The 140,868-nt window shown below is 53.0% G+C and overlaps 1 protein-coding gene and 3 long non-coding RNA genes across 11 annotated transcripts; 1 reads left to right on the forward strand and 3 right to left on the reverse strand.

The window, feature by feature from the left end:
* The first annotated feature begins 10,340 nt into the window (after positions 1–10,340).
* Positions 10,341–111,585, forward strand: LOC123569190 (uncharacterized). Of its 5 annotated transcripts, XR_012424274.1 has the most exons (8): positions 25,283–25,378; positions 64,574–64,690; positions 70,042–70,442; positions 72,689–73,114; positions 73,945–74,321; positions 74,760–74,823; positions 97,680–97,881; positions 98,099–98,996. It is a non-coding gene; the product is annotated as an uncharacterized lncRNA (long non-coding RNA). The 5 variants fall into 5 exon arrangements; XR_012424273.1 differs by lacking the exon at positions 25,283–25,378 and adding an exon at positions 10,341–10,462 and having other exon boundaries at positions 97,680–98,996; XR_012424275.1 differs by lacking the exons at positions 97,680–97,881; positions 98,099–98,996 and adding an exon at positions 111,305–111,585.
* Positions 70,081–85,309, reverse strand: LOC123569189 (uncharacterized). The gene is given in 4 exon segments (XM_065530007.1): positions 70,081–70,692; positions 71,513–71,585; positions 81,171–83,900; positions 83,902–85,309. Coding segments are annotated over 2 exon segments (603 nt in total). The 5' UTR covers positions 84,277–85,309; the 3' UTR covers positions 70,081–70,692; positions 71,513–71,585; positions 81,171–83,672.
* Positions 111,586–119,415: 7,830 nt separating the features above from the next.
* On the reverse strand, positions 119,416–121,013 carry LOC123569188 (uncharacterized). The gene is made up of 2 exons (XR_006692786.2): positions 120,875–121,013; positions 119,416–119,616 (listed from the first exon to the last, which is right to left on the reverse strand). It is a non-coding gene; the product is annotated as an uncharacterized lncRNA (long non-coding RNA).
* Positions 121,014–131,095: 10,082 nt separating this feature from the next.
* On the reverse strand, positions 131,096–138,239 carry LOC123569186 (uncharacterized). 4 transcript variants are annotated; one of them, XR_010581418.1, is made up of 4 exons: positions 137,463–138,239; positions 136,908–137,023; positions 132,024–132,229; positions 131,096–131,321 (listed from the first exon to the last, which is right to left on the reverse strand). It is a non-coding gene; the product is annotated as an uncharacterized lncRNA (long non-coding RNA). The 4 variants fall into 4 exon arrangements; XR_012424278.1 differs by lacking the exon at positions 132,024–132,229 and having other exon boundaries at positions 138,137–138,239; XR_012424277.1 differs by lacking the exon at positions 132,024–132,229 and having other exon boundaries at positions 136,908–137,087; positions 138,137–138,239.
* Positions 138,240–140,868: the final 2,629 nt, after the last annotated feature.

Genomic DNA, 140,868 nt, shown 5'->3' on the forward strand with positions numbered 1-140,868 from the left:
TCCTGTAATCCCAGCAGTTTGGGAGACCGAGGTGGGTGGATCGCCTGAAGTCAGGAGTTCAAGACAAGCCTGGCCAACATGGTAAAACCACATCTCTACTAAAAAGACAAAAAATTAGCCAGGCATGATGGCACATGCTTGTAATCCCAGCTACTTGGGAGGCTGAGGCAGGAGAATTGCTTGAACCCAGGAAGTGGAGGTTGCATCAAGCCGAGATTGCACCACTGCACTCCAGCCTGGGCAACAAGAGTGAAACTCCATCTCAAAAGAAAAAAGAAAAAAAAATGTAATCCCCAAAGTTGGAGATGGGACCTGGTGGGAGGTGTTTGGTTGTCTTGGTGCTGTCTTCTTGATAGTGAGTGGGTTCTCGTGGGATCTGGTTGTTTAAAAGTGTGTGGCACCTCCCCCTCAACTCTCTCTTCCTCCCGCTCTGGCCACGTGAGACACCTGTTCCCCCTTCACCTTCTGTCATGATTGAAAGCTGCCTGAGGCCTCCCCAGAAGCCGAGCAGATGCCAGCACCATGCTTCCTGTACAGCCCGCAGAGCCGTGAGCCAATCAAACCTCTTTTCTTTGTAAATTACGTGGTCTCAGGTGTTTCTTTACATAAATTCGAAGACGGACTGATACAGGCATTAATCTTATTCGTAAGGGCAGAGCCTCTCACCTCCCAAAAGCCACCACCTCATAATATCATCACATTGGAGATTAGGTTTCAACCTGAATTTTGGTGGGATACAAATACTCAGACTATAGTACCCTGTCTCCAAATACAGACACATTCTGAGGACCTGGGGGTTAGGACTTCAACATTTGAATTTGGAAGAGCACAATTCAGCCTGTAACATCTGCTTTGATTTGGTTTGGGCTCCCCTGCAAGTAGGCCTCAAATAAAGGCTGTTGTACTTGTAGTTTGTTTGGGATGAGTACTCCTAGGGGCAAGAGTGAGGGATGGGGAGTGGGCACAGCAAAAGAGGACCGGCAAGAAAACTAATGCAAAGGCCAGGCGCGGTGGTTCACGCCTACAATTCCAGCACTTTGGGAGGCCGAGGCAGGTGGATCACTTGGGATCAGGAGTTAGAGACCAGCTTGGCCAACATGGCAAAACCCCGTCACTACTAAAGACACAAAAATTATCAGCCTGGCAAACATGGCGAAACCCTGTCTCTACTAAAAACACAAAAATTAGCCGGGTGTGGTGGCAGGCGCCTGTAATCCCAGCTTCATGGGAGGCTGAGGCAGGAGAATAGCTTGAACCAGGGAGGTGGAGGTTGCAGTGAGCCAAGATTGTGCCACTGCACTCCAGCCTAGGTGACAGAGTGAGACTCTGTCTCAAAAAAAAGAAAAAAGAAAAAAGAAAAAGAAAGCCAATGCAAACGTGCATTGCTGTGTTCACCACTATGGAAGCCGGGGTGCCAGATCCCCCAGGATCATGGGAGCTGCCTTATAAAATGCATCTCAGAACCATCCACCCAGGGGAAGAAAGGAGGGAGCATTGCTTCCAGGGCTCTGCTGCCTTTGAGGAAGCGTTGGCCTGTAGGGTGTTCACGCCCTTGCACTTGCAGTTGAGCGTGTGTAACTGCTGAGTGGGTTACTGTGGAGGGGTGGGGGCGGGGGGATCCCACACTGTGGCATCAGCAAAGCCCCAGGCTGGAAGCGAGAGGCAAGCACAGGGGCCTAGGGCGGGCCATTGTCAGCTTACAGCTGCATGGAGCTTGTCACGGCCTGTGAGGTCTGTTTACTGCAGCTGGGCCTGGATTAGCAGGTGAAGCCAAGAAGTCTGAAGCCATTCAGGTGAGCTGCTCAACACAGTCCACCCCTTGTAGCACTCAGCCCCGCCCCTGTCCCCTACTGTGTCCACCATCAGAGTCCCCTTCGAGGTGCTCGTATCTGCAGTGCCTGCAAACAGCTCATGCTAGAGGGTTACCGAGAGGCGCTCAGAACCCACTGGAGTGGGAACTCCTTTCTGTGCATGTTGGTCCTGGTCCCTGGCACAAAGGCCCCAGTGTGACAGATGCAGTCACAGGTTTGAGTTCAGTGGGATCCACGCTGTGCCCAGTGGAGCCCTCCCCTACTTCTCTTCTCCTCTGCCCTCTCTCCCCTCTCCCCTGTCCCAGATAGCTGGGGCCTCTCATCTGACACACCTAAAATTGCAGAGACAAGAAGCACAAATCCACAAGGAGGTCACTGGGGCATGGTGGGGGGGCAGGCAATCCTATTTCTACGACTTGTCCCTGGACCATGTGTTCCAGCTTCTGGGGACGTGGCACCTGTGACTGGTTGTTGGCTCTGTGCTTGGGGTGTTGCACAAGCTGGCTGCCCCTATGTTCCATGAGGCCCAGGCTCCAGGGTGAAACTGGTGGGCATCACGCTCATGTGCCCCCTGGGATCCTCCCCCGCCATGATCCGGGGCCTAGGTGGGCAGGATTCCGCATCTCCAGATGGGGCATTCGGAGCTGCATTCTAGATGCAGTGGCGGCATGGAGATCTGTCAGGTGGCACAGAACCACTGCCGGGGCTGGATTCCGAGGTGAGGACTAGAAGAACGAGGGTTGTGGAAGAGAGGGGTGCTGCTCGCAGGGCTCAGTGTACAGATACGGAGAAGGCTCAGCACAGGATCTGGCACAGTCGGTCTACCAAATTGCCACTATGCCCATTTTACAGATGGGAAGCCTGAGGCTCAGGGGAGGAGGCAGCTTGCCCAAGGACCCAGTGCTAGCGGGCAGCAGAGCTGGGCTGGGGACCAGTCTTAAAAATCCTGTGCTCGTAGCTGTAAGGCTCTCCTCCCGGCCTCACTACTGACCCAGTGAGTACATGTCTCTTTACAAAAGGAGTCTCGTTCTGTGCCTGCGCTGGCCCAGGGAATGTCGAGGAGGTCAAGGTCACCCCGCATGGCCTTCTGGGGCAGCTCCTTCTCTGACCCACAGAGGCCTTTCTGAGATAGCTGGTGGCCACAGCCACTAACTGAGGGGCAGGACAAGGGGACTCTGAGCACCTTAGTCCCTACCCCACATCCCAGCTTCTATCCAGGATCCAAAAGTTTCTCCTTCCCCTCCAGCTCAGACAAGTGGGCAGGGCTCTGGGGTCAGACAGACCTGAGCTCTGCCCTCTTCCCCCTCCTGGCTATGGGACCCTGGGTGAGTCTTAGTCTCTGTTCCTTCATCGCACTTCATGGAGACTGAATGAGGTCCAGGGGTGAGGCCCCCGGCCCAGAGCTGCTGTTAATCCAGGACCCGCCTCTCTCAGGAAGGACACAGAGTCCACTAATGACCATTGGTCCACCAAGGCACAGAGAGGGCAAGGGGCCTGCCTAGGTCACCAGCAGTCCTGAGTCTAGTCCTGACTTCCAATCCAGACCTCCCTTGACCATACCCCAAGAGAAAATGAAGGTGGAGACGTGGGGGTTGTGGGGAGAGGAAGGAGATGGAGAAGAGGGGGGAGCTTACACTCACTCCCCTCCACAGTGCCTCTCACACAGTTAGTGTTCACTAAATATTTGCTGAATGATGAGTAAATGTTAGGTGGTTGGATAGATGGGGCCTCAGGCTGGTGAGACCTAGCTATGCGCTGTTCCGAATCCCAGCCCACGGCATCCTGCCAGTCCTTCCGCTAACCTCATTTGGTTGCTAGCAGTAGCCTTCATTTTCTGCTGAGTCACTACTCTCAACCCAGACGTGGGGTTGGGCGTGCCAGGAATTTGTAGGGAAGAAAGATTGACAGAACCTCAGCACCTCAACACCAGCTCCATTTTTAAGATGAAGAAACCGAGGCAGGGGAAGAGTCAGAAGGTCTGCTCAGCCCTGGAACACCCCACGTTCCCAGCAGTCTTGGGCCCCCACCCCTGCCCGGCTTACCCACCTCCATCAGGGGAGCCTCTGTCGTTCTCGTAGCTGGGGGGTGGGGGACTGGGGAACAGAACACATTCCCCAGGGCCCTTTGAGTCATGCTGAGTCCTGTAGAAGTCCCAGCACTTCCCATGGAGCTCCCAGGAAGCTTTAGCTGGCCTCTGGGAAGTACGCTGCGGCTCCTGGCCCCTCTAAACAGAGAATGGCGCCTCTGCTCCATGAGTCTCTTTTCCTCCTTTCCTCTCTGGCCCCTCTTGCCCTTCTCTGTGCCCGGTGGCAGGATCTAGGAGCCCATCTCTGTCCCCCATATGTACTGTGGCCTCGGGCAAGTCCCTGCCCTTCCCTGGGCCTCACTGGCCCAGCTGGGGCCAGGACAGCAAATCCAAGTCTCTCTTGACCAGACCCCCCAGGACACCGTGTCCATTGGAGCTCTGAGTGTACCTCCTTTCCCCTGGTGCCCTCCAGTCCCCACCCCTCTCTCTCTCTCTGGCCCTCTTATGGACTCCCAGAGGGAGACTGTCCCACCCCACCGCCTGGCTTCTCCTTCCTCTTGGTGTCCCTCTTCCTGGCCACCCTCCTTGGAGAATGCCAAGTCTGCAGGTTTCCCGTGACCTTGAACAACCGGCAGTTTGGGAGTGAGCAGCTCTGAGCTTTGCAAGGAGGGCCTGGGGTGAGGTCCACTGTGGGTCCTGGGGTGAGGCCCACCGTGGGTCCTGGGGGCTGCATTGCCTTTGCACCCCACACCCTGTCCTGCTGACCTTGCTTCGTTTTTCTCCATGGCACATGGCATCTTCTCACTGCTTACTTGGGTACTGTACCACCATGGCCTCAGCAGAATGTCCCTTCCACAAGGGTAGGGGTTTTGTCAGCTGTGGTCACTGCTGGGTCCTCACCCTGAAGGCCTAGAACAGTGCCTGGCCCACAGGGGGCCTCCTTCCTGCTGATGAAGGAGGATTTCCTCCAAGCCACCGTGTGGGGAGCACTTCCTTGTGGGCACCTCACTGCCCCTGATCCACCATCTGCCTGCCCAGGATATTCCAGGCCCCTTTTGGAAGATGGGGAAACTGAGGCTCAGAGAGGAAGAGACGAAGGGAAGGAATGGATGCAACCTCACACTGTGGTCCCTGGTGGGAGTCCAGAGTCGAACCCACGCATTCAGGCCGTGGCTCTTGACTTAGCCCTTCCTCCCACAGCCAGTCCGCCACCCCAGCAGCTGAGAAGGGCCGGGACAGCCCCGCCCGCACCCCAGGTCCCTGACGCCTTCGGCTACACCCCTGTGGTAGAGTGGAGAAACTGAGGCACCCTGCAGCCTCGGATTCCCTGAAAGCCTCCTTCCGAAACCCGCGCCCGCGCCCCCTCCTCGGGCCCTGCCCTCTCTCTCCAGCCCTGGCCCTGGCCCCGGCCCCGGCCCCGGCCCCGGCCCCGGCCCCGGCCCCGCGCAGCCCTGGGCCCTTGGCAGAGCTCAGCCCGCGCCCACCCGGAGCCGGGGAGGGAGAGAAAAATGAGTTTTCCTGCCGCCCGGTGGCGGTGTCAATTGATCGCGCGCGGGCGGGGCTGCGCGCCGGGCTGGGGGCCTCGCTCGCAGCTGCCGGCGCGCAATTATCGGGAAAAAACTGGGGCGGCTGCCGCGGTGAAATTAGTTATCGATCCCTCGGTGGGGCCGCGGGGCTGCGCTTGGCGCTGACGGCTGCAGACCCGGCCGGGCCCGCTGGGCTGGGCGGAGGCCTGGGGGGCGGCGGGGGCGGGCCCTCCCCCTGCTCCGGCCTCTCCCTCCTCCCCCTCCTACCTCCTCCTCCCGCCCGCGCTCCCCTCTCCCATTCATCCTGCCGCCGTATCGACCCGCGGCCGACCCCGCGCGGCCAGGCGCCCCCGCCCGCTGCCCTCTGCTTTCCCAGCCCGGCCTCCCCCGCGGGGGCTGTCACCGAGCGCCTGGCACGGCCGGGCCCTGCCCTGGGGGAGGAGGAACCAGGGCCGGGGGCGGGAGCCAGCCCTTGTGCTCGCAGGCCTGGATTCGGAGCCCAGCTGCCTGGGAAGGTTTCCAGATCTCCGTGAGCCTCAGTTTCCTCATCTGTAAACCGGGTGGTGGTGGCTTCGTCCCCCGCTTTGAGAGGACAGCAGGAGAGGCGTCCTCAGAAGTGAGTTCGCCTAGAAGCTGCCAGGCTGTAGTTTGCGTTAATACCACCGGTCTTCCCAGTCACTCTAGGAGACGGGTCATATCCCCGTTTTACAAATGAGGAAACTAACTCAGCGAGGGGAGATGCCGTGTCCAGGGACACACAGTAAGCAGGTGGCCCAGGAGGACCCCAGAACCCGGCTGCAGGTGGCGGTGGGGAGGGGGAGGTGCCTGCGGAAGGGGAGGGACCGGAGCAGCGGGAGGTCAGCGCTGGCACCTGCAGCCCTGTCAGCCTGCGGCGGTGCGGAGGTTTGGCAGGTCTTAGCAGAGTGGTGCTGACAGATCGCGGAGCCTGGATGGAGGTCAGGGCTCCTCAGCCCTCGCTGAGCCATGGCCTCCGCAGCCTCCTGGTTGGAGAGGAAGAGTGGGGAGGGGCAGAGGAAGGAGAGGGAAGCAAAGAGGAGAAGGGGAGGGTCTTTGCTTAGAGCCAGCCTGCCACCCTCTCCTTTCCCAGCACTAGACTGCATTTGGGAGGGAGGCTCCAGGCTGGAGAGCAGGGGATGTGAGTTCCAATCCTGAGGCTCCACTAAGTGGTGTGACCTTGAGCAAGGCCCTGCCCCTCCCTAGGCCTCCTACAAAGACCGTATTGGGTCTTATGTCCCTCAAGGCTCCTCTGGGCTCCCTTCTGCCTGCCAGTCACAGCCTCATGCATCTCTCAGAGTCTCAGAACTTTTTTTTTTTTTTTTTTTTTTTTGAGAAAGAGTCACTCTGTCACCCAGGCTGAAGTGCAGTGGCGTGATCTCAGCTCACTGCAACCTCTACCTCCCGGGTTCAAGCAATTTTCCTGCCTCAGCCTCCTGAGTAGCTGAGATTACAGGTGTGTTACCACCATGCCTGGCTAATGTTTTTGTATTTTAGCAGAGATGGGGGTTTCACCATGTTGCCCAGGCTGGTCTCGAACCCCTGAGCTCAAGCAATTGGCCCACTCAGCCTCCCAAAGTGCTAGGATTACAGGCGTGAGCCACCTCACTCGGCCCTCAGCACATCTTCATCCAGCATCTACTGTGTGCCAGGACTGGGCTGGGCACAGCAGATACAGCTGAGGACGAAGACAGACGGGTCCCAGCTCTGTTGGAGCAAGATAGGTATTAAGCAAACCATTGTATGGCCGTGCACCTACACCTTGGGGGGCGTTCAAAGGGACTGACAGGATATGTGGGGTGGGTGGGTCACTGGGGAAGACACCCAGAGTCAGTGACATTTGAAGGTAGGATGCGGCAGGGGCAGGGAAGAGCAGGCTTGGCAGAGAAACGACATGAGCCGAGGCCCAAGTTCAAAAGGAGCTCTGAGCATTGCAGAAACAGAGAAAGGCTGGTGTGCTGAGGACAGGTGAGGACGATGAGGCTGGCAGGGCCAGGCTGTGGAGGGCTGGGGTGCTGTGAAGGAGGTTACGCTCCTTCCTGAAGTGGAGGAACACAAAGTATTCGATCGCGGAGGGACAGGCTCAAGTCGGCCCCTCGGCTGCCAGCCTGTGTCTTCCTGTTCGCCCATGGGTGTTGCGTGCAGAAGTGCTGCTTTGGAGGTCTGGCTTTGTTCTTGGCCTCTCTGAGCCTCAGTGTCCTATTCTGTAAAATGGAGATAGTGACCCCCAATGCTGTAGTGGCTGTGGGTTTTGGTGGGGACAGCCCTGGGTTCAAGTCTTCCTTTATAAGCCGTGAGTCCTTGGGCGGTGTCCAACAAGCGGCTCAAAGGGGCCCTGTGTTCTCCCTCTCCCAGCTTTCCTGGCTCCCCAGATGGGATTCTAGAGGCGTCCTCAGGATCCAGAAGAAGGTCTCCTTGGTGACAGGGGAGGCGATGGCTAGCCCCTCTGCTGGCCTGTTGGTGAGGAGAGGCAGAGCGGGAGGGCTGGAGGCCAGTGCTGGGGGTCACAGCTCCTGCCTCTTCCCCTCTGTACTCCCCCTGCTCACTGCAAGGGGACCCAGAAAATGACAGAGTGGCAAGCTGGCCTGTTGTGTCCTGTAAAAACTGGTCCTGCCCTGGCTTCTGGGGAGCACGCTTTATTCTATTCTTGATTTGGACATGGGTATTACCGATGAGTTCACTTTGTAAAGATTCACAGAACTGAACACCTGGGATGCATTTCTGTGTATGTGTCACACTTCAACAAAAAGTGCCACTGGGGGCGGGGCGCCGTGGCTCATGCCTGTAATCTCAGCACTTTGGGAGACTGAGGCGGGCGGATCACATGAGATCAGGAGTTCGAGACCAGCCTGACCAACAAGGTGAAACACCCATCTCTACTGAAAATACAAAAATTAGCAGGGCCTGATGGCACACACCTGTAATCCTAGCTACTCAGGAGGATGAGGCAGTAGAATCGCTTGGACCCAGGAGGCAGAGGTTGTAATGAGCTGAGATCGCACCACTGCACTCCAGCCTGGGCAACAGAGTAAGACTCAGTTTCAAAAAAAAAAAAAAAGTGCCACTTCTCTGAGCTGCTGGTGGCTCATAGACAGCAGCCTGTGAGGTAGGAGCAAACATCCCATTTGGCAGAAGACCAGAGTGAGGCCCTGGGGGAACTGAGCCCTCACCTGACTGCAGTGGGTCCCGAGGAAGCCCAGACATGTGCCCGCTGGAGAGGGCTCTGTCTCCAGCTCCCCCAGGTCTGAAGAGCACACCTGGCTGGTTTCTGGGATTCCTGTAACTCTAGAAGCGCCTGCTGGCCGGGCGCGGTGGCTCAAGCCTGTAATCCCAGCACTTTGGGAGGCCGAGACGGGCAGATCACGAGGTCAGGAGATCGAGACCATCCTGGGTAACCCGCTGAAACCCCGTCTCTACTAAAAAATACAAAAAAACTAGCCGGGTGAGGTGGCGGGCACCTGTAGTCCCAGCTACTCGGGAGGCTGAGGCAGGAGAATGGCGTGAACCCCGGGAGGCGGAGCTTGCAGTGAGCTGAGATCCGGCCACTGCACTCCAGCCTGGGTGACAGAGCGAGACTCCATCTCAAAAAAAAAAAAAAAAAAAAGCGCCTGCTGACAGGGGCCACTGAGAGAGAATTAGCCATGGCATCGCAGGATCAAAACCATCTGGTTGGCCAGGTGCAGTGGCTCAGGCCTGTCATCCCAACATTTTGGGAGGCCTGGGGGGGGGGCAGATCTCTTGAGGTCAGGAGTTCGAGACCAGCCTGACCAACATGGTGAAACCCCATCTCTACTAAAAATACAAAAAATTCGCTGGTGCGGTGGTGGGCACCTGTAATCCCAGCTACTAGGGAGGCTGAGGCAGGGGAGTCGCTTGAACCCGGGAGGCAGAGGTTGCAGTGAGCCGAGATCACAACACTGCACTGCAGCATGGGTAATAGAATGAGACTCTGTCTTAAAAACAAACAAACAAACAAACCATCTGGTTGACGGGTGCGGTGGCTCACGCCTGTAATCCCAGCACTTTGGGAGGCTGAGGTGGGCAGATCACATGTGGTCAGTTCAAGACCAGCCTGGCCCACATGGTGAAACCCCACCTCTACTAAAAATACAAACAATTAGCCAGGCATGATGGCACATGCTTGTAATTCCAGCTACTTGGGGGACTGAGGCAAGAGAATCCTTGAACCTGGGAGGCAGAGGTTGCAGTGAGTTGAGATTGCGCCACTGCACTCCAGCCTGGGCGACAAGAGCAAAACTCCATCTCCAAACAAACAAACAAACAAACAAACAAAAAACCATCTGGTCTTCTCCCTGGCCCTAGGAACACTGAGGCACACAGAAAATCAGTGACTTGGCCAGGTCTTCCAGTATGGAGAGAGAGCCAGGATTTCAAACAAGACTTGCCTACCTGGCTACAAGGCCACAAAGCTACATGTTTTCCATGGCACCCACCTCCTTCCTGCCCTGTGTCTGCCCCCTCCATCAATATCTGACATTCCACCTGCCATCACGACACACGGGGGTGAGCAGAGGAGTGCAAGGAGGGAAGGAGAGGAAGAAGAGGAGAGTAGGAGGAAGATGAACTTCACGGAGCTGCTGGGCCCTGAATACCCCATTCCCTAGAATGACACTCAAGGCCATGGCCAACCAGGCCCTTCCCATCCTCAGTCCTGTTTTTCCCTTCCTTCCCTGGCCCCCGACCTGTGTCTCATTTCCAGCCATATGGGACACCGGGCCACTCCTCACATCCACCTGTCATACTCCCGCCCCTGAGCCTTTTCCTAGACTGTCCCTGGTACTCTGCCTAGGAAACCTCTGTACCAGGGATCAGACACACAGCCGTGAGCCAGGGGGGTCATGGCCCTGGCCCTCATAGTTTTCAGTGAAGCTGACACATGTATATCTGGGTGAGTATCTGAAGGAATGTGTGTGTACACCTTTCATTAGCCTTTTTTTTTTTTTTTTTTTTTTTTTTGAGACAGGATCTCTGTTGCCTAGACTGGATGACGGCTCACTGCAACCTCCATCTCCCTGGCTCAAAGGATCCTCCCACCTCAACCTTCCGAGTGGCTGGGACGACAGGTGCGTGCCACCATGCCTGCCTAATTTGTGTGTGTGTGTGTGTATTTTTTTTCTTTTAAGAAATGGTATCTCACTATGTTGCCCAGGCTGGTCTCGAACTCCTGACCTTGTGATCTGCCCACCTCGGCCTCCCAAAGTGCTGGGATTACAGGCATGAGCCACCACGCCTGGCCTAGTTAGGCTTTTCTAAGCATGAGGACAAGTGCATACTTGCACGCATATCTCTATGTATATAAGTTAATGTGCATTGTGACCATAATGGACACGACTGTTTTAAGGGTGAAGGGAAAGCTTCCCCTTCACCCTTGAAGGTTTGCTGAAAAATCACCTCACAAAAAGTCAGATTAGGCCTGGGGCAGTAGCTAACGCCTGTAATCCCAGCACTTTGGGAGGCTGAGGCGGACAGATCACGAGGTCAGGAGTTCGAGACCAGTCTGACCAATATGACGAAACCCCGTCTCTACTAGAAATACAAAAATTAGGCCAGGCGCGGTGGCTGACGCCTGTAATCTCAGCACTTTGGGAGGCCGAGGTGGACGGATCACGAGATCAGGAGATCAAGACCATCCTAGTTCACACGGTGAAACCCTGTCTCTATTTAAAAATACAAAAAATTGGCCGGGCGCGGTGGCTAAAGCCTGTGATCCCAGCACTTTGGGAGGCCAAGATGGGTGGATCACAAGGTCGGGAGATCAAGACCATCCTGGCTAACACGGTGAAACTCCATCTCTACTAAAAAATACAAAAAATTAGCTGGGCGAGGTGGCAGGCACCTGTAGTCCCAGCTACTCGAGAGGCTGAGGCAGGAGAATGGCATGAACCCAGGAGGCGGAGCTTGCAGTGAGCTGAGATCCGGCCACTGCACTCTAGCCTGGGCGACAGAGCGAGACTCCGTCTCAAAAAAAAAATACAAAAATTTAGCTGTTTGTGGTGGCAGGCGCCTGTAGTCCCAGCTACTTGGGAGGCTGAGGCAGGAGAATGGCGTGAACCCGGGAGGCGGAGCTTGCAGCGAGCTGAGATCACGCCACTGCACTCCAGCCTGGGCGACAGAGCGAGACTCCGTCTCAAAAATCAAGCAAAAACAACAAAAACAACAACAAAAAATTAGCCGGGCATGGTGACACACGCCTGTAGTCCCAGCTATTCAAGAGCCTGAGGCAGAAGAACCGCTTGAACCCGGGAGGCGGAGGTTGTAGTGAGCCAAGATCGCGCCACTGCACTCCAGCCTGGGTAACAGAGCGAGACTCCGTCTCAAAAAAAAAAAAAAAAAGATTAATACAAAAAACACATATAAATTTACTATTCCATTGTACATGGGGAAAGTCAGAGTGACTGCCCTGTATGGGTGGGATACAGATGCTTACATACCCTACTTCTTAGGGGAAAGGGAGATGGGGAAGCATGGGTGACTTTAAGGGGATAGTAATGATTTTTAGGGTCTGGCACGGTGGCTCACGCCTGTAATCCCAGCACTTTCGGAGGCCGAGGCGGGTGGATCACGAGGTCAGGAGATCAAGACCATTCTGGCTAATGCAGTGAAACCCCATCTCTACTAAAAATACAAAAAATTAGCCAGGTATGGTAGCACGTGCCTGTAGTCCCAATTACTCAGGAGGCTGAGGCAGGAGAATTGTTTGAACCCAGGAGGCAGAGGTGGCAGTGAGCCGAGATCCCACCACTGCACTCCAGCCTGGAAGACAGAGAAAGACTGTCTCAAAAAACAAACAAACAAAAAACAAGAAAACATTTTTTTGGGAATTTGATGGGTTCAAAGAACATCCAATGGTAAGTCTACTCAGCCTGCAGAGCAGACAATCATTTGTGACAAAATCTGTCCAGATTCGTTGACAGACTTTGTCTTCCTTCCTGCGATGTGGGCTTAGTTATTGAAAACTCAGAGAAGGGCCCAAAGGTCTTTGTCTTCTTCTTTGGTAGGTCCAGACTCTACGCAGATAAGGGAACTTGAGCCCGTGCTTTGGGAGAGGTGGATGATTGAGAGACAGGAGCGGGGTGGGCAGGGGGCCATTGTTCTCCTCGGGGGATCTGTCTGGTCTTTAGGCAGGGAGGGGAAAAGTCTCTTCTAGCATCTGTTGATCTCTAAGGGTCTTTAATTCGAAACACTGATGACACCAGGGAGCCGTATTTGGGGGTAAAGTTCGGGCTGCACTCCTTTGCTGTGTCTGTGTAATGCTGACTCTGCATGTACAGATGTAGAAATGCAAATAGCTCCATACACGCACAACCATGTATATGTTCGCGTGCATGTGAGCATTTATGCATCTGTGCATCTTTGTGGATGTTTGTATGTACATCGTACGTGTGCCCATGTCTATCCGTTTTTTTTTTTTTTTTTTTTTGAGACGGAGTCTCGCTCTGTCGCCCAGGCTGGAGTGCAGTGGCCGGATCTCAGCTCACTGCAAGCTCCGCCTCCCGGGTTCACGCCATTCTCCGGCCTCAGCCTCCCGAGTAGCTGGGACTACAGGCGCCCGCCACCTCGCCCGGCTAGTTTTTTGTATTTCTTAGTAGAGACGGGGTTTCACCGTGTTAGCCAGGATGGTCTCGATCTCCTGACCTCGTGATCTGCCCGTCTCGGCCTCCCAAAGTGCTGGGATTACAGGCTTGAGCCACCGCGCCCGGCCCATGTCTATCCGTTTGTACTTGGTTTTCAGTGCACATTTGTGAGCAGGTGAACATTTCTGTGAATGTTTATAAGCATGTGGAACGGGCATGTTTGTGGCTGCAGGAGTTACACGGGTGCATATGTAATGGCTGTATGTACATCTGTATGTTTGATGTGTATTTGTACGCATGAGTGCCATGCACAATCTCTGTGCACACATTTGTGGTTTCTTTGCATATGCATGTGTGTAATTCCCCTTCACACATGTGTGTCTGTGTGGAGATCTTCCTCTGAGCGCACGAACATTTCTGTGGGTGCTTGTGCCTCTGTGCACATTCTGAGAGGTGCCCTGGGTGTGTGCAAGGGCACACTCATTAGGGATCACAGTCCACTGCCTGCCGTGGGGAGGAGCATGCTTTTCCAGGTTTTCCGGAGGACAGAGAGAATGGGGTGGGGCTCAGCTGCTGGTTGCCTGGTGGGGATGCTGAGGAGGGAGACAGAAGCCATCCAGCGCCACCCAGCTGCCCCTCATCCTGGCCTTCCCACTGCCCAACTAGGGTTCAGGAAAATAACCTCCTCCTGCTTCCCACAGGCCTCCAGGGCTGGTAGGGGCAGGAGCCTGCCGCAGCCTCGAGCAGGCTGAGATCTCCTGGGACCCTTGCCAAGGGAGCCTCTCAAGCGCCTCTGAGCTTACTGAGCCGTGCTGCACTCCTGTGTCCACTGTGTGCGCCCCTCACAGCTGCGCCTGGGTCTCTCTGCTGAGAGCGCCGTGCTCCAATGACCAGGCTGTGGATCCTGGCTTCTCTCGAGCTTTTCTCCATCTCACAGCCCTGGCTTCAAAGTTCAGGCTGGGGCCGGGCCAGGGCTCTCCTCTTCCGCAACTGGAGCTGCCCAGGCAAGCCAGACACACAAGCAAGTCTGTCCTTGAGCCGCGTCCTGGCTGACAGCGATGTAGTCCCGGGTGCGGAAAATCAGCTCGCGGGCACTGTCTCAGTAACTCAGAACACTTCACCCAACCCCTAAAGCCCTCCCTCTGTGTTCCTGTCGCCCCTGCACCGGGGATCAGCTACTCACCTTCTGGTGTGACCCCTCATCCTCTAATGACTTTGGGTCACCCAGAGTCCTCTCTCCCCACTCAGAGCGTCCCTTCTGGGTACCCAGAAAGATACCCTGGCCAACACGCTGGCCTCTCCCTTCCTGCACCCCATCATCCTCAGGGACCTCCACCGTGCCCCCTGCACCACAGGCACCCAGACCTGATCACTGCCTCCTCGGCCCCATTCTGAGGTCTGCAGGCCAGCTCCACACCGCCCCTGGCCACCTGGCCCTCACTGTCCTGAGAAGCACTTTAAGCTCAATCTCCTCTCCCAAAACTCTCTGTCCCCACAGATGCCAACCCTCCCAGGACTCCTCATGCCTACCACTTTCCATACAATATCCTGTGACGGTTCCGCCCTGGTGCCAGCCCCAGCTGGGGGAACCCAGACCAGCCTCACCAGACTTGACCTTTAAGCAACGGCCTTGTCACTCTAACCCAATCTCTGACACGCATCCTTCAGTTTCTCTGCTGGCTCTCTGCAGGTCGCTTCTGAGGCTGCCCACGTGGCACTTCTTGCTTCAGCTCTCGAGTAACTAACTGATGGTGTGTTCTGGACCTCAGCTGTCCTGGGCAGTGTCCGTCACACTCACGGCTTCCTAGACTTCTGTCTCTGGTCCTATCACCTTCCCAACGCCAGACCCATCACGTCTGCTGACCTTGAACACCTCCACTCGGTGTCCCTGCCGGCCACTCAGGTTTCCTCCACCCCAGTCTTCCCCACCTGCTCCTCCTTCATGCTTCCCTCTCAGGGAGTTCAAGACCAGTCTGACCGCCAGACGTGGTGGCTCAAGCCTGTAATCCCAGCACTTTGGGAGGCCGAGACGGGCGGATCACGAGGTCAGGAGATCGAGACCATTCAGGCTAACCCGGTGAAACCCCGTCTCTACTAAAAATACAAAAAACTAGCCGGGCGAGGTGGCGGGCGCCTGTAGTCCCAGCTACTCGGGAGGCTGAGGCAGGAGAATGGTGTAAACCCGGAAGGCGGAGCTTGCAGTGAGCTGAGATCCGGCCACTGCACTCCAGCCTGGGTGACAGAGCGAGATTCTGTCTCAAAAAAAAAAAAAAAAAAAAAGCACCAGTCTGACCAACATGGAGAAATGCCATCTCTACTAGAAATACAAAATTAGCTGGGCGTGGTGGTGCATGCCTGTAATCCCAGCTACTCCGGAGGCTGAGGCAGGAAAATCGCTTGAGCCTAGGAGGCTGAGGTTGCAGTGAGCCGAAATTGTGCCATTGCACTCCAGCCTGGGCAACAAGAGTCTCAACAAACTCCGTCTCAAAAAAGAAAAAGAAAAAGTCAATCACCAATAATGCTGGAATATGTCAGCTTTTCTTCTACCTCCCGCCACTGATCCAGACCCCATTCCCTCTGCCTGGGTGATCCCTATAACTACCCAGGGCTACGGCTTCTTTCCATTCAAGTCATTTTTCATGCAGCAGCTGCCAGAGTGGTCTTTCCAGAGTGTATCAGGTTGGTGCAAAAGTAATTGTGGCTTTTGCAATTAAAAGTAATCGTAGGCCAGGCACAGTGGCTCACGCCTGTAATCCCAGCACTTTGGGAGGCTGAGACAGGTGGATCACTTGAGGTCAGGAGTTCGAGACCCACCTGGCCAACGTAGTAAAACCCTGTCGGCAGGGCTGAGGCAGGAGAGTCACTTGAACCCAGGAGGCGACAGTTGCAGTGAGCTGAGATTGCGCCACTACACTCCAGCCTAGGCGACAAAGTGACTCTGTCTCAAAAAAAAAGTAATTGCAGGCCGGGCGCGGTGGCTCAAGCCTGTAATCCCAGCACTTTGGGAGGCCGAGACGGGCGGATCACGAGGTAACAAGATCAAGACCATCCTAGCTAACATGGTGAAACCCCGTCTCTACTAAAAAAATACAAAAAACTAGCCGGGCGAGGTGGTGGGCGCCTGTAGTCCCAGCTACTTGGGAGGCTGAGGCAGGAGAATGGCGTGAACCCAGGAGGCGGAGCTTGCAGTGAGCCGAGATCGCGCCACTGCACTCCAGCTCGGGCGACAGAGCAAGACTCCGTCTCAAAAAAAAAAAAGTAATTGCAAAAACCGCAATTACTTAATAGGTCTGACTAAGACTCTCCCCAGGTTCAAATGCCGGCTTCAAACCTTTTGCTTCTCATAGTCTTTTTTGAAAAATTCTTATCTGTGGCTCATTGGGTCTCAACACAGCCAAGCAAACCCAACTGCTAGGAATTTTCCCAATGGAACATTCTCTCTGCAAGGCCTTTGCTCCTGCAGTTGCTCCTCCAGGAGTTCCCGCCTCCCTTTTCTCTTCCCTTCCTGGAGGCTCAGCACGGGAGAGGCCCTGCTGCAGGTGCCCTCTCACCTCTCAGGTAGGGGAAGGAGCCTCTGTCCTCTGCAAACCTGCGCTGAGTGCTCTGGATGGTTCTGTCCCTTGGATTGGGCCTCCCCAAGGGCAAGACCCTGCGTGGTTCACCCTGGCCGCTCATGCGGAGGCCTGCCTAACATAACTGCTGAATGAATGAATGAATAAATGAATTGAATAATGGACAAAGCCCAACAGGGAGGGTTAGCATAAAGGGGAAAGAGGCCAGGACTGTGGGTCAGCAGACCCTGTCCTCCTCCCAGTGCCCCCAGCTTGCTATGGGCTTCTTTCTAGCTGATTACGGCTCTGAAGGTCTGTTTTATGTATGACAAAGTGGTCTCCAAGGCATCTGGCTCCAGCTGCCACATGCTCACCCATTTCCACAGCCACATGGAGGGAATCACAGTCATGCTGAGCCCATCCTCCTTGGGTGACTGATGGAGAAACTGAAACTCAGGGGTGGGGTGGCTGTGGGTAGGGGAAGAGCTGGACCCAGGGTCGCTCAGCGCCGGAGGCCCACATGCAAGGAGTGTGGAGAGAAAGGAGTCCCCCACGCCCTGTGTGCTGGACTGGTGGCCTCTTGGGCTGGCCAGAGCCCTCGGGGGTTGGGGTCAGGACTTCTCCTGTCTGGTCCTTCCCCAGGATACAGAACCTACTAATAGGGAGGAAGAAGAGCAGGGTTGCTCTCAATGGGTCACATATCCAACTGGGGGAGGACATTGCAGCGGAGAGCTCAAGGTCATCCCGAGGTCAGACTCTGTCCAGCTTAATTATTCATTAACCAGGCGAGTCCCGGCATTGAGTTAATGACCAGCACCAGGCTGGGGCCAGTTCCTCCCCAGAGGGTTGGCGTGACCTGCAAGGGCAGGGCAGCCTGTACCTGAGTAGTTGGTGGAGCAGCCCTTCCTTCCTTCCCTTCCCTTCCCCTCCCTCCCTCCCTCCCTTCCTTCCTTCCCTTCCTTCCTTCTTTCCTCCCTCCCTCCCTCCCTCCCTCCCATCCTTCTTTTCTCACCATGTGCCTGGCAATTAGCAGGGCCCTGGAGTCCAGATGGGCAGGGGAGGGGAGCGGAGCAATGGAGACAAGGACAGCTCAAAGTGGTCAGTGCATGGCAGGGATGGCACAGGAGTGCTACGGAGGCCAGAGGAGACCCCTGGGCAGTGTGGGTAAAATCAGCACAGCTGGTGGAGGGGAGATGTCCTGAGGAGCCCTGCAGGGCCCGCGCAACTGGCCCATATCCCACTGGTTTGGTGCTGTCAGGGTCCTTGGCAGGCTCCCAGCCCACTCCAGCTAGGCTCACCTTTGGTGGCACCCCATACTTCTCAGGGCTGTTACCATCAAGATGACTTCTATCCTTGCTTCCCTTTCGCTGGGGCTCCCTGGGACTGCCTCCAGTGGCCTGGCCGCTAGGCCATCCCATCCGCTGCGCCTGGCTGTCCTGCAGGGTTTGTGGCCTGGTGGCTGAGGAGGGGACTGAGGGTCCCTGCAGTGGAGGCTGGAGCGGGATGGCCAGAGGACAGTCCCTGGGTGTGTGAGCAGCCGAGGGGAGGGTCCTAGAGGGGGTTGGAGACAGGGAAGCTCTGAGGACCAGGACTGGTGGTCTTGTCCTGGCACTTGCATGGGACAGCCTGGGCTTGGGGCTCTTGTGTGCTGGGGCCCCGGGGTGCACGTGGGAATGGTGGGTTGGGAGGGGAGAGTGGGGAGGAGTTGGATGGAGATGAGTTTTCAGGGTGTGCAGGGTAAGAAGGAGACGGGGAAAAAGCTAGACTGAGCCCCAGCGGACAGGGGGTGAGGCCGGGACCACCATGGTGGTGGTGTGGGGACAGGGTGTCTCTTGGGAAGGTGGTGCGATCCCATGACAGCCAGGTCACCAGTGGGGAGCCAATCTGTATCCTAACTGGGTGGGCCTAGCACTGGTGCCCCCACTCAAGTCGGAATCCTCAAGAAGCCGAGGGGAGAGGGGAGTGGGAGGTGGGCTTCGGGCTGCTGGGCCTGGAGAATGGCTGGTGGTGGTGAGGGTGGAAGCCCTGACCCCAGCCTGGCTGGGGTTGCCCTGGCAGGGGCGGAAGCTGCCACCGCAGCCCTGGGCCAGCCCCACCTCTCCCAACAAAGGCTCAGCGAGGAGAGGGCGTGTTTGTTCAGGCTGGGGGCTGGTGGGGGGCAGGAAGCGGAGTTTCAAAGCGGTTTCACCCTTTGTTACCCCCTCTTCAGCTCCACCTCCCGCCCCAGGCTGCATTCCAGAACCGGAGGGGGTCCTGCCCTGGGAGAAATCCGCTTAGCCAAAGGCTCGGGTTACAGCCCAGCTGTGGGCGAGGCCCGGACCTTCCCAGCCTGACACCGAGGGCAGCCTGGACTTTCTCAGCTGCCGGCCCTGCTCCCGGTCCACCCTGTCCCCACCCTGGGACCCCCTCTTGGACCTTGGGCTTTAGGAGGGAGGAGGAAGGAGCCGGGAGGAGAAGAGAAGGGGGAAGGCCCCAGCCTCATCCTCTGTAGATGATGGGGGATGGGGTTGGGGTTGTTTTTCTGGAAGGCGGCGGGGACTGTTGCTTTCTGCCCCGAATATGACCTCAGACCAAAGCTTGCAAGGAGATTCCTGGTTTGAAGGGGGTGTACTGTGGAGAGGGGGATTCTTTCTTTCCTTGTAGGCCACACAGTATCTTCTCTTATTTTTAGTACTTTTTCTTTTTAGTACTTTCTCGATGTATATTTTACGTTTGGTAAAATGCCCTGACCTTCAGCGTATAGCCCACGATTTCTTACATGTTTGTGGGCAACACAGCCGATGGCCCCCATCCCTCCAGATGGTTCCCTCATGCCCCTCCCAGTCACACACCCCAGAGGGAACCACCAGCCTGACCTCCATCACCACCGACAGTTTTGCCTTTTCACCCAACTGGAATCAGAGCACGCACTGTGCCACGCCTGACTTCTGTCCAGCATACTATTTGGGACCTGTCCCTGTCCATGTGTGTCTCCATAGCCCTCCCCTGCCATTGTTCAGTAGTATTTCCCTGTCTGTTCATCCCCTTGCTAATGGCCAGGCTCATTGTTGCTGGTCCTGGGCAGTGATGGGTGAAGCTGCTGTGGGTCACCTGTCTTTGAGGAGAAGCAGGGACTGATGTGACTTTTTATTCCCCGATACTCCACCAGGAGCAGGCATTGACACAGGGCCCTGGCATATGCTGTTCCCTCAGCCGGGAGCCACTCTGCCCCCTGTCCTTGGAGTGACTGGCTCCTTCTCAGCTTTCAGGTCTCAGCCTAATTGTCACCTTCTCAGAGATGCCCTCCCTGACCACCTGGTCTCACGGCATCTCCCACCCCTTCACCCCAGATCTTGTTCTTTGGTTCTGTTGTCATGGTGTTACAGGAAAGGGATCCCGATCCAGACCCCAAGACAGGGTTCTTGGATTTTAGGCAAAAGGCCCAGGCGAGCGGATCACCTGGGGTCAGGAGTTCGAGACCAGTCTGGTAAAACCCCATCTCTACTAAAAATACAAAAAATTAGCTGGGTGTGGTGGTGGGTGCCTGTAGTCCCAGCTACTTGGGAGACTGAGGCAGGAGAATCACTTGAACCCAGGAGGCAGAGGTTGCAGTGAGCCAATTCTCCCCACTGCACTCCAGCCTGGTGACAGAGCGAGACTCTGTCAAATAAAAAAGGGTGGCTACTCTAGAGAGCCGCCCAGGGCTGCTTGTTGCCCACTTTATTTTTATTTATTTATTTATTTATTTTTATTTATTTTTTTTTTTTGAGACGGAGTCTCGCGCTGTCGCCCAGGCTGGAGTGCAGTGGTCGGATCTCAGCTCACTGCAAGCTCCGCCTCCCGGGTTTGCGCCATTCTCCTGCCCACTTTAATGGTTGTTTCTTGATGATATACTAAACAAGGGTGGATTATTCACGCCTCCCCTTTTATAGGTCATAGAGGGCAACTTCCTGGCGTTGCCATGGCATCTGTAAACTGTCATGGCGCCGGTGGGAGTGTAGCAGTGAGGACGACTAGAGGTTACTCTCGTCGCTATCTTAGTTTTTTGGGTTTTAGCCAGCTTGTTTATAGCAACCTGTTTTATCAGCAAGGTCTTTATGACCTGTGCCTTGTGCTGACCTCCTATCTCATCCTGTGACTTAGAATGCTTTCACCATCTGGGAACACGGCCCAGTAGGTTTCAGCCTCATTTTACCCAGCCCCATTCAAGATGGAGTCTCTCTGGTTCACATGCCTCTGACCATGGGGCCCTTATTGCCATTTGCTGCCATCTTATCCCTGTGCTATTTCTTTTCTGTGGCCCCACCAGAGGTTTTGCATCCCAGTGCCCAGCACAGAACTTGGCATGGGATGATCAATCTGTGGAGGCATCTGCAGATCTGTAGGCACTGGGAGGTGCAGACTATGCTGGGCTGTGCCTGGCCCTGTGCTTGCTAGATGCGGCAGACACCAGGAAGAGGTGGACACAGCCCCTCACACTCCAAGCCCGGCTGAGGGAGGGCTCAGTCTCCAAGCCCCTGTCCCTGTCCCTGCAGTGAATGGTGTTTTCCAAACAAGAACAAAACACCCTCTTTTTTTTTTTTTTTTTTTTTTTTTTTTTTTTTTTTTGAGATGAGGTCTTGCTCTGTTGCCCAGGCTGGATGGATCGCAGTGGTGCAGTCATAACTCACTGCAGCCTCGACTTCCCAGGCTCAAGGGATTCTCTCACCTAAGCCTCCTCAGTAGCTGGGACTACAGGCATGTGCCACCACGCCTGGCTAATTTATGTATTTTTTGTACAGATAGGGTCTTGCCATGTTGCCCAGATAGTCTTGAACTACTGGGCTCAAGTGATCCTCCCACCTCAGCCTCCCAGGCACGAACCTGGGAGGCCTGCCCTTCTTTTTTATGAGTGTGTAGCAGGCACTGGATTGGGGAATGAGCCAGCTCTAGGTGCCGGCCTTGTTTTAGCTCGGCCAGTTCCTTGAGAGTTGATTGGTTCAGGAGCTCTGGTCTAAGCCAATCAGCACACAGCAGCATCTTCTGAGGCTCTAGGTGGGCCTAGGTTGGACCCAGGAGGCCCTCTCTCCCCGTCCTGCTGGACTCAAGGAAGGAAGCAGGTGGCCTCTGCTGCTCCCTGAGGAATAAGCTCCCATTGAAGAAGGGACTCCAGAGGACTGCCCGCCTCTGGGCTTCCTGTTGTGTTGTGCTATGTGATATCTTTATTGCTCAAGCTAACTGGGGTCAAATTTCCTGTTACTTATGGCCAAAAGCATCCCCTCTGACTCAGCGTGCGGAAAAGGAAGCCATGCCATCCAACCAGACTCCCCCGAGTGGCCCTCAGGCTTTGAAGACCCCGGTCCCATCCTCTTTTTCTTTTCTCTTTACTTTTCTTTTTTTTTTCTTTTTTTTTTTTTTTTTGAGATGGGGTCTTGCTGTGTCACCCGGGCTGGAGTGCAGTGGTTCGATCTCAGCTCACTGCAACCTCCATCTCCCAGGTTCAAGCGATTCTCCTGCCTCAGCCTCCCGAGTAGCTGGGATTACAGGTGTGCGCCACCATGCCCGGCTAATTTTTTCTATTTTTAGTAGAAACGGGGTTTCACTGTGTTGGCCACGCTGGCCTCAAACTCCTGGCCTCAAGTGATCCAAACGCCTCGGCCTCCCAAAGTGCTGGGATTACAGGTGCGAGCCATCCGCCTGGCCCTCACTGCTAATTTACCACCAGCTGTGAGATTCTCCATTCTCTCAGCTCAGCGTTTCCGGCCCCATCTCTTTTTTTTTTTTTTTTTTTTTTTGAGAGGGAGTCTTGCTCTGTCGCCCAGGCTGGGGTGCAGTGGCCGGATCTCAGCTCACTGCAAGCTCCGCCTCCCAGGTTTATGCCATTCTCCTACCTCAGCCTCCCGAGTAGCTGGGACTACAGGCGCCCGCCAACCCGCCCAGCTAGTTTTTTTGCATTTTTTAGTAGAGACGGGGTTTCACCGTGTTAGCGAGGATGGTCTCGATCTCCTGACCTTGTGATCCGCCCGTCTCGGCCTCCCAAAGTGCTGGGATTACAGGCTTGAGCCACCGCGCCCGGCCCCGGCCCCATCTCTTGCACCTCAGCGGGGGAGCACAGTAGGGTCTGAGTCAGTTCCTACCGAGGAAAGGACCAAATGAGCAGAATCTCCTCCTTGTACCTGATGGGCAAAGGCGCAGATGGCACCTGCAAGAGCTGTGTCCTTAAGAGACACACAGGGGTCAGGTGCTTGGGGAAGAGCAGGAAAGGGCGCATCGGGCCATGCTGCCAGAGAACCTTTAGCAAAAGTTTGAGGCAATGGCAAAACCCTAACTCTACAAAAAATACAACCAGCTGGGCATGGTGGTGTGTGTCTGTAGTCCCATCTCCTCAGGAGGCTGAGGAGGGAGGATTGCTTGAGCCCAGGAAGTCGAGGCTGCAGTGAGCCATGATTGTACCACAGCACTCCAGCCTGGGTGACAGAGCTAGACCCTGAAGGCAATCCCTCATGCTGTTTCTGTTGATGTCCTGCAGCAACAAAAAATCCTGTCTCATTTTGGCCGGGTTAAAAACCACTTCCGCCGGGCGCGGTGGCTCAAAATTGGAGCCTGTTTCCATATAACAGACCTTTGGGCCACTCTGGGCTCTACTCCAGGCTGGAGTGCAGTGACTTGATCTCAGCTCACTGAGAGCACAGGGTGGGGTAGATTCGGGGACTCCCAAGCCCCCAGCCCAGGTATGTTTTGAGTCCTGTTTACCACAGCCATGGAAACAGAGTGAACAAGGGCTGCACTCCTAAGGTAAGTTCTGGAAGTGGGGAGGCTAGAGGCAGGCCAGGTAGGTGCCAGTGCACCTGCGAAGCCCTCAGAGACATCCCACACCTCAGCCCTGGGTGAAGCCCACCTGTCATTCCTTCTCATGCCTCTCCCTGGTTCCTTCCCAGCCCCAGAGCCCCTGTCATGACCCCTTCATCTCCTGTGAGGTCCTTGTCTAGCGTTCCTGACTGCACCCCTAGGGCTTAGCATGCACCTAGAACATAGTAGGTCTCAATAAATAAGTGCTGCATAGATTAGTAAGGTGCATGGGAGGCATCACTGAGGCTGTAGTTTTTTGTCTGTTTGTTTGAAACAGAGTCTTACTCTGTCATCCAGGCTGGAGTGCAGGGGCTTGATTTCAGCTCACTGCAACCTCCTCCCAGGCTCAAGCGATTCTCCTGCCTCAGCCTCCCAAGTAGCTGGGATTGCAGGTGTGCACCACCACGTGCCACTAATTTTTGTATTTTTAGTAGAGACGGAGTTTCACCATGTTGGCTAGGCTGGTCTTGAACTCCTGACCTCAAGGGATCCGCCTGCCTCAGCCTCCCAAAGTGCTGGGATTAGAGGTGTGAGCCACGCACAGCACCTGGCCTGTTTTCATTTTTTAGACACAGTTTCCCCCTGATGCCCAGGCTGGCGTGCAGTGATGAGATTTCAGCTCACTGCAACCTCGGCCTCCCAGGCTCAAGTGATTCTTACGCCTCAGCCTCCCGGAGTAGCTGGGATTACAGGTGCGCGTCACCACATCCAGCTAATTTTTGTATTTTAGTAGAGACGGCATTTTTGCCATGTTGGAAAGGCTTGTCTTGAACTCCTGGCCTCAAGTGATCTGCCTGCCTCGGCCTCCCAAAGTGCTGGGATTACAGGCGTGAGCCAACGCGCCCGGCCTGGGGCTGTTTTTTGTTTGTTTGTTTTTTGTAACCTTTCTCAACCACTGGTGTGTCTGAGTAACCACGAAAGGTTTGGATTCTCCCCAGGCAAATGCACCCCAAATGTGACATAGAATTTCAGGGACACCCCTTACCCGAGGTCATTCACAAAGCCCAGCTTCAGATTTGTTTGTCTGAGGGAAAGGAGGCTCCTGAGATCCGGGGGAGACGGTGGGTGTTACCAAGGGGGACATGGGGAGCCCAACCACCCCACAGCGGGCTGGCGAAGAGTGGGGTGGATGAACCCCTTTTCTTGTACTCTCTGCTGCAGAAGGAAAGGGGGCGAGTAGAAGGTGATCCGGGAGGAGCGGGAACACAGAAGGAAAAGAATCCGCCGCAGCGGAAGAGACAGGAATCGGAGGGCAGGGGCGCGGTGGGGAGGCTCGGCCCCGCGGAGGGCGCGGGTGGGGAGAGGGCCGGGCCGGGGCCGCCCAGGAGGGCCGAAGCCGCCAGTGCCGAGATGCCCGGGCCGCCGTCCAGTTTCGAGCGCCTGCCGCGTTCCTGGCAACCGCGCGCGGCTTCCCGGCGGAGGCGGGGCCCGTGGAGAGGTTACTCTGCACCAAGTGCCTGGGCGCAGCCGGCCCGGAGGGCAGCGATGTGGGGTTCGGGTGGGGGAAGATGGGGAGCCCTGGAGGGGGCGCGAGAGCGGGCGGCGAGCCGGGCGGGGAGAGAGTGGAAAGGCTTCGGCGGCGGCGCTGCCCGAGCCCTGGAAACATTCCTCCGAAGGGCGCCCCCGCCCGAGCTTCTGGGATCCGCGCGTGCCGGCCGGGGCTCTCTTGGGGGTCGCCTAGCTCGCTGTCCGCCCCGGAAGGCGAGTGAACCGTTCTCCCACAGCCTCCCCAAATCCCAGAGCCCGGTGCCTCCCGCAGGCCGTCTGCCTCTCCCCCGAGAACGCCCGGGTATGGACGGAGCCCGCCTGGAGCGGTCGCGTTGGCTCTGACATGGGCAGGAGGGCTGCCACTTGCGCCCACCCCCTCCTTCCCTAGAGGTCCGCCGGGACCGCCCAGCTCTCGTGGGATTGGGCTGGTGTCTCTTGCACCCAATCAGGCGGTGTGGGCACCGCACTGCGTCACTCCCCTGCTCCCGGACCATCTGCGGCTCCCTATTGCCGCCTCTACATTCCAGTTTACACCCTTGAGTCGGGCCCAGCACTGCAGGTAGGCTAGGTGTCCAACTATCCAGCACCGGGGGTCCTCCTATCTGGTTGGGCTGGAGGTTGAGGGGCTCTGGACCAGACACCGGCGTACCCCGTGAGCCTCCTTCTCCCATTTTTCTTTCTTTCTCTTTTTCTCTCTCCTTTCCTTCTGTTCCTCTGTGTCTCTCTGACAGCCTCTCTCTCACGCTCACACATTGTATTGCTTCTGTCAGTAGACTGTATACATTTGGTGCCACCTAGATACCAACCAGGTCCTGGGCCTTGCACAGGGCCCTGGACGGCACCTGGGCTGAGCCGGAAACAGCCCCTGCCCTCTGGGAACTCAGGCCCTGGCAGGCAGAGTGGAGGCTGCCCAGGGAGGAGGGTAAGAGCTGAGTTCTGGAGTCCAGTCAGTAGCTTTGGGTTTAAATTCCACCCTTCCACTTCCTGGCTGGGTGTGTCCTTGGGCAAGTTACACTTGGAACCTCAGCTTGCCCAGCTGTCAAATGGGGATAGAATAGCAGTCAGGATGACATCATGGGGCTTGGTTGGGAGGGTTTAAGGAGATAACACCAGTAGCTCTTGGCATACACAGTCCCTTTCAGTAAGCTTCCAGCATGGAAGGAAGCACCAAGACAGAGATTGGACAAGAACCGAGGGTCCATTTGGAGTCCTTAGAATCGATGCCTTTGAGCAGACAGACCCCCTAGCAGCCCTGCAGGCATCGTCAGAGAATAACCCGTTTTCTAATCCCCTCATGTCAGACCACCGTCATTCAAACGCAACCATGGGTGTGAGCCCCAGTCGGGAAAGTTTGCATCAAGGCTCTAAAAGAAGCCCGCAAATAACTGGAGCCCAGGGCATGAATAGAGAGGGAGCCTCAGCTGAGACGCCTGAGCTAACTGTCCAGGAGGCAGGGGGATTTGGGCCGGGCCTGGTGGGTGGACATGGCACTCCAGAAACAAACACAGAGGCAAAGGCAGAAGTCCAAAGCATGACTTCCACAAGGACACACACACACTCAGACCAACCAGGGTCAAGGCTCCAGTTCTCCTTTCACAGGTCCTGGTGGAGCCTGGCCGCTTGCCTCAGGAGACAGCAGCCCGGGAAGTCACCACCTTCCGGCGAGCTGGGACAGGGTTTCCTCTGAGCCCAGCAAAGCAACAGGCAGGACACGCTGCTGCCTCCTGGGAGAGTTGGCCTTGCAGAGCCTGGGAAGGGGCAGACGAGGGAGGGAGGCCTGTCACATGGGGCTCTTCCAGAGTTGAGTCAGGCCCTTGCAGATCTTAGAGCCCCCATGAGATCCTGGGCTTCTCAGAGAAAGGTTTGTAGCAAGTAGGGAGGGGACAGGGCAGCCAGGAACAGCCTGTGCTCACTGCCGCATGTGCGTCACTCCCTGGGACCTCAAGATCTGGTTCTGGCTCTGTCTCTGAGCCAGTGGCTCTCTCCAGGCCTTGAGCCCTGGAAGCCTCAGCCAATCACAAAGTGACAATTGGCACTGAGTTGGTACTTAGGGCCTGCCATGAGCTCAAAGGTATTGTCTCCCAGCAATCCTAGGGAGTTGGTACTCATTACATTCCTTTCTACGGATGGGATGAGGAGACTGAGAGGCAGGGCCTGAGCTGCTGACACGCAGTCAGTCACCGGTGAAGCTGGGACTCAAAGCCAGCCTTGCCAGACACCCAGGTCTGAGCTCTTAACTATGAGCTGCGAACCCCCTCCAAGGTGGACCCAAGAGACATGCAGCAAGGAGTGGGCGGTGGTGAGAAGCCCCTCCCGCTGCCAGGCTTCCTCCAGTAATGTGCCCATTATACAGAGGAGCTACCAGGGTCTAGCTTTGGTGACTTGCCCAAGGCCGCACTGCTCAATAATGGAGTCCATAAAAAAAATAAAATCTGAGCAGATTGGAGCTGCAAGGGGGCTCAGAGCTCTTCCAATCAAAGCTAATTTTCCGCTCAGGGAAACTGTGGTCCAAAAAAGGCCGAGGCCTCCTGGGACCGATTGGAGCTCTTTCTCTATCATCTTGGGCCACCCAACCCTCCCCAGTGGATTGATAGCCTGCTAACTAGTGAGTCCCACTGAGCGGAAATGGAAGGTGGACTGGGGAGAACAACTCAATAAAAGAGTGCAAGTTTTGGCCAGGCGTGGTGGCTCACACCTGTAAACCCAGCACTTTGGGAGGCCAAGGCAGGTGGATCAGCTGAGGTTAGGAGTTCAAGGAGTTCGAGACCAGCCTGGCCAACATGATGAAGCCTCATCTCTTTTTTTTTTTTTTTTTTTGAGGCGGAGTCTCGCTCTGTCACCCAGGCTGGAGTGCAGTGGCCGGATCTCAGCTCACTGCAAGCTCCGCCTCCCGGGTTCCCGCCATTCTCCTGCCTCAGCCTCCCACGTAGCTGGGACTACAGGCGCCGCCACCACACCCGGCTAATTTTTTGTATTTTTAGTAGAGACGGGGTTTCACTGTGTTAGCCAGGATGGTCTCGATCTCCTGACCTCGTGATCCACCCGTCTCGGCCTCCCAAAGTACTGGGATTACAGGCTTGAGCCACCGCGCCCGGCTGAAGCCCCATCTCTACTAAAAATATACACACACAAAAATTAACCAGGCGTAGTGGTGTGCACCTGTAATCTCAGCTACTTGGGAGGCTGAGGCAGGAGAATCGCTTGAACCCAGAGGTTGCAGTGAGTTGAGATTGTGCCATTGCACTCCAGCCTGGGCAACAAAAATGAAACTCCATCTCAGAAATATAGTCCAAGTTTCATCCAGGGGCCGACGAAAGAACTCCCTGAGCCCTGGTGGATTTCGCCAGGGTAGGAGAGGGAGAGTGCAGCCCATGGGGGCAGGTCACAGCCTACACTCTTCCTTCAGCGTCCTCCCAGCTCCCAGAGCTGCTTTGCCTTCCCTGGCCCTGTGGAGGCGAGGGTGAGGGCGGAGCAGGGAGAGTGGAAGGGTCCTGGGGCCCTTCCGGGAGAGGGGATTTCTGTTGCTGTCCCAGCTCACGGGGTGTCGTTCGATAACCAGGAGAAAAGACTTTTCCTTTACCCCTCTTTCCTTCCTTCTCTCCATTCGTCTCCTTCTGCTCCAATAACCAGAAGTGCGAGGCGGAAGCCCTGAAGCTTCTTGGTTTTGCATCTGCAGAATGGAGATGCTGCCCCGCTCCACATCCCTCAGTCTAGGGTGCTGGGAGCCCAGCAGTCTGTGATCCCACCATGGACAGGCTGGGAGCCCAGCGCTCTGATAAAGTGAGGCTAACATTTTGTGTATTCATCCTACTGAGAGTTGAGGCCCCTTGTTGGTGCCAGGCCAGCCCTACAGTAGGGGCTGGGGTGTAGCCGTGAATGAAGGAGACCCACACCTGTCCCCGTGGAGTGCCTGGTGAGAAGGTCTAGTTCTCAGCCTGAGAGTCAAATGTTGTCAGTCTACAAGAGCCTTATTCACATCACGTGGCTCTGTCAGACCCGTGATGTTTCTGGAAGCAAGAAGGAGCAAAGAAGGAGTGGAGAAAGGTGGGGGTCACACAAGGGCACTAATTTTAATGTTCACTTCCAGCGAATTTAATCTTCTGGGATCTAGCACACCTATGACTTTGAGTACCTTAAAATGCCACTGCTAATAGACTCATAGCACTTGTGTCTTTCAGGGGACCGTTCACTCAAGCATCACAAATGCTCCGTGAACATTCATTAATTAGGACCCAATTAAATAGTTATCATTGGCTGAAAATACATTTATTGCAACGCATTTGACTAGCTACTGGTTTCCCGACTGGGCCTCCACCTGTGTGGTTGTGCTTGAATGATGGTGGCCTGACAGGAGGGGGTTAGAGCATCGGGTTATCCTCTGACAATGCCTGCAGGGCTGCTGGGGAGTCTACCTGCTCAAGGGCATCAATTCTAAAGACTTTGAATGAACCCTCGTTTCTTATCCAGTCTCTGTCTTGGTGCTTTCTTCCATGCTGGGAGCTTACTACAAGGGACCATGTATGCCAGAGTCTTCCAGAAGAAAAATTCAAGGTCGAGCAATAACCTGGTTGCTCACGCCTGAAGTGTGGGTCCTTCCCTTTCCCTTTTTTTTTTTTTTTTTTTTTGAGATGGAGTCTCGCTCTCTCACCCAGGCTGGAGTGCGGTGGCACGATCTCGGCTCACTACAACCTCCGCCTCCCGGGTTCAAGCGATTCTCCTGCCTCAACCTCCCGAGTAGCTGGAACTACAGGCACACGCCACCACGCCCGGCTACTTTTTGTATTTTTAGTAGAGATGGGGTTTCACCATATTGGTCAGGCTGGTCTTGAACTCCTGACCTTGAGTGATCTGCCAGCCTCGGCCTCCCAAAGTGCTGGCATTACAGGCATGAGCCACCACGCCTGGCCAAGGGGTGATTTTTTAAAATACCGATTTCTTTTCTTTAATGGCCATTGATTTATTTAGGGTTTCTCTTGTTTTTGAATAAACTTTGATCATTTATACTTTCCTGTAAATTCTCTATTTCATTTATGATTCTTAAAACTTCCACTCTATCTGTAGTTTCATACTTTTTAAAAATTCCTAACATTTGTGTCTTTACTCTTCCTTGATTAATCTTGCTAGATGTTCTTCTATTTTATTTGTCATTTCAAAGAACCAGCTTTGGGCTTTATTGAACATTTTGTAATTGATTTCCTTTTCATTGATGCTGTTATCTTTATTGTTTATTTCCTTCCACTGTTGTTTCCTTTTTTTTGTTTTTGAAGCTTCTTCAGTTAGTTGAAAGCTTTACACATGTATGGTTTCAATCATTCTTGTTTTAAAGTAAATGCACTTAAGATTATATATTTCTCCATAAATGTCCTTTTAGTTGCATTCTGCAAATTTTGTTTTGTATTGAGCAAATATTTCATATTGAGCAAATATTTCATAATTCCCGCTGGGATTTCTGTTGTCTTTGAGTGGGCTCAGTGAATAACCTCCCCTTTCCTTCCTGGATTCTGAACTAACTGAGAGATAGGACAAGAGTCAGCAGAGGAGGGCAGTTTTTTTGGGGGGTTGGGCGTTAAAACATTTTTTTTTTTTTTGTAGAGATGGGGGTCTTGCTTTGTTGCCCAGGTTGGTCTCGAACTCCTGGCTTCAAGGGGTCCTCCTGCCTTGGCCTCCCAGAGTGCTGGGATTACAGATGTGAGCCATCACACCCGGCCTTAAAAAAATCATTTTTTAAAAAAACTGATAGAAATAAGATTGGAGGATGAGGGTAGGTAAAACAGCCAAATGGGCTTCTGAAAAGGGGGATTTGGCCGCCTTAACCGCTGGTCACTGTGATGCTGGAGGTGGCAGGTGCAGGAGCAGAGAATGACGACTGCCTGTGGGCAGCTCATTGACTCCCAGGAAGAGAAAGGGAGTGGGTGAGTCAAGTGGGCCCATTTTATGGTTCTCACATTCACCAATCAGGTAAGTCACTCTTTCTCCAGGCCTGAGGGTGGAAAGGAGAAGGGAGAGGCTGGGCGTGTCACACAGATTTAGCTCCCGCTACATGGAAGGAAGTGTCAGGATTAGGAAATAAACGTTCCTACAACAATTTCCTCTTGAACCTATGAAATAGAAGTGTGCTTCTTAGTTTTCAAAGACAGAGTTGTTGGCTGGGTGTGGTGGTGCGTGCCTGTGATCCCAGCACTTTAGGAGACTGACAGGTAAGGATTGCTTGAGCCCAGGAGTTCCAGACCAGCCTGGGCAACAACGGGAGACCCCATCTCTATAAAAAAAAAAATTAAAAATTAGCCAGGTGTGGTGGCACACACCTGTAGTCCCAGCTACTCAAGAGGCTGAGGTGGGAGGATTGCTTGAGTCTGGGAGGTTGAGAGGCTGCACTGAGCCGTGATCATGCCACTGCACTCCTGCCTGGGCTACAAAGCAAGACCCTGTCTCAAAAAACCAAAAAAGAAGATATAGTTATTTTAAGTTGCCTTTAAAAAAATATATGTATGGATCAATTTCTAGATTCTTTGCTCCATTGATCTATTTCTTTGTCCTGAGGCCAACATCCCATTGTCCTGATTACTGTAGCATTATAGTAACCCTGGAAATATCGTAAATCTTGAAAAATAACCCTTGTTACTTTTGTCTGAAATTTTAATTCCACCTTTTTGTTTTTAAGAAGTAGATAATGTATAAATTTACTGCCTATCTTCTGAATGTGATTTGACATATATTAGTATATCAATCTAAATCTTTTTTTTTTTTTTTTTGTGACGGAGTTTCGCTCTTGTTGCCCAGGCTAGAGTGCAATGGCGCGATCTCAGCCTCTGCCTTCCAGGTTCAAGCAATTCTCCTGCCTCAGCCTCCCCAGTAGCTGGAACTACAGGCACCTGCCACCACGCCTGGCTAATTTTTTGTATTTTTAGTAGAGACGGGATTTCACTATGTTAGCCAGGCTGGTCTCAAACTCCTGACCTCATGATCCACCTGCCTCGGCCTCCCAAAGCGTTGAGATTACAGACGTGAGCCACCACGCCCGGCCCTCAATCTAATTCTTAACATTGTCACTTGTGTGATCTTCCATCTTTGTGAAAGTCTTAGTCTTTTCTTATATTTTAGATGGAACTTCTTGATTTTAAAGGGAAATTTCACTCTTTTGCAGACACTTGACACTGAATGAGTGTCATTTGGCAAACTGCACAAGTGATCATTCAATACATATCCCTACTCCAGGCTTTCTTGCCTAGATACATTTCCTTCTTGATTTAATTATATTATTTAATGTCAAAAATTTCGTTAGGATTATATAGTTTTTACAGACAATAGTTGTGGCAGAGTTGCTGGTTGTCTCCCAATATCCACTCTTCCTGTCTTGCAAGGTAATAGAATTTTTTATCTGGACATGTGGTAGACCCGATAAGAACTATATTTCCCAGCCTTCTTTGGAGCTAGCTATGGATTATGGGATGTAAGTAGGAGTGGTACAGTGTGTGTGACTTACAGATCCTACTCTTGAAAGGAAACAGCACGCCCTGCCCTTGCCCCATTTCTGCTGATGGGAAGGAGGGTGCAGTGGTGAGCCATCTTGAACAACGGGGCTCAGAGCAACACTACAGGGATCAAGAAGCAAGAAAACATAAGGGGCCATGTGCGGTGGCTCATGCCTATAATTCCAGCCCTTTGGGAGGATGAGGCGATTGGATCACTTGAGGTCAGGAGTTCGAGACCAGCCCGGCCAACATGGTGAAACCCCGTCTCTACTAAAAACACAAAAATTGGCCGGGGATGGTGATGTGCACCTGTAATCTTAGCTACTTGAGAGGCTGAGGCAGGAGAATCACTTGAACCCAGCGGCGGAGGTTGCAGTGAACTGAGATCGTGCCACTGCACTCCAGCCTGGGCAACAAGAGCTAACATCTGCCTCAAAAAAAAAAAAAAAAAAAAAGGCCCCAGGCTGGGTGCAGTGGCTCATGCCTGTAATCCCAGCACTTTGGGAGGCCAAGGCAGGTCGATCACAAGGTCAGGAGTTCGAGACCAGCCTGGCCAGCATGGTGAAACCCCGTTTATACTAAAAATACAAAAATTAGCTGGTGTACTGGTAGGCACCTGTAATCCAAGATACTCAGGAGGCTGAGGCAGGCGAATCACTTGAACCCGGGAGGCGGAGGTTGCAGTGAGCCAAGATCATGCCACTGCACTCCAGCCTGGGTGACAGAGCGAGACTCCGTCTCAAAAAAAAAAAAAAAAAAAAAAAAAAAAAGGAAGGAAGGAAGGAAAGGAAGAAAGAAAGAAAAGGAAACATAAGGAACCTGAGTCTCCAGCAACTCGGAGCTGCTTTGTGACTATTTATGCCCAGACTGTTACTTAGGGAGAAATACAATTCTATCTTTGTGAGCTGCTAGTATTTCGGATCTCTGTCAGAGCAGCTGAACTTCTATCCTAGTATAATAACTAGATTTACCAATATCATTTACTAAATTATTTGTTCACTACCGCTCTTTGATACTCCTTCCCTTTTAATTTATATTTCTTCTTGGCAGAGAATCTCTCTTAAGAGTTTTTGCAGCAAAAGTTTGGGGGTGAAAAATCTCGAGATTTGTATTTTTGAAAATGCTTTCCTCTCCAAGTGGATAGTGTCAGAATAAAGAAGAAGAAGAAAACATTGGGCCAGGTGCGGTGGCTCACTCCTGTAATCCCAGCACTTTGGGAGGCCAAGGTGGGTGGATTATGAGGTCAGGAGTATGAGACCAGCCTGACCAACATGGTGAAACTCCATCTCTATTAAAAATACAAAAATTAGCCGGGTGTGGTGGCAGGTACCTGTAATCCCAGCTACTCAGGAGGCTGAGGCAGGAGAATCATTTGAACCTGCGAGGCAGAGGGTTGCAGTGAGCTGAGATGGCGCTACTACGCTCCAGCCTGGACAACAAAGCGAGAGTCCGTCTCAAAAAAAAAAAAAAAAGAAGAAGGAGAAGGAGAAGAAAACATTTTCCTTTCCTTTTGCTCTTACTCCTTTTTTGTTTTTTGGGTTTTTTTTGTTTGTTTGTTTGTTTGCTCTGTCACTCGGGCTGGACTGCAATGGCATAATCACGATCACTGCAGCCTTGATCTCTCTGCCTGAAGTGATTGTCTCACCTCAGCCTCCCAAGTAGCTGACATTATAGGCATGTGCCACCTCACCCAGTTAATTTTTAAATTTTTTGTAGAAACAGGATCTCACTAAGTTACCAGGGCTAGTCTCAACTCCTAGGCTCAAGCAATCCTTCCACCTTGGCCTCCCAAACTGCTGGGATTACAGGTGTGAGCCTCCGCACCCAGCCTGCTCACACTCTTTTTTTTTTTTTTTTTTGAGGCAGAGTCTCGCTCTGTCGCCCAGGCTGGAGTGCAGCAGCGCAACCTCGGCTCACTGCAAGCTCCGCCTCCCGGGTTCACGCCATTCTCCTGCCTCAGCCTCCCGAGTAGCTGGGACTACAGGCGCCCGCCACCTCGCCTGGCTAGTTTTTTGTATTTTTTAGTAGAGACGGGGTTTCACCGTGTTAGCCAGGATGGTCTTGATCTCCTGACCTCGTGATCTGCCTGCCTCGGCCTCCCAAAGTGCTGGGATTACAGGCGTGAGCCACTGTGCCCGGCTCACACTCTTTACTGATAGTTTAGCTAGGTATGTTATTCTGAGTTGGTAGTTAATTTTCCTCAGCGCCCTAAAGGTGTAATTCCATTGTTTTCTTGCTCCTTTTGTGGCTCAGGAGAATTCTGCTATTGGTTTATTTGTCATTTCTTTGTAGGTAATTGTTTTTCTCCCTCAGAGTTGCTTTTAAGATTTTATCCTTATTTTTGGCATTCTGAATTGCAGTATATCTAGGCGAAATGTGTATTTTTACTTATTTAGCCTGTCTTTCGTTGGGCTTCTTTATTCTGAGAACTCACGTCTCTTTATTCTGAGAACTTACTCACTTTTTGAGAATACTCAGCTTTTATGTTCAATATGCCTCTCTTGGCATTCCCTCTATATGGTACTTTTGGAAATTCCCATCGTATGGATGTCTGACCTTCTAATATTATCCTCTATTTCCTCCTAATTTCTCTTTGATATTTTTCCATCACTTTTGCTGTATTGCCTTCTATGTGAATTCTTCAGTGTTAGCTTTCTATTATCCACTTCTCTCTTTGTGACTAGTCAAGAGTTTATTCCATCTCTTGAGCTTTTGTTTATTTATTTATTTATTGATACAAGGTCTTGTTGTGTTGCCAGGCTGGAGTGCAGTGGTGCAATCATGGCTCACTGAACCCTCAACCTCCTAGAATCAAGCAATCCTCTCACCTCAGCCTCCTGAGTAGCCCAGTTAATTGAAAAAAAATTTTGTCCAAAAAGAAAAAGAAAATAAAAAAAAGCCCGGCATGGTGGTGCTGCCTGTAATCCCAGCACTATGGGAGGCTGAGGCAGGTAGAACACTTGAGGCCAGGAGTTCGAGACCAGCCTGGCCAACATGGTGAAACCCTATCTCTACTAAAAATACAAAAAGTAGCTGGGCATGGTGGTGCATGCCTTGCATCTCAGCTACTTAGGAGGCTGAGGCATGAGAATTGCTTGAACCTGGGAGGTAGAGGTTGCAGTGAGCCACGATTGCACCACTGCAATTCAGCTGGGGCGATAGAGTGAGACTGTCTGTCTAAAAAAAAAAATTAATTTTTTTGTAGAGACATGTCTCACTATGTTGCCCAGACTGGTCTCGAACTCTTGAGCTCAAGTGATCCTCCTGCCTCAGTCTACTAAAGTGCTGGGTATTACATGTGTAAACCACTGTGCCTGGTGCCTTCAGCTTTTATATCAGTGTCCTTCTAGCCTTAGCATTTGATCTATGGCTTGTGAAATTTTGTCTTCAGTGAGTGAGGCTTTTAGGATGTATATACACTGAATAGGGTGGTCCATGAAAGTGTGAACAGGAGTGGGAGAATATGGGTCGTTTTTATTCTCTTCTACACCTTTTAGTATTTATCAAGTATTTTTGAATGATATCTATATAAAAGAAGCCAAAGCTGTTTGCTTAAACATTTTATTTTTTATTTATTTATGTTTTTAGGACGGAGTTTCACTCTTGTTGCCCAAGCTGGAGTGCAATGGCACGATCTCGGCTCACCGCAACCTCTGCCTCCTGGGTTCAAGTGATTCTCCTGCCTGAGCCTCCTGAGTAGCTGGGATTACAGGCATGCGCCACTATGCCCGGCTAATTTTGTGTTTTTAATAGAGATGGGGTTTCTCCATGTTGGTCAGGCTGGTCTCAAACTCCTGACCTTGTGATCTGCCTGCCTCAGCCTCCCAAAGTGCCAGGATTATAGGTGTGAGCCACTGTGCCCAGCCAAGCAAACATTTTATTAATGAATAATAATATACAGAAAATGGCAGAAATCTTAAATGTTCAGTTTGATAAATTTTTACAAAGTGAACACACCTATGTAATTACCATCAAGATTAGAGCATGGTCAGCATCCTAGAAGCATTCCTCATCCCTTCCAAGTCATTAACTCCTCAGAAGATTACCATTGATTCAACTTTTATCATCATAGATAAGTTTTGGAATTTTTATAAATGAAATCATTCGGTATACTCATTTGTATTTGACTTATCTTATTCGTTATATGTTTGTGAAGTGCAACTGTGTAACAATAGTTCAATCATTCTCTTTTTACATTTTTTAATTTTTTTTTTTTTTTTTTTTGAGACAGGGTCGCTTAGGTTGGAGTACAGTGGCACAGTCTCAGCTCACTGCAATCTCCGTCTCCTGGGCTCCAGCAATCCTCCCACCTCAGCCTCTTGAGTACCTGAAACTATAGACGTACGCCACCACACTCAGATAATTTTTTGTAGTTTTGGTACAGGCAGGGTTTCACTATGTTGCCCAGGCTGGCCTCGAACTCCTGGGCTTGAGCAATTCGTCTACCTTGACCTCCCAAAGTGCTGGAATTCCAGGCATGAGCCACTGCGCCTGGCCTAATTTTTAATTTGTGTGGGTACATAATAGGTGTATATATTTATGGGGTACATGTGATATTCTGAAGTACAATTGTTCTTTTTTTTGAGACGGAGTCTTGCTCTGTTGCCCAGGCTGGAGTGAAGTGGCACAATCTTGGCTCACTGCAGCCTCCACCTCCTGGGTTCCAGCAATTCTCCTGCCTCAGCCTCCCAGGTAGCTGGGATTACAGGCATGCACCACCATGCCCAGCTAATTTTTATACTTTTTTTTTTTTTGAGGCAGAGTCTCACTCTGTTGCCCAGACTGGAGTGCAGTGGCACGGTCTCAGCTCACTGCAACCTCCACCTACCGGGTTCGAGAGATTCTCCTGCCTCAGCCTCTCTAGTAGCTGTGATTACAGGCACCTGCCAGCACGCCCAGCTAATTTTTTGTAGTTTTAGTAGAGACGGGGTTTCACCATGTTGGCCAGGCTCGTCTCAATCTCCAGATGTTGTGATGTAATCCCAAAGTGCTGGGATTACAGGTGTGAGCCACTGCACCTGGCTTTTTTTTTTTTTTTTTTTTTTTTGAGACGCGGTCTCGCTCTGTCACCAGGCTGGAGTGCAGTGGTGTGATCTCTACTCACTGCAACCTCCAACTCCCTGGTTCAAGCAATTCTCCTGCCTCAGCCTCCCGAGTAGCTGGGTCTACAGGCATGTGCCACCACGCTCAGCTAAGTTTTGTATTTTTAGTAGAGACGGGGTTTCACCATGTTGGCCAGGATGGTCTCGATCCCCTGACCTCATGATCCGCCCACCTCAGCCTCCAGAAGTGCTGGGATTACAGGTGTGAGCCACCACCACGCCTGGCCCTCTGTTATGTTCTTCTCTTATTAATCTGTTTTCTTTTCTTTTCTTTCTTTCTTTTTTTTTTTTTTTTTTTTGAGATGGAGTCTCACTCTGTCACCCAGGCTGGAGTGCAGTGGCAAGATCTCGGCTCACTGCAACCTCTGCCTCCTGGGTTCAAGCGATTCTCCTGCCTGGGAGGTTGCAGTAAGCTGAGATCACACCACTGCACTCCTACCTGGGTGACAGAGCGAGACTCTGTCTCCAAAATAAATAAATAAATAAATAAACAAATATCACTTGGCCACATTTGTGTGGTTCCATTTATGAATTCTCTGCTCCATTGACCTGTATGTCTGTCCCTTTACCATTCCCACACTGTCTGCTTACTGTGGCTTTATATTAATACTAAGTCTTGAAATCAGATGATGTCGGTCTCCTAACTTTGTTCTTTTTAAAAATTCTTTTTGTCCAATTCCTTTTCTCTTTTGTATAACTTTTAGAATTAGCTTGTTGACTTCTACTAAAAATTATCCTTAGATTTTCTTTGGGATTGGATTGAATCTGTAGATCAACTTGACCACAATTGACAGCTTAACAATATTGAGTCTTCTAATCCATGAACATGGTATATGTCTCCATTTATTTAGTTATTCTTTGATTTATTTCATTAATGTTCCGTAGCCTTCAGAATACAGATTTATACTCAAGTATTTATTTTTTTAGCACTATCTCTTAGTTTTCATTTCTAGTCGTTGATTGGGAGTATATAGGAATATAGTATTTATTTTTTATATTTGTGTATTGATTTACATTCTGTGACTTTGCTAAACTTTTTAGTTCTATGGGATTTTTAAACTTATACAGTCTTTTTTTTTTTTTTGAGACAGAGTCTCACTATATCACCCAGACTGGAGTGCAGCGGCGTGCTCCCAGTTCACTGTAATCTCCACCTCCCGGGTTCAAGTGATTCTCGTGCATCAGCCTCCCAAGTAACTGGGACTGCAGGCATGTGCCACCACACCTGGCTGATTTTTGTATTTTTAATAGAGATAGGGTTTCACCATGTTGACCAGTCTGGTCTTGAACTCCTAAGCTCAAGTGATCTGCTCGCCTCAGCTTCCCAAAGTGTTGGGATTACAGGCTTGAGCCACCTCACCCAACCAACGTATACAGTCTTGTTGTGTGTAAAGAGAGGCAGATTTCTGTCTTTCTTAACAAGTTGTATGTCTTTTCTCCTTGCCTTATTGCGTTGGCTAGGAATTCCTTTATGGTGTTGACTAGCAGTAGCAACAGAAAACGTCCTTGCCTTGTTCCTCATTTTAAGGGAGAAAGCATTCAGTCTTTCACTATTAAGTCTGATCTCTAACCAAAGGTTGCTTTGTAGGGCTACTGTCGAGGGCTTGAGAATTGAGGTAAAAGTGAAGGGCTAGTAATGGGGTAGGGAGCGCAACCACAGGAAAGCTAGAAGAAAGCTTGAAAAAAGGGAGAGCCCATATGAAAGTATATTATTGATCTGGCCACTGCTTGATGTTCATCACAATTGATTTCTTGGTCTTGCGGAACCATCTGGCACATGCATGGGCATTGAGTGGATCCCATAGCATTCCGAGCACAAGCAAGCATGGAGCAGCCGTGGGGGCTGGAGGTGAGAATGCTGTCGGGTTGTGCCTGCACGGAGCTCTGCCCATGTGGAACTGGTTGGGACAGAACAAGTAGCCAAGACCCTTATAAACTGATGGAGCTGAGAGAATTCAAGATGGCACATATGATTATATGGGAAACTTATTATCCAAATTTAAATCTTTCTCAACTGCTTTTCAGTTTTCATTTGTATACATGTATGCAGTTTAAAGCATCAAGTAGGTCCACAAAGTTTATTATGAGAAACTACAGTCTCCTATCTCCCATCCCTGAATTCCTCAGTTTTTTGCTCCTAGATGCAAACTCTTTGAACTCTTTTAGCTGTTGCTTCAAAAATTTACCTCTATATCACTAAATAACTGTGTGTGTGTGTGTGCGCGCGCGTGTGTGTGTGCTTAGTCTTAAGCATTGGGTATCAACTTTCCACAAAAGAAAAAAAAACTGTGCCGGGCGCAGTGGCTCACGCCTGTAATCCCAGCACTTTTGGAGGCTGAGGCGGGCAGATCACCTGAGGTCGGGAGTTCGAGACCAGCCTGAACAACATGGAGAAACCCCATCTCTACTAAAAATACAAAAATTGGCCAGGCATGGTGGCGCATGCCTGTAATCCCAGCTACTCAGGAGTCTGAGGCAGGAGAATCGCTTGAACCCGGGAGGTGGAGGTTGTGGTGAGCCGAGATTGTGCCATTGCACTCCAGCCTAGGCAACAAGAGTGAAACCCCGTCTCAAAAACAAACAAACAAACAAACAAATAAATGAATAAATAAATAAACTGTCTGACTTTCACCGGCACCACTACTCCCTCTACCCTCACCCTACTTCCTGTTTCATCATTCTTCCAGCATACTTCAATCATAATTTGGGCTAACTCGATATTGAAAGTTTACAACATTGTGATTTTATAAATCCTCTTCATCTCCTGTGCTAAGTAAAACACTACAGTTATTTTTTTTTTCTTCCATAGTCTTTTGTTTTCCTTGTAATAATATTGTCTTATTTTTATTTATTTGACTTCTTGGTTTTCTGTCTCATTTCATCCCAAACTCTTATTCAGCAGCACAAACTGCTTCTTGGTACATCCAAGCACATCAGTTAATCTTTCAGTTGCATCTTCTTGGAAACTTTTTTTTGCAGATCCTTCTGGTTTGTTTCAATCTCTCTGGCTGCTTTCTAGGCCTGCTGAGATCTCCTTTCACCGCCATCTTGGGAATTCTCACTGTCTCTCTTCTGCCTTTGTTTCCCACTTTCACCTCTTTCTTGGTTTATTCTCTTGTTTTGGTGTAGCTTGTCCTCTAGTAAATTCTCGAGAAAGCATGCATGGGAGCTGAACTTTTTCTGTGTTCATTTCTGAAAATGGCTTTATTCTATTCTCACAACTGATTGATAATGTGGTTGGATATAGAATTCTATATTTTGAAATATTTTTTCCTTGGGATTTTGAAGGCATTTGCTCCATTGTGGTTTAGCTTCAGGAGTGCCATTGAAAAGTCTGATGTCATTCTGATCATTTGTGCTTTATCTATAACCTGTTTTTTCCTATATGAAATCTTGTATGACTTTTCATTTGTTCCCAATGATCTGAAATTTCCATTAGTGTATTTTCTAAAAATAGTACATTAGGCCGGGTGTTACGGCTCAAGCATGTAATCCCAGCACTTTGAGAGGCCAAGGTTGGGTGGATCACCTGAGGTCAGGAGTTCAAGACCAGCCTGGCCAACATGGTGAAACCCCGTCTCTACTAAAAATACAAAAATTAGCTGGGTGTGGTGGCTCACGCCTGTAATCCCAGCTACTTGGGAGGCTGAAGTGGGAGGATCACTTGAACCCAGGAGGCAGAGTTTACGGTGAGCCGAGGTCGTTCCACTGCACTCCAGCCTGGGCAACAGTGAGAATCTGTCTCAAAAAAAAAAAAAAAAAAAAAAAAGAAGGTACATTAATGTGTTTTAGTGGGCAAATATCTTCATCCACTTTGTTAGATACTTGTTACACATTTTCAATCTGGAAACTCATATCTTTTTGTTTTGTTTTGTTTTCTTGAGACAGTGTCTTGCTCTGTCGCCCAGGCTGGAGTGCAGTGGCACGATCAGGCTCACTGTAGCCTTGACCTCCTGGGCTCAAGTGAACTTCCCATCTCAGTCTCCCAAGTAGCTGGGACCCCAGGCACCTGCCACCATGCCTGGCTAATTTTTAAATTTTTTTTGTAGAGATGGGTCTCACTATGTTACCCATTGTGGTCTCCAACTCCTGGGCTCAAGCAATCCTCCCTCCTCGGCCTCACAGAGGGCTGGGATTATAAACTTGAGCCACTGGGCCCAGCCCCACATTTAATTTAAAGAAATTGGCCAGACATGGTGGCTCACGTCTGTAATTCCAGCACTTTGGGAGGTGGAGGCAAGTAGATCACTTGAGGTCAGGAGTTCAAGACCAGCTTGGCCAACATGACAAAACCGCATCTGTACTAAAAATGTAAAAAAATTAGCCAGTCGTGGTGGCGTGTGCCTGTAATCCCAGCTACTCAGGAGGCTGAGGAAGGAGAATCACTTGAACCTAGGAGGCGGAGGTTGCCGTGAGCTGAAATTGTGCCATTGCACTCCAGCTTGGGAGACAGCGCAATACTCTGTCTCAACAACAACAACAACAACAACAACAACAACCACCACTGTAAGACTCTGTCTCAACAACAATAACAATAAATACATAAAATAAATTTTTAAAAAGAAATTTAGTAACTTGTATGATGATCCCTCTCCTTTTATTTTCTATATTCTTTCTGAGATTCCTCATACTTGGATGTTAGATCCTCCCAGGACGACTCTCTAACTTTCATGTCTTTTCTCTCCAATGCTTTGTCCTTTTGCTCTGCTGTTTGGGTTATTTCTTCATCTTTATCCTCTAACCCTTCCACTAAGCTTTTAATTTGTGCTATCCAAGAGATATTTTTTGTTCTCAGAATGTTACTGTCTTTCTTTCTTTCTTGTTTTTTTTTTGAGCCATGATCTTGCTTTGTCACCCAAGCTGGACTGCAGTGGCACCATCTCTGCTCACTGCAACCTCTGCCTCCCAAGCTCAAGCGATTCTCCTGCTTCAGCCTCCCAAGTAGTTGGGATTACAGATGTATGCCACCATGCCTGGCTAATTTTTATTTTATTATTATTTTTAAGTAGAGATGGGTTTTCACCATGTTGGCCAGGCTGGTTTAGAACTCTTGACTTCAAGTGATATGCTTGCCTCGGCCTCCCAAAGCACTGGGATTACAGGCATGAGCCACCACACCTGGCCAGAATGTTCCTTTTTTTTTTTTTTTTTTGAGACAGAGTCTCGCTCTGTCACCCAGGCTGGAGTGCACTGGCACGATCTCGGCTCACTGCAAGCTCCACCACCCGGGTTCACGCCGTTCTCCTGCCTCAGCCTCCTGAGTAGCTGGGACTACAGGCGCCCACCACTACGCTGGCTAATATTTTGTATTTTTAGTAGAGATGGGGTTTCACCGTGTAAGCCAGGATGGTCTCGATCTCCTGACCTCGTGATCCGCCTGCCTTGGCCTCCCAAAGTGCTGGGATTACAGGCATGAGCCACCGTGCCCGGCCCAGAATGTTCCTTTTTAATAACATCCTGTTCTTGTTTAATGTGTGCTATAGCTCATCGTTGGTACTACTAATGATAATTTTTAAAAAATATTTTATTCTCCCTATCTCTTTCCCTAAATTTTTCTCTTTTAAAAAAGATCTATTTGTTATTGTTTGTCTCTGTTGGAAGGCTCCCCCAAGTGCCTTGGTGACCACTGGCTTCTGTGCATAGAGGCTGCTGGGAAGCTGAGAGCTGAGTTTGCTGCCCACCAAGAACTTCACTGTTGGGTGATCTGGCTGGGTTCTTTCATCAGTGAGCTCACAATGTCAGTGTCTTTAGGTCTTTGCTCTTGGGCTTCTCAGATCCCCAGGGAATTATCTTTGAATCTCCTGCCTACAGGTTCATACTAAGCCCTGATGCCAACTTGGAGTGTTCATATTCAGACAAAGACCCTCACTGTATTCCTCTGTTTTCAATGAGATGCCCCTGTCCCTGACTGGACTTATTTTTCCTTAGTCCACAGACCCTTGGCTTTAGCCACTCTGCAGAATAAACCATCTATCTTCTGCTGGGGTGGAAATCCCCTGTGGTTCAATATGCTCTTTACCTCTGCTGCCAGAAGCACCTGGTACTCAATTCTTAGCCTTTGGGGGTTTCTTTTGTGTCTAGGCTTTCCTCACTGCCAGTTTAGGATTCAGTTTTTTTCATTCACTGAGGTGGTTCTCACTCATTCGTCTGCTTTCCAATTTCAAAATTTTGTTTCTGTTGCCTCACATCCCATTTTCTTTGTCATTGTGATATTTTGAAAATGCCTTTTCTGCCATTTTAAAGGAGTTTCAGGAGGTAGCAGGGATAAATACCTGCGTTTATTCTGCTGTCTCTAACTAGAAACTCTGCTTTTTTTTTTTTTTTTCATAGTATCTAATTCATTTTGATATTTCCCAAAACTTCTTATGTCTTTTTTTTTTTTGAGATGAAGTCTTGCTCTGTCACCCAGGCGGGAGTGCAGTGGTGCCATCTCGGCTTGCTGCAACCTCCGCATCCCAGGTTCAAGTGATTCTCTTGCCTCAGCCTCCCGAGTAGCTGAGACTACAGGTGCACACCACTATGCCCAGCAAATTTTTGTACTTTTAGTAGAGATGGGGTTTTGCCATGTTGGCAAGGCTGATCTCGAATTCCTGACCTCAAGTGATCCACCCGCCTCTGCCTCCCAAAGTGATAGGTGTCTTTTTTTCTTTTTCTTTTTAGACAAGGTCTTACTCTGTCACCCAGGCTGGAGTGCAGTGGAACGATCATGGCTCACTGCAGCCTCGACCTCCCAGGCTCAAGTGATCCTCCAACCTCAGCCTCCTGAGTAGCTGGGACCACAGGCATGCATCACCATGCCATGTTAATTTTTGTATTTTTCATAGAGATGGGGTTTTGCCATGTTTCCCAGGCTGGTCTTGAACTCCTGGGCCTGAGTGATCTACCAACCTCAACCTCCCGAAGTACTGGGATTACAGGCATGAGCCACTCCACCTGGCCTGTCATTAGTAATTTTAGTCACAGCTATTTTATGGTCTCTATCTCCTGGATCTATCATCTGAGATTCTTGGGGTATCCACTTGTACTGTTGGTTTTGCAGCTGGATCTCACTTATGGCTACTTTTGTTTTGTAATTTACCTTTGTGAATTCATCTGTAGGGGCATCTTTCGGTGGGAACCCTGGGCAGTCTGGGTTGAGGTCATAGCCCTCTAGTGCATGTTTGCATTTGTTTCTGCCCCATGCCAAGGGACCTATTTTTGTGTTAAGTTTTTGCTTTGGGAGTCCCCAGAGCATATAAGTAGCAGTCTAAATTTAAATCTCAAACCCCCTGAGGCTAAGTCTATGGTTACAAATTCCCAGAGCAGCCTGCTTTCCCCACTCCAAGCCCCGGATGTGGCAGGTGATCTGCCTGAGTGGAGACTGGTTTTTACCCTTGTCTACCTTTTCACTGAGAATGTAACTCTGGAGAGTCTGGCTTGGGGGTGGGTCTCATTTACAATCCCTCCATTTTGTGGAGCCCAAAGCCTCATTTATTGTCCCCAGAGGGGCTGTAAACTCCAGTCCCCAGACTGCAGAGACCAACACCCTCCACCTCGCCCATGCCGCCCACACCACACCAACACGGGCTGCCTGATTCCTGCTCTAGTTTTCAGCTGCTTCTGTGTTTTTGTCCCCAGGGAGTTCTCTTCCTTTCTTGCAAGCTCAGCCATGCGTTTAAAAGGATAGTTGTTACATTTTGGCCACCATTTCCAAGTAGTATGTTGTAGCAAGAGGGTTTTCTGCTGTCTAGTCTGCAATATGGCTGGAAATGGAAGTCCAGGGTTTTGTCTGGCTATTTTTTGGTTTCCTTAAAAATGCTTTTTGTTACAAAAGTTAGCCGGTCGTGGTGGCATGTGCTTGTAGTCCCAGTTACTCAGGAGGCCGAGGCAGGAGAATCACTTGAACCCGGGAGGCAGTGGTTGCTGTGAGCTGAGATCACACCACTGTACTCCAGCTTGAGCAACAGAGCAAGACTGTCTCAAAAAATAAAAAATAAAAATAAAAATGCTTTTTGCATCTCTGTATTCCCCACAGCAGACCATCAATAGTAGTCCATGAATATTGGGGAAATGGAATGGAATTGCCCCATTTCTACCTAATTGGCAATTGTGCCAAGCAGTCCTGCTATTTGGAACAGGAGTCTTGGAGAACAAAGGACCATGTTCATGCTTTTGAACCTGGTATTCAAGGCCCACCCTGGCCTGGACCCAACCTGCCTCGGGTCCCATCTCATGGCTGGCCAGTCTCCCTGGCATGTTGCCCTCCAGCCACACATCTGATCAGAGGCTCCATGCCACCCTGCTTTGAACTTCCTGCTTCCACCCTCTGGCCCAGGCTGAACGCCCACCCACACATATCGCCCACGCATCCCCTGCAGGCCCTGGCACTTCACTGTGGCTGTTTGCTTGCTGTCTTCTCTCCTGCACTAGACTTGCACTCCCTGGGGGCGAGGCCGGCCTCCTCTCCTTTCTGTATCTCCAGCATCCTCACAGTAGCTGCATAAACATCCGAGGCGCTGGAGAGATGTGTCTCTAACGCGCAGACGAGCAAGCCGTGTTCCCACTGCACCAGCTCCGAGCACCAACTTTGCACTTTACAACGTTAAAGCAGCCATTTCAGGCCCTCACTAAACCCAGCCTTAACCTCACTCCCCTGTCCCAGATGGTCCCAGATACTGCAGGAGCAGAACTGTCCTCTGGCATTTTAATAGGGAGGTGACAGGTCATTTGGGTTAAAATGGACTCTAATTAGCCCTCGTAAGAGCTCAGCCTGGGGGAGGGTGAGAAGGAGCAGGCCTTTGACGAGGTGAGAGAGCCTCACCTGTTTTGACACACTAAAAAAAGGGCAGAGAATGTTGGGTGATAATGATGTGTCAGTGTGCGTTCTCAATTGTAACACATCTGGTGGGGACATTGATAATGGGAGGCTATGCATTGTGGGGGCAAGGGACATATGGAATGCCTCAACACCTTCTTCTCAATTTTGCTGTGAACCTAAAACTGCTCTTAAAAAAAAAAAAATTAAGCCTAAAAAAAAAAGGGCAGGGAAAGACTTGGTCACTGGCTCCTCCCCTGCCCCGCCCCTCTCCCTCTTCGGGGTGGGGTTCCAGAGCCCAGGCTTGGGAAGAGAGATCTGTTTCCACAATGGGAACCAGATGTCTGTCTTCCCAAACCTGTGCCCCCTCAAAAGCAAGAGATGCAAGTTCAGCAGCTCTGTCTGTGTGGGTCCCTTGGCGGCCAGGGCACATGACTGGAAGGAAGGTTAACAGTGACCGGTTCACAGTGAGGTTACAAAGCACTTTCCTTCCGTGATAGCTGTCTGACCACGACACACCGGGAGTTGCTCACGGAGACTGAGAGATGAGAAAGGACTTGCTCAAGGTCACAAGGCAAGCGGTGATGACACAGCGGAGGCCAGGGCTGCACCGTCCTGCACACAGGGCACTCGAAATGTGGCTAGCCTGAATTGCTATGCGCCTTGAATGTGACATGCACAGACATGCAAAGACTTCGTATGGGGAAAAAAAGTAAATATCTCATTAATAATCTTAAATATGAATTACCTGTCAAAGTGATAATATTTTGGATCTTTTGGGTTAAACACAAATATTATGAGAAGGAATTCTACCAGTTTCTTTTTTTTTTTTTTTTTTTTTTTGAGACAGAGTCTCGCTTACTCGCCCAGGCTGGAGTGCAATGGCGCGATCTCGGCTCACTGCAAGCTCCGCCTCCCGGGTTCATGCCATTCTCCTGCCTCAGCCTCCCGAGTAGCTGGGACTACAGGCGCCCGCCACCTCGCCCGGCTAATTTTTTGCATTTTTAGTAGAGACGGGGTTTCACCGTGTTAGCCAGGATGGTCTCGATCTCCTGACCTCGTGATCCGCCCGCCTCAGCCTCCCAAAGTGCTGGGATTACAGGCGTGAGCCACCGTGCCCGGCCGGAATTCTACCAGTTTCTTTTCTTTTTTTTGAGACAGTCTCACTCTGTTGTTCAGGCTGGAGTGAAGTGGCATGATCTCGGCTCACTGCAACCTCTGCTCACTGCAACCTCCACCTCCCGGGTTCAAGTGATTCTCCTGCCTCAGTCTTCCAAGTAACTGGGGCTATAAGCATGCACCACCATGCCTGGCTAATTTTTATATTTTTTAATAGAGACGGGGTTTCTCCATGTTGGCCAGGCTGGTCTCGAACTCCTGGCCTCAAGTGATCTGCCCGTCTTGGCCTCCCAAAGTGCTGGGATTACAAGCATGAGCCACCACACCCGGCCCCAGTTTCTTTTTATTTGGTGTTTTTTGTTTTTTTTTTTGAGACGGAGTCTCGCTCTGTCACCCAGGCTGGAGTGCAGTGGCGCGGTCTCGGCTCACTGCAAGCTCCGCCTCCCGGGTTCACGCCATTCTCCTGCCTCAGCCTCCCGAGTAGCTGGGACTACAGGCGCCCACCACCATGCCCGGCTAATTTTTTGTATTTTTAGTAGAGACGGGGTTTCACCGAGTTAGCCAGGATGGTCTCGATCTCCTGACCTTGTGATCCGCCCACTTCAGCCTCCCAAAGTGCTGGGATTACAGGCGTGAGCCACCACGCCCGGCCCCAGTTTCTTTTTATTTGGTTTTAATGTAGCTACCAGAACATTTAAGATGGCTTACGTGTCTTGCATTTGTCTAGCACTCAGGTCAGGTGACTCCTCGGCAGATCCGAGGGCCAAGGGGCCTCTGCCGGCTCCGAATTAGATGCTGTGGGTTCAGGCCTCAGCTCCACCACTTTTGACCTGTCTGACCTTCCTACGACAACAGGCCCCTGCACTCCGGGCCCCAGTTTTCTCACTCATAAATGGGCACAGTTGGGCCCCCAGAGGAGCCAAGTAGTCTGAGGTTCAAAGAAACAACCGACATGCAGGGTGCTCAGCCAATCACCCGTCCGTAATGAAACGATTCCCCGAGTGATGATTCGCCCAGTCTCTGTCTTCACCACCAGTCTGGAAGGCCATGAGGGTAGGGCCTTGTGTGATGTCCTCAGTACCCAGCACGGAGCAGGTGGCCAAGAATGAATGAATGAATGAATGAATGAATGAGCTCTTGTTCAGCACCACTCAACACTGGCTTCCGAATGAAATGGTGCACTTTGGCTGTGAACATGAGCCATTCTCAATCTATTTTCCACCTTTGCATTTATACCATATTTGTGAGAGGCACAGCCATGTGACATTTCTTTGTACCTCTGTCCTAATTTGGGGTCCCTTGAAAGCCCTGCATTAAGGACTTGGGGGTGACGCCAGGAGGCAGGAGAGTGTGGCAGGGGAGGAGGAGAGATGGAGGTGTGTGTGTCTGAGATGGCTGCTGTCTGAGAGAGGAGGCTGGATGCCTCTGGGAATTCTGGAAGCAAACAGAATGCCTTCCAGAATGGTCTTCTGGAAGATTCCAGGTGGGGGTATCTATCCGCTGGTTCCTGCCCTCCACTGCAGAAGTTTGCTCCAGGAGCCTTCACCCCAAGGCAGGAGGGACCTGTGGGAGGTGGCCCCCTGGCCAGCAGGAGGTGGAACCAGTGCTGCAGCCCCGATCAGAGGGAGCCGAGGGCACGTGATGTGGCACAAACAGTGTCTGCCACAGTCTTGAAGTTCACAGACACCAAAAAGCACTCATAATGGCTATAACAAATAAAGACCAGTAGCAGCCGGCCAAGGTGGGCGGATCACCTGAGGTCAGGAGTTCGAGACCAGCCTGGCCAACATGGTGAAACCCTGTCTCTACTAAAAATGCAAAAAATAGCCGGGCATGGTGGTGCATGCCTGTAATCCCAGCTATTTGGGAGGCTGAGACAGGAGAATCGCTGGAATCCAGGAGGCAGAGGCTGCAGTGAGCTGAGATCATGCCACTGCGCTCCAGCTTGGATGACAGAGCAAGACTTTGTCTCAAAAAAAAAAAAAAAAAAAAAAAAAAAAAAAAAAATCAGTAGCAGAACTTAAGGGATGTGGCGTAGATAGAATGGGCTGTGGCTTCTGACGATTCTGGCAGTTTCTGGCGATATGAGCAATTTCTGGCAAGCTAGCAGAAATCTTGCTTATTTGTTCATTCATGCGCTCATTCATTCATGGGTTGATCTGTTCATTCGTTTGCCAACCAATATTTACTGTACACCTTGTCTGCACAGGCCCTGGCCCACCCCAGAAAGGATGGGAGAATGAAGAAAAGGGTAAGGAGGTCATGATATCAACCGAAGGGAGCCCTTCCTACTTCATGTATTAATTACATAAGTCACTTGCAAACTTCAGTCCTCGCATCTTCATTGGTAACGAGGGACTGATGCTGAAAGTCACTCATTGTTGGGTGACAGGACAGCTGAAGGCCCTGAAGAGGGCTTAGCCTTGTCCTGAATGGAGGACTTAAAGATGAATTCATCCACCTAGCTGGGTACGGTGGCTCACGCCTGTAATCCCAGCACTTTGGGAGGCCGAGGCAGGTGGATCACTTGAGGTCAGGAGTTTGAGACCAGCCTGGCCAACACAGTGAAACCCCATCTTTACTAAAAATAAAAAAATTAGCCGGGCGTGGTGGGGCGCTCCTGTAATCCCAGCTACTCAGGAGGCTGAGGCAGGAGAATCGCTTGCACCTGGGAGGTGGAGGTTGCAGTGAGCCGGGATCGCACCACTGCACTCCAGCCTGGGCAACAGAGTAAGACTCTGTTTCAAAAAAAAAAAAAAGAAGAAGAAGCCATAAGCAAGAAAAAGAGAAATGAACTCATCCACTCATCCTGCCTTCCCGTGTCCACTTGGCCTACAGCCCTGGTGCCTACTCACTGCCAGGCTTTGTACCAGTTGTAGGTGTGGTGGTGAACAAGAGGGAGTCCCTACCCTTGGGAGCTCACAGAGGAACCACCCCTGAAGATGATTCAGAGGCAGACTCCAAGTCCTGGGGAGAGTAGAGAGGGGTCGAGAACTGCTGGGTCTTGGAAGGCTCCCTGGGAAAGGTGCCATTGAACATTCACCCAAGGCCTCTGGGCCCCAGATGTGAGCTTCTGGCACAGAGCAGACCTGGCTGAACCCCGTAACTGGCTGCTTGGCAAAGGACATTGGCAAACTCAGGCTTACTTGAGCTATTTGCATATCATTTGCATCTATCTGCATATGTGGTGGCACAGCCTGGTCTCTTACGCATTTAAATTGCAAGTTATTTGTCTCTCTTTGAAAGCTCTCATTTGTTTCCCCAAGGGGAGCTGGCTCCATTTCCCCTAGTTGCCTTAAGACTGTCGAGTTTGCCCAGTGAGGTTCAAGGCCGTGGATCGCTGGCTGCATTGTGTGTTTGTTATTCTGGGTTTCAGAGCACCGTATTATTTCTGAGGTACGGCATGTGCCCCTGTGTTACAGATGGAGACGCTGATGCAGAGACTCACTGAGGTGCCCAATCCCACTTACCATGTGGGAGGCAGGACTATGGTCAGGGGTCAGGGCTCCTGATTGCTGATCCCATGCTGGGAGAGCCCTTAGAAATAATCTCTCCACTGGGCACAGTAGCTCACTTCTGTAATCCCAGCACTTTGGGAGGCTGAGGTGGGCAGATCACTTGAGGTCAGCCTGCCCGACGTAATGAAACCCCGTTTATACTAAAAATACAAAAATTAGCTGGGCATGGTTGCAGGAGCATGTAATCCCAGCTACTCGGGAGGCTGAGGCAGGAGAATTGCTTGAACCCGGGAGGCAGAAGTTGCAGTGATCGGAGATTGTGCCATTGCACTCCAGCCTGGGCGACAGAACGAGACTCTGTCTCAAAACAAAACAAAAACAAAAACAAATACAAAACAGAACAAAACAAATCAAATCATCTCTGTGCAAGTGATGGGAGGAGCCCCAGAGAGGTGCGGGAATTTGCCCAAGGCCACACAAGCTAGTCCAGGACGTAGCACTGGCTCCTACAGCTCTGCCTGAGGACAACAGTCCCCTCTACCAAGGTGCTTGTTTTGGCCGCTGCGTCAGTGACCTCTGCCGCTTCAGAGAGGGACTGTCCCCATCAATACCAGGTGCTTTGATTTCTTCCTATTTGGGTTGTTGTTGAAAGCGTGTTGAGTGAGTGTCACCCAAGCTAACCCCTTCCGATTAATCAGGAATTGATTTCGCCCAGACACGAACGCTCTAACTGGTGACATTCTGCTGCCCAGGAGGCACAGTCTGGGCCATCCCAGGGAGTGCAGGTCCCTGCACTCAGCAGGTGCACCCCTGACATGACAGTGAAAACTAAAACCAGACTTGTGGACATCAGCTTGTATGTCAAAGCATGTCACTAGGGTAGGGTGGGATCTTACTCAAAGCCAGCACTGGGTCTAGCCTACTGTCATATCATTTGGGGATCTTTACTTGAGAAAAACAACTGTGTCATTCACTTTTTTTTTTTTTTCTTTTGAGACAGAGTTTCGTTCTTGTTGTCCAGGCTGGAGTGTAATTGTGCAATTTTGGCTCACTGCAACCTCCACCTCCTGGGTTCAGGCAATTCTCCTGCTTCAGTCTCCCTAGTACCTGGGATTACAGGTGCCCGCCACCATGCCTGGCTAAATTTTGTATATTTAGTAGAGACGGGGTTTCACCATGTTGGCCAGGATGATCTCAAACTCCTGACTTCAAGTGATCTACTGCCTTGGCTTCCCAAAGTGCCAGAATTACAGGCGTGAGCCACTGCGGCCGGTCTGTAATTCACTCTTTTTTTTTTTTTTTTTTTTTTTTGAGACGGAGTCTCCCTCTGTCGCCCAGGTTGGAGTGCAGTGGCTGGATCTCTCAGCTCACTGCAAGCTCCACCTCCCGGGTTTACGCCATTCTTCTGCCTCAGCCTCCCGAGTTGCTGGGACTACAGGCGCCCGCCACCTCGCCCGGCTAATTTTTTGTATTTTTGAGTAGAGACGGGGTTTCACCGTGTTAGCCAGGATGGTCTCGATCTCCTGACCTCGTGATCCGCCCGTCTCGGCCTCCCAAAGTGCTGGGATTACAGGCTTGAGCCACCGTGCCCGGCCTGTAATTCACTCTTAACGATGTGCTGGGTTTTCACTGGGGTTCCTTCCATTCCTCATCCTGCGAGACAGGGTGATTCCCATTACATGGATGAGGCCACCGAGGCTCAGTGAGGTAAAGAGGCTTGCTCAGGTCACACAGTGAAGGGTCAGGGTGAAGGCTCAGTATCAGGGTTGGCTGGTTCCAGACCCCAACAAAAGGGCCTGTACTTTCCACTAAGTCATGTCACTTCCAATGACAAATCTAAAACCAGACTGAACACGAGCCCTAAGTTCTAAGTCTTAGGTAGTATGGTGTAGTGATTTACGAAGCAGACTTGCTAGCAGTGGAGGAGTAGCTTGTGTCAGATAAACTTTCTGCTGGCCGGGCGCGGTGGCTCAAGCCTGTAATCCCAGCACTTTGGGAGGCCGAGACGGGCGGATCACGAGGTCAGGAGATCGAGACCATCCTGGCGAACACAGTGAAACCCCGTCTCTACTAAAAAAATACAAAAAACTAGCCGGGCGAGGTGGCGGGCGCCTGTAGTCCCAGCTACACAGGAGGCTGAGGCAGGAGAATGGCGTAAACCCGGGAGGCGGAGCTTGCAGTGAGCTGAGATCCGGCCACTGCGCTCCAGCCCCGGCGACAGAGTGAGACTCCGTCTCAAAAAAAAAAAAAAAAAAAAAAAAAAAAACAACTTTCTGCTAACAATTATAAAGTCTGAAAAAATATATAAAATAATTTGTTGGCCGGGTGCGGTGGCTCAAGCCTGTAATCCCAGCACTTTGGGAGGCCGAGACGGGCGGATCACAAGGTCAGGAGATCGAGACCATCCTGGCTAACACAGTGAAACCCCGTCTCTACTAAAAAATACAAAAAACTAGCCGGGTGAGGGGGCGGGAGCCTGTAGTCCCAGCTACTTGGGAGGCTGAGGCAGGAGAATGGCGTGAACCTGGGAGGCGGAGCTTGCAGTGAGCTGAGATCCGGCCACTGCACTCCAGCCTGGGCGACAGAGCGAGACTCCGCCTCAAAAAACATAAATAAATAAATAAATAAATAAATAAATACAATAATTTGTTTAGCCGGGTGTGGTGGCTCATGCCTGTAATCCCAGCACTTTGGGAGGCTGAGGCGGGCGGATCACCTGAGATTGGGGGTTCGAGATCAGCATGACCAACATGGAGAAACCCCATCTCTACTAAAAATACAAAATTAGCTGGGCATGGTGGTGCTCGCCTGTAATCCCAGCTACTCAGGAGGCTGAGGCAGGAGAATCACTTGAACCTAAGAGGCAGAGGTTGCGGTGAGCTGAGATCACACCACTGCCCTCCAGCCTGGGCAACAGAGCAAGACTCTGTCTCAAAACAGAACAAAACAAAACAAACAAACAAACAGAAATTAAGCAGAAAACAGAAGTCTTATTGGCTCAAGACTACATAGTTGGAGTTCAGGGCTTCCAGAGCAACTGGAAATTGAGAGAGAGAAAAAATTATCCCAGAAAAGAGAGGCACAGAAGGAGAAAACTCCCCTTAAATCCTCGGCTGACTCTGGCGTGGGGCATGACTCCAAGAAGCCTAGGGGAAGACACAGATGGAAGACTAAAAGGGGGGAGCGTAGGTTCCTATAGCTGTTTGATATTTGGGAGATGGATTTTCCAGTTCAAATCTCACCAAGTTAGTGGGACTTGGTAAACACACCAGGCTTTTTCACTGAGATCCTGGGAGATCATGACTTAGGAAGAAGCACTAAAACAAACCTACTCCAACAAAGTTTAAAATCAAGCCTCCACCAAATCAAGGTGAATGGTCAGCAACTAAACAGAGCAATATGCAAAATTCTTCAGAGAAAGACAACACAATCCAGAATCTCTATACTGTATTATTTACAATGTCCAGCATAAAATAAAAAATTACTAGATATGTAGAGAAACAGAAAAATGGGACACATAATTAAGATTTTAAAAAATAGAAATAGGTGTAGATGTTGGAATTCATAGGCAGACTTTAAATCATTGTAATACACTTCTTTATTATAATCTACAAGAAGGCTGGGCACAGTGGTTCATGCCTATAATCCCAACACTTTGGGAGGGCAAGGTGGAAAGATTCCTTGAAGCCAGGAGTTCAAGACAAACCTGGGCAACATAGTGAGACCCGATCTCTGCAAACAAATTTAAAAAATAGCTGAGACCAGGTGTGGTGGCTCCCAAAGTGCTGTAATCCCAGCCTGGCCAATACGGTGAAACCCTGTCTCTACTAAAAATACAAAAATTAGCCAGGTGCGGTGGTGGGCGCCTGTAGTCCCAGCTACTTGGGAGACTGAGGCAGAAGAATCGCTTGAACCTGGGAGGCAGAGGTTGCAGTGAGATGAGATCACACCACTGCAATCCAGCCTGGGCAACAGAGTGAGACTCCATCTCAAAAATTTTTTAAAACATAAAAATAAATTTTTTAAAAATTAGCTGAATGTGGTGACACATGCCTGTTGTTCTAGCTACTTGGGGGGCTGGGGCAGGAAGATTGCTTGAGCCCAGGAGTTTGAGGCTGCAGTGAGCTATAATTGCATCACTGCCCTCCAGCCTGGATGAAGAAAAGAAAAGAAAGAGAAGGCCGGGCACAGTGGCTCACGCCTGTAATCCCAGCACTTTGGGAGGCCGAGACGGGCGGATCACGAGGTCAGGAGATCGAGACCATCCTGGCTAACACGGTGAAACCCCGTCTCTACTAAAAAATAAAAAAAACTAGCCAGGTGAGGTGGCAGGCACCTGTAGTCCCAGCTACTTGGGAGGCTGAGGCAGGAGAATGGGGTAAACCCAGGAGGCAGAGCTTGCAGTGAGGTGAGATCCGGCCACTGCACTCCAACCTGGGCGACAGAGCGACACTCCGTCTCAAAAAAAAAAAAAGAAAGAAAAGAAAGAGAGAGCGCACACAAGAGAGAAAGAGAAAGAAAGAGAAGAAAGAAAGGAAAGGAAAGGAAAGGAGAAAGAAAGAAGGAAAGAAAGAAGAGAAAAGAAAAAATTAACAAAGTAAAATGAATCTATAAGGAAAAGCAAAGGCAATTATAGTAGATAAAGACAAGAGAAATTTCAGGAGTGTATTAGTTTCCTAGGGCCACTAGAACAAAGTAGCACAAATTGAGTGGCATAAAACAAAAGAAATTTTCTCTTTCATAGTTACAGAGGCTAAAAGTATGAAATTCAGGTATGAGGCCGGGCACGGTGGCTCAAGCCTGTAATCCCAGCACTTTGGGAGGCCGAGGCGGGTGGATCACGAGGTCAGGAGATCGAGACTATCCTGGCTAACATGGTGAAACCCCGTCTCTACTAAAAATACAAAAAGCTAGCTGGGCGTGGTGGCGGGCGCCTGTAGTCTCAGCTACTTGGGAGGCTGAGGCGGGAGAATGGCGTGAACCCGGGAGGCGGAGCTTGCAGTGAGCCGAGATCACACCACTGCACTCCAGCCTGGGAGACACAGCGAGACTCTGTCTCAAAAAAAAAAAAAAAAGAAATTCAGGTATGAGCAGGGTGGATTTCTCCTGACGGCTCTCAGGAAGAATCTGTTCCATGCCTCTCTGTAGCTTCTAGTGACAGCCAGCAGTTGTTGGCATTCCTTGGTGTATAGATGCATCACTACAATCTCTTCCTTCCTCATAACAAGGCATTGTTCCTGGTCTCTCTCTTCTTATTTCTTTTAAAATTTTGATCTATTTATTTGTTTATTTATTTTGAGGCTGGGTTATGAGACCGGCTTGATTTTTGTATTTTGGTAGAGACAGGATTTCACTGTGTTGCCAAGGCTGGTCTTGAACTCCTGGGCTCAAGTGATCCACCTGCCTCAGCCTCCCAAAGTGCTAAGATTACAGGTAAGCCACCACTCTCAGCTTCTGTCTTCTTTTCTTTCTGGTTTTTTTTTTTTTTTTTTTTTTTTGAGACAGAGTCTCACTTTGTTGCCCAGGCTGTAGTACAGTGGCATGATCTCAGTTCACTGCAACCTTCCTCTCCTGGGTTCAAGCTGTGCTCCTGCCTCAGCCTCTGGAGTAGCTGGACTAGCTGGGATTATAGGCGTGCATCACCACACCCAGATAATTTTTGTATTTTTAGTAGAGACAGGGTTTTGCCATGTTGCCCAGGCTGGTTTTGAACTCCTGGCCTCAAGTGCTTTGTCTGTCTTGGCCTTCCAAAGTGTTGGGATTATAGACATGAGCCACTGTGCCTGGCCTCCTCTCTTTTCTTATAAGGACACCAGTCCGGCCAGACGTGGTGGCTCATGCCTGTAATCCCAGCACTTAGGGATGATGAGGCAGGTGGATTACTTGAGCCCAGGAGTTCAAGACCAGCCCAGGCACCATGGCGAAAACCTGTCTCTACTAAAAATACAAAAAATAGCTGGGTACAGTGGTGCACGCCTGTAGTCCCAGCTACTCAGGAGGCTGAGGTGGGAGGATTGCTTGAGCCTGGGAGGCAGAGGCTGCAGCGAGCCAAGATTGCACCATTGCAGTCCAGCCTAGGCAACAGTGAGACCTTGTCTCAAAAAAAACAAAACAAAAAAAAGACACCTGTCATATTTCATTAAGGGCCAAGGGCCTAACTTCCTCCACTATGACCTCATCTTAAGTAATTACATCAGCAATGACTCCATTTCTAAATGCGGTCATATTCTGAGATATTGGGGATTAGGAATACAACATATCATTGGAAGGGGGTGGATATAATTAAACCCATAACAAGGCTGAGCATGGTGGTTCATGCCTGTAATCTCAACACATTGGGAAGCTGAGGCAGATGGATCACTTGAGGCCAGGAGTTCGAGACCAGCCTGGCCAACATGCCCTGTCTCTATTAAAAATACAAAAAAGTAGTCAGGAGTGGTGGTGTGCACCTGTAGTTGCAGGAGGGAGGCTAAGGCAACAGAATCGCTTGAACCTAGGAGACAGATGTTGCAGTGAGCCAGGATCATGCCACTGCACACCCTGGGCAACAGAATGAGACTCTATCTCAAAAAAAAAAGGTGTGTGTGGTGGGGAGACATAGCAACTATTTTTTAAAAAGAGAGAATCAGCCGGGCGCGGTGGCTCAAGCCTGTAATCCCAGCACTTTGGGAGGCCGAGACGGGCGGATCACGAGGTCAGGAGATCGAGACCATCCTGGGTAACACAGTGAAACCCCGTCTCTACTAAAAATACAAAAACTTAGCCGGGCGAGGTGGCGGGCGCCTGTAGTCCCAGCTACTCGGGAGGCTGAGGCAGGAGAATGGCGTGAACCCGGGAGGCGGAGCTTGCAGTGAGCTGAGATCCGGCCACTGCACTCCAGCCTGGGCGGCAGAGCGAGACTCCGTCTCAAAAAAAAAAAAAAAAGAGAGAATCAGATTAAAATTTAAACTAAAAAATACAATGTCTAAAATTGAATATTCATTCGATGAGACTAAAGCATGTTGGACTTGTCTGAGCACAGTGGTTTATATCTGTAATCTCAGCACTAAGCTAAGGCAGGCGGATTACTTGAGACCAGGAGTTCAAGACCAGCCTGGGCAATATAGCAAAACCGCATCTCTACAAAAAATGCGAACATTAGCCGGGCATGATGGCATGTGTCCACAGTCCCAGCTACCTGGGAGGTTGAGGCAGGAGGATCGCTTAAGCTCAGGAGTTTGAGGCTGCAGTGAGTTGTGATCATGTTGCTATACTCTAGTCTGGGTGACCAAGTGAGACCTTGTCTAAAAAAAACAATAACATATTAGACCTAATTTTAAGAAGGCCAATACATGTAAAGACAGGTCAGTAGAAATTATCTACATGAAAGTGTTGCAAGATCCTTGGGGTGTCACTTTTTTAGCTGGAAACCTCTGTGGACTGTGGCACCTTTGCCTGAGATTTGCTCAGGCCCACTAGGCTCGTTCCATCCACTTGACCTGGCAGGTTGCACTCAGCTCACACTACCACCCTGGATCTCATGTCTGCCAAGGGTGAGCCAGGCGTGGAGTGGCCAGGGGTATGTGAGCAAACAAGCATGGGGTCCAGCCACTGCACACAGTCAGGCATGCTGGCTGCTGCCGTGGGGTGGGCAGCTCCAGGTGCCAGCATCAGTGCTGGCTCTCTGCGAGGCAGTGACTGGATCAGACACTCTGCAAGCATCTTTCAAGGCTGCCACTGGGAAACATGGTAGTGCCCAGAAGCTTGGAGACTCCAGGAACTGCAGGGCCCCAAAGAGGGGGTCACAGCCCTGGCTTGGGGAGCTCTCAGATCTGGGCTCCCTGAAGGGCTGCAGCTCTTCTCTATTTCTCTTCACTCACAATGGGTGTGTTTCAGCCTTTTTTGTGTTACAGATCTTTCAGCCTTCCCATTCGGCTGGTCCCAAGTTCTTGTCCTGTGTCTAGGAAGAACGAAGTGGAGGGAGAGCAAGGTGAAAAGCAGCTTTACCAACAGAATAGCTCAGAGGAGGCCCTGGAGTGGGTAGCTGCTCTCTGCAGCTGGCTTTCCTGACCTCTGCTCAGCTCTGACTGAGCCCAGGGCTTTTATGGGCCTCAGAGGGTAGGAAGTACACGCGGATTGGTCCATGGGCGGCCACGGGCAGGCCCAGAAAAAGGCACCACAAGTTTCCCACTTCAGCCTATAGGACTGGCAGCCCAGCCCCCAGCCCTCAGGCCTTCCCTGTCCTGAAGGTCGGACCTCACCAGAGACCCACCCCCTTCTGCCCAGGAACCTGTCTGCCTCCTGCTGTCATTCATGGCACCCAGGCTGTAGGTGCCGAGGGGCATCTGCAGGCCAGTGCCCTGCTGCTCTCAGCCCCCTTCAGCTTCCCTCCTACGCTCGTTGGTGCCCAAAGTCTGGAGGGGGCCGAAGTGGCTTCTGCCTGCTCCTGCCCATACCAGGAGCCCAGGGAGACCTGGGTCTGCAGCCACAACTTGGGTGGCAGCTGTGCCTAGTGGGGTGGGGCTTCTGTTTGCATCATGCCGTGGGAGGCCCCGGTCCACAGGCATAACTTGGGTGGCTGTGGCTGCATCCAGGGAGCTCCTGCCCCACCAGCTCCGAAGAGGTGTGTCTCCCACCTGTCTCCAGTTCCCACTGGCTCCACGGAATGGCAGCCCTGGCTGCACCTCCCCACTGCAGCCAATGTGACGGCAGTGGCCACTCCGGATGGGCCCCCAGTGCCATCAGAAGCACAAAGAGAAAAGTGATTGAAAAATGCAGCCTCAGTAAGTAAGCTGTGGGGCAGGATAAAGCAGTCTAACATACATTTAATTGGCATTTCCAAGGAGAAAAGAGAGAGAATCTAAAACAGAAAAAAAATTATGCTGAAAATATTCCAAGGTTGATTGAAAAGAGAAAAATTAATCTACAGATTCAGAAAGTTCAGTGAGTCCCAGCCAGAATGAATGCAAAGAAAGTCCTATTTAGACACATCATGGGCAGACTACCGAAAATCAAACAGAGAATGTGGAAAGCAGCTGGGGTGAGTGGGGTGGGAGGAGACAATTATACATAGGAAAACAATGCTGCAAAAGACTGCAGACTTCTCACAGAAACAATGCAAGTCAGCAAACAATGGAACAGCATCTGAAAAGTGATGAAAGAATAAATCTGTTAACTTTGAATGGTATCAGTGAAAATATCTCTCAAAATGGAAAAATAAAACCATTTGGGGATAAATAAAACAGAGGATTTGTGGTCAGCAGTCCAAAAGACTGTTTTTCCTTTCTTAAATTCTCTAAAAATTAATCCACCATTTAAAGCAAAAGTAACAATGCATTCTGGGATCTATAAGACATACAAAAATAAAGTACATGACCACAATCACACAAAAGGCTGGAAAAAATGTGATTGCATTCCATATATATACACACACACACACACATATATATACACACACACATATATATACATATGAAATTTTATTGATTGAGTCAGAGTTTCACTCTTGTTGCCCAGGTTGGGGTGCAATGGCATGATCTCGGCTCACCACAACCTCTGCCTCCCGGGTTCAAGCAACTCTCCTGCCTCAGCCTCCTGAGTAGCTGGGTTTACAGGCATGTGCCACCACGCCCAGCTAATTTTGTATTTTTAGTAGAGATGGGGTTTCTCCATGTTGGTCAGGCTGGTCTCAAACTCCCAACCTCAGGTGATCCACCAGCCTTGGCCTCCCAAAGTTCTGGGGTTATAGGTGTGAGCCACCACATCCAGCCCTGGCATTATATTTTTGTAAAGTTCTTACATTATACATGAAGTGGTATAATGTTATTGGAGAGTAGACTGAATATTGAAGAATACACATTGTAACCCCCACTACAGCAAACAAAAATATAAAGAGGCGTAGCTAAAAAGTAAGTAGAGAAGGTGGAATAAAATGTTTTATAAAGTCTCAACCAAACAGAAGGCAATAAAGGAGGAACAAAAGAGAGGGGACAAATAGATAACAAATAGCAAGAGGATATGACTTAAACCCACCCCTAATGAAAAGTCTATTACATATGAAAGGACTAGGCACTGCCATTGAAAGGCAGATATTGCCAGACTTGATTGAAAAGGATCTTGGCTGAATTCTTGTCTGTAAATGGTGAGAATTAAATGAGACTGTGCATCAAAGCACTGAGCACAGTGCCTGGCCCACACTGGAGGCTTCTTCAATGAAAACTCTGGCATATTCTTTTTTTTTTTTTTTTTTTTTTTTTTTTGAGACGGAGTCTCCCGCTGTTGCCCAGGCTGGAGTGCAGTGGCGCCATCTCGGCTCACTGCAAGCTCCGCCTCCCGGGTTCCCGCCATTCTCCTGCCTCAGCCTCCCGAGTAGCTGGGACTACAGGCGCCCGCCACCGTGCCCGGCTAATTTTTTGTATTTTTAGTAGAGACGGGGTTTCACTGTGGTCTCGATCTCCTGACCTTGTGATCCGCCCGCCTCGGCCTCCCAAAGTGCTGGGATTACAGGCTTGAGCCACCGCGCCCGGCAACTCTGGCATATTCTAAGAGTCCTGCTTTCCTTCACACCTGTCTGTGAGCTCTGTGGGGAGGCCCCAGTTAGCCATCCACACAGTGTACAGCCCAGAGCTGGGCATTCATCTAATCAGCCTTTGTGGACCACCGACATCATGCCAGACAGATGGGGCCTTATCCCCTGGCAGTTGCATGTAGGTTATATGTCTACTTTTCAGAAACAGTGAAATGACTCCTCCTCCTTTGCGTCCTCCAAAGAGGAGTTGGAGAAGGAGCCAGGGCACAAACAGACAGACTGTCAAAACCATGCCTAGGCTGGGCGTGGTGGCTCAAGCCTGTAATCCCTGCACTTTGGGAGGCTGAGGCAGCGAGATCACTTGAGGTCAGGAGTTCAAGACCAGCCTGGCTAACATGGTGAAACCCTGTCTCTACTAAAACTACAAAAATTAGCTGGGCATGGTAGCACACACCTGTAATCTCAGCTACTCAGGAGGCTGAGGCAGGAGAATTGCTTGAATCCAGGAGGTGGAGGTTGCAGGGAGCCATGACGGTACCACTTCACTCCAGCCTGGGCGACAGAGCGAGGTGCCATCTCAAAAACAAAACAAGACAAAACAAAATGAAAAACCATGCCTAGAGCTCAGACATCCTGAGGCTGCCTGGGGTCATCAGCTTGTGGCCAGTGTAGCCACCTCATGTTGGCCCACATCCTCCCCTTCCCTGGAAGCTGAGGCCAGAGGTCTGCCCATTAATCTCCCAGTGCCCCAGAGCTTCAGAGGAAGCCCCTTTTCCCGGAGAAGCTCTTGTTCTCTAGCATGGAAGCCCAGCTCCTTATTTATTCCTGGAGCCTAGCTCCCTCTAGTCAAGCCAGAACACCAAGCTTTTGGTCAGGGGGCTGTATGTGTGGGGCAAAGCAGTGTCCAGGACCTGGAACAGGAGAAGCTTGCATTATGCTCTATGTCAGCCCAGTGGGGGCTACAGGTCCTGAGTTACCACTTGCCAGTTGGTGGTTGTGTGGGCAAGGAAAGGGGATCATGGTACCCTGAGGGGCACCTCTCATTCACCTGTGAGAGGCCCGACATCTGGCCACTCCAGACAGACTCCACGCTGGACAACAGTTGGGTTCAGAACTTTGAGGAACAAATTGCTGTTTCCAGCTCAGGTGTTCAGTCCATTGGGCTCCTCCTCTTCCAAATCCCCTATCACTAACCCTCCTGCTGCAATGAGGGTAACCTCTACCCCTATTTCTAACACCATGAAGTAGTTTCACCTGTTTTTACCCTTTATATAAGTGAACTATTTTGCACATTATGGTTGTAGATTCATCTGTATCGTTGTGTACGGTTTGTTTATTCTTAAAGCTCATCAGTCATCCACTGTACAAATGAATAGTCTATAATTTCTCTATCTGTTCTAAAGCTGGAGGATATTCAGATTCTTTCCAGTTTAGGGCTATCATGAATAGTGTTGGTGTGAATATTCCAGGTTATGTCTTTCTTTTTTTTGTTTTGTTTATTGAGACAGGATCTTGCTCTGTCACCCAGGCTGGAGTGCAGGGGTGATATCACAGTTCACTGCAGTCTCCACCTTCCAGGTTCAATCAATCCACATGCCTTGGCATCCTGAGTAGCTGGGACTACAGGGATATGCCACCATGTCTGGCTACTTTTTAACAGAGACGGGGTTTTGCCTTGTTGCCTATGCTACTCTCGACCTTCTGGGCTCAAGCAATCCTCCCTCCTTGGGCTCCCAATGTGCTGGGATCACAGGCATGAACCACCTCACTTGGCACAGGTTACATCTTTTGATGAACACATGGATGCATTTCTTTTGCCTGTATGCCCAGGAGTGGAAATGCTGGGTCAGAGGGCAGGGTGTGTTCAATACGATTAGATCTTACGGATGCTTTCATAGTGATTGTACTAATCTAGATTCCCATCAGCAATGTCTGAGAGTTCTGGTTGCTCCACATCCTCATCAACACTTGCTACTGTCAGTCTTTTCCACTTAAACTTTTCTGGTGTCTGAAGTGGTAGCTCATTGTGGTTTTGTATTCTCCTTGCTACTGTCCGAATATTTGAGTTTCTCCCAAAGTTCATATGTTAAGACCTAATTGTCTGGGTGCGGCGGCTCACGTCTCTAATCCCAGCACTTTGGGAGGCCGAGGCGGGCGGATCACGAGGTCAGGAGTTCGAGACCAGCCTGACCAACATGGTGAAACCCTGTCTCTACTAAAAATACGAAAATTAGCTGGGTGTGGTGGTGCCCAGCTACTGTGGAGGCTGAGACAGGATAATCACTTGAACCTAGGAGGCAGAGGTAGAGGTGAACCAAGATCACACCACTGCACTCCAGCCTGGGTGACAGAGCAAGAGTCCATCTCAAAAAAAAAAGACCTAATCACCAAGGTGATGGTGTTAGAAGGTGGGGATCTTTGAAAGGTTATTAGGTCATGAGGGCTCTATCCTCGTGAATTGGATTACAGCCCTCATAAAAGAGGTTCCAGGGAACTGTCTTCCCCCTTCCACCATGTGAGGATACAGCAAGAAGGTGCCATGTTTGAAGCAGGGAATGGGCCCAGGCACTGGATCTACTGCTGCCTTGATCTTGAACTTACTTCCCAGCCTCCAGAACTGTGAGCAATAAATTCTGCTGTTTATAAATCTCCCAGTCTAGGGTATTTTGTGACAGTATCCCGAACTGACCAAGACACCCCCATGAGTCATGAAGCTAGCAGCTTTTTGTGTATTTGTTGGCCTCCTAAGTATTCTTGTTATGAAGTATTTCAATGCAAACCCTCCCCCATTTTTCTCTTGAATTGTCTGCCTTTTTCTTTTTGATTTGTAGGAGTTCTTTATATATAGTGGGAAAAAATCATTTGGGATGTGTGTGTGTGTGTGCGCACACGCAAATGCATGCATGCATGTGTTTAAAAGGCCAATCTTCTCTGTCCCACAAATTCAGAACACCACAGTGGTTGGGCCATAATTGCACTGTGGGTGGTGGCAGGGTTTCAAACAAAAGGCATAATAACATGTCACATAAAATTAATCTGATTTGAATTGATTTTGTATGTGATGGGTCAATTTGTCTTGGTTTTATGCTTGTATATGAACTACAAGGAGTTTATAACTCATTTTATGCTTGCGCATGTTTAAGTAACACACAATAAAAATCATTTAAGGCAACAATAAGGGCCCATGAGATGCCCTTCTTCTCTTGGTAAGCAGGAGGAGATTCTCAAAACACAAATTCAATCTGTGACTCCCCTGCTTCACGCATCTCAAAAGATCCCTTTTTTTTTTTTTTTTTGTCTAGGATGGAGACGAGCCTCCTTCCCCTGGCAGCTGACCTCGTCAGACCTGCTCCCCTGCGCTGTTCACTGAAGCTGCCACCTCTTTCTGGGCATGGTCTCTCCATATCTTCTCTCTCCACGTAAGCCCTCAGCTCCTGTTTTGGAGCAGCTGCTGCTCCGACCACCTCTTTTGCTTAGACTTAACTCAGCTCAATCATCCCTTCTCTGGGACACTCCCACTATGGCCTCTGAAACCACCAGCCCAGCTGGGCACTTTGCTTCTTTGCATCATCTCAGCTGAGATTTTTAATTTATTTGTGGGATCCTCCCCTCCCAAACAATAAGTTCTGTGAAGACAGAGATAGTATTTTTTTCTCCTCACCTTATTTATTTATTTATTTATTTGAGACAGAGTCTCACTCTGTTGCCCAGGCCTGAGTGCAGAGGTGCAGTCTCGGTCCACTGCAGCCTCCACCTCCCAGGTTCAAGTGATTCGCCTGCCCAGCCTCCTGAGTAGCTGGGACTACAGATATGCACTATCATGCCAGGCTAATTTTTGTATTTTTAGTAGAGACGGAGTTTTGCCAGGTTGGCCAGGCTGGTCTCGAACTCCTGACCACAGGTATTCCACCCGCCTCAGCCACTCAAAGTGCTGGAATTACAGGCATGAGCCACTGCGCCCGGCCTTCTCCTCACCTTTTTCTCCAGTGTCCACTCCAGCATGCTGTATTTGCTAAGTGCTCAGTAAATGTTTGTTGAATGACTTACTAACCTGAGCTTGTGTAACTCTCTCACTGTCTTGATGCTGAAAGGCAGAGAGGGCCCACGGTCACATGTAGGGAAGGGCCAAAGGCAGGACTGGAGCCCAGCAATTCTTGTTTAACCACACGGAATGGGAAGTAAAGTCCTCTTTGGCCAGCAGCAGAGGAGCCAGGTCCTCCTTGTCATCATCCTGGAAGACCCTAAAGGATCATCTAGGCCAATTCTTTCATTCTTCAAATGGGGCATCTAAGAACTGAAGAGGGGACATGGATTGTCTAGAGTCACACTGTGAAGGTGACCTGGAAGTTCCGCTAGAGAACACAACAGATTCTATCCTGTAGAAACACAACGGGTTCTACCCAGATTGCCGGACACTCAACATTCTTTTTTAATTAACTAAATTAATTAATTATTTTTTGAGTGCAATGGTGCAGTCTCAGCACACTGAAACCTTCACCTCTCAGGTTCAAGCAATTCTCCTGCCTCAGCCTCCCGAGTAGCTGGGACTACAGGTGTGTGCCACCACACCCAGCTAATTTTTGTATTTTTAGTAGAGTTGGGGTTTCACCGCATTGGCCAGGCTGGTCTTGAACTCTTGGCCTCAAGCAATTCACCTGCCTCAGTCTCCCAAAGGGCTGGGATTTCAGGCATGAGCCACTGGGAAGGGCTCTGGCACTCAACATTCTTTTTTTTTTTTTTTTTTTTTGAGATAGAGTCTCGCTCTGTTGCCCAGGCTGGAGTGCAGTGGCACAATCTCAGCTCACTGCAAGCTCTGCCTCCCGGGTTCACGCCATTCTCCTGCCTTCCCGAGTAGCTGGGACCACAGGTGCCTGCCACCACGCCCGCCTAATTTTTTGTATTTTTAGTAGAGAGGGGGTTTCACCGAGTTAGCCAGGTTGGTCTCGATCTCCTGACCCCGTCATCCGCCCGTCTCAGCCTCCCAAAGTGTTGGGATTACAGGCGTGAGCCACCGCGCCCGGCCTCACTCAACATTCTTTCCAGTATCCCCAACTCTCCTGGAGGTGAAGGACCAAGGGGGTGGGGGCGTGGCTCTCAGACTCCAGACCGACAGCCTAATATTCAGGCTGGGCTGGGACTGGAACCGAGATTTCCCAGCCTGTGGCCAATGGATGACAAGGGCCTTCCTTATTCTCCTCCAGACCCTCTTCTGGAGCCCCACTAGGGAATTCCTGTCCTTGGAAAAGTGGGAGAGGACCAGAACATTCTGGAATAAAGACTGGAGACATTCAGAGTGATGCAAGAAGTACAGTCCACAGCGGAGAAAATTCCAGCTGCCAGGCAATTGCCCGCTGGTCCCTGGCCTGGTCTAGGTGGTTGTGGGGGAAGGGGAGCTAACTGCAGTGACTCACTTAACCCTTTCTGGGCAGAGGAAGATAACATTTTTTAATTGAAAAAATTTTTTAATTGGCTGGGCGTGGTGGCTCAAGCCTGTAATCCCAGCACTTTGGGAGGCTGAGATGGGTGGATCACGAGGTCAGGAGATCAAGACCATCCTGGCTAACACGGTGAAACCCCGTCTCTACTAAAAAAAAAAATACAAAAAAAACTAGCCGGACGAGGTGGCGGGCGCCTGTAGTCCCAGCTACTAGGGAGGCTGAGGCAGGAGAATGGCGTAAACCCGGGAGGTGGAGCTTGCAGTGAGCTGAGATCAGGCCACTGCGCTCCAGCCTGGGCGACAGAGTGAGACTTTGTCTCAAACAAAAAAAAAAAAAAAAAAAAAAAAATTTTAATTAAAAAACATTTTATTGACAGCTCCTTGTGAAGCAGGGCTACCCCACAGGCCGTTTGCCTAGAGTGGCCTTAATTGAAATTTTTGTTATGATCATTGTAGATTCCTGTACAGTTATAAGAAATAAAACAGAGAGGCTGGGCGTGGTGGCTCACGCCTGTAATCCCAGCACTTTGGGAGGCCGAGGCAGGTGGATCACCCAAGGTCAGGAGTTCGAGACCAGCCTGCCCAACATGGAGAAACCCTGTCTCTACTAAAAATTCAAAATTAGCTAGGCATGGTGGCGCATGCCTGAGGCAAGAGAATCGCTTGAATGCGGGAGATGGAGGTTGAGGGAAGCTGAGATTGTGCTATTGCACTCCAGCCTGGGCAATAAGAGGGAAACTTCAAAAGAAAGAAAGGAAAGAAAGGAAAGGAAAGGAAAGGAAAGAAAGGAAGGAAGGAAGGAAGGAAGGAAGGAAGGAAGGAAGGAAGGAAGGAAGGAAGGAAGGAAGGAAAGAAAAAAGGAAGGAAGGAACGAAGGAAGGAAGAAAGAAAAAGAAAGAAAGAGGGAGGGAGGGAGGGAGGGAGATCCCATGTACCCGCCTTCACTCAGTTTCCCCAATGGTAACATCTCCCAGAACTACTGGACGCCATCACAGCTGGGGTGTGACTGCTCTTGCTCAGGTTTTTCCGGTTTTCCTTATATTCATGTGTGTGTATTTACTTCTGTGCAATTTTATTGCAGGCCGAGGCAGGCGGATCACCTGAGCTCAGGAGTTTGAGACCAGCCTGGGCAACATGGTGGAACCCTGTCTCTACAAAAAACACAAAAATTAGCCGGGCATGGTGGCACATGCCTGTAGCCCCAGCTTCTTGGGGTCTGAGATGGGAGGATCACTTGAGCCCAGGAGGTGGAGGTTGCAGTGAGCCGAGATTACACCACTGCACTGCAGCCTGGGTGACAGGGTGAGACCCTGTCTCAAAAACAAAAACAAACAAATAAACAGAATAAGAGTATGCAACCTTTTGGGATTGGCTCTTCCCCTCAGCAGACACCACTTTTCTTGAGCACCTTGATCTCATAGTCCCAGGGAAGGCTTCTGTTATTCCCATTTCACAGCTGAGCAAACTGCTCCCACCTCCACCCCCCAGAGCCAGGGATCATGATGGCTGATTTGGGGAGCATCTCCTCCGGGAGAGGAGGGCAGGGGGTTGGGTGGAGGGCTGGGGCTGGAGCCTTCCCCAGCCCTGCTGAGACCCAGCTCCCTCTTCTGCAGCCTGTCTCGGAGTGGGGTCTCCTTTGTGCCTCCCACCCACTCCCCAGGCCCGTCTCTTCCCTCAACAGGGAGGCCGTGAATGGGGGCCGCCGGGGGCCGAACCTGCTGATCCGAGGCCCAGCTTTGTCACAGAGAGGCTGTGTGACTAGCACGGTGGCCCCATCCTCTGAGCCTCAGGATCCCCTTGGGTAAAACAGGGGGAAGGGTCACACCCTGCAAACCCGTGAAGATGCAATGAGGCGATGTGCGAGGCGCAGTCAGCAAAGTGCCAGGCGCAGAGTGAGCCCCCAGCGCACGCCGCGGAGAGCCGCCCGCAGCCCCATTTGGCAATGAATTATGTATGGCCTTCTGGCAGCCCTGCGTGTGGGGCTGCAAGCTCCCTCTGCTCCCCACCCCCTGCTTCTCTCTCCTGTGAGGGGCGCAGGCTCCCCCGGGGAGCGGGCAGTGTTCTTTGTCTCTCCTGCAGGGACCCCCTACCAGCTTCCCAAGGCTGGTGCCTCGGCGCCCAGGATGCCCATTTCACAGGCTGGAGAACCAAGGGTTGGCATCGCTTAGGGTCTTTTTCAACAGATACTAATAACAACAATAGAGCACCACCAATAACAATAATAATCACCATCGTACCTGCTGGGCTGTGTGTGTGTGTGTGTGTGTGTGTGTGTGTGTGTGTGCACCAGACACCTTTAACAGAAAATCCTTCATCCAACATAAACGCCCACCTGTGCAGGCACTGTCTGAGGTGTTGGGGGCACAGCCCACAACAGAACAAAGTCTTCCCCTCACAGAGCTCAGGTGCTACTGTGGGAGAGCAGGAAATTAATAAATGAGTAATTGATGCCATAAAATGTCAGGTGACAGAGGCTATGCAGGAAGAGGAATGAGACGGGGTGGTCAGGGAAAGCCTCTGTGAGGAGGTAGCATTTGGGCAGTGCCCTGAAGGAGGTGACGGAGCCCTCTCAGGAGGTATCGGGACAAATGTTCCAGACCAAAGGAACAGCCAGTCCAAAGGGCCTGGGGTGGGACCTGTGCCTGTGCCAGGCTCACCAGTGCAATGGGAGGCATCAGATTCTCCGAACAGCCCTGGGAGGTGCATACCACCATTGCCCCATTGCAGGGATGAGAAAACTGAGATGCAGAGCCTATTTAGAATCTTTCCTCGTCTGCTTTGCAACAGTCGCATAAATGTGTTTGGTTGGGGGTGTCAGGAAATATATGATGTGTATCACATCATCTTTCTTTTTTGGGGGAGGGGGAATGGACTCTTGCTCTGTTGCCCGGACTGGAGTGCAGTGGCTCGATCTTGGCTCACTGCAACCTCCGCCTCCCGGGTTCAAGGAATTCTCCTGCCTCAGCCTCCCAAGTAGCTGGGATTACAGGCATGCACCACCACACCCGGCTTTTTTTTTTTTTTTTGTCGTTTTTTGCATTTTTAGTAGAAACAGGGTTTCACCATGTTGGCCAGGCTGGTCTCGAACTCCTGACCTCAGGTGATCCACCCACCTCGTCCTCCCAAAGTGCTGGGATTACAGGTGTGAGCCACTGCACCTGGCCCCATCTTTCTAAAACTGGGAAAATTCTGAGTTCTGGAACCATCTGCCCAGGGATTTGGGGTCAGAGATGGTGGGCCTGTCCGATCCTAGTCTTTGCCATGGTTATGATTGTGGCATCCCTGCCTGTCTTCTATCACGTGCCTCAGCCTGTTTTTCTTTTCCTTTGCCAGGCTGCAAGCCCCTGATATCAGACTAACAAGAGCACAGCATTTCATGGTCTAAAGACACTACATTAGGGTGAAATTTTGTTCTTCTATCTTCCCCCCTTGCACGGAGAGAACCCTCATTCCTACCCCCACCCTCGCCTCACTGTACCAGGCACAGGCAGAGCCCAGGTGCTGCCTCTGCTTGTCTGCAGTTGCCGACGAGGCCTGCGCTGTGCATTCGGCAAGTCTGGAGAATTGAAGACCCAGGCCCTTGGCCATATCACCGCAATGCAGGCCCAGAGGTGGCAGGCGGGAGCTCATCGATGAATCTGCCAGTGTCAGTCCCAGAGCGGACCCCAGAGGTGTTCAGGCGTGGACTCGCACTATCTGACATTTCCATCGATGGCCTGCATGAGGAATGAACGGTGAGCATCCTCTTTCCTTCTCAAGCTGGGGGTGGAGGGTGTGAGCCAGCTCACCGAGAGGAAGCCAGTTACAGAATCAGAATGACTCAGGCTGGGCTCTGTCTGTGGTGCGTGTCTGCAGTCCCAGCTGCTCTGGAGGCTGAGGCAGGAGAACTGCTTTAGTCCAGGAGTTCGAGGCTGCAGTGTGCTATGATCATGCCTGTAAGTAGCCACTGCACTCCAGCCCGGGTAACACAGCGAGACCTCGCTTCTAAAAAACAAAAACAAAATGACTCACTGTAAGGGTGGGGTGGCCAGAAATCAGGGACTGGGAAGAAAAATTACGGAGCAGCAGCCTCCTCCCAGCCTTCCTGCCTCCAAGTTTGCCCATCTAATCCATCTTACAGAGCTTCCAGCTTAATCGTTCCAATTAATCCTCCTTCCTGAGCTAGCAAACCTTCGATGTTGCTCCTACTTGCTTCCAAAGGTAGTTCAGTGCCTGGCCGCACTGTCTCTCCAGGGTGTCCTCCTCCCGGAGCACACCAGGCTGCCCACCGGTTGAAAGCTTTTGTCTGGCCGGGTGCAGTGGCTCACGCCTGTAATCCCAGCACTTTGGGAGGCCAAGGCTGACAATCACCCGAGGTCAGGAGTTTGACACCAACCTGGCCAACATAGTGAAACTCTGTCTCTACTTAAAATACAAAAATTGGCCAGGCGTGGTGGCTCACGCCTGTAATCCCAGCACTTTGGGAGGCCGAGGCAGGCAGATCACGAGGTCAGGAGATCGAGACCATCCTGGCTAACACAGTGAAACCCCGTCTCTACTAAAAAAATACAAAAAATTAGCCGAGTGTGGTGGCGGGCGCCTATAGTTCCAGCTACTTGGGAGGCTGAGGCAGGAGAATGGCGTGAACATGGGAGGCGGAGCTTGCAGTGAGCCAAGATCAGGCCACTGCACTCCAGCCTGGGCGACAGAGCAAGACTCCGTCTCAAAAAAAGAAAAAAAAAAAAAAAAAACTAACAGGGCCTGGTGGCACACACGTCTATAATCCCAGCTATTTGGGAGGCTGAGGCAGGAGAATCGCTTGAACCTGGGAGGAGGAGGTTGCAGTGAGCCGAGATCACGCCACTGAACTCCAGCCTGGCGACAGAGCAAGACTCCGTCTGGAAAAAAAAAGAAAAGAAAGCCTTTGTCCATGCTGTTCTCTGTGTCTGGAACAGCATCACACTTGCAGGCCAGATCCACATCAGAGGAGACTCTGTTTTTACAACTCTTGAGGGCCTCTCCAGTCCTCCGGCCCCACTCCATTCCACATCCTCACAGTCAACACAGCCCCACTTGCCTGGACTCTCAGAGCAGTCTCCCAGTAGGCCTCCCTGCCTGGGGATAAGTCCCAGCTCTCAACCTGGCACTCAACGGCCTTCCTGATCAGCTGGGCTCCAGCCCTGTGATTCCCACCCACTGTTTGACCTGACACAGCTGCTTAAGTTTCTCTAGTTCTTCTAGATTACCCTGTTCTCTCACTTCAAGACCTTCTTATGTGTGGATTTCCTCTTCCTGGAACACTTCTCTCCCCTCTTGGCCCGCCTAACTTTTACTCATCTGTCAGGAAGTCATGTTGATTCCACCTCCTCTAGGAAGCCCTCTTGGATTTAGGGTCCCTCCTGTTGGCTCCCAGAGGTCCCATATCCCTTGCATCATCACAATTCCTCCTCCAGATTGAAGCTGGCTGCTTTGCCAGTCTCCTCTAGGCCATGGTCTCCTGAGGACAGAGCCGTACCCACATTGGCCTCTATCTCCCCCAGCTTGATCAGGGCAGGAGGTGCCCAAGAAAGCCCAGAAGGAAGGAGTGGGAAATGGTCCCACACGTGTATTAAGCTCCCACTCCATGGTGAGTCCAGTCCAGTAGCCTGGATTTCTCAGCCTTTCGGACATGGAGTTAGGTCACCATCTGGTCACAGCCTGCAGCCCCAGGCTCTTCTCTTTTCATCTATCTAGTGGGCATAACCCTGGATCTTAACAGCCTTGTGAGATGCAAGGAAACACTAGACGCCAAGGGCTCATCCCAGTCCCGGGTAGATGATTTTAAGTATTTCGAGTTCCTATCATCAGTCGTTATTGGAGCTCTGGAGTCAACCTCTGTGGCTTCAAATCTTGGCTTCTCCTCTCCTGGCTGGGTGACTTTGGGCAAGTTACTTAACCCCTCTGTGTCTCAGTTTCCTCATCTGTAAAACGGAACTAATCATAAGCTTATTCTGTCTCTCAGGGTCCTGGAGAGGATGACATCAATTGATACGCATGTAGAGTTTGCACAGCGCTTGATGCAAGGAAAGGGCCGGGCAAATGCTGGCTGTGGTTGTTGTTATATCAGGGTCACCCCGAGCACCTGATACCAGTGAAGAAACTCTGGCTTCTGGGGAAACTTCCAGAGCTGCAGATCTGAGCCGGGCAGGAGGAACTCTTAGACCTTGTGAAGCCTGAATTCCTGTCCCCTGAAGCTCTTAAAACCATTCCATTCATGTCTGCTGGTCAGTGTCACCAGGAAGTGCTTCCTTGTATCTGTCCTAAGTCTTTTCTGCGTTGATTTCTCTGGGTTTCCTTCCAGGTCAGATAGGAAGATGAGGGAAGGAGCCTTAAGGCTGTTTCAACTATCAATCCCAGAACTTCCCAGATCAGGCCGGAAGCCAGCAATGTGAGTCTCTGGCTCCTGGCGGGGCCAAGAGCTGGGAGGGGAGGGTTTGCCTGGCTCGGCCTCCTTCGAAGGTCTCCCAGCCACAGCCAGATGCAAAACCACCTTTGTTCCCTGAATTTCAGGCTGTGGGAGGGAATGGGGCCAGTGCCTGGGGTGCGGCTGGGGAGGGAGGAAGAGATGCAAGGATTGAAAATTCGAGGGAGGCCTAGAGCAGGAGGGAGGCAGGACAGGGCACCCTGGGCAGCCAGAGAGGGGCAGGGGTGTGGGAAACGGAGGGTGCAGAGCAGGGGCCAGCAGGGCTGGGAATAGGAGCCTCGGGGAGGCCGGCGAGGCGCGGAGAGGGAGGCCTCATACCAGACACTGTCTAGACGCAGCAATTATTGTCAGCTCGGAACACCCAGGCTCTGCCGGTTCAGCTGAAAGGGAGCTTAACAAAGAAGCAAGGGAGGAAGAAAGCAGGGAGAAAAGCCGGCTCCTGGCCTGTCGGGTTCTTTCTCTGCCTTGGCCACCCCTCTTTGTGTTCCACCAGCCCTGCGGGGGGGACCCCAATGTGAAAGCACAGCTCAGAGATGCCTAATGGGGACATGGCTCCTCCTGGACCCAGGGGGCTTGGCCAGGATCACTGTGTGGGTTTTTGGGAGGGAGAGGAGGGTGCTCTGGGCTGCTTCCTGCACGTGTATTTCTTTATATGGAGGCAGTGAGAACCGAATTCCCAGGGAGACAGCAGGCCCGAGAGTTTGAATTGCGATTCCCCCACCTTCCTGCTGTATATATAGCTCTGGGCCGACTACAGATTTCTCTGAGCCTTGGTCTTCTCGTCTGCAAAACAGGAAAAAGAACACTGCCTGGGCCAGGCGTGGTGGCTCACGCCTGTAATCCCAGTACTTTGGGAGGCTGAGACAGGTGGATCACTTGACGTCAGGAGTTTGAGACCAGCCTGGACAACACAGTGAAACCCTATCTCTAATAAAGATACAAAAAATCGGCTGGGCACGGTGGCTCACACCTGTAATCCCAGCACTTTGGGTGACCGAGTCAGGCAAATCACCTGAAGTCGGGAGTTCGAGACCAGCCTGACCAACACGGAGAAACCACATCTCTACTAAAAATACAGAATTAGCTGGGCGTGGTGGCACATGCCTGTAATTCCAGCTACTCGGGAGGCTGAGGCAGGAGAATCGCTCGAACCTGGAAGGCAGAGGTTACGGTGAGTTGAGATGGCGCCATTGCACTCTACCCTGGGCAACAAGAGCGAAACTCCATCTCAAAAAAAGAAAAAAAATTAGCTGGGCATGGTGGCGTGCACCTGTAAACCCAGTCACTTGGGAGGTTGAGGCATTAGAATGGCTTGAACCTGGGAGGCGGAGGTTGCAGTGAGCTGAGATTGCGTCATTGCACTCCAGCCTGGGTGACGGAGCAAGACTCTGTCTCAAATAAATAAATAAATAAAAGCACTGGCCCACGGTTAGATCGTGGTAAGTCTAATTATCTTCCATCTTGGAGGACTCATGCCCTTATACTGCTGGGGACATTTCGGGGCCCCAAGGGACCCAGGACAGGCTACTTCCTTAACTAAGGGGCTTACTTCCATTGTTTCTCTGCCTCTGAGGACAGAGGAACCATTATTATCATCCCCATTTTGCAGGTGAAGAAACTGAGGCAGACAGAGGCCAAAGACACTTGCCAGTCAGCAACGGGTTTGGATTCAGGTTTGTCCCTTAACTGTGACTTTCTGTTGCACTGCTGGGGGTGGGAATGCCATCGTCTTGTGTGGTCCGGGAGTCGCAGGTAGGTTCGGAGCCACGGAGGATCGGAGCCCCTTGTCCTCTATGTGTGGATTCAGTACTTCCTTTTTTTCTCTTTGCTTCCATCCCAGGGAGAGTCCTTCCTGTGCTGGATGGGACCTTCCAGGTCCTAAGTTTTTGTGGCTGCAGAGTCAGCTCAGAGCCATTGGGCCAAACTCAACAGACCCACAGACAAACTGTGGCACATGCTCTCAGGCTCAGGGCTGCTGCGTGGCCTTTTTCTCTCTCCTCCTCTCCCTGGCATTTTTTGCAATTTCTGGGACTTTGGGTTCCTCTCTGGCATCCACTTTCTCTGGGCCTCCCAGGGTCTCTGTGACTGTCTAGACCTTCATCCTCCTCCCACAGCCCAGGCCACTACCCTAGCCACTGTCTGAAACTGACCTCGGCTGAGCCACTAATCCTGGTATTATAGGCAGCTCCAAGCTCAGGAACCCCAAGCTCCATCCTGTGAGAGGACAGACAGGTCCTGGACGCTGCACGGGTGGCCCTGGATGCTGCCTTCCAGTCACTGGACTCCTTGGGAAGGGGCTCAGATGCTGCTCCAGGGTTCCAGAGTGACCAGGGTTGAGGGTGGATTTTCAGAGCAGCAGCCTAGGCCCTCCTCCATCCATCATTTCCTGGTCTGGCCTGGCTGGGCCATTCCCTGATCCTGGAGAGGTTGGAGGTGTCCTAGGGTTGTGCCTCAAGTGGAGGGCAGGGCACTTAGTGCAAAGGACACTTAGTCTCACACACACTCACTCACAGTCACTTATACACTCATGCACACTCACATATACACTCACACATTCACACTCACACACATACACACTCTCACACACACTCATACACTCACACACACATTCATATACACACTCATACACACACACTCTCATACTCACTCTCATACTCTTACACTCACTCTCACACACACATGCTGTCCCAGAGCTAGGGCCCTGCCACCTGTCCCAGTGACACTCCCCCCCACCAGCCTGGGTCCCCGGCTGCTGGGCACCATGACTGTGTCTAGAGCTGAAAGCTCCCTTCCCCTCCCCCGCTCCCACACGCCCGCAGCTGTCCACTGCCTGCAGATCCAGGGCAGACTCATCTGTTTGCATCAGAGGCCCACCTCTCTGGAAGATTCTGGCATGTCCCACCATGCTACATGTGGTTCTCTTTGCCTGTCTCCTCTCTGTGCCTTTGCTCAAGCTGTTCCTCCCTCTGGCACACTGTTCCTGGCTGCCCCCACCATGTCCCAAAACAAATGCCTGGTCTCCCATGAACCTGCTCCCCCATGCTGTCCTCTGCCTCGGGGACAGCACCAGCATCCACCCACTGCACATGCCAGGGCACAAGGAGCCTCCCCAACCCCTCCTTGGCCTCCTTTACCCTCTAGCCATGCCACACCATGCCCTGTCCCCTGTACCTCCCACACTGTCTCAGCCGGCTGCCACCATCTCCCCTGGATCTCAGTGCGACACTCCCAACTGGCTTCTGTGTCCACTCTTGTCTCTACTATTCTGAGTAAGCTTTGGCGATCTAGTCTCTTTTCTCTATAAAACCCTTCCCAAGCTTCCGGCCACCATAAGACAAGGGCTGGTCTCAGGCCAAATGTCCCCCTCCCTGCCTCTGGTCATACTGATCCCCTCTCAAGCTCTTAGGTCTGTGGCCTGGGGGTCCCCATCCAGACCACCCCTGTCCCTTTCGCCTCCACCAGTCTCTCCTCCCCTCATCAGCCACACTGGTCCTCAGGCACCCTCTTCCAGGAGGTCTTCCGCGACCTCTGCGGAGGCCAGGCCCAGGGGACCGGCGCTCCCTGCCCGCTACCCCCTTGTCATTCTTTAATGCCTTATTCATCACGATTTGTGCAGCTACCATCTCTCCTGCAGGACTGCTCTGTGGGGGCCTGGCTGTGGCTGTCTTGTTTGTGACTGTGCCCCCAGCACCCTTGTGGGGCCCTCTGTGGGTTTGGTTTTCAGCCTGGCTCCACCCAGAGGCAGGAAAAAGGGAGCCCCAGTCCCTCCCACCCTCTCCTCCAGGAAACCCTCCCTGAAGAGACCCTGGGGTATCAGGGGAGGCCTCCTTGCCCCTCCCCTAGGGCTCCCAAGCCCTGTGTCCCAGTGGTCACCCCAAGGGCAAGGACATATTGGCTGGAGAGCCCCCAGGACAGGGCTGCAGCTGACTTATGCCTTCCACTCCCCCAAGCCCAGTGCCCCTGGGGCCTGGTTGATGAGGCTGGAGGGCTGCTCTCAGCTGGGGCACCAGGAGGCCAGGATGGAGCCCCACAGAGCCCCAGGGGTACGGGAAAGGTGGCAGTGCCCGCTCGGCATCCATTCCTCCTCCCCAAGCCCTGCCAGCTGGCTTCTCCAGCTCCAACTGGGCTCTGCCTTTCTCTCTCCCTCCATCACCCCGCTGGCTCCCCTCCTTCTCCCCTCCTCTCCTGCTCTCTTTCCCATTCCCTCCCCTCTCCCCATTCCCCTTCCCGGACCTCCCCCGCCCCCACTTCTCTCCTCTCCTCTCCTCTCTTTTCCTCTCCTCTTTTCTCTGAGTCCTTCTCCCTCGCCTCCTTCCTTTCTTCTTCCTGGGTTAAAAATAATCAACTTTCTGGGAAGCAGCAGCTCCTGCTGAGCCGCCCTCCCCACACTCGGGAGCCCCTGAGAATAGCTTTCTGCGGTTCTCCACTCGAGCCCCTCCCCTCCCCTCGCCGCCTCCCCGCGAGCTGACTAATAAGCCCGGCCGCGCGGTGCCAGCTCGGCTGGAAAGGCGTTAACCGCTTCGTGCCCGGACCGCGCGAACGGGGCGGACGGGCTCTCTGCAGGCCCGCGGGGAGGGGTGGCGGGAGCAGGCGGCCCCGGGACACGGCTCAGGACGAAGCCCTGAGCCGCACGCGGCAGGCCCTCGATTCTTACTGGCGGTGGGATGAATGTTGACCTCTGACCGCCGCGCCGGCAGGTCCTGCTGCTGGTGCAGCTAGCAGAGCTTGGTGGCATCGGTGGGCGCGCCAGGTGCGATACCCAGGGGATGGGTCCGGGCCACATGGAGGGCGTGGCTGGGCCGGTGAGGCTCCTTCCCTGTGGCCCGGGGGACTTCTAGGTCCCTGGCACTGGGCACTGCCTGAGGGGAGCCGGGGCTGGGACCGTTCAAGTTCGGGCCAAGGGCAAGGAAGGGCTGAAAACTGTCCTGGGATCCAAGGACGTCCACAGCTGGTAGGGTCTTTAGCGATCACCCACTCTCCTTGCAGAAAGGGAAACTGAGGCCCAGAAGGTGTGACTGAGGCCGGGACGTCTCTCGGTTCCTGTCCCAGACTAAGGGATGCCCGCGGCCCTGGAGCCGAGACTTTCAGTTCGGGCGTTTCTGCAGGGGTAAGGTTGGGGGAGGGGCGGGGTACATCAAGGTCAAAGGTGAGAAGTAGGTGGGGAGAGAAGAAGCGCGGAGCTCTGCGGGGTCCCCGCCAGTCCCGCCCACTCCGCGTGGTCTCGGCATTACCTCATCGCGGCGAGCTCTCATTGGCTAGTTCCCCCCTTGAAGGACGGCCCAATGCGGCGGAGCCCCTTAACCCTTTCCGCCCTGCGGACTCTGCCCTGGCCATGCCACCTGCCTCCGCGGCCCCCAAGCGGCTTTCAGGCGCTGGAGGGCCACGGAGAACAGGGAAAGGTAATGTGGGAGCCGTCTCGAGGCCAGAGAGTACAGTGGTTAGAGCACAGGTCAGACAACTACGTCTTGGGCCCCTGGCCTGCGGCCGGCTGTGTGACCTTGGGGACTGGCTTCACCTCGCTGAGCCTCCGCTAGTTTGCTTAGCTGTAAACAGAGGTGAATGATGTAACTCCTGCCCTTCCCAATCCTTCCCGGTGTACTTGCCAAGTGCCAGGCACACGTGGCCTCTGCGTTCCATTCCACCTTGTCTCCTCACTGCAAGAGGTACAGTTGTTGTTATGGGTTTTCCGAGGAGGAAACAGGGCTCAAAGCAGCAAAGCTGCCTCCCAAGGTCACCCATCAAGAAAGTCACAGAGCTGAGATTTGATCCCGAGTTTCAAGTTCTGAGCTGTACTCCTCCCCAGGGCAAGATTCTGCTTCTGCTGGGAGGCACTGCTTCTAGGAGCTCTCCATCTCTCGAAGGAGGGAAAGGACTCATACCCAGCTGGTCAGCTGGTGACACATGCCACTGTGGCCAAATAAAACCAGTGACAAGCTGGAAAGCCCAGGACCTCCAGGGACAAGGGACAGGAAGAAGGGTGAGGGCAGGGAGGGGCTGGAGTTGAACCCTCTAACGGGGAGGCAGGAGGACCCTCAGACAAAGGCAGGGGGCTGGACTGAGTCCTGTGAGGGTGCACGGGGTAGGAAGCTCTGAAGAAGCCTGCAGGATCCCCTGGGAGTCAGCCTGCTGGTTAGGGGTCAGCCCAGGGAGGCGGCTTCTCTCTGGGCCGCACCAGGGGTCAGCCTGGGGCAGGAGTGCAAGCTGAGGCCCACATACCTCATGTCTAGGTATTTACAAGTTATAAATCAAGCTAACAAACTGCTAAATAAAATATGTTCTGTTGCCTGGTACGGCGGCTCATGCCTGTAATCCCATCACTTTGGGAGGCCGAGGTGGGCAAATCACCTGAGGTCGGGAGTTCGAGACCAGCCTGACCAAAATGGAGAAACCCCGTCTCTACTAAAAATACAAAATTAGCCGAGTGTGGGAGGCCGAGACGGGCGGATCATGAGGTCAGGAGATCGAGACCATCCTGGCTAACCCGGTGAAACTCCGTCTCTACTAAAAAAATACAAAAAACTAGCCGGGCGAGGTGGCGGGCGCCTGTAGTCCCAGCTACTCGGGAGGCTGAGGCAGGAGAATGGCGTGAACCCGGGAGGCGGAGCTTGCAGTGAGCTGAGATCCGGCCACTGCACTCCAGCCTGGGCGACAGAGCGAGACTCCGTCTCAAAAAAAAAAAAAAAAAAAAAAAAAAATTAGCCGAGTGTGGTGGTGCATGCCTGTAATCCCAGCTACTCGGGAGGCTGAGGCAGGAGAATCGCTTGAACCAGGGAGGTGGAGGTTGCAGTGAGCCAAGATCGCACCACTTCACTCCGGCCTGGGCAACAAAAGCGAAACTCCGTCTCGAAAAAAAAATGTTCTGTCCTCCTTCCTTGACAAATACACCTTCATAAGGACAAACACACCTGGAAGGCTGGGTTTGTGTTTAGAATTATCAGGCTCCTCGGAGACCGGAGACTGCAGGAGGAGCTGTAGCAGGTGGGAGGGTGGGGGTGGGGAGCCAGCCTCAGTCTCTGGCCTCTCCAGCTTCACACTCTTCTTTCCTTTTTGCCCCAGGTTCTTTTCTTTTCCCTGAGGGGCTGTGCATGCTCAGGTGTAGGCACTCCAGGCTGTAAGCACATGTTCTGTCCACACCCCCTGCCAACAGCCACCTCCTGGTCACTCCTGGGGCTTAAGGGTGCCCAAACGGGTGGCTCAGACAACCCTCAGGAGAATGCACCCAGGACGCAGGCTGAGGTCATTGAACAGGGAACTCCAGGGCCCCAGATGCCAGATCATGGTCAAGGGGCCCATGGCTCCAGCTGGAAATGTCTCCCTGGTCCAGGAGTGCTGCTCTCGAAAGCACAGGGCTCAAGTCTGTGGGCCGAGGGCCCCCGGGTGCTGCAGCAGCTGGGGTGGTCAGAGCTGGACATGGGGTCTCCCTCCCTCCTTGAGCTTGCTCTTGACCGTCACCTGCAGCCACGTACCCCCGCCCCAGTCAGATCCCCCACGCCCCAGCCAAATGCCAACCCTGGGGAGCTTCCCACTTCAATGAGTCAGCTCCCTTTACCCTGTCCCCACTGCCCCCCACCCTTATCCCCCTTATCCGGCTGCTCCACGCCCTGCCTGCTCCCTGGGCTCCTAGCCCCAACTATCTGCCTACCCTCCCACCCCGCTCTGCCACCCTAACCTCCTATCTGCCCTCCTCAGGTCAGCCAGTCAGATCTTTCTAAAATGCAAAAATGCAGGCTTTGAGTTTCCTTCCCTGTCTAACCAGCGCTGGTTCCCGGGCTGTCTACATATCATTCTCCAGGCTCTGGATGTCCCTCCTCTCTTCCCTTCTCTCCTTGGGTTCTGAGCTCTAGCCATTTGGGCCTTCTCTCCAATTCAGTTTTGTGTCATTTCTGCCTCATGGTCTTCATGCGTACTACCCCCTCTACCTGGAACCATGTTTTCTGCTCTTTGTCCCTGGCTCCCCAGACCAGCAGAAACCACATGGTGATGAGCACATGGAGTTGTCAGTTTCCAGTGTGTTTCCTACCTGGCCTGTAGGCAACAGGAGGGCAGGTTGGGTCAGTGCTGTTCGCTGCTCCATCTTCAGTGTCTGGCACAGAGCAGATGTCACTGAAGTTTCATGAGTCACATGCACCTGCACTGGGCTTGAAATCAAGAGACCATGGCAGCTAATGTCTATTGTATGCTCACTGTGTCCCGGGCTCTGCTTTTAAGCATATCATATGTATTAGTTCACTTATTTCTCACAACAGACTTAGAAATAGGAATGATTACTATCTCCACTCTACAGAATGAGGACACTAAGGCACAGAGAAGTTCAGAGACTTAGACTCACAGCTGCCCAGTGACAGACCCCGATTTGAACCCAGGCCATGGAGTTCCAATGCTGAACCACGTCTTCCCGTCTAGCCCCAGCTGGGCCAAGGCCTTGCTGTGGGTCCCTGGACACCAGTGTCTCCACTTCTCTGAGCTGCAGCTTTTCTTTTCTTTTCTTTTTTTTTTTTAGACAGAGTTTCACTCTTTTTGCCCAGGCTGGAGTGCAATGGCGTGATCTTGGCTCACTGCAACCTCTGCCTCCTGGGTTCAAGTAATTCTCCTGCCTCAGCCTCCTGAGTAGCTGGGATTACAGGCATGTGCCACCACACCTGGCTAATTTTGTATTTTTTAGTAGAGACGGGGTTTCTCCATGTTGGCCAGGCTGGTCTCGAACTCCCGACCTCAGGTGATCCGCCTGCCTTGGCCCCCCAAAGTGCTGGGATTACAGGCGTGAGCCACTGTGTCTGGCTCTGAGCTGCAGCTTTTCTGTGTGTGCAGTGGGGGGTTGGCCACAGTGGTGATCCCTGAGGTCCCTTCCAGCTCTGACAGCCTGGCAGCTCTTCTGATGATCCATCCTTCAGGGAGCCAAGGACTCCCTGTAGAGGTCCTGCAGGGATGCCCAAGAGTTGGGTGGCTGGGAAATAGCTTGCCATGATTTAGGCTGCAGACCTGAGTACCTGGCCAGGGACCCAGTTGTCCCCAGCAGTCTTGTCATCGTGACCCGCCTTCTTCTCGTAGGAACCCAGGCCGGGCTAGGTAAATGAACTGAGCTAAACTGCCAGGTGCTGGGGTTCAGGCAGAGACTGGAAGCTAGAAGTTGAGGAGGCCGAGTACTGCAGTTGGGTTGGGGGACAGTACTTGGGGCAGGGTTGAGCTTGGGTCCCCACACCAAGAGCTTCACAGTCATCTCACGGACCCTTCAGCGACAGTCCTGAGGGCTGTCCATTTTTTAGAAGAGGACATGACAGGGAGGCATGGGGGGGACAGTGACCTGGCCGAGGTCACACAGCAAGGAGTCTAGATTTGGCTCTTAACCACTCTGCCCCCAGCCTTGGGCAAAGGTGTTCAGTGTAGATGGAAGAGTAAACAGAGAAGTTCTAGAAGGGGTCAGGCGCAGTGGCTCACACCTGTAATCCCAGCACTGTGGGAGGCCGAGGCGGGTGGATCACCTGAGGTCGGGAGTTCGACACCAGCCTGGCCAACATGGTGAAACCCCGTCTCTACTAAAAATACAAAAATTAGCCAGGCGTGGTGGTGTGTGCCTGTAATCCCAGCTACTCGGGAGACTGAGGCAGGAGAATTACTTGAACCCAGGAGGTGGAGGTTGCCGTGAGCCGAGGTCGTGCCACTGCGCTCCAGCCTGGGCTATAGAACAAGACTCCGTCTTGGGGGAAAAAAAAAAAAAAGTTCTGGAAGAAACTCTGAGACATGCATATGGCTTCCATGTGTTTATACCCATGAGCATGGGTACTCCCTTGCTCCCCATCCCAGCACCTCTCCTTGCCCACCTCTGTCTCACTGCCTTTGTTTATTCGCCTGTGGTCACTGTGGACTCTGCTAGACCCTAAGCCTGTGAGGGCAGTGGCTGTCTTCCTGTTCCCTGCACACCAGCACGTGACTCAAGCACAGGCAGGAGGAAGGCGGATGGAAACACAGGCACAGCCCGTGGCTGTTCCACCGTGTCCAGTCCCTTCCCTACTCGGGCCTCTGTTTCTCATCTCTGCATATGTGGTAAAGTGCCTCATCTTTAGTGTGGGCTCAGGTGAGCCGCTGGGTTCCTGCTGGGCCATGGGAAGGGTTCCAACACCCAAAGGGCAGGGAGGATGAGGGCAGGCGGCTCAGCTGCCCTCCCTCCATCCCAGGGCCTGCCACCTCCCCTCTGTCTTCTCCTGATTCTGGTCACCCACCAGGAGGGGCTCAATGTCCTGCTCAGCAAGTTCCCTTAACAGGCTGGGCAGCCAGGGGGGGGTGCTCTGCTGGACTGGAGGAGCCGATGTGAGCCCAGGCCACCCATGGAGGCTCCCCCTGAAGAGACGGAGCAGACAACCCAGCCACTTGTCAGGAACCCGGACCAAATACCCCACCCCCAAGGCTCGGCACTAAGTGTCCCAGGGGCCTGATTTGCAGGAAGGGCAGCAGGATGCTCACTTGGGGGCGGAACACTCACCTGAGGGAGGAACTGTACCTGCTCAGACTTGGGTTACCCACAAACTCAGCCCAGCAGGAGTCTGCTGGCCGCGCTAACAATGTCCACTGTAACGCTGCTGAGATTCTGCAAGGTGCTTTCAGTGTTAGCCCATTTTACAGAGAAGAAAGTTGAGGCTCCAGACAGACATGAGCTTAAGCCTCTGGCCCAGTTCAAGTCACCAGCCATTCCAGAGGCCAGGGCCTGGGGCGGGGTATGTGGCACCCCAAAGCCCAGGTGAGGGTGACCTGAGGGTGGAAGTCTGGGCCTGGAGAGGCAATAGAGGGAGTGAGAACGGCTTCTGCCAGAAACAGGGGAGGGGTGTTTGAGACCTTGAAGGAGGTGGGACTGTGACAGTGGTGACTATGGGAGGGGTCCAGGTCCAAGCAATAACTGGGAGAGACTTGGTGCAGGGCCCTGAGCTGAAATGGAGGAAAATGGAGATGGATTGGTCCCTGCCCTTAATGGGGGGTAAATGCCAAGGCTGGGGGCAGGAGCCCAGAGGAGGGCACCAGGCCAGCCCAGACATGAGCTCTGTGGTGTGCGTGTGTTTACTGTGTGGCCAGAGGACGTGAGGAGTGTGTCGAATGGTCTATGTGATGTTGTGGTGGGGGGATAAGTATATCAGCATATGGAGTGTGAGTGTGTGTGTGTGTGTGCATGCATGCACGCTAGAGCATGCACTTTTATGCCTGTGATCTGTGTCATGCAGTGTGTCCGTGCCTGTGTGGGATGTGGTCCCTGTGATGTGGAGAGTGTATGCTGGTGTGTGTGTGTGTGTTGTGGGGTGGTGCTAACTGGGACACTCTCCAGGGGAAGAGCCTAGCTCGGATGGAGGTGGAGGAGTTAACCAGGAAAACGGGAGGGGAACCAGCATGTGCAAAGGCCTGGAGGCATGAAGAGGGAGCCTGCAGCACTGGAGGACTTGAAAGTGGTCCAGTGAGGCTGGGGACAGGGAGCGAGAGGCAGGGCCTGGGAGGGATAGGGCAGGCCTTCCTCCACCAGTTTGAGTTCCATTAGCTTGAGGGTGTGTACAGCCAAGAGGGATGGAGGGGCTGAGAGGAGGCCAAGCCACCACTGACCAGGTGGAGGGGTGGGGGGTGAGCCTGGACCGGGCAGGTGGTGGGTGGAGGTGGGGGAGTGAGAGCCAGAGCTTTCAACCAAGCCTCTGGGAGGCTGCAGGGCCTGGGATCCCAGACCCGAGCCTGATCCCTGCTCAGCTCAAGAGCTGTAGCCGGAAGGTTCTTAGTTTCCCCTCAGTAAACTGGGGCTCAGGAGATTTCTGGAGCACTTGCTCTGTATAACTGGGCAAGGGCTGGGCAGGCATTTCCAGCATGAACACGTCTTCCCAGGCCCACTGGCTGGAGGGCACCGAGGGGTGAGGGTGACCTGAGGGTGAAGTCTGGGCCTGGAGAGGCCATAGAGGGAGTGAGGACAGCCCCTGCCAGAAACAGGGGAGGGGTGTTTGAAACCTTGAAAGGTGGGACCGTGACGGTGGTGACCATGGAAGGGGTCCGGGTTCGGGTCCCACGGGGGGTCAGAGGAAAGGAGCTGGAAGCAGGAGCCAGAATTTGAACCCAGGTGGTCTGACTCCAAGAGGGCCCTCTCACCTGACTTCAACAGTGACCTTAGCGGCTTCAACAGTGACCCCAGTAGTGACAATAGTGACTCACCTGCCCCATGGGCTTGAAACTTCAATGGTTGTGCTCTCCTTTGACCCTGTATCCTGGGGGACTCCACACGGTCATTATATTGTTACTGTGCCTTTTTAGAGATGAGAAAACTGTGGCCAGAAGCAGAGTGGCCTGACCAGGGCTCCACCGCCCCAGTCCTGCCACAGATGATGTGGGGCGGTTTTCTCAGCACAGGCTGGAAAGCTCTCTTAGGTAACACGTGGAAGGCAGCGTGTGACCCGGCAGAAAGGAACTGTAATTCCGGGTGGCTGTACGACCTTGGACGGTCCTTTTCCCATCTCTGGGCCTCGATTTACCCAACTGTACAATTCGCCCCGTGAGTCTAGGAAGATTCGCTGAGCGTCTGCCAACTGGCAGATGAGGAAACCGAAGTTCAGAGAGTTGAAAGCACAGAGTTGCCTCAGGTCAGGCGGCCGGCACAAGGTGGCGCCGGCTTCGAAGCCGGATTCCGAGGGCGAGCCCTGCCCTCGGCCCCCAGCGGTGTTGTCCTGCCCCCAGGGGGCAGCGGCGCGGGGCCGTTCCAGGCCCTGCCAGCCTGACGTCAGGCCCGGCCGGCGGGGCCTCGCTCTGCACAAACAGACGCCGCAGGCCAGCGTCGGGGCCGGGGGCGGCGATGACTCAGGGCCCCGAGACGGGCCGGGAAGCGGAAAGTTGTGTGCAGATGACATCAGCCGGCCGCGAGGGCGGGAGGGGGCCGGCTCCGGGAAACGGCGGCCTGGCGGGCGGCCCGGCCAGGGATAGGGCGCGGAGGGGCGGCCGCGGGGCGGGGGCGGGAACACCGGGACGGGGCGCTCGGAACCACGAAAAATGTCCCCCCTCCCGCCCGCCCCGGACCCAGGCCCCGGAGCCAGGCCCCGGAGCCCGGCCCCGCTTTTCGCCGGCGAGGAGCCGGCTCCACCCGCCTGCAAAGACGCCGCGCTCCCCCGCGCTCCGGAGGCAGCCGCATCCATCCTGCTGCGTGCCTGCATTTTAATTACCGCTGCATTAATATTCATGAGCCAGGACTCGAGGGGGACCGCGGGCTGTCATTTCCCTCGCCCGCCCTCCCCCCACCGCACCCCTCTTCCTGGGCTGAGTCTTGGGCTTTTTTCTTCCCGTTCCCAACCCCGCTCGCACCAACCGTTGGTGCTCAGCAGATTTCGGGGAGCGGGGTGGTGTGTGAGCATGAGTGTGAGCGAGTGTGAGTGGGGAGGGCGCAGGGTGGGGGCCGAGTGTGAGTCTGTGCCTACGTCTGTGTGCCTGTGCGTACGTGCCTATGCGTGCCTGTGTGACTGTCGGCAGTCCCAGGGCCGTGTGTGCACGTCTCTGATGTGTCTGTGGGGCTTGGAGAGGGGCCAAAGCCTGTCCAAGTTAGCAGGGCCTGACTGTACAAATGGGGAAACTAAGGCCTGGAGAGAGGCTGGGCCTTGTCCAAAGCCACCCCATAGGTCAGCAGCACAGGGGAGCGGGAGACCAGGGTCCTGCGTTTGGCAGGCTCTGCTCCCGGCTCTCCCGTGCTGTTGTTTGTAACAATGGCAGACAGGATGTGCTGAGCGGGCACCTCTTATGTGTCCTTCCCAGCAAACCTGTGCAGCACGTGGTCCTATCCGTGCCCCGTGCAGATGGGGAAACTGAGGCAACTGGTCCAGCCAATGAGGGGTGAACTGGAGCCCAGAAGTGTCTGAATCCTAAGTCCCTGGGTTTAACAGCCCCACTGTGGTGCCTCCAGGGGAATTGTGGAGTGTCCTCACTGGGGTGATCTGGGGGTACCTGGAAGCTCCTGGGTGCCCGGGCATCAGCGGGGATGTTTCCCCAGAACAGCCCACCTTCTGTTTCCCTCCCAAGTGAGTCATCGGATAGGGCTGCCTTCTTGTGGCTTTCCCAGTCCCCCTCCGTCCCCTCCCCATCCCTGAAGCCTCCCAGGGGCCACCGTGCACACCACACCTTGCTCCCTGGGCCTGAGGTCAGGCAATCATTCATTCATTCATCCAACAAATCCTTCAGTGCCACTCACTGTGCTAGGCACTGGGGATTCTCTGCTTCCCACTCTGGTCATCTCTACCTGGCCTAGGCGCCTCCAGGCCCACAAGGGGGCTGTTCACCTCTGTGTGTGAATGCTCACTAGGGGTGGGGGACTAGGGGCACCTGTGCACAAAAGACAGCTCTCACCCAGCCTTGCCGCAGAGGTCTGGGGTGCCCACATTCGGTGGCCAGAAAGGGGCTGCGATCATCTTAGGGTTGACGGGGCGGTGGCCACACTAGGCAGCCTGAATCTTTGCTTCTCTCTCCTGCAACTTGTCCTCCTCTGGCCGCCAATCTAAATAACCCCAGAGGCTGGTCAGCCTGCCTTGCCCTGGGTTGAGCCAAGGCCATCCTCCCTCTCACGTCCAGCCGAGAATAGGCGGACTGTTCCCTCGTCTCTGCCCACACAGGGCTGGGCTGGAAGTCGTGTCCCAGCCATGTCCCCTGAGCCTTTTCTCCCCTCCCTTTGGGAGCTCCACAGGAACACAGAGAAGAGGACAGGGGTGCAGCCAGAGGACTTGGGAGAGGAAGCAATAATTTATTTACCTTCACCGGTTAAATAGGAGTTTGCCTAGGAGAGGCGGCCCAAGGACGGGGGACTAGCTCAGAGGCGCGCCCACCTGCAGCCCCCATTCTATAACAGGAACCAGAGCAGGCCAAAGGCAAGAGACCTGGGGAGACTGGGAGGACGGATTTTCTCCTAAAGGGCCTGAGGCAGTACAGCCTAGTGGTCCGGTTCGCACCCCTGGGTGGGTCCATCCTGGGTGAGAATCCCCCTCCCTCCTCACTGTGAGGGCCTCTATTTCCTGATCTGCAAAACTGGGAAAATAACTTTTTTTTTTTTTCAGGTTTATATTCAGATCAAGAGACACTGCCCATACAGCACCTAGCACGGTGGCTGGGGCTCTTTCATAGGGTGATCTGTCCTCAAGGACATAGGGAGGCCTCTGGAATCACTGTCCCCATTTGGCCCAGAATGGGATTTAAGGATCAGTCTGTGTCCCACAGTCTAACCCATGGGGAGGAGTTTGGTAGGGACAGACTGCTGGGAGGAGGGGGAACAGCCTGAAACTGTCATGGGTCAGGCAAGGCTCAGGCTCTAGGTAAGAGAGGGATCTCAGAGGCCCCACGGCCCTGCCTGCTGGGCTCCGTGTAGACCTGCCAGATGGCCCATCACCCAAACAGCCAGAGCCGCAGTGAGAGGGGCAGCCTGGCCCGCCAGCTCCTGGCTCCCTTCTGCTGCCTGTGTCTCTTTGCCTCCTGGCTCCCCTCTGTCTTTTGAAAATGTCCTCCCTTCTTTTGTTAGAATAGTCATACCTGTACATGGCAAACACACACACACACACACACACACACACACACACACAAACACGAAACCTTTTTTTTTTTTTTAAAAGGAAGCACTGTAAAAGTTCATGCAATACATCCTGACGCTGTCATTCCAGGTTTCGTGTACATTTCCAGGATATTTTTCTGCCTACAGAGCTGTCTTTGTAAAACTTCCATAGGATGACATCCACCTCTGCTCAAAGGCCTTCAATGGCTCCCCGTTTTCATAAAGCAAGGTAGCTTCCTCCAGACTTCGCAGCCTGGCCCAGGTTTGGCAACACCATTCTCCTTCCTCTCCCCATTACCCTCCCTGACGCTGGGCTGCGGGGCCTTCCTCAGAGCGTGGCCTCCTCTCCTGCCACCATGCCTTTGGCTTTGCTGTGCAGACCTCTGGGAATGGCCCGGTGCCTTCCACTGAGATTTCTCAAGACCAGCCTTTGCTGTCCCCCAGCCTCCGTGCCTCCTCCCCCAGATCTCTCCCCTCCCCATTCCTTAACACCAAAACCCACCTCTCTCTCTTCCGGTGCCCTCAGGACTGATGGGCGTCTCTAGGGTGCTGCTTTTCACATCTAACTCTCAGGAGCGCCTCATCCAATCTTGTGTCCCCACTCAGCTATGAGCATCTCAAAGGCTGGGGTCCTGGCATCTTTATTTTTGTTGCCACCTAACTTGATGCCCTGCACATAGTAGGCACTTTAAAATGTTATATTTAAAAAAATTAAAGTTGCCCTTCCTTCCCTCCTTCCTTCCTTCATTTTTTTTTTTTCAGAGTCTTATTCTGTTGCCCAGGCTGTATGGAGTGCAGGGGCGCAATCATGGTTCACTGCAGCCTTGACCACCCTAGACTCAGGTGATCCTCCCACCTCAGCCTCCTGAGTAGCTGGGACTACACGTGCGCTCCACCAGGCCTGGTGGAGCATTTTCATATTTTTGTAGAGATGAGGTTTCGCCACGTTGTCCAGGCTGATCTCAAACTCCTGGGCTCAAGTAAGCCTCCAGCCTCAGCCTACCAAAGTGCTGGGATTACAGGCATGAGCCACTACACCCTGCCTACTTTTCTTTAGAGATTCAGACTCTAAGCCAGCAAATGAGGGTTGAATCGTGACTCTATCATTTCCTAGCTGTGTGTCCTTGAGAAAGTGAATCAACCTCTCTGAGCCTCAGTTACCTCATCTGGAAAAGAAAGTTAATAATAAAATCTCCCTTCGTGAGTAACAGTGGTAACGGTGCATGTAAAACATCTAGCACTAGCCCGGGGCAGAGAGTAGCCAGCAAGCTCTGATGTTACTCAGTTTTGTCTTACTCAGTCTCATTCAGACTTGTCCAAAGTCACCTGTCCAGTTTGGGGCAATGCTGGGACGCTCCCACTGTCTCTTCCCCCTTCAATGCTACTTCCCTGTAGCGGGAGAGGGTTCCAGGCCATTGTCTCTGTTTTGCAGAGAAGGAGAACCAGGTTCAGAGAGGTTGAGTTGCTCACCTAGGGTCACACGGCCCTGAGAACAAAGCAAGGGTCTGTTTGTTTGCTAAGTTCCCTGTGAGTTCTTCAGGTTGCTCAGGATAGGGAAAACCTCAGTGAGACCCACCATCCTTGCGGAGGGGCTCGTATTCCTGTGGCCAAGAACTGGCAAGGTGGGTTCCTCAGGGGCCAGGGAGTCGCCACAAGTGCTCTAAGTGGGACATCACTAAGACAAACAGCATTTCCTGGGTGCTTTCCCCAGGCAGGGAGCTGTGTTAAGTGTTCATGGGCATAGCTTCCTTCCATCCTCACAGCAACCCTGCTATCCTGCATTCCAAGGGTGGGTGCTCACTGAGATCCCGGGTAGGGGCTAAAGGAGGCGTGGCGCCAGCACCTGAACCCTGATCTCGCTCCTACCCTGAGCCTCTGTGGACCACCGAGGACAATGGGCTTTAGCCTGTGCTGTATCAGCGCTGGGACTCAGCAGGAGACCAGGCTCCACCCCCAACGCCCCCAACCCAAGTTGGGGGTGCTGCTTGGGTCTCATAGAACATCTGGGGGTCCCCCCCCCCGGCCCTGGCCCCACAGAGCCGACCCAGCTGCGTCTCTGAGCCGCACCCAAAATCTTCCCAGCTTTGCCAGGGAGACTGGAAATTTCTGCTCAGCAGCTTCGTCTGGGATGATTTCGACACTTGGCTCTGTGGGGTCGAGAGGAGGAGCCAGGCCACTCAGCCGCTCAACATTCTGGAACTTCCCTTGGGTCACCGGGAGCGGGGGTTTGCTAGGCCTAGGTGAGCCCCTCCGAAATGATAAAATCAAACAACAGTGAAGAAGTACCGAGCGCTTACCATGTGTTGGGCCCTGTGCCAAGTCAGGACTTGCTGGGCCTCACGGAACCTTCCGGCGCCCGGGCAAGGCCAGCACTGTTACTAACCGTCTCGCGGACTGCTCCTGACTGGGGTCTCTGTTAGCATCCAGGAGTCTCCTCCTCGGATACTCTGAGTCCCCCCTCCAGAGACCCCAGGCTCCGGATTCTCTCTACGGGGCCGCTGACATGCTCAGCCCTGGTGAACCCACTCTTCCAGACACTTCCACCCACGCCCGGCCCCGGGGCTGGGGGCGTCGGGCAGAGCGCCGGAGAAATTCTGCCAATGGCTAAGGCGCCTACTGTGCTCCTGGCTCTGCGAGGGTTGGGGGGCTGTCACCAGGCCCAAAGTCGCCAGGGAGGAGGGGCGTGAATGACGAGTCTCAGATTCGGGCAAAGGATCGGAGAGGGGATTAGACACCCCGGGCAGGCAGCGGAGGCCGGCCCTGCTGAGCGACCCCGGGCAGCGACGACCCTCAGGGGCTCAGGCTCCACGCCCATTAACTCGGTGTCAGTCCCTTCCATCCCGGGGAGCCGAGCTGCTGGGAAGCAGCGCCTGGGGGCGCCGGCGACCGGCGGGGTCCGCCTCCCTGCTCCCCTGCTCCCCCGCCCTGGCCCCAATCGCCGGGCGCAAGGCGTGCAGGGCGCGGCGCGGGCCAGGGCGCCCAGTTCAGCGGAAAGGAATGCCTCGCTCGGCGGGGGAGGCCGTGGCCCCGAGGCCGTGTCCACCCCTGCCCGCCCCGGGCCTCATTTACTGCGGCTCTGAAGCTCGGCTCGTTTCACCCGCCGGGTCCCGCAGGGTGACTCCCCCAACGATTGCGGTCCCCCGCTCCCCGCCCCCGATCGCCGCCGGCGGACCCCAAAGTCGGGGCGAGTCTCCTAACCGGGGAGCCAGCCCCGCCCTCACGCCGCGGCGGCGCCCTCCCCTCCCCCTCCCCGCCGCCCGCCTCTCCCCCTCCCCCCTCCATAACTCAAAAGCCTGTCAAGCTGGTTCCAGACTCCTGGCGCCGGGCTCCGCTCCAGGAAAGAAAAAAAGGAAAGAGAAAAAGGGAAAAAGCCGGCGCGAGGGAGCGAGAGAGGCCCGCGGAGCAAAACCGTGCGCCCCGGCACGCACAGCCCCGCGGCGCCCGACCCCCCGCGCCCCTAACCCTAACGCGGATCCCCGTCCTAGGGACACCGGGCGCGCGCGCGACCCCGATCAATTATTTATGGGCGAATCAATTATGTAGCGCTCCGGGGCGGGGGCGGGGGCGGGGGAGGCCGGGAGGGGCGGTGCGACGCGGAGACCACCCGGCTGCAGTGGCGTCTCTCCCGCCGGGCCTCGGGGTCGGGTCGGGAGGCGTCCCCACGCCGACCGGGGAGGGTCCGGTTGTGAGAAAGCTGCCTCGGGGTGGGCTCCGGGAGGAGCGCGGGGGAACCTGAGGAAGCGGGAGAGACGACTCGGAGACCTCCCAATTAGATTGGGAGGGGGGATGGGGGCGGGCAGCGGGGCTGGGAAGAGCGGGCCGCGGAGACGGGGGCGTGGGAAGAGTCTGGCCTAGGCATTTCTTTCCTTCCTTCCTTCCTTCCTTCATCCCCATCCTGACTGCAAGCCCACTACGTGCCACTGCGCCCACAGCAGAGGGCGGTATTAGGGAGGGGTTAGGCGCAGGAAGGAATTTCGAGGTACAACTGGGTCCAAATCCGGATTTGTATCCCTGCTGTGTGGCCTTAGGCAACGGCTTGGGCTCTTGGAGCCTCCATTTCCTCATCTGCCAGCGGTCTTCAGGACGTGGGAGATGGGGCGCTTGGGCAGAGAATGTTGTGAGGGTGCGGTTGAAGGGAAATCCTGTCCTTGGGAAGCTTTACATAGAGGGGAACATGCCCAGTTCCCCAGTATTCCCCAACTTGTAGCCCCGACTTTGGGTCCCGTATAATCTGCCTCTCCCCGGGACCCACACTTTTGAAGGTCGTTATTAAAACCAGTGCCAACCCCAAAGCCACTGCTCAGGGTGCTCACTCCTAGCTGGCTTCTCACCAGCTGGCCCTGCAGAAGGTCGTGCATATGGCAGCCAGAGGGGCTCAATCTAGTCCTTTTACTCCCCACCTCTGCTGCCTCTCCCCATTCTCTGCCCTTCACATCCCCATCTCCATTCTTCTTCCAACCTGCTTCTAGTCTGGGCTGAGATTGGAGCCCTGAGGCCATGGGGGCTACAGGACAGTCAGAACAGGGGTGGGGGCTCAGCTGGCCCTCCCTGGACAAATGTCCCCCTTGTCTGGGGTGTCAAGGCCTTCTACTTCCAAGATTCAGAAGTGAAGGCGGCTTCCATCTGCGACCCAGGATTGCCTAGCGGTGTCGGTGTGCCTGTCTTCTTTCACCAAAACTTGCAATCACTCTGTTTGGTGAATGGGGCAGATCCAGGTTTTTTGGGGCCTGAAGGTTTTACAATCTTGGGGACCCACTTTAAGAAGGCTAGTGCAGGGTTATGAATAGGCGGTTAAGCCCAGGGCCTTGGTAAATGACAGTCCTAGGAGCTAAAGCTTCATTAGCCTCTTGGTAACTCACCTCTGTAGATGGACAACACAACTGTCATCCCTTTGCAGAGGTGGAAACAAAGCTTAGGCTGGCCCAAGGTCACACAGGTAGAAAGGACAAGCTGGGATCAAACCCAGGTCCTACCCCACAGGCAGCAAGCACCCTGAACTAGCTGCCTCAGTACGAATGCCACCTTCCATGTCATCTGCCCCATGCCACATCTCACCCATCCCCACCAGTGCCAGCCCAGGCAGGGTCAGTCAGAACAGCCTTTGCTTCCAGAACAGTCTGTGTCCCTCCCTCCTGAGGCCTCCATGTCCCAAGGCTCAAGCCTCAGAGACTCTGTCTTGTGACAACACTCACAGCTCTAGGAAGCAGGTCTCCTCTAAACTTTTGATTCCAGCGATGGTAACCTGCTCACTTCAAAACTCCAGCTCCCCCGCCAACCTGGAGGGAGCGTGCCCCTGTTCCATGGTGGGCTCCCTGGCGTTCGGGGCGGGATCTGTTTTATTTGGCTCAGTATTCCCAGCTCTTGACGCAGTACAGGCATAGAGCCGACAGTGACTGTAGCAGTAACATCTATTCTCAACCTTGTGGAACAGGATGTTGTTAAAATGCAGATTCCCGGGCCCCCTCAGATTCTGCTGAATCAGACTGTGCTGCACAGGGCTGGGGACTCGGCATTTTACAAGCTCTCTTGGGTGCATTTCAAGCATAGTCAAGTTCGAGACCACGGATCTACGGCCAGAAATGATCAAATGGTTGTGTCTAGACTAAGGCCCTCTCACCAGAGGGAGGTATCTCCCCTAAATGGGACTGATTTCACCAGTTCCCCAAGCTCTTCCGGCTGAGATCAAATTATTTCACTTCTCAGGCTGGGCATGGTGGCTCTCCCCTGCAATCCCAGCACTTTGGGAGGCTGAGGTGGGTGGGTCACTTGAGGTCAGGAGTTCAAGACCAGCCTGGCCAACATGGCAAAACCCCGTCTCTACTAAAAACACAAAAATTAGCTGGGTGTGGTGGCGGGCGCCTGTAATCCCAGCTACTCTGGAGGCTGAGGCATGAGAATCTCTTGAACCCGGGAGGTGGAGGTTGCACTGAACCAAGATGGTGCCACTGTACTCCAGCCTGGGCGACAGAGCGAGACTCAAAAACAACGACAAAAATTACTTCATTTATCAAAGACCTACTGCCTGCCCAGGACTGGGTCTGAGGCCTTAGAGAGCTGACCTCGTAGGATACTCAGAAAAGCTCTGAGAAGTAGGGAGAATTATTGTCCCCATTTCACAAATGGGAATCTGAGGCCTGGAGAAGCAAAGTGACTTGTGGAAGGAACATGGTCCTGGGGAATGAGGAGGCTGGGATGGGACCTGAACTCAGCCTTAACTCCTTCCTTCGTTAACTGCCCACAAGGCCACCGATTTGAGGGCTGTAATTCGCAAGGGTCCTTCGGTAACATCCAGAGATGAGAGTTTACACACCAGCCTGTGAATGGCTTTGAGAAATTAAACACGCTACAGAGTCACTACAGGGACCTCACGCTAAGACGCGCAACAAAATTAGGCGACAGGCCCCAAAGAAATCTAATCAAGTAGGCCTCTTCTCCTCCGTATCTTTGGAGTCGGTGTTCGGGGGAATGTGTGTTTGCGGAAGGATTTGACGTATTTGCTTCAGGCAAATCTTTGCCTTTTTCTCTGCCTGCAGTTCTGTACTAGACAGCAAGAAAGCTCCACAGCTGGTGGCTGGTGCTGCAGGCCAGTGTGGCTCCCTGGGCTTCTCCGTAGGGCTGTGTTAAGGCGCTTCCCCAGGTCCAGTGCTCTGTGCAAACGTAGCCTCTTTCCTGCTCCAGGATGAGCAAGGCACAGGGGAGGTTTCAGGTGGAGAGAAATTGATTTAGTGGCCACTGCTTCTGAGGCTGGGGGACCTGCCTGAGGCAGAGGGTGTGGACTTTTTCTGGGAGGACCCAGAAGGCAGAACCACGGAAGGCTACCAAGAGAGGTCGGTTTTGCCTCACAAGATGAACTATCCAATAGTCAGGGCAGCCGTGTAGGTAGTGAGTGCCCTGCCTGGGGAGGTAATCAAGGACAGGCAGGGATAGAGAGTGGTGTGTCTAGGAGTACAGAGCCATGCCTCAGGAGAAGAAGTGGCTGAAGACACTTTGAGGTCTTTTGAAACTCTGGGAATTTCCATTTCTAACATTATTGACCAGCCCACGTGGGACGGAGGGGATAAATTAAGAAAGGGAAGGGGCAGGTTATGATGGCCAGACTGGGAACCACATACCCCCAGGGAGACTGAAGCAGGCTCGTAGCCCTTGGTCTTCCAACAAAACTGCTGCTTCTCTTTCTCCCTCCCTCCCTCCCTTCTTTCCTTCCCTCCCTCCCTCCCTCCCTTCTTTCCTTCCCTCCCTCCCTCCCTCCCTCCTTTCTTCCTTCTCTCATCTCTCTCATCTCCCTCTCCTTCCCTCCTACCCTCTCTCCCTCCCTCCCCCACTCCCTCCCTCTCTCTCTCTTTCCTTTCCTTCTATAGGGTCTTGCTCTGTCACCCAGGCTGGAATGCAGCTGTGTAGTCACAGCTCACTGCAGCCTCAACCACCCAGGCTCAAGCAATCCTCCCACCTCAGCCTCCTGAGTAGCTGTAGTGAGACTACGGGTGCACTCCACCATGACTGGCTAATTTTTATATTTTTTGTGGAGACGGGGTTTTGCCATGTTGCCCAGGCTGGTCTCAAACTCCTGGGCTCAAATGATCTTTCCACCTTGGCCTCCCAAAGTGCCAGGATTACAGGTATGATCCAGCACAGCTGGCCTCACTCTCATGACCCCTCATGGGGTCTTGCCATGTTACCCAGGCAGGTCTTGAACTCCTGAACACAAGCGATCCTCCCGACTCGGCCTCCTTAAGTCCGGTACACTATTGTTTCTTGAAATTCAAATACGCTCCTTTCTTTTACAGTCATTTGTAAATGTCTGGTAACCTTTCTTTTTTTTTTTTTTTTGAGACGGAGTCTCGCTGTGTCTCCCAGGCTGGAGTGCAGTGGCGTGATCTCGGCTCACTGCAAGCTCCGCCTCCCGGGTTCACGCCATTCTCCAGCCTCAGCCTCCCAAGTAGCTGGGACTACAGGCGCCCGCCACCACGCCCGGCTAGTTTTTTGTATTTTTAGTAGAGACGGGGTTTCACCATGTCAGCCAGGATGGTCTCGATCTCCTGACCTCGTGATCCACCCGCCTCGGCCTCCCAAAGTGCTGGGATTACAGGCTTGAGCCACCGCGCCCGGCCGTCTGGTAACCTTTCATAATGTTATTAATAATAAAATTTCTAATAACCAGCAATCAATAACTGTACTCTCCATAGCATTAACTGCATGCTTACTGAGAAAGGATGTATTCTAGGCCAGGCATGGTAGCTCACTCCTGTCATTCCAGCACTTTGGGAGGCCGAGACGGGTGGATCACTTGAGGTTGGGAGTTTGAGACCAGCCTGGCCAACGTGGTGAAACCCCATCACTCCTAAAAATATAAAAATTAGCCAAGTGCGGTGGCGCGTGTCTATAATCCCAGCTACTTGGGAGGATGAGGCATGAGAATCGCTTGAACCTGAGAGGCGGAGGTTTCAGTGAGCTGAGATCATGCCACTGCACTACGGCCTGTGCGACAGAGCCAGACCCTATCTCAAAAACAACAACAACAACAAACAAACAAACAAAAAGCGAAAACAAAAGATAGAGAGAGGGAGAGGTACAGGGAGAGGAAAAGGGAAAGAAAGGCTGTATTCTAAATGCTTATGTGTATAAATGTGTGTAGTGGACATGGCAGTCCGATGAGAAAGGTGTTTATTTGTGCTTTCTTTTTTTTTTTTTTTTTTTTGAGATGGAGTCTCGCTCTGTCGCCCAGGCTGGGGTGCAGTGGCCGGATCTCAGCTCACTGCAAGCTCCGCCTCCCGGGTTTAGCCATTCTCCTGCCTCAGCCTCCCGAGTAGCTGGGACTACAGGCGCCCACCACTTCGCCCGGCTAGTTTTTTGTATTTTTTAGTAGAGACGGGGTTTCACCGTGTTAGCCAGGATGGTCTCGATCTCCTGACCTCGTGATTCGCCCGTCTCGGCCTCCCAAAGTGCTAGGATTACAGGCTTGAGCCACCGCGCCCGGCCTTATTTGTGCTTTCACTCCTGTTTTAGAGATGAGGACGCTGAGGCTCAGAGGGCCGACATGCCAAGCCCCAGGGCACAGGAAGGCATGCCTCCGCTTCCACCTCACATCCCCCAGTGCCTCTGGAAACTGCAGCCTGTGGAGGTCCTGAGGTCGCTCATCACCTATCTCTGCAGCTCATCCCTCAGCAAAGACTGAGGGTCCTTAACGCTGTCCCCATCCTTATGCCAGGTATCATCTCAGAGGCAGCCTCAGGAAGGGAGCTGGGAGATGCTGGCAGAGGGCCCAGGAGAGGCACGCTGCCCTCCAGCTAGGAGCTGCTGCTGACCTCGATGGCCGATGGCCAGGGACCCCGGCCCCTCCCAATCCCAGGGACACAAAGCAGAAGAGCCCAGAATGGGGATGGGGAGAGAGGACCATCTTGTTCAACTTCCTCATTCTATACCAGGAAAACGGGCATCGGAGAAGGGAAGAGATACCTCGACGTCAATGCCAAGTCCAGCAGCTGCTGCTGTCCTGAGTCCTCCATGTGGACCTTCTCCTTCAGCGTTCCCACATCTCATTCCTCCAATTTTTTTTTTTAAATTGTTAGTAGTAGCATAATACTAAGAAAGCATTATTCAAAGGAACAAGAAGACCCGCCATGTGTGGAACGGTCACTGTGCACCAGGCAGTGTGACCCGCAATTTTCTCTCCTGTAAAACGGAGATGAGAACAGGGCCTCCCCTGCTGACTCATGGGAAGGGGTTAAGATCAAAGGTGACAGTGGACATGAATTAGCATTTTGTAAACCACAAGACATTGTCAGCATGGCTATCTTTGGGTTTTATTATTTTTTCTTTATTTTTAATTTTTATTCTTTGAGAACAGGGTCTCACTCTGTTACCCAGGCTGCAGTGCAGTGGTACAATCATGGCTCTCTGCAGGCTCAAATCCTGGACTCAAGCAATCTTCCTGTCTCAGCCTCCTGAGTAGGTGGGACTATAGGTGTGTGCCACCTTGCTTTTAAATTACCTGGCTGTGGTTGGGCGTGGTGGCTCACACCTGTAATCCCAGCACTTTGGGAGGCTGAGGAGGGTGGATCACTTGAGGTCAGGAGTTCAAGACCAGCCTGGCCAACATGGCAAAACCCCATCTCTACTGAAAATACAAAAATTAGCTGGGCGTGGTGGTGCATCCCTGTAATCTCAGCTACTAGAGAGGCTGAGGCACAAGAATCGCTTGAACTCGGGAGGCGGAGGTTGCAGTGGGCCAAGACTGCCCCACTATACTCCAGCCTGGGTGGACAGAGCGAGACCCTGTCTCCAAAACAAAAAATTAAATAAATAAATAAATAAATAACCTGACTAACTGAAAAAAATTTGTTGTAAAGACAGAGTATTGGCGGGGCATGGTGACTCATGCCTGTAATCCCAGCACTTTGGGAGGCTGAGGCAGGTGGATCACTTGAGGTCAGGAGTTCAAGACCAGCCTGGCCAACATGGCAAAACCCCATCTCTACTGAAAATACAAAAATTAGCTGGGCGTGGTGGCGCATCCCTGTAATCTCAGCTACTACAGAGGCTGAGGCAGGAGAATCACTTGAACCCTGGAGGCGGAGGTTGCAGCCGAGATCGGGCCTCTGCACTCCAGCCTAGGCAACAAGAGAGAAACTTTGTCTCGAAAAAAAAAAAAGAAAAGAAAAAAAAGACAGGGTCGTCTCAACTATGCTGCCCAGGCTGGTCTTGAACTCCAGCCCAAGGAGAACTGGTGGGTGAGAGGAAGGGGAAGCATGACCTCCAACACACACAGTGTCCCAGCAGGGCCAGCTCACCTGGGAGCTGAGAGGAAGGATCTCTCTGCCCTGTAGACACTGGGTTCAGGATCAGGAGCTGAGACCCCAGATCAGATAGACTTAGACCCTGGCTCTTCCTCTTAGCAGCTGTGTGAGTCTCCGTCTCTCCAGTTATAGTGGGAATGATATGGGGAACCATGTCTCCATCTTATTGTAAAGATTTATAAAATAACCCATGCACGGTGCTTGTGGGGAGAAATGGCTCGAAGGATGGTGCCTGCTCCAATCACGACTGTGACTTGCTTTTCTAATCCATGCCACAGACCTTGACGTTCTGCCTCCTGTGCACACCTCCCAGCAGGCAACGCCCTCCCGTCCTGCAGTTTACTCTAGGCCTTTTCTGAGCCCCTAAGACTGGGCGGGTCCTCTGCATGCCCTATGCACTCTGGCTTGCTTCTTCCCAACACTTTCCAAAATCATGATGAATTCATTATTTGGGTGGAGTGCTGCCCTCCAGGCAAGGAATCTTGTGACAGCAGGGACTGTGATTATTTCATTTGTTGCCATAGAACTCGTGCCCAGTGAAGGGCGTGGTGTGGCAAGGATTCACGGTGAATGCTATGGAATGGGTCCTTCGTTCAGCTAGCCATTCATTCATTTACTCAGGGCTAGATTAATTTGACTCTCCACCTCTGTCATTTACTTTCTGGGTGACCTAGAGCAGTATCCTCCTTCTCTTAGCCTCAGTTGCCTCATCTGTAAAATGGGGCTAGCGCTGCCCTCATAGAGAATGGCAAGGAGTCATTGAGATATTGGGGCTATGACACAGAGATATTTTGAGCACCTGGCATCTAGCAGTTGTTCAATAGTCTCTGGCTGTAGTAAGAGTCTTATTTGGGCAATTGTTACTGTTATTGTTCTCCCTGAAACAACAATAGGAGTTTGGCCCGCGCTTTCATGTCAAAATCCACTGGACTGACCCACACTGCCTGACTATTGGAAAGACCAGGAATGGCTGATAAAAGTTATTTCTATTTCCTTCCTCCCTTCCTCCCTTTTTTTCTTTTTTTTTTGAGATGGAGTTTCACTCTGTCACCCAGGCTGCAGTGCAACGGTGTGATCCGGCTCATTGCAACCTCCACCTCTCAGGTTCAAGCAATTCTCCTGCCTCAGCCTCCCGAGTAGCTGGGATTAGAGGCATTCACCACCATACCCAGCTAATTTTTTGTATTTAGTAGAGATGGGGTTTCACCATGTCGGTCAGGCTGGTCTCGAACTCCTGACCTCAGGTGATCCATGTGCCTTGGCCTTTGAAAATGCTGGGATTACAGATGTGAGCCACTGTGCCCAGACAAGCTAATATATATTTTTTAATGTTTTGTAGAGGCAGGGATCTTGCTATGTTGCCCAGGCTGGCCTTGAAATCCTGGCCTCAGGCAATCCTCCCAAAGTGCTGGGATTCAGCATGAGCCACTGAATCATTCATTCATTCATGCACACAGTGAATCCACATTGCCCCCCAGGGGCCCGGCCCAGGACTAGGTGCTGGTGTTGGAGGCAGAAAGGAGGGTCCTGGGCTGAGGGGAAGCCATCAGTTTATCCTCTGTGCAAAGGGAAGTGGCTGAGCCCTCTGCCCGCATCCTGTCACCCCCATCCCCCCACTGGCTGGTCCATCTGTGTCCTTTTCCTGAACCTCTTTCATCTTGGCTTGGGCAGGGGGCTCAGCACCCCCACCCCACCCTGCAACCATTTCCTGCCCTTCTGTCATCTGCTTCCTTTGATCCTTTTGTCAGAAGACTCTTGGAAGCCTCTGAGCCATTGGCAACCCCGTCTGCTGGGCTGGGGCCGGTGACCCCACAGGAGCTGTACCCAAAGTGGGCTTCACTTGGGATCCTGCTCTGGGAGGCAGATAGATTCTGACCACATTTGTTCATTCGCTCATTCATTTATTCATTCACAGGTTCCAGGCTCTGTGCTGGGCCCAGGGGCCACAAAGTAAGCAAGACAGCCATGGTCCCTGCCCTCATGGAGCTCCAGCCCAAGGGACAGCAGCTTATCCCACGCCAAGGGGCTCCTCTCAAAATTCCCACAGCAGTAGCGATCTAAGGACCTGGGCAGGGGCACTGGACTTCACGTCCCAGCCTCAGGCGAGTGTCTTTACTCCCAAGCCCCAGTTCCATACTGGGTACTTGCGGAGGGGCTGGATCCCACATTCCCTAATGCCTTCCAAGCTCAAAGACTGTGAGAAGATGCGGTGTGGCCAGGACACTGCTAGAGTGAGCTTCCTGGATGCAGGAAAGGGGTTCTGGGCCCAGCAGAGAGGCAGGGTGAGGCCAGAAGTGTAGGGGGCCCAGTTTAATGGGAGATGGAATACACATTGTCATTTTAATTTTTTTCTTTTTTATTTACTACTGTTGATGCAACAGTAAGAATACACATCATTGGTGGGGCTCGGTGGCTCAAGCCTGTAATCCCAGCACTTTGGGAGGCCGAGACGGGCGGATCACAAGGTCAGGAGATCGAGACCATCCTGGCTAACACAGTGAAACCCCGTCTCTACTAAAAAATGAAAAAAAACTAGCCAGGCGAGTTGGCGGGCGCCTGTAGTCCCAGCTACTCCAGGGGCTGAGGTAGGAGAATGGCGTGAACCCGGGAGGCGGAGCTTGCAGTGAGCCGAGATCCGGCCACTGCGCTCCAGCCTGGGCAACAGAGCGAGACTCCGTCTCAAAAAAAAAAAAAGAATACACATTGTTGATCAGAAAGTGAATAGAGCCTTAGCCCCAAATACAACAAGCCTCTTCTCTTTATCTTGTATGGGACCTCCACAGCCAGCTCAGGACAGGAGTTCAGCCGATGCTGGGAAGGGGCTAGCATTTATTGAGCACTTACTATGTGCTAGGGATGCTGGGCTGAGCTCTTCATGTGAGGCATGAATTCATGGAATCCCCACTTTGGTCCTGTGAAGCAGGTGCAATCGTTCTTCCCATTTCACAGATGAGAACAGGGAGGCACGGAGAGATGAAGATTGCTCAGAGTCCCACAGCTTGCAGATGCCACAGCTGGGTTTTGAACCCTGTTTGCCTGGCTTCAGCCCCCACACTGTTCTGTCCCCTGGTGACTGAATGGGGGGACCTCCAGGCCTCAGGACGCTGGGCTACACAAGGTAACAGACTTGCCCTTTCTGAGGTCTGCCTCGGTAGTCCCAGCCGGGTGGCTGGGTGGTTCACCTCCTTTCCTCCAGAGGGTGGAAGACAGTCAGAGAAAACAGCAGGAGGCCCACCTGCCACAGGAAGTCCTTCAGAGGACAGCAGTAGGGACTTCTAGAATGGCTTCTCCATCCACCCTCCAGGGCTCCTGGAGTCTCAGCAAGGCTGGCGCCAGCTCCCTCAAACCCTTTTGGGAACTGCAAGTGACTGAATGTCTCCCAGTTCTTGGTGTGATGGACTCCTATAGAGCCCTCAACACCCTGCTCAGGTGCCCCTCAGCCTCCCTAGGAGGACTTGATCCCTCCTCTGTCAGTGCCCTCCTCTGCATCTGATACCCCTTCCTACACACACTGCGACTCATGCTGCGGAAACCTGCCAGCGTGTGCTCGTTGTTGATAGTACAGCAATACCAGCCTCTTCCAGCCAGCATTTTGTCTATGCCAGGCCTCACGCCGTGTGCGTGACACCCCTCATCAGCACCTGGGACTGTTCTTACCCCCACTTTACAGATAAGCAAGTCAAGGCACAAAAACACTTAGGTGTCTTATCCAGTGATCCAGGGAGGCCAAGCACCGTGGCTCACACCTGTAATCCCAGCACTTTGGGAGGCTGACAAGGGCCGCCTAGGAGTTTAAAACCAGCCTAGGCAACATGGCGAAATCCCATCTCTAAGAAAAATACAAAAATTAACTGGGCGCGGTGGCACATGCCTGTAGTCCCAGCTCCTAAGGAGGCTGAGGTAGGAGGATCACCTAAGCCTGGGGAGGTCAAGGCTGCCGTGAACTGTGATTGCGTCACTGCACTCCCACCTGGGAGACAGAGTGAGATCCCATCTCAAAAATACAAAACAAAACAAAACAAAATACAAAACCGTGACCGAGGGACCACCTGCAGGGAGTGCTTGTCCTGCCCGCCTGGATTTCTAGCCCTATCCTTAGTGTCTACCTTCTGGCCCCCTGGGCTTTACTGCCTCACAACAAGCCCTTTAGGAACAATTGTTTTTGTTTTTGCTTTTGTTTGGTTTGGTTTGGTTTGGTTTGAGATGGAGTGTCACTCTGTCGCCCAGGCTGGAGTGCAGTGGCGCGATCTCACCTCACTGCAATCCCTGCCTCCCGGGTGCAAGCGATTCTCCTGCCTCAGCCTCCCAAGTAGCTGGGACTACAGGTAGGTGCACCACCACACCCGGCTTATTTTTGTATTTTTAGTAGAGATGGGGTTTCACCACGTTGGCCAGGCTGGTCTCAAGCTCCTGATCTCAGGTGATCCTCCCGCCTCAGCCTCCCGATGAATAATTGTTGAATGAATGAATGAATGAATGAATGAATGAATGAATGAATGAAAAGTCCATTTTCTCCAAGGTGCTCGTGGCTGACTTGTCCCTCCCCAGACCATGCAGCCCCATTGCTCCCCTTTCCCCGCACATCTCCCCACGGATTCCACCGAATGGCAGAGACCAGACGCCCTGCCTCGCCTCAGCCTGGACTCGCTGTGTGACCTTGGTCAGAGGGAGCACCGTCTCTGGGTCTCTTTTCTTCTGTGCAGGAGCGCCTGCCCAGACCACACCACGTCTCTCTTGCGATGCCCAGACCCAGGAGCAAGCTGTGGGATGGGAGGACCTCCAGGTCCTGGAGGAGCAGGGGTGCTTCACACACACTGTGGCGAGGCTGAGACCACGTTCTCGGGGGAGGAGAGTGGCTCTGGGTCTCGAGACCTCACACCCTCCCTGTGGGTACCAAGCTGTGCATCCCTGCCGGGGTGCAGCTTGTGCTGGAAAAGAGTCCCTGCCATCCAGAGGCCCCAGAGCCCCGCCCACCCTACTCTGGTTGCAGACCCTTCCGGCATCTTTGACAGCCTCGCCAACCCTGGGCACAGCAGGAGCAACGCCAGTGCCCAGGGATGAAGCACCTACTGTGTATCAGGCCTTCCTGGAGCCCCAGCTCACTGACCCTCACAGAGACCTCCTGGGGCAGTCCTGTTTTTATCTCCACTTGGGGGGTGGGAAAACAGGCTCAGAGGGTCCAGGTCACCAAGTGTCACAGCTCCCAGGAGCGTATCACAGTCGCATGGGGAAGGGGGAGGGGTTGCTAAATGCCCATGCCTGGCATTCCTGGGCCCCTCCCCATCAGCAGAATGAGCCTCTGGGCTGTCTGGGAAGCTGCAGTTTTCATCAGGTGCACTACTCATGGGAGTTTCATGTAACCTGTGGTCTGTGGAGGCGCAGAGAAGAAAGGGCCAGGACCAGGGTCCCAGCAGGGAAGGGCCAGGGCTAGGACCTTGGCCTCCAGGCTGGAGGACTTGGCACATCTCACCAGCCAGTGACTCTGTCTCCATGCCAGGATCTGTCCCCCGGTTCCTCCCCTTTACCCACAGGAAAGGACGCATGGCTGCACTCAGGTAGTCTAGACATGTGTGCACGTGTGCACACACACTCGACACAGTGTCACGCCAGTGCACACGGTCCACACGCACACACATAGGTACACTGTGCACATGCAGAGACACTGCGCACACTCGCACACAGATGCACACTGTCCGTGCACACACCTACATGGGACACACAGGCCCACTCGCACACATATGCACTCCTCGCCTGCACACGTGGTGCACACTGCACACACACATGCACACATATGTTCACACGTACACACACCCACACCCGCACATGTGCCACTGGTGTTGCATTCTGTGACCACCCACTGGCTGCAAAATCAGAGCCTTCTCCATCCCTAAGGCAGCAGCCACCAATTTATGTGCTGCCTCACTCAGGCACCCAGCAACATCGTGCACAGTCGAGCTAGAGAGGCCAGCGCCTGCCCTCAGGGAGCTTCCTGAAGGGCAGCCCCAAGTAGTTCAAGTTTCAGAAGTGTTTTGAATCCTGCAATGAAGGAGGGAAGGCAGAGCACGTGGCCTGGGCCAAGGCATCCCTGGGGGAGGTGACATCCAAGCTGAAATCTGAAGGTCGGGGCAGCCCTAGGAAGAGCTGGGAACACCCAAGTGGCAGGAGTGGCAAGTCCAAGACTGGAGGAGAGGAAGGGGCGGATCTGTGGAAATAGAAGGAGGCCTGGGGCTATGGGGAGGAGCGGGTCAGTGCTGGGAGATGACCTTGGCGAAGCAAGCGTCGGGTGGGGCCGGTGCCTGACGCAAGCCCGGTGCATCTTTAAAGGGTCCCTAGGGTTCCCTGGGGCTGCCCTGAGGAGGTGGGAGGGAAGAAGGAGGCAGGAGGCCCAGGGAGGCTGGCGTCCTGGGAGAGATGGTCCAGCTGTACTTGAGGGTGGCTGGGGGGAGAGAGGGGGACAGATTTGGTGGCAGAGGCAGCAGGACTTGATTATGACTGGGTGTGGGGGGAGGGAGTCATGGCAGACCCCACATTTTGGGAGCTTCACTTTTCAGCACTTGGAACCAAGGAGCAGGGGAGGTGAGCAGGGCAGGGGGTTGGGGTGAGGAACCAGCCATAGACTGGGCGCCCCCAGGACTGCTGTTCCGTTTCTGGTCTACAGACTCCCCTGGGGCCTGTGGGCTCTGACCTCTGCCACCCCCCGACACCCTCATTCTCCTGTGACTGATCAAGGCCCCATGCAGTGTTTGCTCAGCTGCCAGGCCCTCTGGCCGAGTCTGTCCATCTGCATCTGCCCGTCTCAGAGACGAGGAAACCTAAGGAACAAGAATGGGGAGGCGGGGCAGAGAGAGAAACCCCCACCCCCCCACTGCCCGGGGCCAGGCCCTCCTCCACTGCGGAGCTTGAGATGCCTCATCCAGGAAGTGGGAAGTCCAGGCCGAGGCTCCCATCCTCTGCTGGCTGCAGGCAGGACCCCATGTCCTGGGACTTGGCCCCAGGACTGCCAGCTATCTACCCACAAGGCCTCTGCTTGCTACAGACCTGAGGGTTTCCATCCAGCGCAGCTCCCCCGTGCAGCCTGAGAAGGGCGGTTCTAGGGGCAGGACTGTACTGAGGTACCCAGGAGAGCTGTAGGGACTCAGGGCCATGGAGAATCCCCCCACCCACTTCTCTTCTGTGGGCTGACTCAGAGATGGCCCCACCATCCAGCCCATGGCCCGCTCTCTTTGGCCCTCACCCCCTTGTCCTGTCAGATCTACCCTCTATACCTTCTTTTTTTTCTTTTTTTTTCCAGACAGGGTTTCACTCTGTCACCCAGGCTGGAGTGAGTGCAGTGGCACCATCATAGGTCCCTACAGCCTCAACCCCCTGGGCTCAAGCATTGCTCCCATCTCAGCCTCCCAGGTAGCTGGGACTACGGACCACCCCACCAAACCTGGCTAATTTTTGTATTTTTTGTAGAGACGGGGTTTTGCTACGTTGCCCAGGCTGGTCTTGAACTCCTGGGCTCAAGCAATCCTCTCGCCGCGGCCTCCCAAAGTGCTGGGATTACAGTTGTAAGCCACCGTGCCTGGCCTACATCTTTTTGTTTGTTTGTTTGTTTGTTTTTTGTTTTTTTTTGAGACGGAGTCTCGCTCTGTCGCCCAGGCTGGAGTGCAGTGGCGTGATCTCGGCTCACTGCAAGCTCCGCCTCCCGGTTTCACACCATTCTCCTGCCTCAGCCTCCCGAGTAGCTGGGACTACAGGCGCCGCTACCTCGCCCGGCTAGTTTTTTGTATTTTTTAGTAGAGACGGGGTTTCACCGGGTTAGCGAGGATGGTCTCGATCTCCTGACCTCGTGATCCGCCCGTCTCGGCCTCCCAAAGTGCTGAGATTACAGGCTTGAGCCACCGCGCCTGGCCTCCTGGCCTACATCTTTTTAACCACTTCCTTTCCCCGCCTTTTGCCACCCTGGTCCAGACCCCCATTATCACCCGGACGTCTGCAGCAGCCACCTTGGTGGTCTCCCTGCTTGTGCTTTGCCCTGCAATCCTTCTTCCTAAGGAGAGCCAGAGCAGTCTTTCTGGAAGGTGCTTCTGAATATGTCACTTCCTGCCTAAAACTTTCCATGGCTCCCCATGACCCCTCCCACCCCGTGGGATATTGAAACTAACATGCCTACAAGCCCTGTTCTGAGTCCTGTTCTTCTCGCCCCAGGCTTTTGTGCACACCGTGTGCCCCTTGCCAGAGCATCCCACACCCTCAGCCTGGCTGACTCCTATTGAAGTTTTGGGTCTCAGGTTAGACCTGCTCTTCTAGAAGCCTTTTGTGCTCCCTCCCCCTAACAATAGGTCAGGAGCTGCTTCCAGCCTCCCATAGACCCTCGTGCCCCCATTATAGCCCTGACCACACTGGGTCCGTCTTCTCCTCTGGTGCCTCTCCATGCCTGGCACGCAGTAGGTGCTCAGCAAGGAGTTGTGGATATCGGAGAAGCCTCCAGGGAAGGGTTGGGGGATTGCTGAAAAACAAGCCCTGCTCAGACCTCCCCGCTGCATGTGGAGGGCAGAGATGGAGGGGCCCTGGAGCTCACACTGGAGACCCAGCTCCCACGTGGGCAGGACTTACATTCCTCAGACTCAGGAAGCCATTGAATTATCATTGTCATAGCAAATGGAATTCCTCATCTATATGTTCCCAACACAGTTCTATGAAAGATCTCCATCCATCACCACCAAGGGAGGAGACGCCTGGAGGGCACTGCCCACAGAACCCCACGCCCTGTGCTGAGAGCTGCACCTGCTCAAGCTCATTCTGTGCCCTTATCACCCCCACTTTACAGAGGAGAAAACCGAGGCTGTGCCGGTGGGTGACTTGCCCCAGGCCGCTGCGTCACAGTGCAGCTGGGATGGGAATCCAGGCACTAGCCCAGGCCTCTGGCTGCACAAGTCACTGGTCACCACCTGGCTGGCTCTGGGTGCACCAGCTAGACTCTCCGGCTTCAGTTGTTATTCTGTAAAACGGACATCTTAATAATAATTAAGATTTGGGAAATCAGCCGCTCAAAAGTGCCTGGCAGGTTGGTGTGATGGCAGGCAGTTTTCAGAAGAGGAGATTCAGAGAGGGGCAGCGAGATGGCCATGGTCACAGGGCATGGGCATTTGGCTCAGCCTCTGAGGGGTGGAATTTGGTGAGATCTCCGTTAAGCTTCTCTCTGAAATCACAGGCGTGGGGCTGGCCATGTGGGTGGGCCGGTTCAGCCATGTCACTGGAGAGAGTCTGAGAGGCTCAGTGGTGTCAGGGCTGTGGCTTTGGCGGGAGGGGAGGGTGCATGGCCACTCTGCTGGTGAAGGGGGCCGTGGAGACCCCAGCCACTCCAAGGCCAGAGCTCTCTTTCTTGGCAAATGCTGCCAGGTCTCCCCTGGCACAAATCTGGGAGGCGCTGGTGTGAGCCTCAGCTGCAGGAAAGGAATCCAGAGCGTCCGCAGCCTGGCCCAGCCTTGTGAGATGAGCGCTGGGATGTGACCCCAAGGTGGGCTCTGGGCTGGTCCTGCCGTGTCACCTGGCCCAGTCATGCCCCTCTCCGGCATGGGGTAGGAGCTGGCCAAGCCCCTCCTGGCTTGGTCCCCGTGGGAATCTTAGTTCAACCCCATCCCACCTTGCTGGCTCTGGTGGGGGATGGGATTGTCTGTAAGGCAATCAGGGTAGCTGGTTCTGGGGCTTCAGAAAATCCCCTCCTCTTCAAGGCTTCATTCTCTCTCTCCCTCTTTTTTTTTTTTTTGAGACAGAGTCTTGCTCTGTTGCCTAGGCTGGAGTGTGGTGGCATGATCTCTGCTCACTGCAACCTCTGCCTCTAGGGTTCAAGCAATTCTCCTGCCTCAGCCTCCCAAGTAGCTAATGTTTTTTTTTTTTTTTTTTTTTTTTTTAGTAGAAACAGTGTTTCACTATGTTGGTCAGGCTGGTTTTGAACTCTTGGCCTCAGGTGATCTTCCCGCCTTGGCCTCCCAAAGTGCTGAGGTTACAGGTGAGAGCTACGACGCCAGACTGAGGCTTCATTCTCAAATGAGCAAACGGTGAAAACTGGCTGGTCAAAGCTGTTCATAATTACAGCTCAGAAAACCAAGAAAATAGCCCATGCTGGCTCTAAACTTGAGAGGGGCCCCAGCCAGGAGCTGAGGGTGGAGGTTATGAAGGTCTCAACGCTTCTGGAGAGCTCCTGGGATCCGCACCTGCCCACCGTGGAAAAAGTCATATCTTTGTCTTTCAAGCAGACAGTGAACCCTGTGGAGGGAGGGGCTTCGTTCCTGCTGCACAGGGGACTTGGTTCACCTCCTGAGACAGTTCTTGGGTCTCTGGGCTGTGCCTCTGTGCCAAGTGCAGGGGCTCAGAGAGGAGGGGCTGCAGGCACTGCCCCCAGGAACCCACAGTTGGGTTGGGAAAGCTACACCCACAGGCTGAAAACTATAACACAACATGACCGACACAAGGGAGTTGGACACAACCCAGACCTCCATTCACCGAGCTCTGTGTCGGATCTCATCGGGAGTCCTCACCCCCATTCACCAGACAGGGAATCTGAGGCTTACAGGAAGTAAGTGGCAGTGCAGAGGGACACTGGAATTTCTACCAACACAGAGCCAACGCCACGGCCTCCTCCAGGCTGCGTTCAGGGGCTTGGCACCCTCACAAAGCTCCGTGCTCACCCCTGAGCAAGGCCCACAAGAAGCTGCATGGCAGGGCCAGTCTGTGCCCCGTGTGCTGCCCCCGCTTCAGCCATGAAGGCCCTTCCCGTGGATTCGGGGATGTGCCATAGTCCCACCAGCCACAGGCCCTTTGCACATGCCTGGAACACTCTTCCCTATATCGTAATTGTCACTGTTTGTCTCTGTCACTCCAGCCAGCCCAGGAGGATGGAGCTAGGGCTTGTTCCCCCCTTATTTGCCCAGGGAGTGGCCAGGCCTGGCACAGAGCAGGGGCTCCCCTTCTGATGGGAGGCCATGAAGGAGTGGTGGAGGCCGAGCTGAAGCGCCTTTGTCTTGCAGCCCTACAGTCCTGTTCTCTGCCCTGGATCAGGCACCCATGATTTGCCCAGGGTGGAGCCGAACAATGTACCAATACTGTGTAGCTGAATTCTCAGAGCCAACCCAGGAGGCTGGTACCATCCTTCCTCCATTGTCTTGAGTGAGAAATGAAGTGAACATCAATGTGGTAGAGCAGCAATTTGCTTTTTCAATGTATTGAGGCATAATGGACACCAGATAACTGCACTTATTTCAGTCGCACAGCTTGATGAGCTTTGGCATAGGTGCAGCACACCCCTAAAACCATCACTACCATCAAGACGGTGAACACATCCACCCCCACGCCACCCCAATGCCCCCTGTCCCTGCAAAAGTTTCTTCATGCTGGCTGGGCACACACCTGTCATCTCAGTGCTTTGGGAGGCCAAGGCAGGAGGATCATCCGAGGCCAGGAGTTTGAGACCAGCCTGGGCAACATAGGGAGACCCTGTCTCTACAATACATACATACATACATACATACATACATACATACATACAAACAAAAATTAGCATGCTGGCATGTGTCTGTGATCCCAGCTACTTGGGAGGATGAGACCTGAAGCCAAGAGATGGAGGGTGCACACTGAGCTATGACTGCACCATTGCACTCCAGCATGGGTGACAGTGAGACCCTGTCTCGAAAGGAAGGAAGGAGGGAGGGAGGGAGGGAGGGAGGGAAGAAAGGAAGGAAGGAAGGAAGGAAGGAAGGAAGGAAGGAAGGAAGGAAGGAAGGAAGGAAGGAAGGAAGGGAGGGAGAAAAAGTTTCCTGGTGACAATTTTCAGTCTTTCCTGGCCCCCAGCATCCGCAGGCTACCACAGAGCTGCTTTCTGTCATTACCGAGTCGCATGCATCTTCTGGGACCTCACACCAACAGAATCCCCCACGTGTGTGCTAGTGGCTGCCAGCTCCTCTCCCGGTCTTGGTGCTGTGATGCTGTGTGCACAGTTGTTCCTGTGGCTGAGTCGCCTTCCATGGGACGGATGTGTCACAACCTGTTGCTCCCTTTGCCTGCAGGACGGAGCAACGCTGTGTTGTCTCCAGTTTCCGCCTTTTACAAATAAAGCTGTTGTGAACATGTGCAAGTCTTTGTGTGGACGTGAGTTTCATTGTTTTCTTTTTCTTTCTTTCTTTTTTTTTTTTTTTTTGACATGGTCTCGCTCTGTCACCCAGGCTGGAGTGCAGAGGCGCAATTATGGCTCACTGCAGCCTCGACCTCCCTGGCTCAAGCGATCCGCTTACCTCGGCCTCCTGAGTAGCTGGAACTGCAGGTGTGCACCATGCCTGGCTAATTCCTTTTTTTTTTTTTTTTTTTTAATTGAGACGGAGTTTCGCCCTTGCTGTGCAGGCTGGAGTGCAGTGGCGTGATCTCAGCTCACTGCAACCTCCACCTCCTGGGTTCAAGCGATTCTCCTGTCTCAGCCTCCCAAGTAGCTGGGATTACAGACACATGCCACCATGCCTGGCTAATTTTTGTATTTTTTGTAGAGATGGGGTCTCACCATCTCTCGGTCTCGAACTCCATACCTCAGGTGATTTGCCTGCCTTGGCCTCCCAAAGTGCTGAGGTTACAGCTGTGAGCCACCACGCCCAGCCTGTTGCCCAGGCTGGAGTGCAATGGACTATCTCGGTTCACTGCAAGCTCCGTCTCCCGGATTCACACCATTCTCCTGCCTCAGCCTCCCGAGTAGCTGGGACTACAGGTGCCCGCCACCATGCCCGGTTAATTTTTTGTATTTTTAGTAGAGACGGGGTTTCACGGTGTTAGCCAGGATGGTCTCAATCTCCTGACCTCGTGATCCGCCCCCCTCAGCCTCCCACAGTGCTGGGATTACAGGCGTGAGCCACCGCACCGGCACAGATTTCATTTCTTGGAGATAAATGCCTAGGAGTGCCATGGTCAGATCTGTGGTAAGTGTATGTTCAACTTTTTAAAAAGGTGTCAAATGTTTTCCAAAAGTGGTCGAACCACTTCTCATTCCTATCAGCGGTAGAGGAGGGTCGCACTGGGGTGTGGGATTTGAACCCAGGCCCAGCCCACTCCAGAACCTGTGACTGTCACTGCCAAGCTTCAGGGATCCTCTCTCCACCGGCCTTGGAGAAGGAACCAGCAGACTGCCGGGGCCTGGGATGCGGGTTCCGGCCTCTCTGCATCAGCCGGGGGCCCCTCCCTGTAGCTGGGTCTGGCTTCCTCCTTTAACAGAGCGCTGCCTTCCCAGGGCCCAGGGGCTCCTGGAGGGCAGGGGTGGGCACACCATGGGCACCAGGCCCACGAGGGGCTCCAGACCCTCCGCGGACCCTTGTCCCTGGCTGGGCTGAAGATGCCTGGGGTCTCCCAGGCCAATGCCAAAAGCTTGTGGGGGTGGGGAAGGGTGCGAGGGTTTCACCGGGCACGCGCCAGGGAAAGGGCTTGTCCCTTGAGCTCCGACAGGCAAGGAGGAAGAAAGCCACCAGAACCCAGGCAGCGGCGGTGGGGAGAGCCAGAGAGTTTAGCAGCCAAAGCGGGGAGGGGCGACCCTCTCCTTCCAGACCCCAGGGAGGTGGGCTGAAGTCGGGAGGGGCGCGAGAAGGGAGCAGGGATTCTTCATTAAAACTGAACCCCCGGAGCCGGGCCCGCGGCGGCCGAGCAGCCGGGCTGCAGGCGGCCTCCCTCTCGCGGCGCACAGAGGCCCGCGCCGGCTCCAGCCGCCCGCGGCCGACCTCGCGCGTCCTCAAAGCCAGCCTGTCCCACTTCCCCCGCCGGTTGCTACAGCAACTGAGCTCTGAGTAATCAGCTGCACGGTGACCTTTCTTCCCCCGGAGAGCGGGAGGGAGGGAGCGGGAGGGCGGAGGCAGGAAGGGAGGGGAGGAGAGAGGGGGGAGGAGGAGGGAGGAGGAGAATGGAGGGGAAAGATGGAGAGGAGGAGGGAAGGAGGCTGGAGGGGGGAGATGCAAGCGGGGGAGGAGGGAGGAGGAGCAGGGGGAGGCTGAGCTGCTGGTCAAAGCTGTAAAATCCCTGCAGCTGGGGTCTGGGGGCTTTGCGGGGAGGAGCTGGCAGTCAGAAGGCGGGAGAGAGGAGGGAGCGGCCGGCAGCACAGTGGTTGGGGGAGGGAAAAGCCGCTGACCCCGGGGAGGGGTAGTCAGGGAACTGACCTGGACAGATTCCCTGGCGCCCACCCCTAGCCCCTCCCGGGATGCTGCCACGAGTCCTCCCTCGTGGAGAGGTGAGGGGACTGTGAGAGAATGGCAGGTCCCCGGTGCTCTCTGGCTCACAGGACAGCCCCTCCTGCCTCCGCAGCAGCCTTGATTCCGCCATTCCCCAGATGGGAAACTGAGGCTGGGAAGCTTGTTTACAGTGTCAGGGCCCCGAGCTTGGCCCCTGGGACAGCCCCTCACCCCACAACCGCCACTAGCTGGCAACCAGGTGGAGGAAAGTTCTGGTCCACGCCCAGCCTTCCCACCTCCCTGATCTCTGGCCTCAGTTTCCTTGGTTGTAAAGCAAGGATCCCCACGGCATGGTGTACGCTGCAGTAGCGGGGAAGTGGTGGTGGGGGCTCCACGGAGCTTCTCACACCCCAACGTTGATTTAAGATTCTCGAAGCGCGGTGGGGCGAATGCGAGAGGGCCGGGACTGCAGATGCTGGGGATGGGGTGGGCACAGTTAGGAGAAGGGGTCCACAGGTCTCGGAGCGGCCAGGTAGCTGGGGCACCACCCAGGCCCCCTTAGGCGCGGAAACCTTCCTGCTACCTGGTATCCTGTCTGCCTACCCCCACCCCCGCCCTGCCGCTGCCCCCAGCTCGGCCGCCCTGGGGCCCCTCCGGCTCCAGCCCTTGGCTGGGCCTCGGTGCCAGCACAAGCCCTATCACCCGCCGGCCCTGGGGACCCGCCAGCCGCCCGTTTACGAGGCCAGCCAGCCCCGAGTCACAGCCATGCCCACGGGGTGGGGGAGGGACGACAGATGGCGGAGGTGCCATTTTAACCAGAGTCTGCAGCCGTTGGGGAAGGAAAGGAAGTAGCCCAGGGCTGGCGGGAGCTGGGACCTTCTGTTGTTGCTGCCTCTGGGGCGCCTCCATCTTACCCCTCCGCAGGGGCAACTCTCCTGAGCTCAGGCCTGAGGGGCACAGATCCAACAACCTCCTCACTGGGGCTGCCTAACCTCCCATGGACTCTGTCGGTGCCCCTTGGATCAGCGAAGCGTCGGAGGTCCCCGGGGGGCAGGGGCTATAGGGGCGATCTCTTTTTTTTTTTTTTCTGAGACGGAGTCTCCCTCCGTCGCCCAGGCTGGAGTGCAGTGGCGCGATCTCAGCTCACTGCAAGCTCCGCCTCGCACGTTCACGCCATTCTCCTGCCTCAGCCTCCCGAGTAGCTGGGACTACAGGGGCCCGCCACCTTGCCCGGCTAATTTTTTTGTATTTTTTTAGTAGAGACAGAGTTTCACCACGTTAGCCAGGATGGTCTCGATCTCCTGACCTCGTGATTCGTATAGGGGCAATCTCTTAAGGCTCCACTGTGAGGAGGGCCCCGTGACTTCTCCCAGCCCACAGCAAGGACCCTCCCAACCCTACTACTGACTATGAAATGCAGGCTGCAGGGAGTCGCAGCAGGAGGGACCTTGGGCAGACAGGGCTGCAGAGCTAGGTCTGCCTTGAGGCTCCAGCAGGGGAGCTCAGGACTGGTTGGGAGCAAAGTCTGGGAGAGGTAGAGGGGCTCCCCCCAGGCATTCTGTGCTTTCATCCCAGCTCGGCACCCATGTCAGCCCCAAAACCTCCCCAGGCTTCCACATGCAAAGCTCCAGCTGCAGAGGGTGCTGACCTCGCCCCTGTCAGGGGAGTGGGGGGTTAGGGGTGGGGGGTGGGAGCAAGCCAGATGGTGATACGGAGACAAACTGCATAGCTCCTCGGTAACTCTCAGGCCCGTGTTTCACAGGTGAGGACACCAAGACTCAGAAAGGTGAAGCCACTGATCCAGGGTCACCCAGCTGGTGATCGGTGCATCCAGGATGAGGAGCCCATGATGCCCTCAGGCCGCGGAATGACTGCACTGGAGGTGGCAGCCATGGCTGTGAGCCTGCCTGTTCCTCAGGGTTCTTGACTCTCTGGAAGCTTCCCTATGTGGGAAACCTTTGTGCACCCAGGCTTTCGGACAAGTGACACTCGTTTTTACAAGCAGGAGTGGTTTGGATCAAGGGATCGAGGTGATAGCAAGAGCCACGCTGCCTCCCTGAGCACCCGCAAAGCCCTGCTCTGGGCCTCACATGTGTGGTTTTTGCTTTGTTTTGTTTGGAAACAGGGTCTGGCTCTGTCACCCAGGCTGGAGTGCAGTGGTGCGATCACGGCTCACTGCAGCTTCAACCTCCCAGGTTTACACGACCCTCCCACCTCAGCCTCCCCAGTAGCCGGGATTTTTTTTTTTTTTTAATTTTTTGTAGAGTTGGGGTCTTCCTATGTTGCCCAGGCTGGTCTCAAACTCCTGGGTTCAAGTGATCCTCCTGCTATGGCTTCCCAAAGTATTGGGATTATAGGCATAAGCCACCATGCCAGACCCACATGCATTTTATCATGGGGCCTCCTGGCTATCTTAGAAGGTGAATGCTGCTGTTATATCTGTTTTCAGATAGAAAAAAATAAGACTTAGGGAGACGTGGTGACTTGCTTTAGATCCCACAGAACCAAGTGTGAGAACTAGGATTAGAATCCACTTTTCCTTGACCTTAGAGATGGTCTCTTAACCCGACTTGTATCAGCCAGGTTTGACCAGATTCAGGAATGTGGACGTTTTCCATGTTGGATTTTGCTGTGAATAGAATTTTGAGCCTCAAACAGTGTGCTCTTTGCTGTATGCCAGTGCTACCTCCACCTGCCTACTTACTCATCCACCAGTCCTCCCATCCATGTATCTGCCCCTCCACCCACTCATCCGCTGATCTGTCTGCTGATCCATTCACCCACCCACCCTTCTATCCATCCATCCATTCACCTATCCACTCACCCACCCAACTATCCAAGACCCCACTCACCAATCCATCTTCCCAGCTACACATCCTTCCACTCATCCATCATCCATCCATCCATCCATTCGTCTGTCCATCCGTCCATCCATCCATCCATCCATCCATCTACTCATCCATCCTTCCACCCATCCATACATTCATCCACTCACCACCCACCCATATAGTCGTTGACCCTCCACTTATCCATCCATCCACCCATCTATCCATCCATCTACCCACCCATCTACTCATCCATTCATACACCCATCCATCCACTCACCCATCCATCCATCCACCCATCCACCCATCTACTCATCCATCCATCCACCCATCCATATACTCACGCATCCACACATTCATCCACTCACCACCCACCCATAGTCATCCACCCTCCACTCATCCATCCTTCCATATACCCACCCACCTACCCATCCATCCATCCATCTACTCATCCATTCATCCACCCATCCATCCACTCAGCCATTCATCCATCCACCCACCCATCTACTCATCCATCCATACATCCATCTATCCATATATCCACCCATCCACACATTCATCCACTCACCACCCACCCATATAGTCATCCACCCTCCACTTACCCATCTATCCATCCATCCATCCATCCATCCACTCATCCATCCACACATCCACCCATCCATTCACCTATCTATGCACCCATCTATCCAGACATGCATCCACTCACACCACCCACCCATCCATCATTCATCCACCATCCATCCATTCAACCATCTATGTACCCACCCATTCACACATTCTTCTACTCACCACCCACCCATATAGTCATCTACCCTCCACTCGTCCATCCATCCATCCATCCATCCATCCATCCATCCATCCACCCATCCATCCACCTATTTGTGCACTCACCCTTCCACACACTCATCCACTCACCACCCACTCATATAGCCATCCACCCTCCATTCACTCACACATCCATCATCCATCCATCCAGCCAACCATCACCCATTCACCCATTCTCAATCCACACATTTCCATCCATCCACCTACCACCCGCCCACCATCCATTCATTTTATTTTTATTCTGAGCCTTGCTCCTACACCTTTTGGTTCTGAAACATATGCTTCTGTGAGCTGGCTGCTGATGCTGTCCCTGTGGAAGTCACCGACTCCCACCCCTGGCTTAGCACACCAGTTCTGACAGGTCCCACCAAGGCTGCAACTCCCACGTAAGAGGTTCAAGCGCCCCCACTTCCCGCCTCACCTCCACTTGGGTGAGAATTAGACTCTGGGTTCTTTGCCTTCCTTCCTTTCCCGAGTCACTCACTTCTCCACCTGGGTATTTCAGTCCCGAGAGAGGCCTCAAAAATGTGGAAAAAGAACAAGCCACTAGCTCACTCCCAGAGCCTCACCACCCTGCAAAGGGACATCGATTAGCAGGGCACAGGGGAGCATGCCATGGGCACTTGAGCCAGTCCTGGGACCAGGCACTAGCAGAACAAGCTGGTCTGGAACTGGGCAGCCTCCACATCTGCTTCCGACCTGCTGTGTGGCCCCGGACAACACAGAGTAAGAATCATCGCCCTTGTCCTTCTGAGGGTTGGAAGGGAAAACATGGAGGCTTCAGACAGTGACAGCCCTTCAGCCCTTCAGTGACAGGGAATAGAAAGCCCTGGGGGAGGCCGGGCGCGGTGGCTCAAGCCTGTAATCCCAGCACTTTGGGAGGCCGAGACAGGCGGATCATGAGGTCACGAGATCGAGACCATCCTGGCTAACACGGTGAAACCCCGTCTCTACTAAAAAAAATACAAAAAACTAGCCAGGCGAGGTGGCGGGTGCCTGTAGTCCCAGCTACTCGGGAGGCTGAGGCAGGAGAATGGCGTAAACCCAGGAGGCGGAGCTTGCAGTGAGCTGAGATCCGGCCACTGCACTCCAGCCTGGGCGACAGAGCGAGACTCCGTCTCAAAAAAAAAAAAAAAAAAAAAAAAAAAGCCCTGGGGGAGGAGAGGGAAGAGGGAAGGGAGGGGGGAAGAGGAAAGGACTGACTTCCTTGAGTACCTACTATGTGTCTGCAAGGTAGCAGGTGTTCCTATCTCTTCATCTCCCTGGATTCCCCAACAACTCTACGCAGCTGGCATTCTGGCATTCTATCCCCTAGCCCACATTTTCACTGATGGGAAAGCTGAGGCTCAGAGAGGGCTGGCAACTTCTCCAAGGTCACACAGCTCCCACATGCTAGATCTGGGACACTGGCCCAGGCCCCTAGCCAGAGTTGGGCACCTTTGCCCATGTCCCCACCCTGAGTATCTCCCCCTGAAGGTGATGGCAGGGCAGAAAGCGCCGTCAGCACTCGCCTCTAAGGCAGCTTTGGAGGTTCATGCAGCCATTCAGTTAACAAATATATATCCACTCCCTCTCTGGGTTAGGCCCCTCCCCTCCTTCTTGGGGCTCCCTGGTGGGGGCTGCTGTAGGGACTGATCTCAGCTGGCAAAGCCCTGCTTCACCCAGGTTCAAAAAAGAGTCTTGCTGCTGTCCAGCCCGAAGAATGGGGGCCACAGGCTCCCAGAACCAAGGCCGGGGAGGCAGGAGGCAGAGCTGTCAGCTCGGAGCAGACTCCTCTCATCAGCATGGGGCCCAGCCTCCCAGCTTAAAGATCGCCTCGGGCGCTCTCTTAAAGATGCTAACGTTGCAGCTGACATTTGGGAGATCCTGGCAGCCGATCAAACCCAAGCTGAAAATCGGAGCTGCCGGGCGGGCGGGGTGGGCACCAGGCAGCAGGGACCCGCACTGGCTGGGCCGGCAGGGGCCGAAGGCAGCAGGGCTCAGGTGACTGGTTGCTGGCTACGGCTGTGCCTTCAGCCTGGCCCAAGCCATCTGGGTATCCTGTGCTTTGCTGGAAAGACATGGGAGGAGGAGGAGGAGGCAGAAGGCAAGAAAGGAAGCAGGAAGAAAACAGACATGTAGAGGAGACCCGAACTTCTTTCATCCCCAATCACCAGATTCTCGCCAGTAATCAGACCAGTCGGCAAAAAGACACCCACGGGTGAAGAGCTGTGGGACAGGGACAAGATGGAGGGAGGTTCCTGGTGCCAGTTACATCTCCGGCTGCAGTGCCCAGCAGGTCCCATCCAGTGTAGGGTGTGCTCTGAGGAAGCTGAGGGGTCTGAGGAGGAGTCAGGAGAGAAAGATTCCTACTCATTCCGCCCATCCATGTTGGGGGGACGGAGAGAGAGGGCAAACCTCAGCCTGCTGAGCCAATCTTGTCTCCTTTCCATTCATCCACCCTGCCACCCACCACCTCCACCCACCACCTCCACCTCCACCACCCACCGTCTCCACCACCCACCACTGCCACCCACCACCTCCACCCACCACCTCCACCTCCACCACCCACCGTCTCCACCACCCACCACTGCCACCCACTACCTCCACCCACCATCTCCACCTCCACCAACCACCGCCTCCACCACCCTCCACCTCCACCACCCACCACCTGCCCTTTCCTCTGTCCAGTTCACTCCTCCCCTGCCCTTCCACCTGCCCAAACTGCCTGTCTGCCTTTCCGTCCATCATCTGCCTATCTAGGTCTCCAGTCATCCCCCTGTCCATCCATCCATTCACCATATATCCCCATCCCTCCATCTCCCATCCCTCACCCCCATTCCTATCCCCCATCCCTCCATCCCCATCCCCCATCCTTTCATACCCCGATCCTTCCATCCCTCTGTCTCCTATCCTCCCATCCCCATCTATCCATCCCCCATCCCTCCATCCCCATCCTTCCATCCCCCATCCCTCCATCCTCCCATCCCCCATCCTTCCATTCCCCATCCCTCCATTCCCCATCCCTTCATCTTCCCATCCCCATCCCTCCATCCACCATCTCTCCATCTCCCATACCCATCCCTCCATCCCTCATCCTCCGTCCCCCATCCTTCCATACCCCATCCCTTCATCCCTTCATCTCCCATCCCTCCATCCCCATCCCTTCACTCCATCCCTCTATCCCCCATCCCCCCTCCTCCATTCCTCCACCTCTCCATCTCTCCATCCCCTATCCCTCTATCCCTCTATCCTCCATCCCTCCATCCCCCATTCTCCCATCCCTCCATCTCCCATCCCCATCCCTCCATCCCTCCATCCCCTATCCTCCCATCCCTCCATCTCCCATCCCCATCCCTCCATCCTTCCATCCCCCATCCCTCCATCCCTCCATCCCCCATCCCTCCATCCCTCTATCCCCCATCTCTCCATCCCTCCATCCCCCATCCCTCCATCTTTCCACCCCCCATCCCTCCACACTCCATCTTTCCATCTTTTTCCATCCTTTCGTCCCTTCATCCTTCCATCCGAAGAACATTTCTTCAGCACAGGAGAGGTGCGCCCAGCCCAGTTTCGGGGCTAGGAAGGAAGAAACCTACGCTGAGGCAGGAGAATGAGTTGGAGGCTCCTGGACTGGAGAAGAAGGGAAGGTCTTCCCAACAGAGGACAGGAGGCAAGAGGCTTCTTGAGGACCATCCAGTCGCATTCTGGCAGTCACTTCAGAGCGGGTGGCCCACCAGAGCACAGGAGAGGCTACTGAGGCTGGAGCTGGGTCACAGGGCCAGGCCGTGGAGCTGGGACCACCTGCGTGGCACGGAGCAGGGCCAGGTGAGAAGGGAACGTGGAAGGTACAGAAGGCCAGGTCCTTGTCGTCTGGCTGTTTACCACTGGCCCTTCCAAATAGGCCTGTTCCCCACGTCCCTCCAGGCTCCCCAATCTTTTAAACTCCCCATATGCTCATAGTTAAAGCCTGCAGTTCCACCCCTGCAGGCTTTTTGTTGCCATGTGTGGATTCCAGCTTCTTTGGGCAGGGCTGTGCCTTATCCTTCTTGGTGTCCTGCCCCACGGACTTGGCCAGAGCCCCCCAAATATTCAAGAGATAAAAAATGCAAGTGGCCAGGCACGGTAACTCTCGCCTGTAATCTCAGCACTTTGGGAGGCTAAGGTGGGAGGATTGCTTGAGGCCAGGAGTCTGAGACCAGCCTGGGGAACAAAGTGAGAACCTGTCTCTCTACAAAAACAAACCAACGAACAAAAACACACAAAAAATATGAAACCTCCCCCAAAACCACCTCCTTCTCTTCTTCCTCTTGGGGCTCCTGGGTGTCGGCCTTATCCCCTTCCTCTCTACCCAACGCCCCGCCATATCCAGTCACCAGGATCTAACGATTCTGCCCACAGCACACCTAGACTCTCCATCATCCTCGCCCTGCCTGGTCACCAACATGGGTGGGCATGGCAGCCGCCTTCTCGCTGCCCTTCCTGTCTCCAGGCCACACACACAGTGCAGTCAGAGGAGTCTTTCTTTATTTTTTATTTTTATTTTTTTTGAGATGGAGTTTCACTCTTGTTGCCCAGGCTGGAGTACAGTGGCACGATCTCGGCTCACTGCAACCTCCGCCTCCCGGGTTCAAGTGACTCTCCTGCCTCAGCCTCCTGAGTAGCTGGCATTACAAGCATGCACCACCACACCCAGCTAATGTTTGTATTTTTAGTAAAGACGGGGTTTCTCCATGTTGGTCAGGCTGGTCTCGAACTCCTGACCTCAGGCGATCCACCCGCCTTGGCCTCCCCAAGTGCTAGGATTACAGGCGTGAGCCACCGCACCCGGCCAGTCAGAGGAGTGTTTCTAACACATAAGCTGGGCCACGTCCCCCTCTCTCCATTTTCATTCCTCCCGCTGCCTTCTGGATAAAGTCCTAAATCCCCGCCACAACCTTCCCAGGCTGGCCCATGTCCACTCCTCTGGGCTCCAGGTTCGTCCCTCTAAGACATGAGAGCCATCAAATTCATTGCTGTCCACACTGCGTCTCTGAATCCATGGTCCTGGCTCCAGCTCCCGGCCGTCTTGGCCAACAGCCTAGAAGAGTCCCGAGTCTTCAACTGCCTGGTCAGACCCCCATATCTTCCCGTCCCGGTGAGCCGGGGACCAAGTCCATGTCCTCCACGCCATGTCCAACACCTGATTGGCCCTGGGGCAACAAAAGTCTTGCTCTGGCTGCCCGAATATTAGAGTTTACTCCCCAGGCCCTCCCTCCCCGGGTCTGACCGTTCCCTTTTGCTGTTTGTGCCTTAAACCAAAGCCAACGGCTTGGCCTCTTCTCTGCCTACAAAACATTTTTACCGATTTTATGGCTGCAAAAATTTCCTTCCTGTCTTCACATTCGCAGGAAAGAGAGAGCCCTGGCCCTGACTCAGAATTGGATTCTAGCTGGAGGCGTCCTCTCCGAGCCGGTTCCAGAGAAAGGGTTTATCTGTTTGTTCCTTGACCTTGAGCAGCCGCTGAGACAGCCAGAAACAGAGGCAGGAGCTGGGAGGAGAGCGAGGAGCAAAGCTGGGGACCCTGTGTTCTGCCCCCAGGGACCCGCCTGCCAGGTGACCGGAAGTAAGTGGGAGGGAGGAGGCAGCCATGGCTGTGGCAGGGCCAGGGCCACAGAGACCCAGGGGGACGTGAAGCAGCACCTCGCTGCTGTGGCTCTGCAGGTCCGGGGGCTGTGCTGCCTGCCTTTCTCTGTCCCTGGTCCCCTTGGAAACTGAACAGAGAGCTGGAAGGAGACGTCAGCCATCCAGGAAGGAGCCGACCCTGCCAGCCACGCTGGGGTGACTGTGGCTGTCACAGACCCTGCCCCAGTGGAGGGAACAGCCCCACGCAGACTGACCTTGTCCACAGTGAGCTTCCACACTAGGGGCGGCGGCACCGGCAGCGGCAGGAGATAAAGAGACAAAGAAAAGAAACCCTTCTCAGAAAGGCCTCTTCGACCTTTTCCGCTCCTGGTGCGTGACTGAAATGTAACCCAGACATGTATTGAGCACCTTCGTCTGTGGTATCCTTACCCTCAATGGGCCAACTGTCTTTTCTCCAGCTGAACTAGGGGCAAGCTTAAAGTGGGAACTGTGGCATTTTTGCCAAAATAATCTCATCCTTATTACATAAGTAATGCATGCCTATTGTAGATATTGTAGAAAATACAGATGAATCCGATGAAGAAAATATAACCACTCACTCTTTTTTTTTTTTTTTTGTATTAGAGACAGGGTTTTGCCATGTTGGCCAGGCTGGTCTCGAACTCCTGGCCTCAGGCAATCCACCTGCCTCAGCCTCCCAAAGTGCTGGGATTACAGACGTAGGCCACCGCATCCGGACTAATACAGCCACTCTTAATCCCATCCCTCATCGATGACCCCCTTTGGCTGACCCTCTTTGATAGTAGAAGGGGTTGGGTCTCCTCCTGGCCCTCTGTATCTGGCATTGGCTTTGAGCCTTGCACACAGTGGACATGGAAGGATGACTTTATGGCTGATCCCTTATCTGTGTATTCATTCTTCACTAACCCCAGGAGTATTCACTGAACCCTCAGGAGGTAATAATTTAGTGGTGTTTTAAATTCTTTGGGAGTGGACTGGGCACGTTGGCTCACATCTGTAATTCCAACACTTTGGGAGACTAAGGCGGGTGGATCACTTGAGCCCAGGAGTTTGAGACCAACCTGGGCAACAAGGTGAACTTCTCTCTACTAAAAATACAAAAAAAAAAATTAGCTGGGAGTGGTGGTGTGTGCCTATAGTCACAGCTATTCAAGAGGCTGAGGTGGGAGGATTGCCTGAGCTTGGGAAGTCGAGGCTGCAGTGAGCCGAGATGGTGCCATTGTCCTCCAGCCTGGGCGACAGAGTGAGACCTTATCTCAAAAAAAAAAAAAAAAAAAAAAAGGCCAGGCTCGGTGGCTCATGCCTATAATCTCAGTCCTTTGGGAGGCCAAGGCGGGCGATCATGAGGTCAGGAGTTCGAGACCATCCTGGCCAATATGGTGAAACCCTGTCTCTACTAAAAATACAAAAATTAGCCAGGCATGTTGGTGCATGCCTGTAATCCCAGTTAATCAGGAGGCTGAGGCAGGAGAATCATTTGAACTCGGGAGGCGGAGGTGGGAGTGAGCCAAGATCACACCGCTGCACTCCAGCCTGGGTGACAGAGCAAGACTCCGTCTCAAGAAAAAAAAAAAGAAGTAATAAAATAAGCATAAATAACTTATGTGGGAGTGGAGAGAGATGCGCGGAAACCCATACTAGTGCAGTGTAACCCAAATAAAAGCTGGGCTTCCACGTAGCTCAGTCTCTGCCTCCTGGGACCTGATAATCCAGCAGTTGTAAGTCATTTAAACGAACTTTCTGAATGTCCTTGTGACTCCCAAAGAACCTCAAAGGGGCCGAGTTCAAACCCCACAGCAATAGTTCTTACCAGCGCCTGTTTCCTTGCTCCGGTTCTCTCCATAGACAGGCTGTTGTTTTGTGCCTGCCGGAGGCTCCGGCAGTCCTGACACCAGCCTGCGTTCTCCCCCTTCTCCCTCGGATATTTGTTATGTAATCTGCTCAGCGGGCAGACCCTTCCCCGCTCGTCCTCATGATCCATGCCCCTCTGGTGAGTGGTTCAGAGCCCATGCTCTGGAGTGAGACACTCTGGGTCCAAATCCTGGCCCCCCCAGTCACACGCTGTGACTTGACCCCGCGCTACCCAAGGCGCGGTCCGAGGACCGGTGCTGGACCACACACTGTTTGTGGACACGACATGCTAAGTATAGAACTGAGAATAAGCATTTAGCAACTTTCATAGCAATTTGACACTGCCTACATCCCATTGTGACTGTGTGTATTATAAAAATATAATTCCTGACAGATTGCAACATTTTTTCTCGAAGTTCCATCATCACAGATAGTTTGGGAGGCATGGACTCAGCCTACTGTGTGCCTCAGTTTTCTCACTAGTGAAATGGGAATAATGATGGTCTCTAACCTCACCACATCCCTGAGAAGATGTAAAGGAGTAAAATTAGCGGGGGTCTCTGAGGCTGGGGGCTGGGCATTGCAATCTCTCAGTAAATGTCAGTGTCGCTATCATTTGTACACATTCTCCATATTCTGCATTACAAACACCAGATTCTCCTCTGAGGGCAGAGGAGGTAGAGTTGGGGAGACAGTGGACCCCGTTCAGTGTACCCTACCCCGCCCCAAGTTCCTATGACTTTTAGCCAATCCTTGAGATTGGAGCACCTCTATCACTGCATCCAAAACCTTTCAGGTTTCCAAAGGAACCATTGGATAGTTTATTCGTCCACTTAACAAATATCTAGGGCCAGCACCATGGCTCACGCCTGTAATCCCAGCACTTTGGGAGGTCGAGGAGGGAGGATCATCCGAGGTCAGAAGTTCAAGACCAGCCTGACCAATATAGAGAAACCCCGTATCTACTAAAAATACAAAATCAGCTGGGCGTGGTGGTGCATGCCTGTAATCCCAGCTACTAGGGAGGCTGAAGGAGAATAGCTTGAACCCCAGAGGCGAAGGCTGCGGTGAGCAGAGATCATGCCATTGCACTCCATCCTGGGCAACAAGAGCAAAACTCCATCTAAAAAAAAAAAAAAAATACAAAAATTAGCCAGATGTGGTAGCATGAACCTATGGTCCCAGCTACTCGGGAGGCTGAGGTGTGGGAGGATCACCTGAGCCCAAGGAGGTCGAGGCTGCAGTGAGCCATGATTGTGCTGTTGCACTCCAGCCTAGATGACAGACAGAGACCCTGTCTCAAAATAAAATAAAATAAAATAAAAATAAGATAACAAAACCAAATATCTGCAACCCACGTACAGGGTGAGAGCCAGGAAGTCTAGTGGTTAAGAACTTTGGAGCGGCTGGGCGCGGTGGCTCAAGCCTGTAATCCCAGCACTTTGGGAGGCCGAGACCGGTGGATCACGAGGTCAGGAGATCGAGACCATCCTGGCTAACATGGTGAAACCCCGTCTCTACTAAAAAAAATACAAAAAACTAGCCGGGCGAGGTGGCGGGCGCCTGTAGTCCCAGCTACTCGGGAGGCTGAGGCAGGAGAATGGCATAAACCCGGGAGGCGGAGCTTGCAGTGAGCTGAGATCGGGGCCACTGCACTCCAACCCGGGCGACAGAGCGAGACTCCGTCTCAAAAAAACAACCAAAAAAAGAAAAAAAAAAAGAACTTTGGAGCAAGATGGCCCTGGGGTCTAGTCTTGGCCCTGCCACTTTCTACCTGAGTGACCTTGGGCAACTCACTTAACCTCTCTGAGCCACAATGTTCCTAGAAGAGAGCCAGGAGGAGTCCTAAGCTCAGGACTCAGTTCAAGGCTGAGATTTGGCCGACAATGTGCACACACCTCCAGAAAGTCCATCCACTCCAGACACTCACTATATCCAGGCTCAAATTTGCAGGCTGTGGTGACCTCCCAGGTTCCTCACCCTCAGGGAGTTCTTGTGGATTAAGAAGGAATGGGTGGTGCCTTGAGATACCAAACTTGCCAGGTGTTACTTCTAGAAAAATAAATGAATTTAAGGGCTTTGAATATTTGAGAATGGAGAGATTTAACAATATAAAGGTTTCTTAAGATGGATAGAAGTCTTACCAATTGGATTTGTATTCTGTGGAACAGGGAGGCTTGTCTGAGGCCCCTCTCTAGAAAACACAGCTCTGTTTAAAGGGAAAAGTGCAGGCAGGTTGGCCAACCCACGTGACGGCTCTTGAAGTTTCTCCTTTGAATGGCCTGCTAGGACTTGGGCTCTGGATTCACTGGCTAAAGCAAGTCACGTGACCAAATATGATTTGGTGGGGAGGGGAAGTGTACCCAGCACCGGACACTGTGCATGTCATGTAGCAATGGAGCAGGATGGATAATCCTTTCACTGGGACGATGGTGAATAACTGGAAACAGTGACCAATCTGCTGCTGTTCACCATCTTGGTTGCAAGTATCACTCCTGTCTCTTGCATGGGCGTGGTGGATTGGAGATGGTTGCAGATTCTTAGTCATTCCTCCCAGCAAGATATGGAGTCTTTTCCTCTTCCCCTTGGATCTGGGCTGACTCCAGAACTGGCTTTCATCAACAGGATGCAGCAGAAGCGACGCTGTGTGATTTCCGAGGCTGAGGCTGCAAAGATTTGAGGCATCTGCTCTCACCCAGCTTGAAGTGCTTCCTCTTGGAAGCCAGCCACGGTGAAAAAACCCACCATGCTGTGAGGAAGCCCAAGAGAGCTGCATGGAAAGAAGGGCCTGTGGAAGAGCCCTGAGGTGCCACTCACATGACGTGAGCCTTTGTGGACCCTCCAGCCCAGCCACCAGTGAAACGCAACCCAGCGAGTGTCCCCCGTCAATGTGTCTCCCCATAGGAGACCTGTAAATGGGGAGGCGGGAGGAATTTTCTGGTCTCACACACTGTTATGGGTTCAATTGTCTCCCCACCCAAATTCAGATGTTGAAGCCCCTACCTCCAGTACTTTACAAAGTAACATATTTGGAGATAAGATTTTTTTTTTTTTTTTTTGAGATGCAGTCTCACTCTGTCGCTCAGGCTAGAGCACGGTGGTATAACCTCGGCGGCTCGCTGCAACCTGTTTCCCAGGTTCGAGCGATTGTGACTCTGCCTCCCGCGTAGCTGCGATGCATGCTGATTTTTTTTAGCTTGGACTATTTTTTTTTTTTTTTTTTGTATTTTAGTAGAGACCTGGTTTCACTATGTTGACCAGGTTGGTCTTGAACTTCTGACCTCAAATGATCCTCAAATTTTTTTGTAATTTTTTAACGTGAGCTGTGTTTTTTTGTATTTTTAGTAGAGAGGGTGTTTCCCCATGTTGGCCAGGCTGGTCTCGGACTTCTAACCTCAAAAGATCTGCCTTCCTCAGCCTTGCAAAGTGCTGGGATTACAGGCGTGAGCCTCTGCGCCTGGCTGGAGATAAGATCTGTAAAGTGGTAATTCAGGTAAAATGAAGTCGTCAGGATGGGCCTTAATCCAATGTGTCTAGTGTCCATATATGAAGGAAATGTGGACTCACAGACTGAGACGGCAGGCAGGTGTGCACACGGAGGAGGCCACGTGAGGACACAGGCGAGCCAGGGAGGGAAGGAAGAAACCAACCCCACTAGCACCTTGATCTTGGACTTCCAGCCTCCAGAGCTGTGAGGAAATAAATTTTTATTGTTGAAGCCACCCAGTATCTCGTTAAGGTCGCCCCAGAAAACTAATACACACACTCAGCATACAATGGTGGAATAGGAACAGAATGACCCACAAATGCTGTCCGTTAGAAAGGAGAAGAACAAGGCCAGGTGTGGTGGCTCACATCTGTGATCCCAGCACTTTAGGAGGCTGAGGCAGGCGGATCACTTGAGGCCAGGAGTTCAAGACTAGCCTGGACAACATGGCGAAACCCATTTCTACTAAAAATAAAAAAATTAGCCAGGCATGGTTGCATGCACCTGTAATCCCAGCTACTTGGGAGGCTGAGGCATGAGAACTGCTTGAACCCAGGAAGTGGAGGCTGCAGTGAGCCAAGATTGCACCACTGCACTCCAGCCTGGGTGATGCAGTGAGAGTAAAGAAAAAAAGAAAGAAGGAGAGAGAGAAAAAAAGAAAGAAAGAAAGAAGGAAGAAAGGGAGGGAGGGAGGGAGGGAGGGAGGGAGAGAGAAAATAAGAAAGAAAATAAAAGAGAAGAATGGAGGTGGTGTGGTGACTCACACCTGTAATCCCAGCATTTGGGGAGGCCAAGGTGGGAGGGTCGCTTGAGCCCAGGAGTTTAAGACTAGCCTAGGCAACACAGTGAGACCCCATCTCTACAAAACAGTACAAAAAAGGGCCAGGTGCGGTGGCTCAAGCCTGTAATCCCAGCACTTTGGGAGGCCGAGACGGGCGGATCACGAGGTCAGGAGATCGAGACCATCCTGGCTAACACGGTGAAACCCCCTCTCTACTAAAAAATACAAAAAACTAGCTGGGTGAGGTGGCGGGTGCCTGTAGTCCCAGCTACTCGGGAGGCTGAGGCAGGAGAATGGCTTGAACCTGGGAGGCAGAGCTTGCAGTGAGCTGAGATCTGGCCACTGCACTCCAGTCTGGGCAACAGAGCGAGACTCCGTCTCAAAAAAAAAAAAAAAAAAGTACAAAAATTAGCCAGGTATAGTGGTGCATGCCTGTAGTCCCAGCTACTCAGGAGGCTGAAGCAGGAGGATCACTTGAGCTGGGAGGTTGAGGCTGCAATGAACTATCTCACACCACTGCATTCCAGCCTGGGCGACAGAGCAAAACTCTGTCTTAAAAATTAAAAAAGGGCCGAGCATGGTGGCTCACGCCTGTAATCCCAGCACTTTGGGAGGCTGAGGTGGGCTGATCACCTGAGGTCAGGAGTTCCAGACCAGCCTGGCTAACATGGTGAAACCCCATCTCTACTAAAAATACAAAAATTAGCCGGGCGTGATGGCGGGCGCCTGTAATCCCAGCTACTCAGGAGGCTGAGGCAGGAGAATCGATTGAACCCAAGAGGCGCAGGCTGCAGTGAGCCGAGATTGTGCCACTGCCCTCCAGCCTGGGCGATAGAGCGAGACTCCGTGTCAAAACAAACAAACAAACAAACAACAACAAATTTTAAAAAAAGAGAGGAGTGGAGGAGTAGCAAGTGTTGATCCTCATCAGTTCTGAGTCCTGCTGGGTGGATTCGGCAAGTGCCACCTGCCCCGAGGGAAAGAAACCCCTTAATCAGGCCCCATGGTGCTCTTTGAAAATTACCCCCGACCCCCCTGTTCTCCTGCCCTTGGGCCGTCCTCTGGGAGGCCTCCTTTTCTATAACCTCCTTGGCCACACGGGATGAGGACCCTGGAGAAGAGGGTCTCCCTGCGGGCTGAGCAGCTTCCTCGTTGGTGCCCAGAGGTGGTTTTGTGTCATTGATGGTCACAGCCTCTTTTTTTTTTTTTTTTTTGAGACAGAGTCTCGCTCTGTCACCCGGGCTGGAGTGCAGTGGCCGGATCTCGGCTCACTGCAAGCTCCGCCTCCTGGGTTCACGCCATTCTCCTGCCTCAGCCTCCTGAGTAGCTGGGACTACAGGCGCCCGCCACCTCGCCCGGCTAATTTTTTGTATTTTTTAGTAGAGACAGGGTTTCCCCGGGTTAGCCAGGATGGTCTCGATCTCCTGCCCTCGTGATCCGCCCATCTCGGCCTCCCAAAGTGCTGGGATTACAGGCTTGAGCCACTGCGCCCGGCCCACAGCCTCTTTTAATCCAGCTGACAGCTCTGCGGACAAGGCCACCCTCTTCACAACTCTGTAACTTTTGCTCAATTGCTGTCACTCAGCTCTTTATGCCAAAGATACACCCAAGGCCAGGCGCAGTGGCTCACACCTGTAATTCCAGCACATTGGGAGGCCAAGGCAGACGGATCACCTGAGGTCGGGAGTTCAAGACCAGCCTGACCAACACTGAGAAACCCCGTCTCTACTAAAAATCCAAAATTAGCTGGGCGTGATGGTGCATGCCTGTAATCCCAGCTACTCGGGAGGCTGAGGAAGGAGAATCGCTTGAACCCGGGAGGCACAGGTTGCCGTGAGCCGAGATCGTACCATTGCACTCCAGCCTGGGCGACAGAGTGAAACTCCGTCTCAAAAAAAAAAAGACACACCTAACTTTCTTCTAGCCATGGCTTTCTAGACGGAACTGTGGGCCTGCAAGCTTTTCTGAGGTTTCAACAAAGGGTGTGACAGCCACACCCTTGGTGTAATCTTTACCCTGAGACTGAGTCTTAACTGGGCTCTATCACACAGAGTGTTTCTTAAGCCTAGAATATTCTTTATTGACTATTTGTAGAGTGCTCATTTTAAAGAGTCTTTACAGAAAGTTTAATATTCATAATCAGCTCGGCATGGTGGCACGTGCCTGTGATTCTAGCTACTCAGGAGGCTGAGGAAGGAGGATTGCTTGAGCCCAGGGGGTCAAGGCTGCAGTGAGCTGGGATCACGTCATTGCATTCCAGCTTGGGCGACAGAGTAAGACCCTGTTTAAAAAAAAAAGAGGAGGAGGAGGAGGAAGAGGAGGAGAAGAAGAGGAGGACGAAGAAGAAGGAAAAGAAGAAGAAGAGGAAGAGGAAAAGGAAGAGGAAGAAGAAGAGGAGGAAGAGGAAGAAGAAGAGGAAGAAGAAGGAGGAGGAGGAGAAGAAGAAGAAGAAGAAGAGGAAGAAGAAGAAGAAGAAGAAAGTAAGTTTAAAATTCACAATTAGACTTCTCGAACAATACATTTCTGGGGACAGACAAAGTTAAATTTAAAACTCTTATCTGCTCCAAGATCATATGTGTGTTCCAAGCGCAAATATGTCAGAAATTTTTTCTAAAATGTCATTTGGCACTTGAGTCTTGCAGAAGCGATGAACTGCCAGAGGGGCAGGGACTGTGTCTGTTTTGCCCACTTATTATGCAAAAGAGCAGGATTTTCCAAAAATGGTCCTGGGTGCTCACTCTAGGTTGTCTGGGTGACGAACCGGCAGGATGGAGTGGAGAACTGGATCGCACCTTTTTCCAACTCAGGGATAAGTGGTTTGTGCCCAAGCACAGCTTCCCTGGCCCACCCCAACCTTCTCCCAGCTGGGGGCACAGCATCCAAGCTCAGCCTCCTGCAGCACAGGTGGCCTCCTGCACGTGACAGTGTCTGGATCCTCCCACGGGCTGCGGACCTTTGGGCACTGAACGCTTGGAGCACTCACTTAGTTGCTTTTTCATTGGATGGAGATGAGGAATAGTTGTTTTTTTCAATCCTGCAAATCCAACATTTCTGGATTTTCTCTTTCCCTTTCATTTCTGCTTGCAAGTAGGCTAATTCCGTTAGAGCGCATCTCCTGTCCGTAGGGTCCTGTGAAATGCGGTGTTATGTATTCGCTTGCTAGGGCTGTGGTCACAAAGTCTTGGGTGGCTGAAACACCAGAAACACATTGTTTCACAGTTTGGGAGGCTGGAAATCCAAGATGAAGGTGTCAGCAGGTTGGTTCCTTATGAGGGCCATAGGGAAGGATCTGTTCCAAGTCTCCCACATTGGTTTATGGATGGTTGATTTCTCCCCAGGGACTCCATGTCATCTTCCCTCTGAACATGTCTGGGTCAAATCGCCACTTTTTTTTTTTTTTTGAGACGGAGTTTCACTCTTGTTGCCCAGGCTGGAGTGCAATGGCACGATCTCGGCTCACTGCAACCTCCACCTCCTGGGTTCAAGTGATTCTCTTGCTTCAACCTCCTGAGTGGCTGGAATTACAGGTGCGTGCTGTCACGCCCAGCTAATTTTTTTTTTTTTTTTTTTTGAGACAGAGTCTTGCTCTGTCTCCCAGGCTGGAGTGCAGTGGTCAGATCTCAGCTCACCGCAAGCTCTGCCTCCTGGGTTCACGCCATTTTCCTGCCTTAGCCTCCCAAGTAGCTGGGACTACAGGTGCCCGCCACCACGCCCGGCTAATTTTTTGTATTTTTAGTAGAGACAGGGTTTCACCATGTTAGCCAGGATGGTCTCGATCTCCTGACCTCGTGATCCACCGGTCTCAGCCTCCCAAAGTGCTGGGATTATAGGCGTGAGCTACTGTGCTTGGCCTTTTTTCTATTTTTAGTAGAGACGGAGTTTCATCATGTTGGCCAGGCTGGTGTCCAACTCCTGACCTCGGGTGATCCACCCACCTCGGCTTCCCAAAGTGCTGGGATTACAGGTGTGAGCCACCGTGCCCAGCCTTTTTTTTTTTTTTTTTTTTTTTTTTGAGACAGGATCTTACTCTTGTCACCTAGGCTGGAGTGCAGTGGCACAATCAGTTCACTGCAGCCTCGAACTCCTGAACTCAGGCAATTCTCCCACCTCAGTTTCCCAAGTAGCTAGGACTACAGTATAGCTTTTAAAGCTTCTGTTGGCCACTGATGTGTGGTCACTTCTGCTCACATTTCATTGGCCAGAGTAAGTCACATGGCCAAGCCTCTTCAGAGGGCGTGGAAGGACGTTCTGGGGACAAGGTGATATAACCTGCTCAGGGAAAGGAATTGCTGGGCACAACGGCACCATCTATCATCCGGTTGGCACTGGTTAAGGCTTACCATGTGTAGGGCTTTGTGCCAGCAGCTTCACACCCTTAGCTCATTGGCTCCTCATGTAGCCCCATTTTATAGGTAAGAAAACTGAGGCTTTGAGAGGGGAAAGAGGGAGAGACTTGTTCATCGATCATAAACAAGACTGACTGACAGACTGAGAAAACCCTGAAGGTCTACACGCTTCTCAGGTCTTACCCCTGTTCCACCTTCTTCTTGAGGCCAGGGTGAGAAAATGCTTGGCCTAGGATGTAGCCCACGCCGAACACTCAAAAATGGTAGCGGAGTTAAAGATCTGAGTTGAGGCCAGGCGCGGTGGCTCACGCCTGTAATCCCAACACTTTGGGAGGCCGAGGCGGGTGGATCACCTGAGGTCAGGAGTTCGAGACCAGCCTGGCCAACATGGCAAAACCCTGTCTTTACTAAAATTACAAAAATTAGCCAGGCATGGTGGTGCATGTCTGTAATCCCAGCGACGTGGGAAGCTGAGGCAGGAGAATCGCTTGAACCTGGGAGGCGGAGGTTGCAGTGAGTTGAGATCGCGCCATTGCACTCCAGCCTGGGAGAAGCTCCGTCTCAAAAAAAAGATCTTAGTTGGGTGTGGGGGCGTCTTGAGCCAGCAATGCAGCTGCACACCCCACCAGGGTGCTGGTAGAGCTTGCTCTGGGGGAGCCCACACCCCACCTTTCAGCTCAGCTCTGCCTCCACCCTGCCTGCGAATCTAGGCATTCCCCAGAGCGCACAGGACCAAGGGAGGGCGGGGGTTTACGTAAGTAAATGCAACTTCTCCTGGAGGAAAGGGAGAGAAGGAGCCTTGTGCATCCCAGGACTTTGTGACCCTCTGATCGCTCCTTTGCTGCTGAATCTCCCAGGCTCTAAGTGCCTCTGGGGGGTTGTGAATTTCTTGTCTGCTTGTTTGTTTCAGCAGGGCTGGGCAGGGGGCAGAAAAATCTTATGTTCTTTTTATTATGCTCATTTTACAGATAGAGAAACTGAGGCCCAGGGAGGTTCAAGCCACTTCCCACAGCAAGGGGTGACGATAGATCCAGGACTCAAGCGCAGCTGGGGCGGGCGCTGGGAGGACTGGGCACTGAGGCCCCAGGTGGGCCTGTATTAAGGAGGCTGGGGGTGGGGCCGGATGGGGAAGTGGTGGTGTGGACAGGGTGGGGTGGGGGACACTTCTGCTCCTCCCAGGCCGCCCAGGTCACGGAAGGACAGAGAGGGCAAGACAGTGATTCTTGGAGAGACGGATTTAGTCTAGGGGGTCCCAGATAGTGAGAAAGAGTACCAGGCAGGGACCCGGGCCCACGTGCAGGGGACGGTGTGAGAAGGATACACACACACACACATCCCACCACAGACTTTTTCTGGTTTTGACACCCAATTCAGAGAAGGCCTTTTTACATTCAGATTTCTGACAATGCCATTATTAGAAACAATAACAGTGATAGCAAGCCTTCCCCGAGACCTCACAGCATTTCAGGAAACTTGCTGAAAAGTTTAGCCTGGACTCCCTCACGGAGCCCTCACAGCCACCCTGTGAGGTGGGTGCCATTACTGTCCTGTTATTACAGATTGGGAAACGGAGGCTCTGAGATGCTGGAGCTTGGAACCGATGGAGGTTGGCTAGACTTCACGAGCCACACTATGAATGTTCCCTCTGAGGCACAAACAACAGAATCGTGAAGGTGGCCGGGTGCGGAGGTTCACGCCTGTCATCCCAGCACTTTGGGAGCTGAGGTGGGTGGATCATTTGAGGCCAGAAGTTTGAGACCAGCCTGGCCAATATGGCGAAATCCCATCTCTACTAAAAATACAAAAATTATCTGGCTGTGTTGGTGCAAACCTGTAGTCTCAGCTATTTGGGAGGCTGAGGCAGGAGAATCGCTTGAACCTGGCAGGTAAAGGGTGAAGTGAGCCGAGATCACACCACTACACATCAGCCTGGGTGACAGAGCAAGACTCTGTCTCAAAAAAAAAAAAAAAAAGGAAGAGAGAGAGAGAAAGAAAGAGAAAGAAAGAAAAGAAGAAGAAGAAGAAGGAGGAGGAGGAGGAGGAGGAAGAAGGAAGGAAGGAAGGAAGGAAGGAAGGAAGGAAGGAAGGAAGGAAGGAAGGAAGGAAAGAAAAAGAAAGAGAGAGAGAAAGAAAGAAAAAGAAAGAAAGAAAGAAAGAGAGAAAGGCCAGGTGCAGTGGCTCAAGCCTGTAATCCCAGCACTTTGGGAGGCCAAGACAGGCGGATCACGAGGTCAGGAGATCGAGACCATCCTGGCTAACACGGTGAAACCCCGTCTCTACTAAAAAAATACAAAAAACTAGCCAGGCTTGGTGGCGGGCGCCTGTAGTCCCAGCTACTCGGGAGGCTGAGGCAGGAGAATGGCGTAAACCCAGGAGGCGGAGCTTGCAGTGAGCTGAGATCCGGCCACTGCACTCCAGCCTGGGTGACAGAGCGAGACTCCGTCTCAAAAGAAAAAAGAAAGAAAGAAAGAAAAGAAGGAAGGAAGGAAGGAAGGAAGGAAGGAAGGAAGGAAGGAAGGAAGGAAGGAAGAGAGAAAAGAAATAATCAAGAAGGAAAGCCCTGCCTGCTTTGCCACAGACCTCCAGGCCTCCCACCCCTCCTCCCTGCTGAGTCAGGTGCCCACTGTGGACTCAAGGCTTTGAGTTCCCCCAAGATGGCCAGATAGGGACTTCTATGCTGGTTTCCCTGACACCATTTCCCTCCCAGACCTGGCTTTTCAGAGCCCTAAACTGCCTTTCCCTATGAAAGGGGACAGAGCTTCCCACAGCCACCTGTGCCTCTCTGTGACTATCAGAGCAGGGGGCCCTCTGACACCAATAATGATGCCTGCTGTATGAGGCCAGCCTGTTCTCTGCAGCCCTGAGGTCAGAGGACAAAACTAGATACAAACCTATGTGCCCATCCTCTGGGGACTGGATAACCACATACAGGTATGTGTACAATGGAATACTATGCAGCCAGGAAAAATAACGAGGTGCAATAAATTGCCAAACAGGACATATAATATTGACTGGCATTTTTAGGCAAGCGTGGTGGCTTCCACCTGTAATCCCAGCACTTTGGGAGGCCAAGGTGGAAGAACCACATCCACCCAGGAGTTTGAGACCAGCCTGGGCAACATAGTGAGATTCCGTATCTAGATGAAATTAAAAATTTGCCAGGTTTGGTGGCCTGTGCCTGTAGTCCCGCTGCTCGGGAGGCTGAGGTGGGAGGATGGCTTGAGCTCCGATCATACCACTGCACTCCAGCATAGGCAAGAGAGCAAGACCCTATCTCACACACAAAAAGGTTTCTATCAGTATCTGTATTGACAGAAAAACTCCAACTCTGAATATGCGGATTCGATCACTATATATTATATACGTGTACTGAAATATTATATTGTACCCCATAAATATGTACAATTATTATGTGTCAATTAAAAATAATCATAGAAGCCAAAACATAGGATGCTGCACTAGAGGCTGAGGTTACACAGATGAATAAGGCATGTGAAAAAAAAAAAATGAACGAAACCAACCTCACTTCAGGCAAAAGTAGGAGGCTTCCTCATTACAGCCTGGGGTTCTTTCCTCACTCCTGCTGTCTTGCTTCCTCCCTGGCATGGGCGCTAAGCAGTGTCTCAGCGCGACTCCCCTAAGTCAGGAATAAGCGAATTTCGAGATGAACGGTGCAGTCCTGGCCTCGAGGGGCCTGGAATCTACGGAGAGCGGCAGGTGGGGACATAAATAACAAAAATCATCACAATGATCCGGGGTGGGGCTTCTCCAAGTGCTTGATGCTCTGCCAAGGAATTCACTGGCATTAACTCGGGGGCCTCTGACCATAAGTGAGTTTTCTCATTTTCCCAGTAGGGAAACAGTCTCAGAGAGTGCCCTGGCGAGTAGATTCCATCTTGCCCTGAGGGTCTGGGCCTCAACTCCAGAGCCTCTTCTGGGAGACAATCCTCTAGCCACTGAGCTAGTGGCTAATCACCCGCCAAAAGCAACAGAGACAAAAGGCAGGGAAAGGGGTTAAACAGAGGGTGGAGGCAGGAAAGGTCCCGGTGGCTGAGCCGCCTCCCCCCACCTCTTACCAAACCATACACAAGTGGATTTGGTCCTTGAAGCACACACCCTCTCCGCAGGTGCGGTGGGCTCCATCTCAAGGTCAGAGAGGGGACAGTGGCCAAGGCCATCTGGAAAGTGCCGTGGCAAGGGTTCAAACCCTGTCGGCCTGACTGCAAAGGCCCTGTCGCCCAGCGTGGGACCGAGCAAGCAGCGCCGTCCAGAGATCCCGGTCCTTGGCCCCCCACACAGGCTTGGCATGGAACACGTGCTGGCTACGCAGTCAGCCTCCCTCCTTGTCCTCCTTCCGCCATCATGTGACCTTGGCCCCACTGTTCTCTCTTTCCAGGCCTCAGTTTCCCCATCTGCTGGGGGAGGGGGTTGTCCTAGGGGTGCCCTGGCTCCCCTGGAAGCCTCCAGTATCTTAGATTTCCACTGGGGAAGCCAGGAAGGGCAGGTAGGGCCCCCTGGGGCTGGAGCAAATTTGGGGTCCAGGGCTGTTTTCTGGGGTGAAAGCTTGGAGCTCGAGGAGAGCCCCCGCGGACGGCCCCCAACTTCCCCAAGCCAGCAGCCCCCCTTAACCTTCCTCCCTCTGCCACCCAGAGCACCGCTGGACCAGACTCGGGCCCCCACCCTGGAATCGTCCGACACCCCGACCCTGGTGGGGGCAGGCCCCCACCGGGCCGGCCGGAGCCCCCAGCACCTTGAAAAGCCTCCGGCCTCCCCCGCCAAAGCCCGACCGGCGAGCTGCGCAGAGAACGAGGGGGAGCGCCGGCGAGCGCGCAGCGAGAGTGGGGGAGAAATGCAAATGCTTTTTATCCTCCTTTCTTTTAAATGCTGAAACCAGCCTTGACAGCCTCTGAAAATAAATGGCACCGACTCGCTGGGATTTCAAATTCCGTGATTAAGGGCTGAAGCAAATACTTTTTCCCTCCCTCCCCCGCCGCCCTCCCTCCGTGGGCTGATAGAGCGGCGGCGGGCCGGGGACAGCTTTTTGCGAGCCTGCCAGGAGCTCTGATACGCAGCCTCCCGCCCGGCTGCGCGGCGGCTCGGCTCCGGGCTGTTTATCAGGAGCGCTCACGCCGGCAGCCGCGAAAGCAGCTTTAAATCCCTTGCCCGGCCTCGGCGCCCCCTCCTCCCGCCGGCACGCACGCCGCGGTCAGGCACGCGCGCGCGCGCACACACACACACACACACACGCACAACACAAGGCACACGCATGCACGTGTGCACCCAACGCACACCGCACAATGCACAGACGCACGCGTGCACACACCCACACAAAAACATGCATGGGCGCACACATACGTGTGCACACTGACACATATGCACACACGTGAACACCCGGTCCTGGTGAGTGTCTGTCTGTTCTCCAATGGAAGGAGGAAGTCAGGGAAGGCTGCAAAGTTGGGGGGATAAGAGGAAGGAGAGGAGGGGGCCAGGAAGAGAGGCTCTTCTGAGTTCACAGTCTACATGGGCTGCTTTCAGGCAGCCTAGTGTGGGGGGGTCTTTGAGGCAGCAGCAGCTGTGTCCTCCCTCCTTCCTCCCCACAGGCCTCAGTGCAGTCCCCACACCCCCTATAGTGATTCCGAGGTGCCTCAGTCTCCCTCCTTCCCTTCTGGCTCAGCACTCTCTGCTGGGGGAACACACAGTTCAGAGTTATGCCTTTTTAGGGCTTGGATTCCCCATCTGGAAGACCTCCAGGCAGGATGCCCCGCCCCTCCTTGAACCTCACCTGTGAGGAGCCCACTCAACCAGGGTCACACAGCTAGAAAGAGGGATGGTCAGGATCCTCGCTCTGGGGGCTCTGGGGGGAAGAAGTAGGACCTGACAACCTTCCTCTGATTCTGCAAGAACCACCTTTGCTCAGACAATCCTCTGAGTGCCCCCTCTCTCCCCTCTGCTGGGCTCCCTCTGCTGTCTAGCGGCAGCTGACAGATGGGTGATAACAGGTACGCCCAGGTACCTGCTAGAGATGGCTCCACTCCCGTTTAAACTCAACGCATGGAACTCCGACAGCGGGTGAGAGGTGTGGATGCAAGACCAGCAGAGGTGCCTGCTGGCTACGTTACACAAACTGCCCAGCAAAGGGGAAGGTGGGCACATCCTTCCTGGGCAACCTCTGGAGAGGCACGGATGGAGACCTTCAGACACATACGTCGAGGTTCGGCAGCGATGGGGCAGGGGTGTGGGGGTGGGGGCATGTAGGCCATAGGAATGCCGTGGTCTCCAGCCAGCTCTGCAAACACGGGGTACCCCCCCCATCACTTCCCCTCCACATGTGCCCTGAAGCCTGCACCTGCCCAGAGATAGCCACCTGCAGGAGACAGGCAGGGGAGGCTGGAGTTTGCAGAAAGCCACAGGGACAATGATGACGCTGGTTGTGTGCCAGGCTCGGTTCTGCTGTGGACATGCAGGCCTCGAGGAGTCCTCACTGTGACCACACCCACTTTACAGGTGAGAAAAAAGTGAGGCTCAGAGAGGGCAAGTGACTGGCCCAAGGTCTCCTAGCTGGGAAGAGATGGAGTGAGGATTCAACCCTCCCGCCATTTACCCCATTCTGTCTCCAAAAGGCTGAGCTGTGGCAGGAGCCTCATTTGTTCTTTATGTGAAAATGATGAGGCTGGAGTGTATGTAAGTGCTGATATGTAACCACTTTGGTCTGTCAGAACGCCAGTGTTGTGCAGCCTAACCTGAGAGCAGCACTCTCTGCACAGCGGTTCAGTTCAGCAGTTTCCGTTCTGACGCTGAGACTCGGACGGCCGCGTTGCCAGATTGAAGAAATAAAAATACAGGACACCGAGGCTGGGCGCGGTGGCTCCATGCCTGTAATCCCAGCACTTTGGGAGGCCAAGGCGGGCGGATCACGAAGTCAAGAGATAGAACCCAACCTGGCCGACATGGTGAAACCCCGTCTCTACAAAAAATACAAAAATGATCTGGGTGTGGTGGCGTGTGCCTGTAATCCCAGCCACTCAGGAGGCTGAGGCAGGAGAATCACTTGAACCTGGGAGGCGGACGTTGCAGTGAGCTGAAATCACGCCACTGCACTCCAGCCTGGGCGACAGAGCAAGACTCTGTCCCCCCACAAAAAAAAGAAACCCCCAAAAACCAAACAACGACGACAAAAAACCAGGACACTCAATTAAATGTGCATTTCTAATAAACAGCCAGTGACATTTTAGTTGAAGTACGGTATGTCCCATGCAAACATTTACAGTACAAACTTATTCACGGTGTATCTGAAACTCACATTTAATTGGGTGTCCTCTATTTTATCCGGTGACTCTATCTGGGGGTCTTCCTTTGAAGACAGACTTCGAAACCAGGTGCTTTTGGATCCAGAAACCCAACAATAGGTGGGAAGCAACATTGGGATCGCTGACATCAGGCCTAGTCCAGAGAGATGGAGCCCAGGCTTGGAGGCTGAACCGG

Source organism: Macaca fascicularis, chromosome 15 (genome assembly GCF_037993035.2).
Source record: "Macaca fascicularis isolate 582-1 chromosome 15, T2T-MFA8v1.1".
Lineage (NCBI taxonomy): Eukaryota > Metazoa > Chordata > Mammalia > Primates > Cercopithecidae > Macaca > Macaca fascicularis.